At 39.5% G+C, this 144,179-nt stretch overlaps 2 protein-coding genes across 3 annotated transcripts in view; both read left to right on the top strand.

The window, feature by feature from the left end:
* The window catches only part of PTCH1 (patched 1), a 68,335-nt gene extending 41,662 nt beyond the window's left edge, over window positions 1-26,673 (top strand). The window contains exons 14-24 of the mRNA XM_063422416.1: window positions 1,506-1,905; window positions 2,394-2,703; window positions 7,995-8,137; window positions 10,066-10,249; window positions 11,750-12,030; window positions 13,608-13,745; window positions 15,696-15,838; window positions 18,797-18,896; window positions 20,212-20,466; window positions 21,529-22,039; window positions 23,492-26,673. Of these exons, the coding sequence (XP_063278486.1) occupies window positions 1,506-1,905; window positions 2,394-2,703; window positions 7,995-8,137; window positions 10,066-10,249; window positions 11,750-12,030; window positions 13,608-13,745; window positions 15,696-15,838; window positions 18,797-18,896; window positions 20,212-20,466; window positions 21,529-22,038 (2,464 nt within the window). The 3' untranslated portion in view covers window position 22,039; window positions 23,492-26,673. The remainder of the gene's footprint in view (window positions 1-1,505; window positions 1,906-2,393; window positions 2,704-7,994; window positions 8,138-10,065; window positions 10,250-11,749; window positions 12,031-13,607; window positions 13,746-15,695; window positions 15,839-18,796; window positions 18,897-20,211; window positions 20,467-21,528; window positions 22,040-23,491) is intronic.
* Window positions 26,674-33,458: 6,785 nt separating this feature from the next.
* FANCC (FA complementation group C) lies at window positions 33,459-141,592 on the top strand. 2 transcript variants are annotated; one of them, XM_063423374.1, is made up of 15 exons: window positions 33,459-33,643; window positions 76,772-76,945; window positions 78,478-78,565; window positions 84,238-84,332; window positions 106,591-106,710; window positions 107,481-107,545; window positions 110,157-110,321; window positions 113,275-113,431; window positions 123,606-123,658; window positions 126,259-126,358; window positions 130,967-131,042; window positions 131,829-131,910; window positions 135,274-135,445; window positions 138,231-138,431; window positions 140,289-141,592. In XM_063423374.1, the coding sequence occupies exons 1-15, from the start codon at window positions 33,608-33,610 to the stop codon at window positions 140,430-140,432; spliced, it is 1,728 nt and encodes a 575-aa protein (XP_063279444.1). In that variant the 5' UTR covers window positions 33,459-33,607; the 3' UTR covers window positions 140,433-141,592. The 2 variants fall into 2 exon arrangements, with proteins under 2 accessions (XP_063279444.1, XP_063279445.1); XM_063423375.1 differs by lacking the exon at window positions 33,459-33,643 and adding an exon at window positions 52,328-53,057.
* The last annotated feature ends 2,587 nt before the right edge of the window (window positions 141,593-144,179 follow it).

Below are 144,179 nucleotides of genomic sequence, written 5' to 3'. Positions count from 1 at the left end.
AAATTACTTCCCCTTAGGTGAGTTTTTCATAGAACTATAAGGAATGACCACTACCATTATAGGATAATGACTGATAAGGTGTCCTTTTTGCTGCAACAGTAATATAGAATGGTAATACTGCCATTCTAAAGTATGAGCAAACTGGCACATGGTAAATGGTAATAGTGCCACTCTAAAGTGTGTACTCTCACCTGATACACAGCCAGCTCTGAGCCTAGAATGAGGGTTCAGAGTCTGCTGTTGTCAGTGTAGCTACTGCTTGGAAAGCAAACATCTTTTCTACCTTAGTTTTTGCTTTTGACTGCGGTGAAGAGGATGAGCTACATTTCTACACATGTACTCCTACTGTCATAAACAGGATGTGGAGAATCTGCATTGGGTTGTCTTAGCCTTTTACATGCATCCAGGAGCTGATAGTTTGATATTTTAAAGTCAGAAGAAGAAAGCATTTTACTAAATATCTTTCTGAGGCAATGGTTAAAGCAGGGAGTAGATCCCAAGCTATTTCTTATTCAGTCAGAGAACACCCAAATATATTAGAGTCTTGGAGCCCTGATTCCCAGGAATTCAGGGCACTCAGACCTTCCATTTATTCCCTCATCTAAAGCTGCACCAAATGTGCATCAGAATTCAGCCCCTTTGCGTGTGAAGAAATGCAGTTAGTGAGAGCTTGCTTTGATTAGGTAGGCAACATTCTGAATTCCTCTTGTTTTTGTAGGATTTGTGCACTTGGTGAAAAATACCTGATACTGTTTACTATCATCCATTTGTCATTTCTCATGTACAGGAATAGGCTTATCTCTGACAATTATAATTTTTTAATATAAACTAGTTATCTGTTAGGGTCTTGCATAGACTAAGGTAAAGGGAATACTTAATTACTTCCATGATTTTGTCTCTTCACATGGCTCACCCTTGCTAGGAATGAATCCTTTCATTAATACTTTAATATTTTCCTGATTTATAAAACATTCAGTGGCAATATGGCAAATGGTTTCAACCTTCCTCCCAGAAGTCTGAGATCTTATCCAAAAGGCTCAAATACTATTTAACAGTTACTTCATTTGTTCTAAACAGAAGGATTAACTATGTCATGCCTTTGTCTCTTCATCTAGATATCTTAATTCTCAGCATGGATACAGAGAAGCAAATTCACAGTCTTATTGTGCGTTCAGACTGTGTACAACTACCTGATGAGCATGTGTAATTAATGGAGTGATGTGTGCACATGTCAGTGTCTTCAGACAGATGTTATTTCCTTCTTCCTGGAGAACAAGAAATCTGCATTTATTCTCAGGGGCCTACGCTATGAACCATGTCTGAGAAATGTCTCCTAAACGCACTTTAATTTAAAGAATTAAATTAACATCTAAGTGTTACACATAATTAGTGTAAACTGTCCAATAGAAGTGGAAGCAATCTCAGATGAAACCATGTTACCCTATCTAGCCTTACTAAAATAAAGATGTCTCAATGCTATCAGACGTTTTTCTCTTCTCTTACAGCCCGTGTGTCACTAGAGTGATTCAGGTTGAGCCCCAAGCGTATGCGGAAAATGACAACACTTGCTACAGTCCTCCACCCCCGTACAGCAGCCACAGTTTTGCACATGAAACTCAGATTACAATGCAGTCCACAGTGCAGCTGCGCACAGAATATGACCCTCACACGCAGGTGTACTACACCACAGCAGAGCCTCGCTCAGAGATATCTGTGCAGCCAGTGACAGTGACACAAGATAATCTGAGCTGCCAGAGCCCAGAAAGCACAAGCTCGACGAGGGATTTACTCTCCCAATTCTCAGACTCTAGTATACATTGCCTTGAGCAACCCTGTGCAAAGTGGACACTCTCATCTTTTGCAGAAAAGCATTATGCTCCATTCCTCCTAAAACCAAAAGCTAAGGTAATTGGGGAACTATTTACCTGTTGTTCAAACTTAGATTTCTGCCTTGCCAGTTATAAAATTATCCTGGTAGTGGTGTTAAATATAAGAATAAATACAACTCCTGTGAAATAACAGTTTTTAATAATTTTATAGCTGATTTCTTATTTTAAAATTTTTCTCTTGCAAATGCTGTAGAGACATACCTTAAATATACGTTATGAATGAGGGTTCTGGTGACTTTTTGTAATATAAACTTGTGAACAGTGAACAGTCCCTTTTAAACTTTACTACAATATAAATTTCTCATCCATGATGCAGAGCTCCTTCAAGGAAGAACAAATGACCTTAGTCTTGTAGTATGTATATGCATGAAAAAAACCCAGAAAAATAAAAGCTTGAAAGTACTGATGGATGTTAATTTTGAATTTGGCTTTGCAGTATGACATGGTGAATTCTTAGTTTCTTTAGAAACCTAAAACCAAATAAGTTTCTGTTTTCTCTTGCAGATTGTGGTTATTTTTCTTTTTCTGGGTTTGCTTGGGCTCAGCCTTTATGGAACTACCCGGGTGAGAGATGGATTAGATCTCACAGACATTGTACCACGAGAAACACGGGAATATGACTTCATTGCTGCACAGTTCAAGTACTTTTCATTCTACAACATGTATATTGTGACACAGAAAACAGACTATCCAAATGTCCAGCACTTACTTTATGAACTTCACAGAAGTTTCAGCAATGTGGCATATGTTTTGTTGGAAGAGGATAGGCAACTCCCCAAAATGTGGTTGCACTACTTTCGAGACTGGCTGCAAGGTAAGAGCATTACAGAAACTTTTCTTAGTTTGTCAGAAAGAATAATTGTTGACAGTGATATTGCTGCCTTCTTCAAATACAGTCACACAGTTAAAGGCTCTGAGCAGTAGGGAGAATGCCTAGGTGCTGCTGTGAACCCACATGTGGACTCATTCTTTATCACTTAAATTCTTTAGGTTTACTCCCCAGTAAGACAGTGTAAAGCTTTAAGTGATTATATCCATGCCATTCATGTCTAAGCAGCTGATGAGGCTTTATGCATTATAGCCAAATATGGCGCTACATCTTGGGTAAATAAATATTTGGTGAGTGTTTTCAGAGCCATAAATGAAAAATCCCTGTCCAGTGATGTATTCCGACACAGACTTAACTTTCAGCTATTGAGTGATCTTGTTGGCTTCAACTAGCACTGCTGGCATGAAGAAAATTCAGTGTGGCTTATGTGTTTTATCAGGTCAGGAACTTACTGCATAGTCTGGGTTTCCAATCACCCTTTCTGTGGTGCTGCTTTTCTGTCCTGAAGTGTAACAGGGTGGGGAAAGACAAGAGAAAGCACGGCATTTCATGTACTATGATGATAATTATATTGAAACCAAGTAATTGAAGATATTGAAGATACTACAATTACACTTGTTGAGACAAATAACTGGTTTGTATTTAAAATAAGGAGTACTGTTACTCTTAGCAAATTTACCAGCAAACATACCCTGCCCAGGATTACTTTGGTCCTACCTATACCTTTCTATTGAGAGAAATTCCAAGGAACCTTTTGGGCAAAAAAAAAATTTAAAACCCCTTGTGCTGACCTGGTGAGACTGTAAATTTTAAACTTAATTGTGTACAGATGACCGCTGCAGCCAGTGATTCTTAGAGAATATATAGGTCACTATCACTATCTGATGTATTTTATTCCTTCTGAAATATTAGGAAAGCAGATGGATGTAAGTGCCAAATCTACACAAAATGAGGTTTTCCATGTGTTTAATGCATTGCTAAATAATGCAAAGCAGTATTTCAGCTATTAGCTTTGGGGGTTTTAATGGTTTTTAAATACATTGGATCCATTCATTGCAGTCTACTTACTGGAAGTTTTATTTAAAATATTTTGCTCACATAAGCATATTGAGCTGTAAGGGAAGGCATTACTGGCAGGAAGAAAATTCAGCATAGCTTAGATATTTGCTGGATTGGAACATTACTATACTTTCTAGAATTCTAAGCAATCGTCCTTCTGCATCCTTTTCCAAATTCTCTTAAACCTCTGCTGTTTACTTTGTTTCTTTTGTGCTTATTTTTTGTTGCTGTTCCAAAACAGTAGGAAAGAATTGTACTTGATGTGCCCCCTCTTCCGCCTTTTCCCCCTCCCCCGTGAGGGAGATGGAAATCTGAGATTGTGTTCAGGAAGCTTTATTAGTGCTCAACCTCAGCACAGTCTGCCAATGATAAAGTCAGGAGGAGGTGCCCTTGGATCTGCTCCCTTGCAGGCTGCTCAAAGTGAAATGCTGGAGGCTAGCCCGCTTGGTGTTACTCCCAGGAGCACTCCCATTCCTAGTGCCCCTCTATCAGGCATACCACATACTTTCCCAAACCACTTTCACTTTGGGTGCCTCCCCATCCTCTTTGTGTCCCTCTTGGTGTGGCCAAGGGCTTACATGTTCCCTCATGCTGTATGGCCATGCTTGTGTGTGTTCTTTCCAGACGTGCTCTTCTCACGGGGGTGTTCCTACTCTGTACTTAGTTCAGCACTTAGTCACTTTTCCCTTCCAGTCCACATTGGCCAGCCAGACTATCCTTGTTTGTCCTCTGCTTTTCTCCCACTAGAGGAGCTGTGTGTATTCCTGTTACCTGGGGTGCACTGACAGGCTGCATGGCATAGTAGAGTGGTCAGGGAGACTCCAGGAAGCAGTAAGTCACTTGCTGTGGTCCATGTGACATGCCAGCCTGTGATAGGCCATTGATTGGCCTTTTGATCACATACAGCTTTAGAATGAATCATTATGATTATTAATTAGCATTTAGGTCTGTATCCTTACCTCTCCTCCCCACCCTTTCTGAGAGGGTCACAATTAATACAACCCTTCTGCTTTGTGAAGTTGCAGGGCTCTCTTCAAAGAGTGTGATACTGTGTTCATGGGGCTGTCAAGGAGGATATTGTGATGTATCAGTAGAAAGATGTTATGTTCTCAAGTGGTACAGGGCATTGATGTTACGGGGGGAGCTAGACTGTTGTACTAAAAGCTGCCATGCTTCTCATAGCTGGGGAATTATCTAAAGGTCCATTCTGGCAGGCAGAGTAACACCTGATTGTTACCAACTGTGGGTGATGCCGAAGGAGTCAAGGGAAGGGAAGACAAAGATAGAATTTACAAACAAGGTACAGTTTAGGGTGGATTCAGGGAGGATCTTCTGTGAAGTGGAGCAGTTCTATGGGCATAGTTCTATGTGCTGGAAGGACTGGATAATCAAAGCAGGAACAGCTTTGACCTGCATGGCTAATTCCTGCCGACTTGACTGTGAATCCAGTGCCAGAGGTTAATGGCTCAAGATGGCCTTCTGACATGCACACATTTGTCCAGCAGAATGAAGGATGTAACAACATGTGAACAAAACCATTTCTTACCAGGAAGGCATCCTTTTTTTAGCTGTACATTCTTCCTTATTAGTAACAGTGGAGTGTGTCTTCTGCCTCATACATATCTCTTTTCAGAGATTCCTCATGTTTTGCTTTCTAGTATTGTTTATGTCACCATATTTTCTGTAAGTGAAAATGAAAAAGACTAATCGTTCATTTAAACTGTAAATGTTAACATTATTTTTGTTAATGACCAAATGTAAATGAGGTAGCTTGGATTCCCTGATGGTTTCTAATTAGGCTTGTTTTTGCAAAGGGAAATCTTATCTGGTGTATTGTGGCGGCAGCTGTTCACCACCAGTAGGAATTCCTTCCTCACCTCCACTCCCACCTGATTTTCAATGTTGTCACTTTCTTCTGAAGCACTAAACAAAAGTGACTGCTGATGTGAAAAAATCCCATACATAAAGTTTTTAAAATTCCCTTTATTTCTGTAACTTTTCTGCAGAAAGATGTCAGCAACATACTTTCATCTTTCTGCCCAGAAACATATAATTAATCCCATTTAAGACAGATTAAATGTCTAGATAGATTAATAATAAATAGATTCATCTTTTAAAATAATTGTTATGAACATGTTTGCTTTGAAAGCAGCAAAGTCTACTACAAATTTCAAGGTGTAATGGCAAATTTTAATTATTGAAAGTTTGAAATTATTCAGATATTAAGTACAACTGCCAGTGGTTTCCTAATACTCTTTCTGTAGGCTTTCAGTTTCAGCAAGGTGAGTAACAAAATGACCTGAAACGCTGTGTTTAAGCTGGCTGAAGAATAAAGGTGTAAAAGGGACCAGGGTTTGAAGGATGACCCAACTTGTGAGAACAGGGGAGCAGGGGGAGATGTAAGAGAGCTGAGTTTTCACCTCCTGCAGTAATGTTTCAAAGTACATGCCCTTTTTTGCAGCCTCAGGCCAGTAATGTCCCATGCCAATGGATCAATTTCTTACTGTGTCTGTGGAGCCCCCTGACAGGGGTGGGACGTTTATGTGAATGCTCTGCCCTGACGTGCTGTCTATCATAGCAGTTTGTGTGCTCCTTCTGTGGAACAGAGACACTTTTGCTGGAAGTTAAGTGTTCTTAGGTCATATCCTTCTTTTCCATGTGCTTTTTTGACAGCATCCTCATAACTTTCCAAAGTCATTGTATTTCTTGTTGCTAATATGATAGCCCAAATGCTCTCACCTGGCCACTTTGTGAGAAATTGCTGTGGAGCTGGACTTGGCACAGAAGGGATGGATTGGTATTTTTGCATACTCTAACCAATGTTTCCCCTCTCTGTGGTGCCAGCAAACAGCATTTTCTTCAAAGGGAACCTCAAAGTCCATTGGTGATGTCAAAAAACCTGATGGCAAATTGTCCTCCTCCTGGACCAGTGCTAGAGGACTACACACAGAGATCTGGCAGGCTTCTTTCATCATTTGGTCTCAGCCTGTTGGCCTCACATGATTTGAGATGGTTTAGTGAGACAGCATGGGAGGCAGTTTTCTAAGGAAGAGAGGATGAATTTGTCAATGGGAATAGTTACTGTCTCCTGGAGGCAGTGTCAGCTGGGTGCATTTTCTCTTCCAGTGCTCTTATCTCCGTACAGCTCTAGCTAACCTATCCAGTCTGCAGCGATGGTTTTCATTACGGCTTCCCAGCCCAGCTGTGAGGTGGGTCGACCATTTCCTCCACCGCCACTCCCCCGGCCTTTTTCTTCCCTTCCCTGGACATGCGGTTTGTCATCCGCTTGCACAGAGCCTCCTTGTCCTGGCCTGTGGCTTCCTGTGCTAAATCTGATCCAAATTTCTGCTGTGAGGTATTCCCTCCCCCTTGAAGGGTGGCAAGGAGGAAAATAACAGTTGAGAGTGAATAGGTGTTGGCTGTGATCTTTACATGTGCTGGCAGCAGATCCCATGACTTGTATTAGCTGCACAAGTTGAACAGATGGAACAAATTGACAGAATCGTGTTCGCTCATGCTGCGCTTGAGGAGCAGTTGAGTTGCTGTTTGAAGTTGAAAGTTTGAGTGTGTTTTTCTCCCCCCTCGTAGTGGAATGGTTATAGCGTAGAAGCTATTGCCCCAATGCTCTGCAGTAGCCCAAAACAGTAATGAGAGTGGTGTGTGTCCTCCTCTGTGGCTCAGTGCACTTGGCCAGGATTTTGGTGAGGCAGAGGTGAATAAGGAGAATGTTTCCCTCCTAGGTAACAAACAGACTTATGCCTCCTCTGGTTGTAAGGAGTGAAGACGGATGAGGGCTGAGGTCAGCCTTTTACTGTTCTAAACAAGATTATAACTCTTTATCATACACTTCTCCAAGCAGAATGCTTGGAGAAGATCTTCAGTTTCCCTTGAGGGGAAGCCATTTATGCCAGTGCACAATGCATCTGCAGCTTACTAGCTTAGCTTTGCTAGTCTGCACAACCTGGGGACTCCTGGGGCTTCTCCCTTGCATTTTATTGCTTCTCCTGCCTTCCTCTGGGCAAAACACTGGAGATGCAGCTGATACTTCCCACTCATTGACAGTGTGAAGACCCAAATTTAGGAGGCACCAGGTCGATAATTTTCATCCTGATTCAGCTATGAAAAAGCATCATTATTCTTTCTCCTTCTGAAACATGTTTGTAACAGTGATTATTCACCTACTTATTCTGTCTTCCCCTTGCCTCTCAACTCCTCAGGACTTCAGGATGCATTTGACAGCGACTGGGAAACTGGGAAGATCACGCACAACAATTATAAAAATGGTTCTGACGATGCTGTTTTGGCTTACAAACTCTTGGTACAAACAGGCAACCATGCAAAGCCCATTGACATCAGCCAGGTAGTGTATCAGAGTCCATGCTGGTTTACACAACAATGCACAAGCCAGCAGGAGTGGGGGGAAGTGCAAAGTTTACAAAGGTTGTAGTAGCTTTTTTCCAGCTCAAGGAGCTGAATGTCTGAATTATGCCTTTCCTGTATGGCCTTGCTGACTTTGCTGAAGCCACTGCTCAGATGCAGTATGGTCTATGTTGCAAAGTGCTCAAATCGGCATGGCAAATGCCAGTCCTCGATTGTTACTGGATGACATGCACTTTGTGCTCCTGTGCCAGACATGCTCAGTTTCCATGGAGATTGTTGTGAAAAATATTTCCCTGCATCCATAGGTGCATGGAGTTTAGTCCTATGCCAGACATTTGCAATTATTTGGTTTATTCCTACTGATTTGTGCAAAGTAGAACATTTTAAAAAAGATATTGATGAATTATAGGGGAAGGAGACTGAAATAATTACGTGCGGTATCATATTCTTGTACCACCATCACTACATACATCTAAACTGCTGTAGAACTAAAAATGGCAACTGTTAGAGCTGACTAAATAAAATATGCCTGAGGTTACCACAGCATATGACTGCATTTGCTGTAGCCGTTTGTAAGTGGAAATACATTAGGGGTGACTCCTTACACTAAAATTTCAAATGCTGAAGAAGAAATTCTTCAGTAACATACCTTCTCCTCTCTGAGAGTCATCATCAACTCAGTGTGCTTTCAGGCAGAAAAATAGTGTTTTTAATGAGCTTCTTGGCAGTTCTGCTTATTGTCTTTCTTTTTTCTTCCTGGCATTAAAGGTGACAGATTTACAGAGTACATTGTTCAAAGTTACTGTAGTGTGTGAAACACACTGCTGTATAGCAACATGCAACGTGCTGTCAGGTCTGAATGAAGCTTCAGCAATGAATTAGGCAAAGAAAGGGAGTTGAAGAGAAGACCTTCAGTGAGATTTTGTTTAGGAGAGTGTACCAGGTACACTGTGGAACAAATGCAATTGGACTGCAGCTGCTGATATAATTTCCTGTGCCTGGGAGGGAGAAAAGTGTGGTGCACCCACAGGGGTTGAACGCTGTACTGTGCAGTTCCAGAGACAGCTTGAAGACATACAGTTGTTGCATATCCTGTGGACTAATTGAATCCAGATCCTTGGAATCCAACTTTTTTTTTTTTAAACTGCTGTCACTGTTGTTTTTCATTTCATTAAAAGACCTGGAACTGGAGCTGAGCCAGAATTTTAAATAAACAAAACAAAAAGCCCCAGTAATACTTTTCACCCATGGAGTCCTCTGTCAGAGCTCTAGCTGTGCAGGATTTGGCTAACAGACCCCTGGAAGTATACCACTGCTGTTTACCCCACAGATGCATTTGCCCACAGTGACCCAAATAGCACAGGGCAGTCGTCTGCTTTTTTGACGCTGGGCATTTTCTGAATACATAGGTCATAGGAGGCAAGTGTTAGCAAAATTTATACAGATGTTGTTTTATTTTTATAGCTCTCCTCCATTTACTGGGTGGCATTTCCTTCAGTGTTAACAACAGAGGTTAACTGCACACAGACACGTATAGGGACTCTTGCCAGGTTTTCTTTCCGTGTCTTTAAATATGTTTCTCCAACTTGGTTGTTTTTCATTCTTGGCTGCAGTCTTTCAGAATTTGGATTTAATTGGTTGAGTGTATTCTGTAACCATCTGTTTATAAACAATTGATATTTATTTATAATTTATAAATAACCACTGTCACTGCATTTTCTTAGATTTTGTTTTTGTTGTCAAACAGTAGTTTACTGATAAGTCCCTTCAAGTGAAGGTTCATGTTCTCCTGCTTTTACCCTCCTATGTGTGTGTTGCATCTCCCAGCCATTTGTTGAAAGCATGATGGCAAGAGCCCTGTAAGCAAAGCTTATCCTGAAAGGCTTCTAATTCTTTTCCATTTTGCAGTTGACTAAACAGCGTCTGGTGGATGCGGATGGAATCATTAACCCAAATGCTTTCTACATCTACCTGACAGCCTGGGTTAGCAACGACCCTGTGGCCTACGCTGCCTCGCAAGCCAACATCCGCCCGCACCGCCCAGAGTGGGTCCATGACAAAGCAGACTACATGCCAGAAACACGTCTGAGGAGTAAGTAGCATTCCATCTTAGCATCCTGCAGTTTACATGAGTGCCCCCACTCCTTCCTTCAAGCACCAGTAACCCCTGGTGCTGCACGGGGCTCAGAAGCATAAGCAGGAGAATACGTGGTGTTACGCCGTAGTTGTAGGAGTTCCTAGCACCACTGCAAACTGTGACACCATTGCAGGGTTTTGTCATGCTGAATAATGAGTTATACAACAGTTTAAGGCTCCAAAAATTTATAGCAAGCATTGCTTTTTTAAGTGTTACCTGATAGTTCTGTCTTTGTGAGAAACCTGGGCATTTCATGAAATTCCTGCCTAAGTTTTTCTGAAATTTCATTACTGAAATTCTATCATGGTTGTCCTCAACTCTTAATACCTAAGAAATTTTTACCAACGTAACTCAAACACTAAGCTACTGCACTGATATGGTACAAGAGCTAGAGGGACTAGGGGAGAAGTCCCACTTCACACCATTCACTGTTTTCCTGGCACCAGTACCAGCTGGCTTTGCTTCAGCTTTCAATTCATTGGGAGGATTGCTAGTTGGACACCAGTGGGGAAGGGGAGAGGGCATACAGGGGACAACTGGTGCACTTGAAAATGTGGTTGGATAACCATGCCTCAGTGTATCCAAACCCTAGAGCTTTGTGGCAGTCAGCCAAGTTTTGTCTTAATGAAAATTTAAAGTTGAGATTATAATAGGGCAAATCATATTAAGCAAGTCAACTGAATGAAGCTGCAGGGTTTGGAGCACACAATGGCAGTAACCAAAAGCTTGTTGTAGAAACCTTTTGTTTTCTAGTCATAGAGTAGACCTTGTATTACACTCAAAAAGAAGTATGGAGAGTGTTCGTTTGTCAGAATATTCAAGGATAACGTTATGTATTTCCTCAGTAAGCCATTATTTTTATATTATGGGGATTTTTTTCTTCACTAATTTCCATCAGAATGTGGATTTCTGCATCTGAATTTCCAAATATTCAATGGAAATCTTAAAAAAAACCCCAACCTGCTCAAGCCTAATTTTTCTCTAGTATTGTGTCAGTGGATCTCAGTTAATCTCGGGGAAATGACCTTTGATTTCAAAGTACCTGCATAAAAGAGGAGCATTTGGATAAAATTTTTAAATTATGTGATTTTCTACTCTTATGTTGCATTTAGGGATTTTTGACCAGCTATTCAGTAAAAAGCACTATACCAATGATCAGGATTAAATACACGAATTGAAAGATAACCATTAAATTATATATAATTGTTAGGGAACCTGGTGTTGGCTGTGTTCATCCATTTACACTGCATGGTAAAATAGAGTAATCTCAAGTACTGTTTCCAGTTCCTATTTATTGGAGAGTTTTAAAACTATAATGCATTCCAAACAAGTAAAATTTAAATTTGCCACCTTCTATGCATTTTCCTGTGAAGAATAAGATATTGTGCTAACCCTGGTCTCTGTATACCATCTCCTTCCCAAAAACGCATTTTAACACTGCTATCGTTTTCCTAGTTCCAGCAGCCGAGCCCATAGAATATGCTCAGTTTCCTTTCTACCTCAATGGATTGCGAGAAACTTCTGACTTTGTGGAGGCTATCGAGAAAGTGAGAGCTATCTGTAATAACTACACCAGCCTGGGGATCTCCAGCTACCCAAATGGTTACCCATTTCTGTTCTGGGAGCAGTACATTGGACTTCGTCACTGGCTCCTCTTATCCATTAGTGTGGTTTTAGCTTGCACGTTTCTGGTGTGTGCCCTCTTCCTCCTAAACCCCTGGACAGCTGGGATCATTGTAAGTTTATTATAAGGGTCTTTGTTGAAGTCAAATTCCTTTCAGCATAGCTCTTGCTGTAGTCGGGAAGGTTTTGTTTATGTCTGGGCCTCTGGTGGAGTATGTATATTGCATCATTCATTATATATTTATTCAACTTGAGGGGGTAGGGTTCATGCTGAAGGTACAAATCTTAATAACCTTAATCTTTGGCCACCTTTTTTTGCAGGTTTAAAGGTTTCTTAGAAAGGTATATAAACTTTTACCCTTGCTCAAAAGCACACTAACATAAAAAATAAAGACACAGGGGAAAATAAAGAGCTTTATTAAAACAATTTCTAATTCTGTATTCTTTCTCTTCTTTTCTCACACATAGTTATTTCTCAAGGCAGTTGCTAATGACTAGCTTGTCCGTAAATTTTCCCAACCATTTCTGAATGCAATCTTTCTGGAAAAAACTGAAATGCTTATGTTCTACAGTATGCACTGTGGAAACCCTGTAACTGAGCTATCAAGGAGAAAGAGTATAAAACTCTCCATGCTTTCCATACTCCTTCATGCTTTCTGAAAGGCACCATAAGCCTCTCAGTAAACATTCAAGTTAAATTGAATGATGATGTTCCTATGTTTAAATTCCATAAACTATCATATGGTTTATAAAATGCCAGAAGTAGAAAAGCATAGAACAGTTACTAGTTTTTGCAATATACATTTATATGACAGGTATGTTAAAAGGTAAATGTTTAGTCTAGAATATTTTTCATAGCACCTTATCAAGCAATTTATGTTATTATGCTTGATTCATTAGCTTATAAAATCATTTATTGTAGTGCATACTTTTTTTCCTTTGGAAAAGGCATTTATTTTCAGAGTCCACCATTGCTTTTTTAAGTGTGTCTAATTTTTTTTTCCTGCTTGGCTTTAGCTATTTTTAAAGCTGGTTCTCCACATTTCCTCCCCTCCCTTTTCCTCAGTTTTTTTTACAAGGTAGATGAAAGAAAAATAAAAGCTTCCTCTTATATTTAACTGTTCATTTTGTCCATGTCAATCCCCCAAATACCTTAAAAGCTCAGAGGCCCTCTGTAACCTGAGACTCATCAGCTGATTATGGCATTCACTTTCTTCTGTGCTTTAGACAAAACTTATCCTTTATCCTTAACTTTATCCTCACTTATATTTGCACTTCTATAAAAGAGAGCTCAAATACACGTAGTTGAAAGATACTTTTTCTGAAAGATACTTTTTCTGGAAGTCTTAAAGATGGGTAAAATCAAAAATGTACCTGTTGGGAGTATCCATGATAAGGAGGAACAAATGGTTTTTCAGCTCACTGATGGATTGTAACCAATACAAAGCTGGTGCTTCGTGTGTTAACTGGTTCTTAGAGTGTAATTTAGACTGGCTATTCACCATTCATTGCCATTGAGAAAAATGAAACAAGTAAAAGCAGCTTGTCTTTGGGAATATAGGATGGCTTTGAGAAATATGTCCTATGTTATTATGTGCTTCAGCACATAATAACCATGTTATTTTGAAATGTCTTTCTCCTTGTTGTATGGAGTATAAGAAGATGCTAACAGATGTTTGAAATCATCTAGGTGGTGGTGCTGGCTCTGATGACTGTGGAGCTGTTTGGCATGATGGGTCTAATTGGAATAAAGCTGAGTGCAGTGCCTGTAGTTATCCTGATTGCTTCTGTTGGCATTGGTGTGGAATTCACTGTTCATGTTGCTTTGGTACGTAAAATCAAGAAGCATTTAAAAAACATTTTAAAATAAAATTATGGCAATGTTCAGATCACAAATCCTTACAGTTTCTTGTCAGTGACATGATTCTCAGAAGGAAAATAGTCACAGTTTTGTGTACCTTTCTGTTTGTCTCAATGGAACAGAGTTGATCTTGATGAGGTAGTTCGTAACTATTGAGTCAGTCTCCCAGGAGACAGGAGAGCATACATTAACTGTGATACCTTTTTGTCTGATTGATGCAATTCCATAGAGAAAACAGAGATCTTACATCACCTTGCTTCAGTCCAGACTCTCATGATCCTTGTCTGAAGCCTCGCTGTTGTTGCATCAGTGTTACACAGCTTTTTGTTGCCTCTTGCATCTAGATTCTCTATCTTGCAAAAGATAATTCTTCAGAGGAGTTTTTCAAAATCAGATATTGTGTCGTTTGATATTTCTGGACTTCTCAGGTGTGAACATGTTTGAATTAGTGTTCCGTTTGTGAAATCTGCACCTTCTTTTCAGAAGCCATTGGCTAATAATAGTGGGCACAAACATGCAGTCTGTAGGAAAATATTTTTCTACTGTTTATCTAGTGGTTTAGATGGTGTACAAAATTAGGGCACATGAAGTCACCCTAAATTAAAAGAATCAAATAATCAGTTTGAGAAAAACCACAGTGGAAGTAGGAAAAGGTTAAAGAGGAGCATGACATCTTTTTTCCCCCACTGCTACAGATGGAGGCTTCTGGAGGTAAATGAGTTTGTTAGGACTTGGAATAGTTTGGGAAGTGTTAGAAACTAATGATGTAGAAGAGGAAGAAAGAAATGACAGCTTCATAATATTAAAGATTTAAAACAGGAAAAATGAAACAAAAAAGGACAAAACAGTTGTTTCTAGATAGGTAGAAATTTATTTAATTTACAAGACTTTATGGGTAACCTGTACCTGAAGGTAATATGCCAAGCAAACTGAAAATAGTGGTTTTCTCACATTGACACTGGAGATAAAAATTTTGGAACATATAATAGTCAAGTCAGTGTTGTATAAACAAAAAAGGCCATGCTGGAACTTTTAATGCAGAATTTAATTGACTTAAAGAGTGATTCACAATTCACTTGTGGATCAGTTTTCTGCTATTGCTTGGGAATTGTGACCTTTTTTTTTTTTTTTCTAATTCTAGAGAAGAGAGACTTAAATTCCAGGACTGTGAGGAAGATAGCTGCTTCAGCACATATCTTAATAGCCAGTAGGGAATTAACCAAAGAGAGCCCTTACAAATCACAGTAAGGAGATCAGTCAGGTTCTTGTTTTCTTAAACCATTAATAGAGATTTAAACCACACACAGAGTAGACAAATTCATAACAAACACCAGCATTTGCATGTTCTTGATAGAGCTTATTCATAAGGAGTTGTAGGCATGGAGACAGATCCCTGGTGATATTGCTGATCAGGCACTACCATGTTCAGCACATGGATTCCTAGGGTAATTTTGTATGTATAGAACTGCTAGCTTTGACATACTAAAAGATTCAAAAACTTTTTTTTGAGTGAAATGAAAATGTAAAAAAGTCATGGACGCCATGAACCCACAAGAATGGGAGGAGTAGTCCTGCAATTTTCACACCTGAAGTGCTTTCACCATTACATGAATTCTTTTCAGGTGGAAATAGGCAAATCCAGAGACAAAAGACAACTGTTGCAAGTAGGCATTGATTCCAGAATTATGATGGTCTGACTCTGTCACAGTGCTTACTCTGGTTGTGTGACTCCAGCAGCCGCTATGTGATATAACTGCAGGATCAGGCCTTCTCTCAAGGCTTAGCCAGCTACAGAGATAATTTTGATAAACTGTAGTTTGGAGTAATTAACTGATGGAAAACTGTGTATGCTAGGAGAGAGGCTGTTTGGAGATTTGCATACATCTGTCTAAGCAAATGGACTTTTTTGTTTTACAGGCGTTTTTAACTGCCATAGGAGACAGGAACCATAGGGCTGTCCTTGCGTTGGAACACATGTTTGCACCGGTGCTGGATGGGGCTGTGTCCACTCTGCTTGGGGTGTTAATGCTTGCAGGATCAGAGTTTGATTTTATTGTCAGGTAAAGCATTTCTGTGTTTTGACTTTCTTTCAAAAATAAAAATAAGTGTGCTTTTAATTTTTATTCACTTCAGTGAATCTGTCATTTTATTACTATGCATGGTGTGTCAAGTATGCTTACATCATGGTCCTGCTTTCCCTCTGTTTTATTAACTCCTTGTTACTTGCTAGACATGGTAGTGTTTCCATTGCTGACATTAAAATCTGTTCCAGGAAAATCTGACACTTAGCATGAAGGAACACAAAAATGTCGCTCTTTAGAGAGTTTGCTAATTCTTGGTTTGAATTAGTTCAAAGCATTTTGCATTGTCCAGTATTAGCTGCATCTGACCTTTAGCCTTGAGGTCCTCCAGACTCCTTGTATGCACAAGAATTTGTATGCAAAGGACACGTGAACCTACAAACATTCAACTATGCTGCGAGTGACTCTCTCAGGGCCTTCCCTTTTATCCTTATGTGGGTTTTACATAATGAGGAAAAGGGGTGGAGGGATGTGGAGGGGGGAGAAAGCCCCACTTGGGAGCTGGGGAACCATAAATATGAACACAGAACTTCATACTAAAATTTTGTACAGCAAAGCCTAAAGGGCCTTCTGTTTAGAACTAAAAGCAGGCTGTTTCTTGTGAATATAATTAAGAATGTGAGTTCCTCAAGTATAGAGGAAAGCAAGTCTTTTCTTGAGGGGAATTTGAGAAGTGCAATGAAACAGATCCTCTTCTATTCCAAACAACCTGCGGAGCTCTGCAAAGTGGCTAATCTTAGAAGTAACACAGGCTCTTTGTGGTAAACTACAGCACACACACAAAAAATAATCCAAGTCCTAAAATGGAACTGAGGTTGAACTGGGCCAAATAAAAAAATGCTCTGAAAGATGGCTTAACTTCTTAGGTAGACATAAGCTGGATAGATGATTAGACTTAACTGACATCCATTTGACAACAAGAACAACAGAATGTCAGGGGCCGGGACTGAGAAGGTGACTGCTAAATCTCATCAGGCTTTTTGTTTATGTATGAAAGATATTTGAAGAAAGCAGGCAGTTTGCAGTTAGATCTCAAGAAACCTTCATGAAGATTATTACTATACAGGAACTCCACATCCTGAAATACATTTTTTTTCCCCCCTAAATCACTACTTTTTTACTTTATTGTATTGATATTGAAGAAATAGAGTTATTATTTTAGGACCTGGTTTTTTAAGGGTTGTAACTTTTTGACATACAGGTTACTGGTCGATTTAACCTAAATTTACAGAGGTACATTTTTGGTGTGCTAGTTTCCTGCTTAACAGATGAGATTTTGGCTCACATTTTTGTGTCATAGCAAATGGAAGATTGCAGCAGCCCTTCACACCAAATTTGGATTGGATGTGCTCTCAGTTTATAAAATGAGCCTTTCAACTTTTCAACTTATGTTATTTTACTTTTTTTGGCCATCAGTTTCTGATTTTATAGCACAATCTCACTTCAGTTTGCTGTGTTTAAAAAATATAATAAAATAAACTTAGGGGAGCCTGAGCATTGTTAGAGTGGGTGAAGAAGTTCCTAAACTTCCGGAAAGCGACAGATTAGTCCAGCAGTGTGGAAGATTAAGTAAATTACCAGACACTGTATACACCAACTGGTCAAAGCTATAATCCTCCTGTTTATTCTAACATTAGATGGATGAGATGCAAATGTTTTTAATGCCTGTTGTTGATCTGTGTCCCAGTTTAAAGTTCTGGTGGTTTATGTTAGTAGAGTAGATTGGCTTGCTGATTTTTGTTAATGCAGATCAGAAATTCCCAAATGTTTACAATAGCAGGATATTTATAGTTTTACAGGAGTCTGATATATTTGATCAGATGTGGAAGCAGGGAGGCAGTAAAGTTTGTTGCCAGCTAGACAATGTAATCAGCAGACCCATTAGCAGCAAACTTGCCCTCTGTTCTTCTCCTTTGCCTTCTCCTCAAGGAATTTACCAAGACTGAGTCCTTGAAATCATTAGTTACAATGCAGCCTTAAGTTTAGTCTGAGCCCCAGCTGTGCGAATACCAACTAGCAAGACTTTCCTTTTTCTGACAGGTTTACCTTGGTATTCATGAAGGATCCCAGACCTTAGCCCTCAGTGGTGGGAAAGGACAACTACTTGTGCACTTTTCTCTTCTTCCATAGTATTTCAGCCTTTATGTTTGAATTGGCTGACGCAAAACAAGAGTATTCAGAGATGCTAAATTGTTCAACAAAAGATTAGCCTGCAATGCAGCTCTGCCATTGTGGAGCGCTCTTACTCAGTACAATGATGAAGCTTACTATAGAATGGGCATTTTCTTTGCAGAAAGCGGGTTCCTGTGTTGTAAAAGAGTTGCAATTCAAGCTATTTGGTAAAACTGGAACTCACAGAATTCTAGGCGTTAAGTTTGATTAATGAACGGCAAGGAAAACCCTTACCTGATATACTGTAGATTTAATTAGACATTGTGCTGTAAGTTGCAGAAGCATTTCACAGTGGATTAGCTGCTGGGAGAAGAGGGCTTCTTTTCCTTCTACACTAAATTGTTTAAATTCTACACCCTTCACTTCATTTGTTTGCTTCTGCTGGGTTTTCACTAATGGGGGCCCCTTTTCATTGTATTTGTGCTTTCAGTCCATTCAGCCATTCCCTGCACATTCCATATTTTTGTGTTTGTGTAACACATTCATAAATAACATTACATGCTTTCAGATTCTGGGAAATTAACAAATGTAATTTTTTTCTTTCCTTTCTCAACTAACACTTTGGGGGATGTAGCTTCTCTAATTCAAAAGGTAAAAATCCCTATATCTTATATGGAAAGTGATATAATTGTTTCCTTTGGTGTTAGTAATATGTTAGAGTTATTTTAGTATCTTTATTATTTTAACATATGTAGGAGTAATTTGTAATCCCATGTTTCTAACAGTGGTTATTCTCTCCCCCAAACCATTTAAACTGTACTTCAGGTATTTCTTTGCTGTTTTGGCAATCCTAACCATTCTGGGAGTTCTCAATGGATTGGTGCTGCTTCCTGTTCTTCTCTCATTCTTTGGACCATACCCTGAGGTCAGTAAAATTAATAGTAAACAGAAGAAATAATACTATGTTTGTACTGCTATCGCCCTCAATCACCCCCCATTTTTACAAAGTATTTTTTAAAAATTTCTTGGATTAAGTTTCTTGCTCTCAGGCTTTTCTATAAATTTTTATTAAAAGTGTTGTTCATTACGTAGTTGATATTACTCTATTTTTAAAGGTTGTTTAGTAAGTCTTCTTTTAGAGGTTGCAATAAGCAAACCTGGTAGTGTTACTTATATGCAAAGAAGTTTGTAAAACAAGGATTTCCCTCAATATTTTGCAAAGAATAGTTTGTTTTATACACATACCTTCTCCTTGCCTACCTCACTGGCTCTGTTGCATTCATCAAAGTGTTTAGCTGAGCAGACCACCAGGAAGGCCTGTGTGGACCAACACACACAGTGGTGGTCCACAGACCACACCTTGATAACCGTGGTTGGTCTGCCAGAAAGTCCCCACTGTCCAGTCACCTCTCCCTGCGGCACTCTCCTGCCTCAAGCAGCATTTTTGATGTGGGGAAGGCTTCACTTAGACCTTGATGACTTTACAGTACAAAGTCCAAGTCCAGCTGCCAGGATTCACAGACACCAACTTTGGATTTGGTGGTTTATCATTTATTACCTTCTCTGTAGTTAATACCATTACTGTGCTACATGGAGTTATCTTTATCCTCTGTCAGTAGAATCAGTGTGCTATGTTTCACATGCATATATATATATGTGTGTGTGCACAAGAATAAAACACAAGGTATGTACACAGCACTGGTATATTTCAGAACTGTTTGGGTTCTTTTAATATTAGTAAAACAGTTTTGACAACAGTGTGTCATCTCTTAATTCCTGACAGTATGCATGACCTGTCTCTTACTCAAACAATGACTATGTGTGTGTTATATATTGCTGTGATGTGTGTATCCATCTCTCTTTGCAAACAGACACCAGGTAATACTGTCCCAACCCACTTATGAAATCACCGCTGAAGTTTGCTGAAAGGAGTGGGTACCCACATACTATTTTTATTTTTATATTTACAAGTTCAAGTGCATGCACATACACACATATGTGCTCTTCCTGAGACAATGATAACCAGAAGAATCTGTGTAGTCCTGTTCACACATATTTCAGCAGATAGAGGTTATGTGTTGTACACTTCGATTAATTTTTTTCACTACCTATGTTCATCAGAAAGCTGCTGCTAAGGTTGTTATGGAATGGCAGGGTGTACTTGGCAGACCATTGTTTGTGTCACTGTGATTGAAAGGGTAAACCTAGCTGAATGTAACTGAAAGCACTGCTGCCATCAGGTTTCTCCAGCCAATGGACAGGACAGATTGCCCACACCTTCTCCCGAGCCACCCCCCGGTACCGTGAGGTTTGCACTGCCACCTGTACACACAAACAATGCCTCGGATTCCTCTGATTCTGAGTACAGCTCTCAAACCACCGTGTCTGGCATCAGTGAAGAGCTGCATCAGTACGAGGCCACGCGAGGCCCTGGGGCACCAGTCCATCAAGTAATAGTGGAAGCGACTGAGAATCCTCTCTTTGCAAGATCCACCGTAAGTAGCTTTCATGTGGACTAGTAGGAGGGCAAGAAGAAGTTTTTTGGTGTGTTTTGTTTTTTGGGTTTTTAAAAAAAATTATTTATTTTCATGGAAAACTCTTTCAGACTGATACGCTTTTGTGTCTTTGTGCCAAAACATGTTAGCAGGGAGTGAAGGTTTTCCTCATTCTCTCCTTTAGAATTGAGTTGGGGGTAAAGTGGTGGTACAAAAGAAGGGACTTTGGCATGGGTAACTGCTATAACATTCCACTGGCACCAGCCACAAGAGAGAGCTCTCAGTCTGTTTGATTACTGTTTTCAGAGGGAGAAGGAGGAGACGATACAAGTTCCCAACCTCTTTCACACAGCTCCTTGTGGATCGCTATCATAAACGTCTCTGTGACAGCACATTTTGGGGAGAAAGATTAGAGCCAGGAGAATGTAGTATAAGTGCTCTACCAATTCTTGGGCCTTGTTGCATCTTGCTATTGGGTTGGCATAATTGCGGTTTCAAAGGAAAGTGAAAAAGCTCTGTCTCCTACCCCTGCTGATGTTGCATGCTGAGCTGCAATGCGGATCTGGTTTTGTTCAGCAGAGGCCTAGAAATAGGTACAAGCACAGCCACATTTGAAGTTGGTCACGGTTTATTGACTGATGTAGCTGCTGTGCTTCACGCTCTTTATGGAAATCAGAAAACAGATTCCTACAGTCTATACAAACTACCCTACTAACATCCTGTGTATGTTCCCTGCATGGAATAGCCTTTTCCAAATGCCTGCAATTCTGCTTGTTGAGTTAAAATCAACTGCTTGTCACCCATCCCTTTGAAAAGATGGACCAGCATGTAGGAAGCTTACAATAATGTTTTCAGCTGTCATCCTGCGTTTTTGTGAAGATATGCTTTTCAGGTTTTAATAACTTCAGACAAAAACCATGGAAAAATCAATTATCAGATTCCACAACATTCCCTTTGTATAGTCAGAGCATTATTATAATTATTCTCAGCATAAAGTATAGGGAAATGCAGTATTTTTTTGCTCCGCTTTGTCAGAGACGTAACTGTGTGTGTCTCTCTCAGGTGGTTCAGCCGGAAGCAAGGCATCAGCCAAGTCCTAGGCTGCAGTCGAATCCCGAGCCCAGCACGCAGCAGCCGGGCAGACAGCCCAAAAGGGAAGCGAGGGAAGGGCCACGACCACCTCCCTACCGCCCTCGCAGGGACGCTTTTGAAATGTCTACTGAAGGGCACTCGGGACCCAGCAGCCGGGATCGCCTGGGACACAAGGCTCACTCCCACAGCGTGAGGAGCCCGGCGTTCGGGGCCGCAGGAGCAGCCTACTGCCAGCCCATCACTACCGTGACTGCCTCTGCCTCAGTCACTGTTGCTGTCCACCCTGCCCTGCACAGCCACAGCTCTCGGGGAGCGAGCTTCCCACCCTACGAGGGACACCACGAAGCTGGCCACGCGCCGTTCGAGGACCCCCACGTGCCTTTTAATGTGCGATGTGAAAGAAGAAATTCTAAAGTAGAGGTTATAGAACTGCAAGATGTTGAATGTGAGGAAAGGACACCTGGCAACAGCTCACAATAAGGTAGGTCTATCCCGTGCAACTGCAAGCTTTGGGTTGTGTCAGGCAATGGCGTGATTAAAAGGAAGAGGAATAATGAAGTTTCTCAGAGGTACCTTTTCATAGATAGCACTACTTACAGGTCACTGATCACCTTAAATCTGCTAACTATGAATATAGTACATGTTGCTCTGGACATGAGCACACTAAGGTAGTGCTCTCCAGTGCTGGGAAGTCACAGTACATTCAGATATGAACTACTTCAAAGAGCCTTGCAAAATGCATAAGTACATCATACGATCCCAGTTTACCAGGTGAGGATAATAAAGCAGAGATGCTGGATAGCATCTTCAGAGCTGTGTGACTGCATTTACCATTGCCTAAGTCCCGTCTTCTGATCCCTGAATCAGGCATGCTTCAAAACGTTATATAAAATGACATTGCCTAGGGGAGTGTAAAATTGCTAGCTACTTCAGGAGTTGTCATCACTTGAATAAAATAGTTCGTAAAAGCATTTGAAGTCCATAATGAGGACAGAATCCCTCTGGAAGATGAGCCAAGTGAGAAGTCCTACCAAGCCCAGTGCACTGCTGCTCAGCAGTGTCCCCTGCTCTTTGTGGGGGCCTTCAGTGACCTTGTACACCGGAGTGGTCTGAGCCCATCTCTGCCTTGCCAGAGGCAGCTGCACTGGTGATTGCAGGTTTGCACAGGATAGAGCTGCCCACTGAGTTTTTACACTGAAAACTCCAGGGGCTCTTACCTGAAAAACTATTTCTCACTATTTTTACAATGTTCTTCTCTTGCAGGGGAGGTGTTAGATTAGTTACTTGTCCGTGGATTCCTGGTTTTTTTTCTCTTTGCTTATCTGAGCTTTTCAGTGACATACACCAGTTTGAGCAGAGCAAGTAATTTTATTTGGTTCTAGAATATTTTGCACATATGCATGCATGCATGTGTATGCACACACACAGAGTTTTGATGGAAATTTTTATGACCATTCAAAATTAAACCAGTTCCTGAATTATGAAATGTCTCTCCAAACATCCCAAAGCATAAATAGACATGAATCCTTTCAGCTTTGCAGTCTAGCAATATGACTAATAACAGTATCCACAGATAAAAGAAATACTAGGGCTTAGCTTTTTCAAGCTGAAGTGCATGGTAATATGAGATGCTTAAATAAGCTCAGTATTCAATGCCACATACTTCTCCTTCAACTGTTCATTGGTTTTGACTGAATTTGTCACAGGTATCTAAAATTGGGAACTTAGAAATTAAAGCATCTACATTTTTTAATTCAGGATCAGTATTTCTTCACCAGGAAATTAATGACTGAGATGAAAGCAGAGCCAGAATTTCCTGACTGCTAACTCTAACCACAAGAATAATGAAATTAGTTGGCTTAGTTTGATTTGTTTGTTTGTTTGTTTTTAATTTAGTGAATGTTTGCTTTTTCTCCTCTCCTTATTTGTACAGGGTAATAGCTGAAGCAAAGAAGAGGCCAAAGATGGAAAACTGTATTCCAGAACTGCTTGAAGAGAAGAATGGCGTGAAGTTGTAGAAAAGGACATGCTGCATCAGAAAAACAGTTCACTGTTACTGTAACCTATTGTATTATTTTGTTAAATATTTCTTTTAAGTATTTAAAAGATGTACACATATGTAATATACAAAAGAATGATGTAAAGTAGTATAATCTGGAGTAATTTGCCTTTGGGCAATAGAATGGGGACAATATTGTGTGCTCTTTGTACTTCTTGTACATTGATATCTGTGCCACAACTAAGCTTAATCTAGTTCTAAATTTCAGCATAAGTTGCTGCTGCTTAAATATTTTATAATTTACTTGTATAATTCTATGCAAATATTGCTTATGTAATAGGATTTTTTAAAGGTACATGTCTGTTTAAAATATTTTAAATTTGCGTATCACAACCCTGTGGTAGTATGAAATGTTACTGTTAACTTTCAAACACGCTATGCGTGGTAATTTTTAAAATAAGCAAATATGAAGAAAAGCAAGTTAATCTGGGAGGCTTAAATAGACTTAGCTATGTGCAGGTTTTGTTTTGCTGTACGTGTCCAAGTGTGCATCTGGAAATATGCATGCTTCTGTGTGTATGTTCCTGATGTACTGTAGTTTATGTTTTACTGTATGTTAACACTTGGTGGGCTTACAAACCCACTGATGCTGATGTGAGTCTGGCTTTCCCTGTAGTAGGCACTAGTGAAAACTCTGTTGTTGTTTACCAATATATACAACTATAGACTGCCATCATCAAAGGCCCAACTAAAATACTAGAGAAGACAGGGAGTTGAGGTTTGGAATTACGTTTCTGTTCCCAAACCCTTAATGACTTGGTTCACATGACTTTGGTCAAGTCAGTTAACTGCCCCATGCCTCAGTTTCTAATTCTGTAAAATGGTTATAATTACACTTACCTACCTCCCAGGAATGTTGTGAGGCTTAATTACTGTTCATATAGTGCTTTGATTTTTTTTTCCCCCTCACAAAATGTGCCAGGTAAGTGCAAGCACTATAACCATTATTTTTTCATTTCCAAAGGTGCTGGATATTGAGAGGTGCTGGTGGTTATAGAAATACAATGAGCATCTGCCTTATTTTGATACTGTTAATTGTGAAAGTCATTAGAAGCTGGATAATGAATTGTTTGATGGTGAGCCACAGCCTAGTGGAGTCATTACCGCATTGAAAGTATCTTTGGTCACCTTATTTTCATGACAGGAAGGAGTTAATAGTAAGTGATAAAAATCAAATGGAAGGACTAAAAGAAAAGGTATATTCACTTTAAATATAAATGGCTTTCTGGTGGGCCAGGACGGTAATGACATGTAAGGCCTGAGTAGTTCTTTTCTCTATTGTTTGTGTTTTCCCATGCTGCATTGGCACTTTTAATTATAACAGCTAAACTGGGATCTCTTTGCGAAACTAATTTAGCTTTTTGTACTATTATTTTTAATCTAAAAGGGGATTGCTGCAGGTGAAGGGTCTGGAAAAACACTACAGTCTGTGTTCCAGTTGGAAACAAACCCTAGGAACAAATAACCTTAATTTAAAATCATGCAACACAAGTTTTCATTATCTCTGTCTTCTTTTTTCATATTTTTCTGCCCTTCACCAAGCTGTTTTTTAGAGCAGGTAGATGTTCAATTTTGTATTCAGAGTCAAACGCAACCAATATTCAGTTTCTAATCACAGCAGTGGTGGGGCTTTTCTTTATATATACCTGAACAGCAGTGGCCAATTCTTTGATGGGAAAGTGTTTTTCTCCAGTGGCTTCAGGGAGTCTATCTTTGCCCACAGACCTTGCCAGCAAAACGAATGGGGATAATTCGAATGCACAAATTTCCATGCCTTTTTTGCTCACTTGAAAACACTTTGATATGAGGCACTTGTTTACAGATCTCCAATGTGAACGCTTGAAGAGCAGGTGGCGAGAGCCTGGTGTCATTCCCATGATACATAAGCTACTGTTTCAGTGCACACCAAGGGCTAGTGTCGCAACTGCCTACTGGTCCAGTTCACTGTCTAACACGAAAACTCTTGATGACAAAAAGATATGGGGCCCCAATTTAGCACTAGCAGCATAGTGACCTCAGATCATACAAACTCTGCAACAAAACTGTATGATACGAATTGGAAGCTGCCTTCAACCACCAAGCTTGTGCGTGTCCGAGGTTGGCAGGGCTCCCGTTGGCACCACTTTGTGCCGCAGGCTGCCTTGCTTCCTGCTCTTCCTGGGGATGGAAGAGGCCCAGGGCAAGCTGCAGAGTCTCCCACCTGCCCCTGCCCAAGTTTTCCTGCGTGCTTGTGTGTGGGTGAGCTGTCTGCTGCTTCGTGCACAATGTAGACCTTCTTCTTCGATAGTCACATTGGCAAGGGGAGAACTCAGTGGCTGGCAACATTTATTTTGTTTTGATTTTGTTTCTTAACTTTTTTAATCATGGGTGATATTTATATTTTTGTACCATAAGAATGTTTTTCTTACAGTATTTGTCATGCCAGTTTATAACAAACAAAATGCAGGGATTTTATTTCTATTGGAAACACTATTACAGTTATGTTTTTACTGTTTAATGGATTTTTATTTGTATAGAGTGCTTACTAATGTTAAATAGGAAAGAGTATATAACATTTACATCATGGACTTGTTGTAGCTTTTAGTGTAAGGAGTTAAAAGGAAAAAAAATATTCAAACTGGGTCTCATTGCCTGCCTGTTTGGTAGGAGTGGGTTTGTGTCATTTCAGTTACAAAGATAAAATTATGCCATATAATTTATTTATATGAAAATTTATTTTTGTAGTGTACATAGTAGTCATCAAGTCTTTTGACAGAAGTATATTTTTAAAGAGTTTATATGTAATGATGATACCATTATGTTTTGGAACACTGCTGAGATACAATTACAGTGCACACTTTTCCTTGTAAACCCCCTGGAGAAAAGAAAGTGTTTAACAGTGTTAAGAGAGAAAGAGAGTGTGAATATTCATACAATTCTGAACTGTGTTTTAGCTACCATTTGTGATCTAGTGTGGTTCTCATTTTAAGCTTTGAATGGAAATTGTACAAACTCTCTAAATATTAATGTTCAAACACTGATAGAAATTCTAACATGAATAAAAAAATATTATAACTTACTGGTAATAGATTTGGTTGTTTATAGAATGCTTTTTTATTTACTGCTGGTTATCTCTTCAGGTGCAACCATGCAATCATTCTGATTGGGAGCATGAATCTGAGATCTTTCAGTATTTGGGATGTATGGGATATTCAGTTTTGCCCATTTTGGAGCAGGAGCCATTTGTTACCCTGTCTAAAGTGCAGCATGCTGGTCCTTGTCTGTTGATTTCTTGCAGGTTGGGGGATAGGTTTAGGACTGGGTTGTACGTGTCATTATCACTCTGAATGAAACAATTTGTGTAGACTTCAAACTGTTGGCTAAAGCACTTTATATAAAGGTTATTTCTTCTTAGGTGTGGGAGGAAAGTCTGTGTTTTTTCCCATCTCTGTGGTTGCTCCCTAAATTGGATAACAGAATCAGTCTGGTGTTTCCACTTTGTGGAAGAAAAAGTGAATGTGTTCCAAGTTCTGAAAACTACAGCCCTCCATGAGAAGGGAGGGCTTCTTGACAAAATTCCCTCCAGGAAGCATGCTACTGCTTGCCAGCCAGAGTGCACAAGCCCCACTTGGCAGAAAGGAGAAGCCACAGTGGGCAGCAGAGGTCAGTGTAAGTAGCAACATCTGTCTGAAGTTATTTGCACTGTAAATTACAGTGTAGTTTTTCCTGTGCAGATACTCTGCCAAGCATCCTTCAAAGTGCCACAGAGCCAGCAGTTCTCTCCTTTATCGTATAACCCTTAGATGACTTTTTTACATAAGTCTTCTAAACTTCTCATAGAGAAAAAGCCCAAACACACTTTGACATAATTTATAATTCAGCCTTTACTTTCCATGGACAGAGGAAATACAAATACAATTTTCTATTTTAAATTTTCTTGAAGTTTAACTACAAAAGAGAAAAACAGAGTTAAAAGATTTGAACATCAAAACTTCTACACATATGTTTTTGCTACTCAAATACTCTCCCTCACACCTTCAGGATTAGCCAGCCTGAGTCAGGTTGCAGATTTGGCTTTTGTGCATACAGCCCATGAGAATAGTGCTCACTTAGGGCTTGCTTTAGCTCAACTCACTGACTTCATCTTTTATGTCCCAGCCATCGATGGGTCCCAGCAGCTCCATTCACACAACTGGAAACCATGTAAATAAATCAATACATTCTGCCCATCAGAACATAGGAATTTTTTTTTAAACACTCTGTTTTGCATCAACAATAGCTATCTACATGATATTACTTGTCATGTGTAGGTTTCTTATCATTTTGCTGTCAGTCTGATTAACCCCAGGTAAGAATTTGATCTGATTTTTGCCAGAGATTGGCCATATTTATTCAGGCGTTAAGTAAACATGTAGCCAAGTTTTTGTTGGCATAATGCATGTGTTTAACAGCTTCAGGAATGCTGCATGCTGCTAAACTGCAGCAACACTGATGTATGAACAGGTGTTTCATTTTTGTTAACTTTTACTCCCAATGAGCATTTGAGACACTGACTGTTTATATCTGAATATACCACTGCCAAATTGTAATTATTTTTAATGTCTGCTTCAAGCAATGAGAACAATTACTACTTTCCAACTCCATTTAATCATTCTTGTCTTTTTTGTTGCAAACATGTTGAATCTTATTGCTAGAACAGGGTGCATGCCAGCAAACTACCTAGCTTGAGTGGCTTGAAAAAATACATGCCCAGTTTAACTTGCCCAGTTAATTTCAGCTAATTAAGAACCAAAAAAAAAGAAGCAGTACTCTACTCTGGGAAAAAAAAATAATGTATATGCTGGCATATTTGATACTGCAGAAATAATTGTGCAGTAATTGTCACTGTGTAAGTAAAAGAAATCTCTGGTTCAGATAGTTGATTGCAGTGTCATCTGAGCCACTTATCACCCTACCACAGCTTTCCTTATGGACATTTCCAGTCTCATTTTAACAGCTGTAACTGGATATATCACTAGTGTTTCAGCTGCCACAGCAGCTATTGTGCTTGCCATTAGTGCAAGGTAAGGCTGCAATGGAGAAGATTGTATTTAGGGTTAATGATGAACAGAACACAGGGCAGACTGTTTTACTCTATTTTGCTAATCCAAGCATGCCCACAGGCTGTTCTCCAGCTTAACTCAAGCTACCAGTTAAGAGCTGCTGGATCTGTTAGTCACCTAGACAAATTAGGATGTTAAGTGTGCACAGTGGACACAAACCTTTGCACAATGAAGCAAAAAAAAAAGTGGCTTTTCTGTCCAGTCTTTCCAGCCCTTGAGCTCAGATCTTTGTGGTGAATCCAACTTTGCAGGTTCCTAGCTGCCTAACACACCACAGCCTCCCTGACAGGGACCAAGACCATAAGCCATGGAGCCTGAGAAAGCAGAGAGATTGGAAGCTGGACGTTGGAAACTGCTTCCCAGGCAAGCAAGGGTTCTGCCTCAATGGAAAAGGGGCTAGACTTCACTTATGGGTGTGTGAATGAGGTGGATTTGTCCATCTGCTCGGGAGAAAAACAACTGAAATATTTGAAATATCTGAAAAGTGATTTGTGGCAGAAATGACAGACTCTGGGTGCTCTGGAAGAGGGAGAGCTCCACAATTTGATTTAGGAGATGCAAATGATATTATAAATTTATTTCAACACCTAGGTAAAACTGATTATACTGCTCCAAGTTGAGCCAAGGTTAGCATCTGCAGATTTTTTCATCTGGCATTTGTCTTGGGGAAAAGATTTGTGGGAAGGCATGTCTGCCTAGCCTTTTGAAAGAGAGGAGAAGGGAAAGGCATTTAACAGGAATTACTTGGTCACTAAGAAGAACTCAAAATAATAAGCCCTATCACGCTTCTTTTTTTCCAGATTTTGTAACTTTGATGAAGGGAAATCTCTGCTCTTTCTCTACTTGTGTCTTGTCTGGAAGACAAGAGGTTGCACCTCTATGGCCTGTCAGATCTTAGCAGGGTATGTAAGTGGGGAGCTCTCCTTTAGGAGAGGCTGCCATGATAGAGTGCTGCTCCTGCACTAAGCTGGCTTTGCTGATAGTATATATAAGTCTGTAAGTCACCAGATATAAGTGACAAATAGCCCTTGAGATGTCCAAATTTAAACTAATAATCTTGAGGTTAAAATGCCAATTGACCGTTTCCTGGTTACCAAACATATAAATCATCTATAATTAGAGTTTACCTGTGAGACAAACAGGTTATTATTTCTCATTAAACAAAGAACCAGGTATTTTTTCAGCTATTAAATCTAGTAACGTAAAATATTTGACCACCTTATTTCAGTATAATTTTGAGGGTAGATAGGAAACTGAGAACTTCCATCCCAAATGACTAGTACTTACAGTAAGAGAATTCAAACCCTCTTTCAGGATTACACAACCATTTTAAGAAGGCTTTCATTTTAACTTGAGAGTATTCACTTTGCTAGCCAATATAATATGCTTCTGTATCATCTTGCAACATTTTAGAAGACTAACCGGTGAAACTTTAAATGATTGTAAAGGCTAAGGGCAGATATTAAAGTGCAGTATCACACACCTTGTGTAGCACATCTGCTTGGTGGCCTGTCACTAGTGGGGTTCCCCACGGATCAGTGTCGCCAGTCCTGTTTAACATCTTTGTTAATGAACTGGACAGATCTGCCTGAATAAATATAGGGATCAAGTGTCACTTCCCAGATGACAACAAGTTGGGTGGGAGTGTCAGTTTCCTGGTGGGTCAGAAGGCTCTGCAAAGGGATCTGGACAGGCTGAAGTCAATTGCATGAGGTCCAACACAGCAAAGTGCTGGGTCCTGCACTTCAGCCACAGCTCCATGCTGTGCTGCAGGCTTGGTGAAGAGTGGCTGGGAAACTGCCCAGTGGAAAAGGACCTGGCAGTGTTGAACATGATCCAGCTGTGCCCAGGTGGCCAAGAAGGCCAATGGCACCCTGGCCTGTGTCAGCAGTAGCGTGGCCAGCAGGACCAGGGCAGGGATTGTCCCCCTGTGCTGGGCATTGGTAAGGCCGTACCTCGAATGCTGTGTTCAGTTCTGGGCCCATCACTGTAAGAAGGACATTGAGGAGCTGGAGCATGCCCAGAGAAGGACAACAGAGCTGGTGAAGGACCTGGAGCACAAGTCCTGTGAGAAGCAGCTGAGGGAAAAGGTGGATTTGCATAGCCTGAGGTAAAGGAGGCTCAAGAAGAGATCTTACTGTTCTCCACAGTGACCTGAAAAAATGGTGCAGCCTGGTGGGATTTGGCCTCTTCTCCCAGGCAGAAAGTGACAGGACAAGTGAAAACAGCCTCGAGCTGTGAGAGGGAAGGTTTAGGTTGTACGTCAGGAAGAATTTCTTCACAGTTGTTAAACTTTGGAATGAAGGTCTAAGTGCCCAGGGAGGTGGCGGTGTCAATCTCTGGAGGTGTACAAGAAATGACTGGACCTGGCACTCAGTGCTGTGATCTCGGTGACAGTGCTGATCAGTCAAAGGCTGGACTCAATGATCTCAGGGTCTCTTTCAATGATCTGGTGATTCTGTGACTCTTCACCTCCCCTGCACCCCTACCACCACCCCACTGCCCTCCCCATCGCATGGTCTCTGCAGGATGTCCACCAGCACAATTTGCTGGAGTGGAAGGACAGAGGGCAGCTGCTGGGTTTGGCATCAGGAGTTGCTGCCAAGCCACAAAAGAAGGTGTAGCTCCCTGTGCCAAGGCCAGGGATGGTTCCAGATGGCCCCAGGCATGCAGCTGGAACAGGTGGGAGAAGCAGAACATGGTGAGGTTCTGTGGGCAGGCAGAAAGCAGAAAGGGCAGGCCAGGCACCACCACTCTGGGGCTGCACAGAGGGACTGAGGTCTGTCCTGGGGGGAGCTTGGCTGCAGGGTATGGGATATTTCTGGAGATCTCACAATATAGAAAGTTCAGATGTGACATTCAGAAGAATTTCTTTGCTTGGATGGGTAGTCAAACAATGGCACAGGATCCCTAGAGAGGTTCTCAATGCCTTGTGTCTGTCAGTGATATAAAAAGAGGCCCTTCATGACAGGTTTTAACTTTTCTGGTCAGCCCTGGCCGGACAGTGGGACTAGATAGATGATCATTGTAGGTCCCTCAAACTCAAACAGTCTATTCTATTCTGTTCTATGCTATGCCATGCTATGCTATTCTGAACATTTGAACATTTCATTATTTAAATAAGTATCCACGGAACATGGAAATTCCTGAAAAATCTGATGGGAATAAGCCATGAGTCAGCAAAGGCATTTAAGATCTTTAAGAAAATGCTGCTTTTAAATTGTCGTTAATGGAATTACTCATAGGTAAATCTGCAAATCTAAGTTTGTATTAATCTTTATTGGTTTGGTCCAGTGTACAGTGAAAAGTGTGATCCTGGCTATGCTGTTCATACTCTTCCTTTAACCTACAGTATATAACTTGGACACTGTGAATCATCCCTATGGAGGAGGTGTCCTCTGCTGTGGTTGAGGTACAGAGATTTCTGACTACTGAGACTTCAGCTCATTCTTGAACTAGTTGCATGTAGCTGAGAATCAAGTAAAAAAATGCAGTGTTTTTTTCCTTCAGATGGTAATTTTAATTTAGTCAGTGGCACTCTGGGACTTCATGAAGGGATTCACATACTTCAGGAGCCATTTTGAGCTGCATCTGAAGCAGAAAGCTGCACAAGGAGAAACAGCAAGCAGCTGATTTTGTTTGTAGAAGGGACATGTCCCACACTCATGTGAGACACACGTAAGAGCTATGCTGAGATAGCCTTGTGAACCATAAACCTAGGCCTCCATGTCACTGCCATGATAACCGGTCTCTCCCTTATTATTGTCATATTTTATAGTTGTGTTCTGGTTTTGTTATTCTGTATTAATTTATCACCTTTTAATTTTCCTTCTGTTTAAATCTTAGAAAACCCTTTAAATTAAGGAAATTACTGCATCATTACCTCTGTGGAACCAGATCTATGTAGGGCAATAGTTGAGGTAGGGTTCCTTTTAATTAAACATTATGTTACTCACAACTGCAACACCTCTTCCTCTCTTTGGCCTTCCTCTTCCTTGCTTTCCCCTTTGTACATTCTTACAGATATGTCAGCTTTGATTCTCAAATGGCTCATGGTTAGCTAGTGAGTGGAGCTCTGCCCACAGATACCTGAGATGCAGTTTGAATTGTTTCAAAAAGCCAATGAAAACAGCTGGTGCAGAAACACAAGATCTCTTGTGCATCCGTAAAATATTACAGATTTGGGTTGGGGCTGGGCAAGCCTGAGGAATCTCAGAAAATAAACTTCTGTAAGCAGCCTTCAGAGTGTATTCCCTGGGAAATCATTACCTGCATTTCTTCTGTTTTGTTTACTTTCTATTTTGTGTATGTTTCACAAATTATTTTATGATTTAGATTTTGCATTAGTCTAATGGAGAGTTTACATTTTTGACAGCTGTTTTTATTGGCTATGCTTAGCAGAATAATTACTAATAAAGAAAGCCCAAGATTCTCCTAACAAACAGTGATATGGGCTCTGATCCTTTGAATAGTTAAGCCCTTTGTTTCACAATCATGGTAAATAACTAGGACTATTCAAACTGGAAAAAATTAAATCAGAAATCAGATGTGAGTGCTGTAACTGATAAAAACACACATAAGAAAGTGAATTTTACTACTAATGAGATTTGTTTCAGCTTGGCAACATGGAACTTGGATATGCTGCATGCATTAGTACACACAGATGCAGTGGTGCTGGTTTGTTTGCCTTGGTAGATGAAGGGTGAAGGAATGCTGAAACACAGAGAAGCAAATAGGCTTGTGAGCTGTACAGTAGAAAGTAAAGGAAATAGAAAGAGAAATAGAGAGAACTACACCTGAGCCCATGTAGGAGAACTCACAAAAATTTCTTTAAAAGGTGCATTTGAAGTTTGTGTAAAATGATGAGGGGTGTCATTCTGATGGACAAGAGAGGTTTGGCTGTGCCTGCATGCTGAGCATAAGAGCCCAGTGTTCCTACTCAGAGGTGAGGTGATAACTTGCTTTGGGGGATATTTTTTATAATGTTGATGCTGGCTTTTTGAATGTTTTTCTATGCAATGTGTGTGTGTCTATGTGTGAGTGTGTATGATGGGAAACACGCGAGTGTGTAGTAAGAACTGTGGTTTCAGTGTATGGAATTTGCTACTGGCAAGTTATTTTAGCATTGAGTCCAAGATAAATACCAGCTAGGCTTATGTTTTTGCACGTGCTTTTTTGTCCTGAAATGTATTAAAAGTCCTCCAAAATGTGGGAAGTTGCACCTTGGATTTCACAATTTCCTTGGGGCCGACATTCTCGGTGCACATTGGCTTCATTTTCTGATTCTGCTTTAATTTTTGTTTAGCAAAAGGGAACCTTAGAAGAAGAAGCTCCAGACAAGTGTTTGTCTTTGGTCTGAGGGCTGACTTCTCTGACTTTCCCTAAAGAATTTTTTTCTTCACTGTTCTACACACAGACCTCCTTTCCACACTCCTGTTGTTTTATTTCTTTGGATTACAAATAGGATTAAGCAGAACGGAAGAGTACTGACTTACTGGAAGTGGTCTTGTTAGCTTCCTTAATGTACATGTAATAGAAGAAACAGGCTTTGAGTTGAAGACACTCCACTGTGTCATCTAAAATCATTTTCTCTCAGAGGATCTTTCCCTTTCAGGTCTTCTTTGCATGGATATTTGGAATAACACTTAATTTTTTCTCACTGAAACTCTGTGTCAGACCCAGAAATGGGCTGTGACCCAGCTGAAGCTTTTTTCCAGTTCCAGAGAGCACACATACCCTTAATAAGCACCATATTATTTCTCACATGCCATCTGACAGACTAAGTATGTGAAAAAGCAAAGGCTCTGGAAGCCTTCAGGAAGAACCACTGTAGTAGGACTGCTTAGGAAGCCATCGCTTATGGGTCAGCTGGGAGTCTGGCCGTTGTGCTGGCTTTTTCTGGGGTTTTGTGGCTTTTCTGTGGGAATTTTTGATATGTGCATCTTGGTGGGTGTTTTTCAATCCCTGAACTCTGGTCATAGAATTATAGAATCATTAAATTTGGAAAAGACTTCTAAGATAACTAAGTCTAGCCACGACTAGACTACACGATAACCCAGCTCTACCATGTTCACCACTATCTCCCAAAGAGCCACATCCACACACCTTTTGAACACTTCCAGGAGCAGTGATGCCACTACCAATACAGAAGCCTATTTCAATGCCTGACTACCTTGTCAGTGAAGAAATTTTTCCTAGTATCCAATCTAAAGCTCCCCAGTGCAACTTGAGGCATTTTTCTCTTGTCCTGCCTCCTGTTACCTAGGAGAGCAGACCATCCCCTCCTTTGCTACAATCTTCAAGGTAACAGTAAGCGAGTAGTGAGGTCTCTCCTTGCCTTCCTTTACTCCAGGATAAATAGTCCCAGCTCCCTCAGCTGCAACTGATAGGTCTTGTACTCCAGAGCCTCCACCAGCTCCACTGCCCTTCTCTGGACACCCCCCCAGCACCTCAATGTTGAATCAAGGCGCCCAAAACTGAATACAGAATTGGAGCTGTGGCCTCACCAGTGCTGAGTACAGGCAGACAATCAGTGCCCTGGTCCTCCTGGCCACACTATTGCTGACACAGGCCAGGGTGCCATTTGCCTTCTTGGCCACCTGGGCACAGCTGGCTCATGCTCAGCAACCCCAGGCTCTTTTCCACTGGGCAGCTTTTGAGCCACTCTTCCCCCAGCCTGTAGTCCTGCGTGGAGTTGTTGTGGCCAAAGTGCAGGACCCAGCACTTCTCCATGAATCACATACCATTGGCCTCAGCCCATCGATCCAGCCTGTCTAGATCCTTCTGCAGAGCCTTCCTACCCTCCTGCAGATTGACACTCCCAGCTTCATGTCCTCTGGGAACTGACATGAGGCACTTGATCTCCTCATCCAAATAATTGATAAAGATGTTAAATAAATAGGACTTGGACCCAACACTGAGCCCTGGGGAGCCCCCCTAGCAACTGGACATCAACTGGATGTGATTCCAGTAAGCACAAATATTTGGGCCCAGCCATCCAGTCAGTTGTGAATCCAGCAAAGGATGCACCCACTCAGGCCATGATTAACCAGCTGTTCCAGGAGAATGCTGTGGGAAGCGGTGCCAAAGGCTTTATTAAAGTCCATGTAGACAACATCCACAGACTTTTCCTCTTCATTTTGTTGGTCACCTGGTCATAGAAGGTGATCAGCTTGGTCAACCAGGACCTGCCTTTCACAAACCCACGCTGGCTGGGTCTGATCCCCTTGCACATATTCTGCCACATAACAGCATTCAGGATGACCTGCTCCAGGACAGTCCCCAAGGTCAGGCTAACAGGTCTGTAGCTCCCTGCATTCTTCTTCTGACCCTTCCTGTAGATGGTAAATGGGTCACACTTGCTAACTTCCAGTCAACTGGGTCCATTTACCAGTCAGGACTGTAGCATCCTCAGAAACCCTGGGTAGATCCCATCCAGACCCATAGACTGTGTGTGTCTAAGAGGCATTTCAGGTTACTGATAATTTCCTCCTGGGTTATGAGGGCTTATTCTGCTCCTCATCTCTGTCTTTCAGCTCAGGAACTGAGTAACCTGAGGACGACTGTTCTTGCTATTAAAGTCTGAGTCAAAAAAGGCATTAAGTACATCAGCCTTTTATACTCATCTTTTGTCACTGTGTTTCTCTCTGCACCCATTTAAGAATGGAGATTCTCCTTAGATCTGATCTTGTTGCTGATGTGCTTGCAGAAGCATTTTGTATTGTCTTTTATGGGATAGATAGCTTAGAATCTCATTGGATTTGGCCCTTTAAATTTCCTTACTGGTTAACCTCACAACATTCCTCTAGTTCTCCTGAGCGGTCTGTTCCTTCTTCTAAAGATCATAAACTCTCCTTTTCCTCCTGAATTCCAGGCAAAGAGCTATGTTCAACCAAAGCTCTATGTTCAGCCAAGCTGGTCTTCCCTGGCTGCTTATCTTTCAGCATATGGGGACAGTCCTGTGCTCCTGTGCTTTCAGAATTTCCTTTTTAAAGTATGTCCAGCCTTCTTGGACTCCTTTGCCCTTCAGGACTGCTGCCCAACCAATCTCCTAAACAGACCAAACTCTGTCCTCCAGAAGTCCCAGGCACCAGTTCTCCTGTCCACACTCCTTCTATCTCTAAGAACCAAAAACTCCATCATTTTGTGATTGTTGTAACCAAGACGGCCTCTAGTGATCACATCACCCACCAGATGTTCTCTGTTTGCAAAGAAGCAGGTCCAGCAGCTGCTGTCTCTAGTTGACTCACACACAAGCTGTGTCAGAAAGTTCTCTGCCAAACACTCCAGGAACCTCTTAGACTAAGGCATTGTTTGAAGGCAAGACCTTCACAGTAGTAAGAAAAGCACTTGCAGTTCATAGAACTAAGAGAAGTAGTCTTGTGTTGGCAAACTGGAGGTTATATTCTCTTACAAACATGCTTCAGTGGTAATTTTGCCTGGTTTGCTATCATTTTTTTTCAAAAATTTCAATTTCACAAGAAAACTCCCAAATATAAGAGGGGCTAGTGTTGTTCTAGATCATTTTCTTCTGAAATTCTGCTACAACAAAACCAGCAACAGAGAAGAATGAATTGTAATTTTTTTTCTGCTTTGCCAATGAGCAGATTCTTCTTTTCAAGATCAAATCTGTAATTGTTAGTGTTTGGGGTTTTTTTTAAATAAAAAGGATTTTTTTTTTTATAAAAAGGCAAATAGGTTTTTGTGATTGGCTGTATATAGAGCATAACCTTACTAAGAATACACAGACAATAAAGATACTATCTAACTTCAGAAATTCTGCTTGTAAATTCATCAATACACATCTATGATCAAAGAACCTTTCTCATCAACATAGCATCTCAAATATTTCTTTCTACAAAGTTTTGATAACAAAGCACTCCTCGAAAACAAGCAGGAAAGAGCCACAATAAAAATGACTGATACTGTATGACTGAAGCAGTGAAAAAGGAATCCTGCCTTCCTAAAAGTCCCTCCTGGTTTTGGTTTATCTCATGGTCCTCTTCAGTACCATACAATTTTATTTAGGCACCAAAAGAGATTACTAAATTTTCAGGAGCACTGAGGGCTAAGCTATGGTTTCTCTCTTGGATGGATGCTGGCCCCTTTGTTCCATGGTACAAGAAAGAACTACCAAAGCTTTTTTATCTCATATTTCTTGCAATACTTTGTTCCAAAGGAAGTGGGTTCTGGAAACATTCACCATTGTAAATCATGGCTTAAATTTGATACTTGGTCATCTGCTTAACTGTTGCTCTGTTTTCAGACTTGCATCCAGTGCTGCATTGTCAGAAGAACAGAGGGTGCTGTATTGTCACTTGAAAATATATGAAAATCATAATGGATAGTAGAATTGCACAGTAAAATTACAGTAGTAAATTGTCAGGAAAATACTGAAATTAAAGAGTCCTTTATATTTCAAAATTAAGTGACTACACATCTATTTATTGTGTTCCATGAATCTTTTCCCATTCGTTTATGATTATATCTTACACTTACTGATAAAATCTAAGCCTTTCATAACCACAGACGCCCCATATTCCAGCAGGCCTTTGATCCAATATGATTGTCTTGAATGGCACTATAGAGTCAGAGCATTTTTGCCAGAGCTTTTTGAGCTGCAGCATATTTCATAACGGGGACCTTTTATTAAGATTTCTTCTGCCACTGTAATGGAAAATATGGATTTGTGATCTGTCCCTTCCAGGATATTAAACAAAAATTATGCTGTCATTACTGTATTAGCTACCTCAGTGCTTTCAGAGATTAACTTGTTATCATTACATTTTTCTAAATGGCTTATTGCTTCTTTAATAAAAATAAATTTTGAGTGGCCCTGAAGTAGAAAATTAGTAAAGGGACAAACTGTGTAATCTTTTAGACTAATGAAAAAATGTGTGACTCTAAGCTTCATACAATTAAACTTGATTTAAATTCTCACCTGTATCTTTATCAGGATTTAAATTCCTTTGTGCATTTCCATGGAAGGAAAGTTCCATGCTTAGTAACTCAGGAGGAGGCATTGAGAAAGGATTTTTCTGTAACTAGTTGAGATAAGATGATCTGAAGTGAATGTGGAAATATGATACACAGAATTTACTGTGCACACATAAATACAAAGTGTTTCGATCATGCAGTCTGGTCAGGTATTTACTTCATGATCTTCATATGTGTCTCAAAACCTGTTGCTGAAAACAGGTGTTCACAGGGTCAGCAGAAACACAGTCATGATACTGGTCTTCCTTCACACACCTTCTGATAAAAATGGCATGTCTAGGTACATGCCCATTTATGCAGTTTGTCATAGCCTGGGAACAATGATGTAGAGCACTCCACAGCATACAAAATTTGAAACTGCATGTTGCTTGCAAGTGGCTGAAAGAAGATATTTCCTCTATGAAATGTGCAGCTTTGTATGCTGCTGTGTAGAATAATTTATATACATTCAAGAAGTTTATTCAAAAGTATCTTTGCTAGGTTCTCTCTAATATCTTTACAGTGCATGAGATCAAATGAAGAGGAAAACTCTGGGAATAAATAAAAGGACACCTGCAATCCTATTAATGTAAATGCGTTGCTTTCCCCATAAAATGCTGAATCCAAGAAGTGTATACTGCCTGCAATAAATCATCTTTTTAAAGAATAAAATGCATCCAAATAGTTGTTCTGGAAATTGTCATCAGTGGTTCTGGCATAGCAGTAAAACACTAACTTTGGGCATAGATTAATTTAATCCTTTGTAAAATCTGACATTATCATGTGAATATCTACTATGTCAATTGACTTGACTTCAGATTCGTGAACAGAATTTGGTGGATGTTGCTTACTTGGATCTGCGACTTCTGAATATTGCTGCAGTGGCTGTGTCTCTTTTATTAAAATATGGAAATTGGTGGTTGTTTCTGGTTCCCAGCATTCTGTTTTCAACCTTCATATTGCTTATATAGGTTTATTTATGTTTTTCACTTGGATATTTACGTGCATTTGTCCCAGTTTTCCCCTTCTTTTCATATAAGAAAACAGAGACGCTTCAGCTCTTCTAAACAGGTATCACATAATGTAGAAGTAATAAATGATAAAGTGTGGGGCCAAAAGAAATTTTTCTTTTATTTTGCTGTAACCTATTCTGTTCAAGAAAAATACACTTTCTACCCAGGTGAGTGACATCTAGGTATCCTCACAAGGAAAAAAGTCTGTTAATATGAAGAAGAGCTAATTCATGGAACAACCCAGTGAAAACAAAAATATTTTCAAAGGTGTGTATGTGGGGCTCTTTGGTTTTTTCCAAATATTTGTCCACAGGAAGATAAGCTGCAGTTTAAAACTTGAGGCATTTAAACCTCTTGCCAGTATACCTCCTGAACATCTGATACGGATTTCAGGACTGAAGTTACGCATTTGGTGAGAAATTTTTGTTCAGGGTAATGTTGGACAATAAGATACTGCTAAATTGGGGTATACATCTGGGGTGCTGATAACTGTGTTTTGGAATAGTGGTTTTATTATTAATTACCTAGTTGAAAGACTTAAGCCATTTGGTGCTTGGACACATTGGAATCCTTTAAGTAAATAGTTTAGTCTTGGCATCCTTTCACTGTAACTGCTGCAACTTATCCGGCTAATGTTGAAGGAGTGGATGTTTCATCTTGAAGCGCATTTAGAAGGACAAAATTTGGTTTTATACACATTGTCTCTTACACTAAAAGCACAGATTTTCAAACACTTTATAAAAGTCCATAATTCATGCCCAGCCACAAGCAAGATTTGCAATTATTTGAGCCTAAGTTGGGAAAGCACCTTTTTCTTTATTGAAGAAACCTGCATTTCTTAGACTGCCTTGAATTTAGGTTGGGAGTCTGACATCGTGGACTGCATTCAAATATTGCTATCAGTTTGGTGACAGGGAAAGAAAATTTATATTTAAACAGGTAGTCATGGAATATAAGCATACTCCTATATGAATAACAATATATTACAATAGAAATAGATAAGCTTCAATCCTGCAAATCTTTTCTAAGTGCTTAACTCTCAAAGGACTCCTAAGTCTGTAAAACTACGTAGATGTGTAATTATTTGCAGGATTTGTGCCTTAGGACTCTTCTGTATCCTATGAAGCTCCATGAAGCTCAAGCTTGGGATATTTAAAAGCCTTAAGGTGAGATATATGCACCTTGCTGAAGTGTTGAAATATTTTTGGAAGTAGAAGATACGCATATACCAGTGGAAATAATCTTAAAATAGGATGGAATACCTATGGGGATCTGTATGTGTATCTATGTGTATGGAAAGCAGGCAAATACCTACAGATGCACTTCAGCAGAAAAGATACAAGATTTTTTAGTGCAACAGGACATCGACAGGATTCCTGGAATCATCTTTTAGAGCTCTACACCTCTGAGTAACTTAAGAAAAATAGTTTTACTGCTGCAATATATTTTGCCCAGTAAAACTTTAGAAACTTCCTCATCTACTAATAGGAACCCAACAGTGGCTGAGAGGGATGTGTTGATACTTAGTTTTGTCTTATTAGAAGTGGTGAAGTCAAATCCCGAAGCCCTGCTGCTTCCCTCTTAATCTAATCACCCAGGGAGTTACTGCTGGTGAAATAAAAGTCCGTCATTTGACAAGATCAGAACTGGTTTTGTGTACTGATAAAGCTCCGAAACTTCAGGTAGGTCATTTCATTTCTGAGAAAAATCAGTACTTTTCAAGAACTGGCAGCAAAAGAGGCTTTATCTGTACCGGGACTTATTTGCATTATCACGGTACAAATATATAATAGACAGTAAAAAGTATTTTTTTTTTCCTAAACATACAGAATTTTTTCTTTTTCTTAACCTCAAAAGCAATAACAATTTTTCAATAATAGTGTTTTTACTGTGTTTTCATTTTGTTTTTTAAATCTGAATATTACAAAAATATTAACCCATGTGCAGATGACTGTTCTGAAAGATATCTGGCCTATGAGATATGTAAGTTTCAAGATTTATTTGGTACAACCCATAGTTTAAGTCAACCCATAGTTTATTCCTAACTGTGCCCATCTCCACCTCTGAGAAGGAATAACTCCACTGAATGTTCCTATTTCATTCCAGCAAACCAATTCTAAATGTATTTTCTTGGCTTAGTCTTTTTGCTACTACACTGTCTCCCCAGAAGATGTTTTAAATTGAACTATTTATTATTTATAGGCTCTTATTAAAGACTGTAAAACTCTGCCTGTGTTAAATTTTCATTTTGGCCTGCTGGCCAGCTGTTATTCTGAATGATCCTGCCTTTGTGCAAAAACACTAGATACTTAGGAGAAGACGAAGTACTTCTTGGGGAGTAAATGCTCATATCAGAGGCTTTGGTTCCTTGGTAAGCAAAACAGATGCTGTATTTGCCAGCAGATGAAAAGGCTAATCAGATAAACTGATACGAAATTTGCCAGAGTGCTACACTTCCATTTTTCATACCAAGGATAATTAAAACTGTATGACTGGAATGCTGAAAGTTGACTCAAATAATTGACTGGTTAATGTTAAGAAGGTGTAAATTCTCCAGAAAAGCCCTGTGCATACCAGCTGAAAATGCAACCCATGAAATAAATCCATCTGCCTACATTTGTTTTAACAGTAATACTGACCTTAGAGCAAGGTATTTCCGAAGGATTTTTAATGACCAGCTGGAGTTAATAGCCTCTGGCTGTACCTCAGGCTTTAAACTCTGCCTAGCAAGCCATTAATTCCTAGGAAATGCTCTGTTCCTTGGTTGTTACTGCCTAACAGCATGACAACCTAGACTGTAAACAGCTCTTAGCAGAGAAAATAATATTCTTAAAGGCACATAATACCTTCCTTCAGAAAAGACTCCAAACTATTTACAAGGTGAGGGTTCCGAAAAAGAAAGTAAGCAGAAATGATTATGTTGCTGGGAAAATAATCTTTCATAATGGACAGGTCTAAGCAGATGCATATTCTTAGAATGTCTCTGAGAAATTAGACACCCTTAAGGCTGTGTCATTGCCCACTGCTGGTGTTTCTGGCTGTAGCCTAGGAAAGCATCAGCATTACCCTCTTCTACTGCTGGATATTGGCCAATGCATTTACGAGTCTTCTGGGGAAATATACTGAACTTCTGCAAACATTTGTCACCGGAGAAACAGAACAGCAAGGGGAAAAAAACCCTAAGTTGTTTGTGATTAGGTCTTTTTGTGTATGTAAAACGTCTAAGACACCTAAGGCAGTAGAGCCTTATCTGCAATGACTGCATGCTGCAGGTGAGGAAAATGTGATTACTGAAATGGATGAGCCAGACAAAATAATTTTTGATTGCTGCCATGTCTTCAAGAACATCTATGATGACATTAGTAGGTATGACATTAGAAGTATGAAGAGTCAGACACAGTGACTGATAAACCAGTGGAAGTACTTGTCCAGAAGCCAGACTTTCTAGCTTATTTTGTAAAACCAGCAAGGCCAGAGTGGCACATCCAGGCCACCATTTCCCCTTCAAGCACAAGCATTAGTGAGGTGCTGAGGAATTTAGTCCTGATGCTGAGAAACTGTAAGCTTGTGTTTAACAGCACACACAGCAGTTGCACTTGCCACATTACTCCACCTAGCCTTAAGCACAGGACCTAAGGCTTTGCCAGGCCATTAGAAAAGGCTGTGCAGAAGGCTTTGCTAGGTATGCAGCTACACTGCACAGAAACACAGGGCTTCTAGAGCCTGAAATTTATTCACAACAATCCACTGTTAAACCCATCTGTTTCAAATTTGTGCATGACAGGAGACTAATACTACAGATTTGTAACAGTGCTAAATATAATATGATAAATACCTTTTGTCACATGTTGGTTAAGGAATTTATCATGTTGATATGAACAAAAAACAATGATGAGCATAAAACTGTTAGTGAAATCAACCTCAAAGCTGCAGAAAAAAACCAGTGGTCTTCTGATAAAGAATATTTTGCAGCACTGATCTTTTAAATTTTATCATTATTTGTAACTGGCCTACTATGAATTTTGTAGGTCTAACATGGTTACAAGTTCTCTGAACAAGCACTAATACATTTTATTACAATTTTAAATAGAGTGCTGCTGTAGCTAGCAAAATGACCGTTTTAAACCTGTTTTCCATTTGTTACAGACTTTCTGAAAAGACCTCTTGTGCTTTCTCCCTGTTGTTTATTAATTAGGCTTTCTTTATTCCATGACAAACAGGTATCACACCATTATCCAGTCACAGATCACACATCTTTTTGGTTCACGTTCATGCATTGGCACAATTCAAAGCAGCACTTAATCATGTTCATTTTTGATTCTTCTTAGTGGTTCAGAGCAGCCATAACTGAACAGAGTGCCTGGCAAAGTATGAATCATTAGGATGTCAGCTACAGCACAAGAGCAGCTCTGACAAGAGATGCACAAGGTCTTGCTGATGGAGTTTTTGCTCCACTCTCCTTATACCTTGAGAAAAAATCTAGATAGAGTCAAGCTCCCTATCTTCTCATCATTTTGGCCATCTGTTCCCATGAACAGCTTGGCTCTCACCCTGTGGGACAGAGAAGGATTTTTGAGAGGTAGTAAGTAATGCCAGAGCCCCCACATAGCTTTTAAATATTGAGGGTGCTGGAACCACTGAAAATAGATAATGTCTCCCTAATTAATTTAGTTACTTGTTTTACATGTAGCATTTCACATGTTGTAATGTATAGTCACACGTGATCATGTTTAGAACATTTCACTGCTGTATCCCAAATCTCAGAATCATAGAATAAGCTGAATTGGAAGGTACTCATAAGGATTATTGATTCCAACTCCTGGCTCTGCACAGCACCATCCCGAAGTCACACCATGTGCCTGAGAACACTGTCCTAATGCTCTAGTACTCTGCCAGGCTGGTGCTGTGACCACTGCCCTGGAGAGGCTGTTCTAGTGCCCAGTTCCAGCTCTTCCTCTGGGTGAAGAACCTTTCCTGAGTGTCCAACCTAAATCTCCTCCCCTGACACATCTTCAGGGGTTACCTGAAGGGTAACCTGGGGTTTTGTCACAGAGGAGAGATCAGTGCCTGCCCCTCCTCTTCCCCTCACGAGGAACTTGTAACTGCAGTGAGGTCTGTCCTCAGTCTCCTCCAGGAAGAACAGACCAAGTAACCTCAGACACTCATACAGCTTCCCTCAAAGACCCTTCACCATCCTTATGGCCCTCCTCTGGATGCTCTCTAACAGTTTAATGTATTTTCTATATTGTGGTGTCCAAAACCAGTAAATATACTAAGAAACCACACAGAAGCTTTTTTGCATTCTAGGTACTTTCCCAGTGTCACTTTTCCTTCTCAGTTACTAATGCTTTAATTTTTTTTCTTTACATTATGGCCTTTAGAGTATTTAGTTAGTCCTTGGAAAAGGCAAGGATTAATGACTTCCTAGAAACCACAAAGTCAGCTAATGAAGATTCAGAGCAACCAGGCTTCTTAGTCCTATCATTTGAGTGTATTTTTTTTTCATTTATAATATTTATTATACTTGCTTCTTAAATCATATTCCTTAATCTCCATTTCTACAACATTTTACATTGCCAGTATCACTTTGCTCATTTACTAGATGGGGAAAAACTGTCACTTGAAGGAAAGGAATTCAGCTTCATATCATGTTTGATATTGTATTATTTAATGACAAAAGCTGTTTTGTGATATCATATATGAAAGAACCTCTAATGGTATTGTAGCTGCTGCCAGAGATTTTTTTATGTCCTCTAAAATGAATGAAATATGTAAAGGTAAGTAAATACATAGTTTAATCTCAGGTTTGAGCAAAAGCTCTTAAGCAAACTCCAGGAGACACCTCTTGAGAGATAACATGGAAAACAAGGAGAGTGACATTGTGAGGAAAAGAGAAACAGGGGATGCAACTGTTTCCAAAATTAATAAAATCTTTTATGGAGCAACAAACTCTAAACTTAAACTTAGGATTGCATGAATAGCCTTATGAGCTTATGGGTTCCTAATTTGTGATTTTTAAACTTTTAAGATTTATTTTATAGGTGACAATAACTTGGCATTGTAATGTTCAGATTTGGATTAATTCAACACAATTTTTAAAATGTATTTATTTGTAGTTTACTAATACATACTTTCATTCTTTTCTCCAACATAATATAATATTTGGTTTTGCTATTTCATTTTGCATGATGCATTTGCATATGTCCTTTCATATTTGCATATATACCTTTCATTTATAGACGTATTTGAAAAAATATTTTCCAACCAGGCTTTATGTGTCTGTACAAAGCTGTATAAAGCTCTTTTGAACAGTATGAACTATATTCATGCAAGTGATTATCAGTTGGGAATAAGACTCAGTGTATTAGATTATAGACCACTTAAATGTCACCCCATGTAAATATTCAGTTAATGATGTAAGAAATTAAGGGAACACAGGGATACTGTAGTAATGAGAGAATGATGGAAAACAAATTGCTGTTTTATCGGAGATGTCACAAGGAAGGGATTAAATCTGAAGATAGACAAGGTTAAAGAAAGGTTAATACCAATAAAGGAAGAATGATTGCTAAAATAACTGAAAAGAGATTTATGGAAGAGTGCATTCCACTGACTTGCAAATATGAGTATTGCAGGCAAAGGAGTGTGGATGACAAACTGTTCCAAGGAAGGAGTGAAGGCAATGGAATACTAGAGTTATACTTCCTTTGGAAGGTCAAAGAAGCATGATATTGCAGTGTCCAACAAGCTAAACGAAGGAATGAGAAATACAAGGTTCTCAGTTATGTATAGAGACTTTGAGGGGAAAGCTGGTAATCCACAAACTGCTGTGCTTATTTTCTGTCATAGAGCTGTTTCAGCCACTTTCTGACTAACACTGGAATGATTCTACAGACTTCTCTATACTATTTTGTTAGCTACTTTAAGCAAGCTGCTCAATAAGTGGCGATCTTTTCCATTTTGAAGGGATCCTAACTGAGGGGTTTTTTGTTTGTTTGTTTGGGTTTTTTTTGGTTGTTTTGTTTTGTTTTGTTTTTTGTTTTTTGGTTTTTTTGGTTGGGTTTTTTTGTTTGTTTGTTTGTTTGTTTTTGGTTTTGGTTTTTGGTTTTTGGTTTTTTGGTTTTGTGAGGCAGTGGTCTGCAACACTGAAAACATGTAATTTGTAAAGGCATAAAGACCACTGTTGTGGACTGCTTTATGATGCTGTGAACAAATGATTACATACAACATTCAGCAAACACAGAAAAATGCAGACCATAAAGATGATTTCTGAGACTGGTTAGCTAGCCATTCCTGCATGATTGGTTTAAAACTAAAAAGAAGCATCTTCTCACTGTTTCTCCATTCACTCCTCTTTTCCTACGTTCTGTGGCTGTTTGTTTTTTTTTTTTTTTTAGCAAAGTCATTGTTGGGAATACTATGTAAATTCATACATTGAGTAAATATTGGAAATTCTTCCTTTTCCTTGATGTATAGCATTTTTGTTAACACACTGCATTTGTTTGGTTTTGATGGAGACATAGGCTTTGCAAAGCTTATAGATGAAGAAGCAGCCTCTTGTTTCAAGCAAAACTATGTTAGTGTGGCAACTGTGCTTCCATTTTTAACAAAAGCATTTAATAGATATGATAAAAGGCAGTTATAGAGCAATTTACTCACTTAAAGGCTTTCCTTTACTCCTTTTATTATTAATCTTGTCTTACATTCCATGGACAACGACTATCTTTCTGCATTTTTAGTACATTTCTAGTACAATTATTAAACTTCTGTATTTATTGGAATTAAAACTTACAGGCTGTTCTACTTGCAATGTTTTGCAGTGTTGTGGGCTTGTTTGAAATTTCAGTTTCAAGAAATGACCAGCTTTCTCATACTTTTAAACTGTGAAGAAAAATGAATTTATTGAGATTTACTCGCTTAATTTGAAAATATCACCTTAATAATCAAGTTTGCAAAGGAAAAAGCTAAAGACTTTCAGTGTGCAATATCTTTGAGTTCACCGATTTACTTTGTAATAGTAACTTCATTTTGTAAGATTTAATGCTTCATAACTTATCATGAGTTTGATCAATTATGGAATTCATGAAAAAATATGAAGTTGTAGCTGCACACCAATTCTCAACAGGCAGTTTCCCATATCTTCAACCCTCTGAAAATTGATTCAAGCATGATCTTTATCACATTTTGCTGACTTTTTATTTTGGTTCCTGCTTGCTGCCAATAAAAACAGCATTTCCTTTTTTATGATCTTAAATTTTGGTAAAACCTCATAGGTTCTAGAATGTCTAAATACCTCTTTTAGTTGAGTATTTTATATAAAGCAGGAAGGAATATAGTCACACACATGAAACTGAAATGCTAACTGGTGTATTTATTACTGTTAATAGCTGTCAGTAGGAGAACAGGTCACGGCTAAGTCATTAACTTTCCATCCTGTAGCAAGTATTTCATGCTTCTTCTGTATATGTTACAGGAACATTTTAGAATATCAATAGGGAATACCAAGAAATTAATAAGCTCTCTGCTTTAGTGTATTGTGCTTGATTCTGTGGAACAAACTATGGAAATGCTCTCCAGTATTCAAGTGTTCAGCAGGACACAACAGCAGCAGGACATCATGAACACCTTTTTTTATTTTTATTGTCTCAGTGTCTTGGGAATGATTGATGTAACTCGTACTTTCTTTGCATAGCACATGCTGTGAGTGCAGACAGGTACAGGGACAGGATTTATTTTAAGGATTATTTTCCACAAAAAAAATTTATAAACTATAGACAGAAACATAATCACCAACCTAAACACATCAGCTTCTCTAATAACATTTTGGAAAGATACCTAATAAGACAAATTATTAAAATCTTGACTGTGCCAAGATTAGGTAAGTGATTGATATTGAGTACAATTTCCAAATTTTATCCTTGTGACCATGTTTTATACCGATTTGAGAAATAAGAGTCAGCCTTAGTAGAAGGTTGGAAAACTCCTCAGTTCTGGTTCCTGCTTTAAGGAACATTAAACAGCACTGGTGGGATCAGGGCCAATTTTTTTGAATCCTGCAGAGGCTCCCCAGATAAAGACTTCATGGTGTATGCATTAAGAAGAAACTAAACATATTTATCTATCACTTAGGACACAGAACACAGAAAATGTTCATGTCCTGCTCAGGAGGAAGTAAACATCCCCAGGATGTCAAATCAACAGGAACTACGTTCCAAATCAACAACAGCAACAACAAAAAAGAAGAGGTAGAATTATTCCAGTGTGAACCTAAAGACTCTGTAGCATGCACTGCTCACCAAGTTCATCAACAGACTTGCAGACTCTGATGCCTCCATGAAGCAACTCCCCTTCTCCTTACTGAAGACAGTTGCTTTAACGGAACAGCATAGAAAGCATAAGTAACCATGAAATTATATTGCAAATCAAATGGGAGATACGGGAGAAAATGAACACCTGGAACTCATGGAGGTCTACATGCCTAACTATTCCTCTAACAGCTGCCCAAAATAAGGTATTTTAGTGGGTAAATTTTCAAATATAGAATCAGCATCTGGAAAGGCCACACCTGCCTCTTCAGATATCCCCTGCTGTGGCTAGCAAACAGCGATACACTGAAATCGATTGGTGACTTGTTACACGCTGTAGTCTTGTCTGGGAATCTCTTGAACATGATTTATGCTTTGCTTGCCACTGCAGTGCTAAGGCAGTTCCCATCCCACCGGTAAAGGACAACAATATGGCTGCAGCACCTACCTTAGCTCTTTGTAATCTTGTATCAACCATCATGAGGCAACCACAGATCCATATGAAGGTATATACCACAATGCTTCAGCTAAAGGGTCTGAGGGAATTTTGTTTGGTACTCTTCTGTTGCTTAGAGCAGTATGTGCTCCTTAGTTAATCACTATGGTGTGCATAAAATATATTACATATGTGGTGGTCACATGCATTGAAAATTATATTTACTATTCACTTTTAGTGCCTCACCTGCAGTTCATCCCATCAGTCTACTTCCCCTAGCATTTATTCTACCATTCAAACTTCTGAAAAGCTTCAAACAGCTGGAACTTTTCCTTTCTTTTTTCCCCCCTCTCTTCCTTCTTCCCTTCAAATTTGTCAAATATATATTTCTTTCTCTTCCCCTAACAGAGGACTTTTTCTTACCAAATTAATACTGGCCAAAAGATCAGATGTCAATATTTTGCCCTGAACCGAAGTATAGAATCTGCTGTGTCTCTTCAAAGTGCAAAGCTTAATGTGGGGCTTTGGCCCAACATACCTTGGGGAAGAGGAGATTGCTAGAGTTCTCAGAGAGTAGCCAGAAATTCTCTGGTATTTGGAATATCCTTTCCAAAATATTCAGGAATTGAAGTAATGGAATTCTTATCTATAGCAGTATTATTTCTGGTGACTTTTAACAGTTTCAAATATTACTTGCAAGTGTCAGAGATTTACTATTAGTAATTCTCTAAGGCAGCTGTATTAGCTCTATATGTAGTAACATCTGTTATTAAAGATCAAGGCTAAAGAAATAGTCCCCATAACATGTTTTAACCTCAAATATTTTGCATTTATTAAATGTGGGAGGGGCAAACTCCATACAGACTGTCTGAAGTAACATATTTGTATTGGCATTCGCTTGATTTGTACTATGTATTTCACTATCTATATCTGTTGCCCTTTATTTTTGGACTAATGAAAATGAGGGTCTTTTGATGGTAATATTTCCAAGTGTTCTTTCCACCTACTGGAGTTTATTCATACTAGTAATTTACTTTCATCTTTGTTTTTGCTCCTATCTTTTATATATTGTCTGTTATACCCTTTCCCATGACTTCCTTAAATACCCCAGTCTGGCTTTTTTTTTTTTTTGTAATTCCTGGGTTTATTTTTCACACCTCCTAGTATATTAAAATGATCTTTAGTATATTACAATGATCTTTCAGGTGTGCATGAATATACGTGAATTTTTGTGCAGTTGGCTTGTTGAGCAGCAACAAAATTGCCTAAGTTGATGGTGCAAACATCAAGCTGACTAACAAAGGCAGCTTTTTGCTACTCTGACTATGGGAAATACAGAAAGACACTAGTAGAAAGACAATGTAGAAATACACTTTGGACAACTCTGGAATATGTTCAGTCAGAAACATGAAAAATGATGTTATCAAACTTTTTCCACTCAATCTTCTTCCAATGTACCAGAACTGTGAAAACAGTCATGAATGAAATAACTGATTTTGCTGACACTTAAGAAGAAAGTGTTAACACAACTGATAGTAGAAAACAAATACAAATTCTTCCATCTTTTCACTTGATAAAAAGAGGAGTAGAATGATTAAAAGAGTTGCATGAGTTATGAACGGGACTCACTGTGTGAATATGGGCATTACATACAAAGCTCCAAGCTGTGGTCTGCAAATGTGTTGGATGCATGGGAAACATCCGTGACAGTTTGTCTTGATGGGTTGCCTGATGACCAGTTGCTGTTTCCCAAGAAAGAACTTTGAAACTTTCACATAAAAGCCTTTAATTCATCAGGTGTTTCTGATTTGATAGGATGAAATATAAAAAAGTATATTAAATAATGCATGGGGATTTCACTATATGGGTAGGTTGAATTTGCTTTTGTAATGATAGGGATGTCTCATTTTATAGAAAATTGAAAACGGTAGTGATCAGAAAAGAGGCAGCCTCTAAAAAAATAATGCAAGAATGCAAGAATATGAAAGCTGAATGGGAGTAAGGAGTTTGAACATCAGCTGGTCTTGTAAAACTGTGAAAAGAAAAACAGCAACTTAAATTTCAACTTGAAGTCATATGCTCAAGCAGACTTTAAATGTGGAATACAACTCGAATACAAACTAGCCTATAATTCAGACGAATGATGTCATTGCAATTTAATTTAAAATCTATCTGAAAGGCAACAATTCTACCTAGGTTCAAGACAGAGAGTGTTTTTCCTTAGTGACTCTGTTCCTTCAGATAATCTGTTTTGTTTTTCCATAGGTAGGAATGCAATGAGTGCCTTACCATCCAGTTTCTTCAAGGAGGAAATCAGGACAATGTGGTGTAAGAATACATATTTGGAGGAAAGTTCTAGGAAATAGAGAATTCTGTGTGCTGATAGCATCTCAAAATTTTGGGAACACACTTGCAACTTCCCACCAGCTCTATTTTGCAAATAGTGAACACAGAGGTAAAACTAGGCATGAGTGAAAGAACTACCAGGGTAAACAGAAGGAGCTCAGCATATGAGAGCAAGAGGATTAAGTATGACTGTGTGAGTGGGCTAGGGAGTGATGAGTAAAAATGCACCAAGTAGTTAGCTTGTGTAGTGTTGGTATTTTCAGGACTGCTTTGAGGACCAGTGTCAGAGTACAGGTCTTGGTAGTTTTATTAATAATGTTTTATACCAAACTGAGGGACAGTAGGTCTCAGGGGTTCACCCTGTCTACATTTCTCATTTTGGCACAAACACAATTTTCAGTAAATTGAATATTTATTTCCAATCCTGAGTTTATGTAAAACAAAATTTCTTATTTACTCTACGTCTGTACTCATACTGACAGCATTTTGTTTACAGGGATACAAAGACCTGCTACGTTCAGAAAACTGAAAATAAGCAAAGGTTTGACATGTTTTGCACTTAGTCTTACCAAAAGTGGGAAAGGGTTTTATTAATCCATGGTCAGAGCGCAGGACAAAGCCTGTGGGCAGGCACCTTGGCCTGGCCACTGCCAGCACTCGATGCGCAGCGGCCAAGAAGGTCCAACCCATCCTTGGGGCACCGTGTCCCCGTCCCCTTGGTTTCCCTGTGGAGCCGCTCCTGAGCTGCAGGTGCAGGGTCAGGCAGGCTGTGCCCATCTCGCTGGTTCACCCCGCGGGTTTTCAGCGAGCAGGCAACGCAGGCGCCTCGGTTTCCCTGCGGAGCCCTGGGAGTGTGGCGGCCCTGAAGACCGGCAGCGCTCCAGTCCCACCTCTGGCTCTTGCTGTCCCGTGTTTGAGTGGGGAAGCCAAGCGTGTGCGCCTGGGGCAGCTGAACCACAGATTCAGAATCAACAAGGAACCAGAGAGATGGAAGCGATCCGCAAGGACCGCGGAAGTCCAACTCCTGGCCTGCGCAGGGCGCCCGCAAGAGTCACACCACGTGCCTCAGAGCCTTGTCCAAACTCTTCCTGAGCTCGGACAAGGCCGGTACCGGCAGGCCCGTCCCAGTGCCCACCACCGTCCCACAGCCCATCCCACACGGACCCGCGCTCCCGCGCGCACTCCCGTGTCCCCACAGGACGGGCGGCCCCGCCCCCCCGCGCAGGCGCGGCCCGGGGCGGCGGGGGCAGCGCGCGCGAAATTCCAACGGCGCGGCGGGCGCGGGTAAGCGGCGGGGCGGGGGGGAGGGGCGCGGGACGCTCCGGCGGGAGCTGCCCTGGCGCTGGAGGGGAGCGGCGGCTGCGCCCGTCCCGGCCCCGCTGGCCGCGCCTCGGTGGTCGCGGGCCGGGGGCTGTCGTGGAGGGAAGTGGGTGCGCTAGTGCGGGTCATCCGCCGCCCTCCGCGCCCTCCCCTCCCCGTTCCGGGAGCTGGGCCTGGAAGGGAGTGACATGGGCAGCGAGGCGTCGGGCCGGCCCTCCCTGGGGCTGTGAGGTCGGCAGAGGAAGGTGGCCGTGGCGGTGGGGCCGGGCCTGCGCTACATCCCGAGAGCTGGCCGAGCTGCTGCGAGCCTCATCCCTGTGCTCGGTGTGTTGTCCGTGCCAGCGTGCCCCATGCAGCCTGGCCCTGAGCACTTCCAGGGGTGAGGCAACCCTAGCTTCTCCGGGCAGCCTCTGCCAGTGCCTCACCACTCTGGGTGAAAAGTCTAGTCTCTAACATCTAGCCTGAATTTACTCTAAGGGGATTCTCCCTTGTCCTATCACTACATGCCCCCTGTAAAAAGTCTGTATCTAGCCTCCTTGTATTCCCCATATAGGTACTGTCTGATACTGGAAACATCTGCAAAGAGAGCCATAAACATCTGCTGTCTGCATCTTGCTGTTCCCCCTGCTTCTAGGGAGGAAAGAGTGACAAAAGGTCTTTTTGTGATATATGTGCGAGATCGGTGCAACAATAATACACGGATACCTTCCTAAATGGTTAATAGAGGCAGGGGGATTTGTTTCTGCTTCAGCAGACTTTGCCAACTTTTGTACTGTGCAATCTGATGGAGACATCTGCTGTGGTGAAGGAACTCCAGTAGAGTAGGCTTTTGAAGAATACTGTCATAAAATGTTGCTGGCCGTTTATTTAAACTAAAGATTAGGGAAGACAGATGTCCCATAAGTGCTGGGAGAATTTGACATTTTAAATTTTGAGTTTGGTTCACAAATGTAGGTAATTAAATTTCCACTTCTCTCAAAAATTTTCCAAATGGCCATTTTTCATGTAGGAGAATAACTAAAATAACTGAAATGGGGTAATGCTCTCTCTCGGGGAAGAATCCTTTAGGTAAAAGTACTCTGATATAACAGTTGAGTGATGAGGTTTTGAAAACTACAAGAATCTTCAAAATTCGGGATTTTTTTTTCTGATATGTAATTAAAGGATCTGAAGCTGTCCCCCATCACATTTGTGAAAAGAAAGCTTTATCGACTGTGCCCAGTAAATTAATTCCGCTTATGTTCTGAGTTACATGAATTACTTGCTCCATTATTTGGGTTTATGCTCTTCTCCTCTTTGCTGAAGACTGAAAAGTTGTGTCGTAAGGATTGATGACCATACTGTATTTGAAGCAGGGGAGGAGACGGGTCTGAAGGCAGAGGGTGGGGCGCTGCCAAATCCATGGGAAGGTTGGATTTTGGCGTTGCTGGGAGCGCCTCGGGCGCTGCCGGGGCTGTGCTCACTGCTGCCGCCTGCTGGGCAGCTCCGAGGCTGGGCCCTTCGGCAGGGACTTGGCTCCAGAGGACATGGCACTGGGAAAACCGGGGTGGGAAACAGAGCACGAAGGTTATCTCCTCGCGTACCAGCATGGGTCAAGTTTTGGTAATAACTTCTGTGCTTTTTATCTTAGTTTCCTCAGGAAGTAAGATGTGTGTGATTCTGCCTCTCCATGTCTTTGGCTACTAAGGATTGAACATGATAATTTTAAACAAGTTTGAAAGCAGGAAAAAGGTTTTATGGTGATTCTATTCCTATATATATTCTAAAATTTGAAGGGAGGGTCAAAGAGAAAGACCGATACTCTCCCTGTTGTTGGGCAGTAGTTGTCCAGGACTGGATCACCTCCCGTACAAAGACAGCCAGAGAAAGTTGGGACTGTGCAGCTTAAAGAAGAGAAAGTTGTGTGGAGAACTCATAGCCACCTTCCAGTATCCGAAGGAGGCCTACAGGGAAGCTGGAGAGGGACTCTTCATCAGGAACTGTAGTGATAAGACAAGAGACAATGGGTTCAAAGTGAAAGAGGGGAGCTTTGGGTTGTATATTAGGAAGAAATTCTTTCCTGTAAGGGTGGTGAGACACTGGAACAGGCTGCCCAGGGAGGTTCTGGATGCCCCATCTCTAGCAGTGTTCAAGGCCAGGTTGCATAGGTCCTTGTGCAGCCTGGTCTAGTGGTCGATGTCCCTGCTCGGGGCAGGGCGGGTTGGGACTAGGTAATCTGTAAGGTCCATTCCACCTCCTTAACCTTGTATGGTTCTGTGATTCCATCTGGTCAGCACAGGCATATGGACCAGCTGGATGGGTGCACATGAAGTTAACCACAGGATAGCATGGATGAAAGTGTCATAAGGGATGCTGGTGGGAGTTGGGGTGATGCTATGAGGAGTTACAGCAACAAAGGATACCCCTTTGAAGGCACTGGACACAGTTGTTCCATCAGTGGAACAGCCTTGGGCATTCAGGGTGCTTTTAAACTATAATTTCTTTTCTTTTTACCTAAGACATATGTTTCAGTACACTGCCCTGCAATTCTGAAGGTGCTGCTTTAGGCGAAGATATCTTTCAAAAGACATTTGGGTGGAGGATCTTGAGAAGGGTGAAAGAAGTTTTTCCTGAAACAAGAACTCAGAAAGTGCTGGAATCCTTTGATATACATGGAATAATTTTTGGCATTTACAGGAAGAGGTATATATTGCATGAGATAGTTCCCAAATAAAAATATCCAGTCTTTGATTTATCATATGATTTTTAAAAAATTATTTTTAATGAATACAGCACAGTTTGTGCCAACCTGATCTAAACAATGCACAAAAGTGTGGCATATTGTAAAGATCTTGCTACATGTATGGGTAGTAGAACAGCTCTCAAAAATCAAATCTTAAACAATTCAGCTTTCATCCAAAAGGGTCTTTGCAGATCACGTTTTTCAGTTAATGCTATAATAAATCTCTTTTATTGTTATTAAAATGAAGACAATGGTAATACTCATTAGAAAGCTGTAATTCCTTTCATGAAGCTTTGGAAATTAGAAAGTTCTTTGTGCTTGAGACTCAGTGACACATACCACCAGCTCCCAAGAACACTTTAGGACCATGCAGTTAGTCTACTTTGTAAGTTACAGGAATGTACAGTATGTTAAATAATCTGTCCTTGGAGAGGGATAGTAACTTTGCAAGTATTTCAGAATATTTAAAAATTAGTAAGACTTTGTTATATGTTGTACTATAGAAATAATATTTGTTTTAGATGGCTATGACAAAAGGCATGTGATGATTTGGAGGTGCAAAATACTCTTTATTAGTATTAATCATAAACTCATTTAACATAAATAATAAATTAATAAAGAGAAATCTAGGTTATTTATATTAAGAATCATAATTTACTCTTGAGTTTCGGAAGTTTTGATTACAGCTTCTTTAAAATTTATTCAATAATGCTTTTACTCTGTGTGAAAGGGTAGACTCGTGTCAGATGCTGTTTGTGAGAGATTTCTGTCAGTTTTGTAACTATCAGCCTTACATATAGTTGCAGTGTTGTGACATAGTACTTTTTCATGCATTTGTTGTGTATCAGATGTGTCAGAAGTGAGAATTGGATTCTTAGGCTTCTGATTCCTGAAGCCAAATTGTAGTGCTGTCCTTCCTCCCTGTCAGTAGATTCATTGGACATGTTTTTTTAATAAATCTTGATTAACTACGTGACAGTATTGAAGTATTCCAGGTAGGACTGTAATAAGGTATCAACTAAATTGACGTATCTTGAGTGTCCAAGGAGAAGAGGCCAAGAGACATACCACTCGGTAGTATTTTTTTTTCTATGCCGAACATTAGAAGTTCTTATTTATCATCAACTGACCACATTCATAAGAAGCTCCCTTCCCATAAGTTAAGAGAAAAATACATCTTTAATTTCATTCCAGGGGCAAAATTGTGAGGTTTTTGTGAATGGATGTGACAGAGGCATTATTGACAAGTCAGAGGATCCTCTGTAGCACATTAAAAAGTAAATGCTCATAAAATATACAGGAATAATTGACTGAAAATTCCACAAATCATTGTCTCATCAACTTGAATGCCAGTTCCCTGTCTTCAGTGTAAATGCCCGTATAGCTAATTGTTGCTGCAGTATGAGTTTGACTGAGTGAATGACCCAAAGTCTTTGCTCTAGATGTTTCTGAGGAAACTTATCTCTTCTTGTTTGCAAAGAATGAATAGCCTGATTTAATGCCTGTGAATAGCATGAAACCTTGTCAATGGACTCCAGGGACAAGTATCTGTGGGAGTGTGTTAAGATAATGTACAACAAAAAGGTGTAAATGTTGATGTGAATGTCATGAAGTTATTTTTATTCTTCTGAAGAATACATTTTTCTTTTTCTCTCAGGTGTACTTAGTGCCATAAATACATCTCTATTCTGAAGATTTTATTCTGTGGCTATTTCTAAGTGTGACTAGTCATAGAGAGAGAGGAGGGGAAAGTATAAGACTCTTTCCTTTTATGCCTGAGAAGTGCATTCTTTCATTTGCAAGCTTGCTTTCACCTTGGACTCTGTGAATACTTTTCACAGGTTTTTTTTACTTACACTTACTAAGCTGTCACTAGAATTCATATAAAGGTAAGTATATGTAATATAAACTGTGATTTGTTTTTGTGATTCTTCACTTTTCTGTGATTCTTGTGTGGTCATTTTCTTGGTGGAACATTGACCATCATTGCATAAATTATCATGTCATGCTTGAGGAGCTTAAGGTGAATAATAGATTGTCTTTGAGAAAATTGTTGAAAAATGTTATTTCCTAATAGGCTAGAGTATATGAGATTTGTGTGTTTTATCTCTTTTTGTCATTTGTTTCCTCAGTGACTTTGAACAAACTGTTTTCTGTTAGTTCCTCTGTTTCCTTATGCTTATGCAGAAATGCTTTAACTTTGTAGAATTGAGGGATTTTCAATGAAAGGTATGTGCTTCATTACTAAATAAATATTAGAGGTTCTTATTAAAAAAATCTTAGTATAAGAATTACAACCCGACTGTATGAGTAGCTCTGGATATCAGTAACACATTCAGTATTCTACCTTATGTTCAAATATTTGAGATAAAGAATTTGGAACATGTCTTCTTTTCACACCTGTGCAAGCCAGGGGGAAAGCTTGAATTTAGCAGTTGCATGGGTATTAAAGAAGCATTGCTGGAAATATGAAGCTCCTTAGTGTTCATTCATTATTTAGTTGGAGAAAGGCAAATAATCATTCTTCTCTACATGTAAATAGGTTGTATCCCTGTTGCTTGCTATTCCTCCCAACCCCCACAGCTTAGCTGGAGGAAGATTATGCTCTGGCAGGAACTTTTTCAGGCTTTCCCATTGCCTCCTTGTAGTTTTAGTACATGCAGATGGAAGTAAATGCTATTCCTTGATACACTAATACAAAGGAATACACGTCTTGTATTGTATTACAGGTCATAGGTAACTCCTCTAATGAGAGGATGAATGTTCTAACTTGCTGTGTATAGTTTAAGGTATGTGCTTCTGCTCATGCTTGGACATGAGGGAGTTACTGTACAGTATATTTGTTAATTACAGGACTTAAATTTCTAAGATAAAAAGTGACAAGGATTGGTGTGTATGCAACATTCCTGTCAGTGATAGCTCATAGTATGTAACTGACAAGAAGTGCTGTTTATTCTATGGTGAAACTTTGAATTAATCTTTACCTAGGGTTTTTTTCCCAGAGGAACTGAATTTTAAGGAAATAAATTTCTCTGTAGTCCACTCAAGCAGTATACAAATACTTGCTTGATATTTTCATGGTGATAGAAGAGGAGGTTTTGTGATGATGGAAATTTGGGTGATCGATTTGGTTTATGTTCAGACCAGAATGGACTATTTTGTTGGGACAAAAATCATCTAGTCCAACTGCCTGACCAATTCACAGCTGAACAAATGTTAACTTTGGCCAAATGCCTCTTTTTAAGGCACTTGACAGGCATGGTGCAAAACATACATCTGTAAGAAACCTATTCCAGTGTTTGACCACTCTCCTGGTAAAGAAAGGTTTCCCAGTGTCCAGTCTGAACATCCTCTGATGTGGCTTTGAACCATTCACACTTTTCCTGCTACTGGATTCCAGGAAATCCTGGGAACAGACCAGCACTCCCTTCCCAGGTCCCTCTAAGGAAGCTGTACAGAGCAGTGAGGTCACTCCTGAGCCTCCTTCTCTCCGAACCAGACAAACCCAGAGCCCTCAGCCGCTCCTCACAGGATGTGCCTTCCAGCCCTTCCACCAGCTCTGCTGTGCTCCTCTGGACCATTGAAGGCCCTTCCCACCCTTCTCAGCCCGTGGGGCAGCCCTGCACACAGGGCTCAGGGTGAGGCCCAGCTCGGCTGAGTGCAGCAGGATGATCCCAAGCACAGTAGTGCTGCTGTGTCTGCTGCAGCCCGGGTTGGGGTTTGCCCTCCTGGCTGCCCGGCACACACTGCTGACCCACCCTGAGCTGCTGCAGATCATGTCTTTTCTGAAGTGTTGTTCAGTGTTACGGTGCCCACCAGAGTCGACGTACTCTGTCCCCGGCAAGCCCAGGCACAGTGACAGGCGTCGTTCAGGGTCAGCCTGTGAGTGGCACAGGCAGGGCTGACTCCTTTGGGTTCTTTCGCTGAGGTTCTCTCGTGAGCGGTGTGAAGGCGACAGGCAGTGGAATGAAAGGAGGAGACAGCTCTGGGTGAACAGAGGGGTTTATTGAGACCTCCTCAGCCCAGAACTGGCCGAGGAGAGAAGGGTGCAGTGGGGTTTTGTCCAGGGCTAGCTGGGAGGAGCAAGGGGAGGGGTTGGCTATCACTAGCCAACCAGGGCCAGTTGCTGAGGGACCCAGGGGTGGGGAAACATAACGTGGACTAACCAGGAGAGGGTAGGAGGGGATTTACAAAGGCGGGAAGGGTGACTGACACATAACTGAAAGTTACATAACAAGTGCAGGTGCAAGCTAAAAATAACTCATGTGAGGGAGACAAAGGAATATTAATTAGGGGGGTAGGGTACATAGAACCAAACCAGTACAGAGAACATATGAAATATAACTGATTAAATTAATACACTGCCACATCTCCCCCTTTTCTTTTTACTAAAATGACCGGAACTGAGGGGGGTCCGGCAGGAGCTCAGAGTCCGGATAACACTCGGCGAACCAGGTCTGCCGCGCTGGCCATTGATCATATGGAAGATTCTCGCTCTCGTCTTGTTCTTCAAGCTCCTCTTCGAGCTCCTCCAACTCTGCTTCAGGAGCTGTGGCCATGGCGACCCCAGCAGCAGCCGGAGAGGGGGGAGATGTGGAACTTGAAACTAACTTAAATAACATTCTCCTGATTAGTCCAAAAGCAATACAAACAATTAGAATGATAAACAAAATCAACAAACAGGTTCTTAAAATGGACCCGACCCATCCAGAAAGTCCCCAACCTTTAAAGATGTTGACTATCCAATCATCAGTCTCCTTTTTGATTTCACCAATCATGCTCTGCATCTGCTCAATCAACTTTCGCATGCTCTCAGCCCGTGTCGATAGGTTGAAGCAGCAAAGACCCTCAAACTCCTCACACGTGTGCCCGTGGAGGAGTAAGAGGTAATCAATGGCCGCTCTGTTCTGGAGAGTGGCTTGCCTCGTTATGTCCTCGTCTTGCAGGAGATTAAATAGGGTTGTGGAAGTCAAGTTGGCTTGTTTCGCTACCCAACATTCTAAATGTCCTAATTCTCCCATGGCCTTTGCAATTGAGACCCATGGGGTGAAAATCGTGATTGCAACTCCTTTGGTTTTGCTCCAATGGATAATTTCTGAGTTGCAGTCTGGATCCAGTTTTTTGAGGTCTCTTTTAGAGATTGTCAAATTGTGTGCACCACGTTGCTTACTTTGTTTTTCTTTCCAACCCATAATTTGCGTCTTGTTGGGTGTGAACAGCCCCACCTTTCCTAGGGTGCACGGACCTCCGGAAAGACGAGAGGGGATGCCTGCCCAAGCCCGATCTCCACAAATTAGGAAAACTCCTTTTGGTAACCTTTTTGGGTGATTGTAAATTTGAGGAGGAAGAACTCCCTTGGCCATTCTCTCGCACCACCAGTGTGCTCGGTATAGCACATTAGGTTGGGCTATGTGTTTAGTGCGGTGATCGAGAGCCTTGGCTGAGTTGGTGATTTGAATGCTGGCTGGAGCTTTAGCCGATCCGAGGAGTTCCAGCTCTTTGGGTTCCTCTTTTATATTTTCCAGGTTAAACATAAAATTCCTCCAACTAATGAAAGGGTTAACTCGGGGAATCTTACTTATACGTCGGGCATAATGAATCAATTTCTCGGGCATTTCTTCCTTTTTAAAAGGAATCCCCACAAGGCACGTGGACATCGGGTCTGAGGCAGACAGTTCGTTGAGACAGATGTGGTCTTGTCCCATCGATTTGGCAAGCAGAGCCCACACATTGGCTCGCGGCTGTGGGACGATCCAAGCGTGATTAATTGCCAGCAGATTGGTCAGGAGAAGAACGGTCGGGAGGCTCAGCAATCCAGGCCTGAAAAACAAAACTGGGGAACAGAGATAACAAATCTTCGTTATAGAAATAAGCAAAGGGCAGGTCATGGTCCCATTCCCACAAGATGGGGAGAGGGGGTCAGGAGGAGACTCGCCTTCGATGGCGGAATGCCGCCGAGGCCACCTGCGGGACGCTGTTGTCACGCTCCCTCTTCCTTTTAATGAACGGTTTTACCCATTTGGCAGGTACCCATTTGATCCCGGTAGGCGTGAGGACACAGGCGTACCCACGCCCCCACGTCACCAGGTCAAATGGGTCCTCTACCTTCCCTGATTCAGGTGATCTCACCAGCACTGGGGGCTTGGGATAGAACTTCCACTCCATGTTGCACCCGAAGTGTGTTGTAATGGGTGGATTGGGACTTTCAAAAGAGCAGTTTAAGAAATTAATAACATAAAGTGCTCTGGCCAATCTAACTGCCGGCGGCTCTACCTTTAATGCTTGTTGCTGTTGCTTGAGGACCCGCTTGATCTCTTGGTGGGTCCGTTCTACGATTGCTTGGCCCGTGGGGGAGTGGGGGATGCCTGTCTTGTGTTCCACTCCCCATTGCTGCAGGAAGCTGGCAAATTCCCTGGATTTGTACGCAGGGCCGTTGTCTGTTTTGATCCCCTTGGGGATGCCCATGAATGAGAAGGCCCGAACAAGGTGTTGGATGGCATGTTGAGCCTTCTTGCCTGCGTGCGCAGAGGCATAGACAGCGCCAGAGAAGGTGTCGATGGAGACATGAACGTACTTCAGTCTCCCAAATGATGGAATGTGGGTGACATCCGTCTGCCAGAGTTCGCAGCTCTCCAACCCACGAGGGTTGACTCCGGCATGCAGGGTAGGCACAGCATGGGACTGGCAGGAAGGACACGAGCTGAAGATCGCCTTAGCTTGTTGACGCGTAAGGTTAAAACATCTAACCAAGCTAGGCGCGTTCTGGTGGAACAGCTGATGGCTGAGCTTGGCCTGCTCAAAAACGTCAGGCAATGGGACTATCACTACAGGGGCAGCAAGAGCGTCAGCCCTCCTGTAACTCTCAGCAATAAACCCAGGCAAATCGGTATGTGACCTGGTATGCATCACATAAAAGGGCTGCTCCCGGGAGACAAGTTTGACCAATTTCGAGAGCTGCTCATACAGAGCTGTGTTGGACACCTCTTGTAAAATGGCCTGATCTGCTCTAGACACCACCCCCGCCACGTATGCGGAGTTGGTTACAATATTGAGAGGTCCAGGGAATCTCTTAAGTGCCCTGACGACAGTGGCCAACTTGGCTACTTGAGGTGAACCCTCAACTACTTCAATGTCTGCCTCCCACTGCTGAGTTTCAGGGTCCTCTCAAGTCATTACCGACTTGTGAGAACTCCTGGACGCGTCGGTAAAAACTGTCAGAGCCTCGAGAGGTCTCTTGCTCTGGACACTCTTTAGAGCCAATTTAAATGCTACTTCCAAATTAAATAATTTGTGGGCCGGCTGATGAATTGAAATTTGACCTGTAAAGGAATCTAGAGCGAATTGAAGTGCTTCCTTCTCTTGAAGCAGGTGTTCCAACATGGGTTTGGTCATTTGGCCTGTTGACAATCCAATTGGCATGTGAATCCATTCAAAGTCACATCCGGCCAAATCCTTCATCCGTGTTCTTGCTTTGCGGATGAGCTCAGCCATGAGCTCTTGTGGCTGTGTCATTCTCTTGGGCCGGTGGTGGCTGAGAAAGACCCACTCTATAATAAGAAGAGGGTCCTTTCTGCCTTGGCCCTTGGTGTTGTGTGCTGATGTTTTTGCACCTGTGTCCCATTGAAAAATGATCCCATGTAGATGTGGCAGCTTACCCATAATGATGAAACGAAAGGGAAGCTTGGGATCGCATCTATGTGCCTGTCGCGATGTCATTGCCTGCTGGACCTTCTCCAATGCTGCTTTTGCCTCTGCGGTGAGCACCCTAGGAGAACTAAGCTCATCTCCCCCTTTCAATAAATTGAAAAGAGGGGCTAAGTCCTCGGTGGTCAGACCTAGCCAGGGCCTTACCCAATTCAAGGCACCGCAAAGCTGATGGGCGTCCGCAAGGGTTCGGATGTCTGTCTGAATTTCCAGTTTTTGAGGCACAACGGTCCTCTTTCCGATCTCCAGGCCCAGGTACTTCCAGGGTGGCATCCTTTGAATTTTATCTTGTTGCAGCTCAAACCCTGCAGCAACTAATGAATTGGTTACAAGGTCAAGCGCACGTGTAAGTTCATCCTCCGTTGGCGCGCAAACGAGGATGTCATCCATATAGTGGTGGATGACAACCCCCTCCGCGGCTGCGTGCACAGGGGACAGCAAGGAAGAGACGTACTGTTGACACATCACTGGAGAGTTCTTCATCCCTTGGGGAAGCACCCTCCAGTGGTACCTCTTCCTTGGGGCCGCTCGGTTGATGGAAGGTACCGAGAAGGCGAAACGTGGAGCATCATCCGGATGTAGAGGAATTTGGAAGAAACAGTCTTTAATATCATTGACGGCCAGATTCCAATTTCGTGGAAGCATGGTTGGGGATGGCATCCCAGGCTGGAGAGACCCCATATCTTCAATAACATCATTAATTTGTCGGACGTCGTGGAGGAGGCATTCTTTCGAATGACAAAACCGGGCGAGTTCCATGGAGAATTGGTCTCCACGATGTGTCCTTTAGCTAATTGCTCCTCCATGCGCTCTTCAAGTGCCTGTAATTTGTCTTTTGTTAACGGCCACTGTTCGACCCAGACTGGTTTATCTGTTTTCCAATTCAGTTTCAGGGTCGGGCGCTTTTCAGCAGCCGCTGCCCAAAAATTTTGCGAGGGGTTGGGAATGTCAGTTGTGACCCCCCACTGGGCCATGAGGTCTCTTCCAAGCAGGGGTTCCTTGTAATCTAAAACAAAAGGACGGATGGCAGCCAATTGTCCTTTTGGCCCCTTAATTTTTACCACGCTTTTTGATTGTTTTACCGATTGGAACCCTCCTACACCCTGGATTTGTCCGGCCACATCTTCCAAGGCCCAATGCGACAGCCAATCCCTGGTGGGGATGATCGTCACATGTGCCCCTGTGTCAAAAAGCAGATCTTTGTTGATTGACTCATCCCCCAAGGTGAGCATACATCGCACCAAGAGCTTTTGGGTGGAAATGTGATGTACTGCATTGGCTGTGAATGTGAGATGGTCTGGGTCACCATATGGGATGGCTTGTGCGATGACCTGTCCCTTGGGCAGAAATGTGGGCGGATGAGTGCAGCGCAGCCAGAGAATGAGGGCCCTGGGGTTGTTGTGAAGTGTCCCTGGGACTACCTCAATCTCCTGCGGAGTGTATTTGCAATCACTGACGACGATGAACTTACCTTCGCCGGTCATTGGCCACTGATGTAACTTCCGCGGGTCGATGGTTACGAAATGAAAGTCCCTATATGTCAGGTGCAACGGTCTGGTGAGATGCAACCTATAGAGTTTGTGAAAGGAAGAGGTGGTCAGAATTGGTTGTGCTAAGTCCATTTCAGGTGATGTCATGTCCGGTAAAGAGTCTCCATCTGAGTGACCCCCATTTGTGTTCCCTGCCCAGTCCACCCGATTGGGGTCATCACGCTGGGTGGACCCGCGCTCCCCCTTTAGTTTTTTTGTTTTGTGTGGGAAGGCACCAGCGTTCCCAGAGGTGTCTGTTGAGTCCGTTGTTGAGTTGGTCTCTTGGGGCAGTTAGCAGTCCAGTGTCCTTCCTCCTTGCAGAAAAAACATCGACCTGGGTGGTTTATGTTGTTGTTGCCGAAGGAGGGACGCCTCTGAGGCGGGCGAGAGCGACTGTCAGCCACACGGACATTCTTCGGCGGAAGGCATGTCTGAGAAGGTGGTGGTGGGTTCCGCCGGGCGAGGAAGGGCACTTTCATTTGGCAAACCTGGAGCATGGACTGGAGAGTGCGGGGCGGATCTAAAGGGAGACTTAAAATTGCCTGTCGACATAAGTCATTAGCGTTAACGAAAACAAGTTCTTCTAAGATACTTTCCCGCACACCCTCGGTCTTAACTTGAATCTCGATTGCTCTGGTGAGCCTCTCTACAAAGTCCACAAAGGATTCAGAATGGCCCTGTCTAATGCTGGTGTAAGGTGGTAAAGGAGCGTGTGGCTGTAGACAAACATGACTTGCATGCTATATCTTTTATGATAGAAAGGACTGCAGAAAGGATTAAGGCTGCCTGGGACTCAGGGGAAACGTAAGTGCCTTCACCGGAAAGCAGTTCAAGGGAGAGCGGATTGCCCTGTTCATCTATGGCGGGAAAGGGCAGCTGAGGCATGGCATCTCGCAAGGCTTGTTTGAATGCTCCCTCCCAGAGTTTTAAACTCCATGCCATTTATGAGGCAGGAGAAGAGCTTCCTGAGGTCTGCTGGTACGACATGCACGCCTGTGAGATCCGTGGTGAGGAGGCCTCGGAAGTATGGGCTCTCCCTGCTATAATCTTTATGCACCTTGCATAAGTCTAGAATTATGTTTTGCGAGAAGGGGTGCCAATTGGGTTTTGTGGTGTCACCTCCGTGGGTTTTGCGGTAGGTGACCGGTGCGGCAGAGAGAGCAACTTCTGGTTCCCCATCGCTCTTGTCTTCCGGTTCCCCATCGCTCTTGTCTTCTGGCTCCCAACCGTGGGAACTGGAAGAGAGGGCGTGGGAATCTGGATGGCAAGATGGCCTCCTTCTGGGGCGGGGAGATAAGCTTGGCTCTGCCTCAGGGGTGGGTCGATGGGCAGGGTGGGTGGGCGGGACCTTTGGGGAGGTAGGAGGGGTCCTGGGTTGAGGGAGGGGCTTAGGGAAGGAAGGGGTTGGACGAGTGGGAGGGGGTGGAGGAAAGGAAAGGGTTTGGGGGATGGGGGAAGGGTGACGACAACGGGGTGGAGTGGACGCCATTTTTTGAGCCACAGCCACCATTTTGTGGTTGGTGTGGCGCACTTAAATTAAACTGAACTTTAGGCTTAAAACTTGGGGAGGCAGGGGGAAGGTAAGGTCCTCGGTCCACCTGGCCAGAGCTTCTCGAGGAGTCCCCAGCAGTCCGGCCAAGACTGCTGAGGCTCGGGGGCCGGGAATTTTTTAGAGAGCCTGGGCTGGCAGCCCTCTGGGTTGCCGCTCTCTTCAAAATTCCCCTTCTCGGGGCAGAGGGACTGCAGCTGGGGTGAGGGGAAACTGGGGCAGGCTGATTTTTCAGTGAACTTTTCTGCACTCCCTTAGTTGCTGTGGCTGTCTTTAATTGTAAAGTCAAAAAGGCAAATTTTTGAGTGCCCTTTTCCCTGGCGTTTCCCAATTGTAATAATTTCTTTTCCACAGCTTCCCAAAACCGGGAGCTGCGGACCATCACCTGGGATGTGTTTGGGTAGTGCAGGAAAATCCATCTGACTAGCCTTTTCAACGAACCTTTAGAGAACTTAACTTTTTGAAATTCCAACAATTCAACGCAAACATAAAAAACCCCTTTCTGAGAAGCAGAAAGGGAAGCACCCATCCTGCCTGTACTGTCACTGGAATCGGTGAGAACTTAAAACCACAACCAAAAAACAGAAACCGCCGCGCACTTTTTAAACCAGTGCAAACACACTCAACCGTTGCCACAAACTGCCGGGGCGCGACGCTTAACAGAAATGGACTGACCAGCAAAACCACACACACCGCTGGCAGTCTCCTGAGCCAGACCCGCATGCAAACAGAAATCTTAAATCAACCGAGGAAACAAAAAGCGCCAGGGGGGTACCGAACCGGGGCAGGGGGCCAAAAAACCCGATCCCCAGGGCCGCGCGACCACAGCTTGGGGGGCTTTCTCACACAGGCTGCCACAAAGGGAACCTCGTCCCCACCAACCCACCCCGCGGTCAAGGGGGGTATACTTACCTAACAATCCCTGGTGTGGGTGCTGTAAAGACCATTCCAGGAGTCCACTGCCGGGAGGAGGACCTTCTCCGGAGTGTGGCGGAGCCGGCTACCCTCCTCCCCCTGGGGAGCGCTCCTCCGAAGAGGCTGCTCAGACCCGAGGCAGCGCGACGTCCAAGGATTTTTCGGATGGGCTCAGCTCCTCGCTGAGACCCACCAATCCTGTCCCTGGGGTCCTTCCGAGTGCCTGAAGACCCTTTTTCAGGGCCCCACTTTGGGTGCCAGAACGCTGTCGTGGTGCCCACCAGAGTCGACGGACTCTGTCCCCGGCAAGCCCAGGCACAGTGACAGGCGTCGTTCAGGGTCAGCCTGTGAGTGGCACAGGCAGGGCTGACTCCTTTGGGTTCTTTTCCTGAGGGTCTCTTGTGGACGGTGTGAAGGCGACAGGCAGTGGAATGAAAGGAGGAGACAGCTCTGGGTGAACAGAGGGGTTTATTGAGACCACCTCAGCCCAGAACTGGCCCTGGAGAGAAGGGTGCAGTGGGGTTTTGTCCAGGGCTAGCTGGGAGGAGCAAGGGGAGGGGTTGGCTATCACTAGCCAACCAGGGCCAGTTGCTGAGGGACCCAGGGGTGGGGAAACATAACGTGGACTAACCAGGAGAGGGTAGGAGGGGATTTACAAAGGCGGGAAGGGTGACTGACACATAACTGAAAGTTACATAACAAGTGCAGGTGCAAGCTAAAAATAACTCATGTGAGGGAGACAAAGGAATATTAATTAGGGGGGGTAGGGTACATAGAACCAAACCAGTACAGAGAACATATGAAATATAACTGATTAAATTAATACACTGCCACCGTTCAGTAGAGAAGAGCTTGAAGAAAGTCTTTCGGATGTCTGAAATGTCAGTATAAAATCTTTAATGTTGGTTTTAAGCCATGGGAGACAGTGGTCACCACAGTAAAATTTTAATTGAAAAAGTAGAATTTATATATGGTACAAAAATTGCACATTGTCTAGGTAACTATGGTTCAATCACTTTGCTTTGGCTTATGTGAAGCTTTGTGAGAGCATATTTGCTAGAATTGGGTAATGAAAACTATATGGTCAGATAACCCAGGTAAGTATATTGTCAGGTAATCCATAAGATACGGAGCCATGCATTAGCTGGCGTATTTGGTATAGGAGAATGGGTACAAACAATACATTTAATCTAACAAGAATTTACTGTTATTGCTAAAAGGTCTAATTTTTCTAGTGTAGTTACTTGGTAGGCTCTTACGTGGATGAGCTTCTCACTGTCATGAAAGCTTAATGTGAAATTTAGGCTTCATTGAGACTAACAAAAATTTTGCCATTGATGTAAACAGAACCAGCATTTCATTCCTTTTCTTGTAATCTGCAAAATAAACTCTAATTTATGGATTGTTTAGACTGCTGGTATCAGAGACCTATACAGAATTGGTGTGCGATATTCCTGTAACTGTTAGTGAAGCTAAAGAGATGTTAGCAATAATTGGACTTTTTGCAAAGTGCTGTAAAAATATTTTTATGGTGCCTGATACCAGAGACAGTTCTGCCTTCTGTAGTTTGAAGGCTCCATCAGACCTAATGTCTCTTTCCAGAGTTGTCTTTATGCCTCTTTGCATAGTTGTTTTAGCTGCAATTTCCCTTGTGTCACCTTTATTTCTGTGGTTGTCATAGAAGTCTGCTGGAAGTGACCTGGACAGAATGAAAGGGCCCTCTCCAGGAAACTAAATCCAAGGATATTTGAACATTAATTTTGGTTAGAGCAATCTTCCCCCCGAAACTTCAAGCAGTAGCAGAGATTGCTACATTCCAGTGACCTAAGTGTTATGAAAATATTCTGGTAAGGTTTACTATTTAGATTGCAAGACAAAATACATAAACCTTACTGAGGAAATATATTGAAAGGAGATGTGCTTCATCACCCTCTTCCTTCCCCTCCATTTCTAAAAAAACCGTGTATTTGTTTGAGCTTCTCTTCTCATGCCCAGGATGTAAATTTTAGCTTCTGCTGTATTTTGAGGTATATTGTTGTTACCTGTGTGGTAGATCACTGATAAGAGGAAAGCAATTCCTATATGGAAAAGCAAGCAAGAAGTTAAAGGGTGAGCTAGCAGCCCCGTTTTTCTTTCAAGTCTGGCTTTTGTGTTGGAAGGCTGTGTTGATCTGCTTAACATCAGTGTGCACTGGTCAAATCTGGGATTTTTCTAAATGTCTTGAAACAAATTTCGATTTTGCACATCCATATGATTCCCTGACTTCTGGTATGGACAGCTTTATGTGGATCTTGCTGGATTTTATTCTGGTGTTATTCATCTATTGCTGATGTTGGAATTCTTTTAAACTAGGACATTGTATGTTTTGGTACTTTGCCAAATTGCATGGAGTCTTCTGCCAGAAATGTAAAGGTACCTTACCTTATTGCCTGTTTTCTCCTCTTAAATTTAACTTAAAAAAAAAAAAAAAAAAAAAAAGAAGTACTAGTGGTGTTGGAGTATTAGTAACTTCTTTGTTGTGTTCCTTGCAGGAGTGGCTTCCAGTGGATTGTGATCAGATTTTTTATTCAGTTTGTTACTAAAAATCCTATGTGGGCTGATATTTACATATTTTGTATTTGAAAGTATAGTTGACTACCTTCTTGCCCTGATAAGATTCATTATAGAAAGGTAACAATTAACATATGTAAAATTCAGTGGTATCACTCCTGCTTTCACTGTTCCTGTGGGCAGAAGATAAGAGTTAGATGGATGTGCTGAGATATTATTTCTGCTTTTCCCATTAAAGAGGGTTTTATTCTTTATTTTTAAGCTTATTGAAATGGATAAGTTAGAGGGAAGATCTGCTGCTACACGATAAGCTATTGGAACCAGAAAATTTAAAATTTTTGTGAGGCAAATAAATGATATTTTTGGGGTCATGAAGCCTTATAAATGGAAATCACATAACATGCTGAGTTGCAATGGACCATCAAGGATCCTCGAGTCCAGCCCTGGCCCTGCACAGCACCATTCCCAAGAGTCACTCCATGTGCCTGAGAGCGTTGTCCAAATGCTCTTGAGCTCTGCCAGGCTGGTGCTGTGACCACTGCCTTGGGGAGCTGTTGCAGTGCCCAACCACCCTCTGGTAGAGGAAACCTTTATCATGATCATACAGTCCTTTTGCAGGGAGAGGAAGATGTAATGTTTTCAGAGTATCTGAGAAAAGGAGATCTTGTATAAATCCCAGCAAAACTTGTTTCCTCAGGGAATCAAGTCTTCTCTACACCTGCAGAGCAACAGAATGCAACTGGAAATACCATTTTGCAGTTTGCAATGATACTCTGAAACCTGTGCAAGAGGTTTAATGTATATGCTGTCCACAAAATTAGCCCTGCTAGAGGCCACAGTCTCTTAAAGATGAAAACTGAGATCTTTTGCTGTGAGACCTGATCATGTAATTCAGAAGGGAACTCTGTTAAATTACCAATTATCAGAGTAAATAGAAGAAACAAATATGGAGCAGCAAAATAGAAGAGTTAATGGCTTTCTCTAGGAGAATTTTTAATCTAAACATTGAATGATAATGTCAGCCATCTGGTTGACAGCTGTTTAGTCTGCCCGATTTCACAGGTTGCTTAGCTAATACTGATTCCCTTTTTTTTGGCAAAATTTTGTCCTTTGATTTTATTTCCAGGGGAAGATATAGAATTTGTTTTGATTTGGAAAGTGCATGTGGACAGGCAGTTTTCAACAACAGTTGTTTTTTCTTGTTGTAAAGAATCTTTGGATGTAGGCATAAAGAGAAATAGGCAAACTTGTTTTTAGGTGAAAAGTTACTAAATAAAAAATGAACTGCTTGTAAGCACACCAGTCTAAATTGAAGATGGAAGTTATTCTTGACTGCTGGACTGCCAGTGTGTGTAGATTAGGCTCAATACCAACCTATAAACCTGCCTGTGAAGCTAATTTCTCAATGAGGTATACTGAAAAATAAGATGACAAGAATAAATAATGTATGTTTTTAATTTTCACATCATCTTTACTACTCTTGGGCCTTTCTGAGTTTATTTAAAAATTGCTTTTTTCCTAATAAACTATTTAAAAAATTTATTTTTGGAGGGCTGGTAACAGATTTTGTTTAAAGCACAAAATAATTTATGTTTGCTCTTACCTCCTATGTAAGTGTATATTAAATTTTCTTCTGTTCTTGGCAAGCAGAAGGTGACTTGTCAAGGTGAAGAAGAAAAATATACTTGAGAACAAGGTAAAGAAATAGATACTTTATAAAGAGAAATAATAAATGAGAAAATAGTAACAATATTTAGGATAATTGCTACTTTTTTTCTCTCCTCTTGGCATAACCCCAGAATATCCATTAGGTAGTAAATTTGTGACATGATTATCATAATCTGTGAAACACTGAAACAGTTAATGCTCTTTTGTTATATTAGTGTAACAACTGTGCTGGATCACAATTGAGTTAAGGGTGATTAAGGAGTCAAAAGGATGGTATCTTTTGGTTATATAATATACTGAAGTGCTTACCTAATACCTAGTCTCCTAATTAGTAATACTAGTCTTGTAATATCCATTAGAGTGATAAATATGCACGAAGGGACTGTTCTATTGCTTTTGTAAGTATTAAAACCCCTTAAAAATAGTTTGGAATTTGCAATGTATGTTCATGTGTTTTTTCTTACCTTAGTGCTGACCTGTTCAGATTAGGGTCCTTATGCCATAAGAGTATTTTTAACTGTTTTCTTGTTTTGTGTTTTTCCTCATTAGCTAAGGTTGCTGGTGGGTAGGATTTAAGAGAGGAGGAGGAGTGGGAAGTAAAATGTTCATTTGGAGCATGGAGCTACTTATAATTGATTCAAGAAAAGTGAGAGCTTTGTACCTTGAATACAAAGTTTAGTCATGTTTATTTGGGATGCTGTGACATAAGGCAATATTGTCCCTTAACAGTATCTCAAAGATGCTTCTACTTGAAAAGTTTTATTTAAATTTAGGAGCTGAATTTACAAGATGAAAGAGAAATAAAGTCATTAAAGTTTAATTGTAATTTTTGTGATCCTGCTAAAGCTAGATTTGGGGACTTTGCCTCAAGATCTGGTAACAAAAGTTAGTGATTAAAGTCATTTGTCTCAGACACTATCTAGATAGCTCACTTGACAGAATAAAATTCCTTGTTAGAAATGCTGCCATTAACTTCTGAAAGGTATAATGAGTACCCTCATACCAGAGCTCCCCAGGTTCCATGAAATATGAGGCCAAGAGGGTTTGCCTGGGGGTTCTCAGAGAAGAGGACTCAAGACTTCCCTGTTCTTTCTAAAAGTAAAAGATACTGTAAGATGATTCACAATAGATCTGGCTTCTGAATTTGCCATGTTGTGGAGAATACAGTCATAAATGAGAAGCAGTTTTTGATTTTAAGCAGCTAAGTAAATAGTTAGTCCTTACTAACTGAAAAGAATGGTAACCTAAAAGAGACTTTATGAATATAATTGTCAGTATTTTAAGTCAAATTATTAATCAAGTATTTAATATCTATGATTCCTGTAGCTCTTCCAATATGTTCTATATAATACTGGGATCGGAACATTTAAATTATCTTTGGTTGCCTAACAGTTTTCTGTTGCTCTAATAAACCATATCCTATATCCTATGATGGTTTTTGATATTAAATCTGTGTTTCTGGTCTGTTGCATTTTAATCAGGTTATTTTTACATTCAGTAACTTTATTGTGTGTTTGCCAGTAATGTTGGGGTGAAGACAAGAGTAAGCTGTATTAATCAAATTGCTCTTTTCAGGACTAGATGCTATAGTTAAAGTAAACAATCAATAAAATAACTATTTAATTGGAAACTTCCAGTGAAAGCAAACAAGTACAGCCTAAAAGCTGTGCTATTGGAAACAGAGCATTATAGTGTGGAATAAGTATTGTTGTGATACTGAAAATCTTAATGTGTATTAAATTAATCACATTCTTGATCGAGGATAAATTGAAGCACATAGTAAATGTTAAACAAGGGCCAGTGGTCTATATGAACAGTGCAGAAATTCATAGAAATGCCACTTTATTGTGCTGATCTCAGCATAATTTTATAAAAATGTGAGTTGATGGTATTCCAAAACAGAAAGCAGCAATGCCTTTACCATTTTTGTGATTATAATTCTTGGAAATCTACATTCATTACTCCTGAAATGAGTTCAGTGGATTGGAGTATGGAACTAATAATGCCGAGGTCACGGGTTCCATTCCCACATGGACCATTCCCTTAAAAGTTGGACTCGATGATCCTTATGGATCCCTTGCAACTCAGATGATTCTATGACTGTAATAGCTGCTGTAAGGGATTCTGCTACCAATGGACCCACAAGAGTAGTTTTTGTCCAAAGCTTTACAGAAATGCAGAACCCTTTCTCCTCCTTCCCCCGCCTCCCCCCGTCAAAAACAAGTCCAAAGATCTTTACATGTCACTCTAAATGGCTTATTCCAAACATTCAGTGCAGATTACAGCTTCTCTTAATCATAGGGATAATTTGTTCCTTATTGCTGATATATTAGGATTTTTAGCAGTTTCAGAAAATTAATTGCACAGAAAAACACATCTATTTGTCCTCTAATCCACTTTGTAAATGCATATAAAACTGACTCCTCTGTTTCTTGCCCGTAAATGTATCCATGAATTGAGCATTAAACTGCAGCTAAAATTTCTGAACTCTGCTTCTGAAACAGAATGGTGTTTCATTTTCATCAGAAAATCATGAGAAAGGATCAAGTCCGGGACTGATCCTTCTGAGTATATGTTCTGAACCTTAGATTGTATAGTTGGAGTTTTTTTAGTTAATTTCCAGTGTCTGTGCATTCCTGCTACAAGGTGAGAGTTTTGAATAACACCAAACATAGAGCTCCTTTGTCTTGTGTGTGATTATTCCAAATCTGTTGATGGGAGAATACTTTACTCATCTCCCGGATATTTTTAGTAAATTAGCTATCAGAAACAGTAAAAAATGCAAACTTGCAGTTATCAGCATAGAGGAGAGATACACTTCTAAGATTTTCTTTCACGTATGATTTGTGCTGGTTTTTGTTGTGTTTTCGTTTTTTGGGGGTTTTTTATAGTAGCAGTACTTTTTTAAAAAACCCAGTGTACAACTCAGTTATTCTTTATATGGCAATAGCTCTGGACTAGTTAAGGAATTGACAAGGAGTCTCACTGGACCAGCAATCCAGTTTATTTAGCTGTACTAACCAAGGAGATAAAAGCCCTTTCTTATTGGACAACTGGGATCTCAGACTTCTGGAAAAAGTAGAGTGATGGCTCTGCCATTCTGTATATTGGAGTAGTAGAAACAGGTACTCAGTATATTAGATTAGCCTGCTTGTTTTGCTTTACTGGGATTCTCAATTAATAATCAACTTATGACAGCCCCCAAATGGCTGAAGTTTTTGTGGTTTCTCTTTTTTTTGATTGTTTTGTTTTTTCTTCTTATCTGCTTTCCTAGAAGTTTTTAGGAGTCATTTTATTAAGGTATTGATTTTTCAGTTATTTGGGAGGATTGATCTTGTCTGGGATCATCAAGTAAGCTCATTAATTTAATCAAATGTATTAGTTCACTTCCTGGCTTTAACTTGTTCTAAAAGCCTTTCTGATGTCCTGGTGGTGATAAAAGAGTTTGATGGCTAATTGCTAGAGGGACCCGTGTTGCTTCAGCCAGCTACTGTGATGGAGTGCCTCACAGCATGTGTTGATACTCAGACATCCACAGAGATCTTGGCACTGCACAGATCCCTTTAGAGCTGTACTGAGAGCAAGTTGCAAATAGAAATGGGAATGTAGTAAGGAACAGAAGAGCAGTGGCTTTGCTTACTTGTCATTGAACAAGTTTGGGGCAAATATGTACTGTACACTAGCAATCCAACAGCTTAATCTCATTTTTTTTCCTTTTTATTTTCCCGGACAGACTCCAAGCTCAAAGGATACTTGTGATTCAGTAAGGGTTATTTATGTATGTATGTATGTATGTATGTATGTATGTATGTATGTATGTATTTAAGAAATTACACAAGTTGATTAATTATTTTCAGGTTTTTATCTGGCTCAGATTAGCATGCTATACAAATCCTGTCTTTCTAAGGGTTAGCTGTATAAAGCAAGCTTGGTTTGCAGGGCTGCTGTGGAGGTTCTGGTTTATTTTTTGGGTTTATAGCTTGCAAAGATACATATTCTTTCATTTCTGTGGCATCTATGAGTGTCTAAATTTGTCTCCAAGTGGGCAACAATTCATTTCTGAAAATTGCCCCTGCATTCTCTTAATTGACAGTTGTCTTTACAGCTTTGACAGAAAGAACAATGATTGAAAGGCTGCAAGAGCTGATTTGGTCAGTCTAAGAGGTATTTCTTTCAGAGAGATTTAAAGGTTGGTAGTTCCTGATGTGCTATTATCTATCCTTCTGTCAAAGAAAAACATAATAGTAAAGTAGGAAAAAGTATATGCTGTTTTTTGCTATCTTTTACTAGGGCAGTTTGGTTAGATTTTAGTGTTCTGGCTTGGTGATAGTGCTTATCTCTCAAAGACCAGTTTTTTACAGTGAAGTGTGTCATAGGATGTAGATCCTATGGTACAGCTTTCCTTTAGAACTGAGTTATATGTAAAGCTGCATATGGTTATATTTTTCCCTCTTATTTGTATGGTATAAAAGGAGAAACAGAACTGAAATATTAAATTTGTTACTTTCTATTGAGAATACTCTTTTTTTTCCCCATAAAGCTAATGACCAGTTACAATTATAGAAAATACAATGAATGAAGTCCTCCTACTGCCTTTTGTTTTGATTGAGCATTATTTTAATAGTTTCATTTATCTTGGAACAAACATTTTTAGTTTTTCATCATGCATAGCATTTGAAACAAATGCATGCTCAAATTATTGTAAAATTCTGAGTGAAATATTGATGATGACAAATTTAGATAAGAAAAGCCTGAAACACTTCTGGGTGTTATATTTATTCTAAGATAATTTACTGATTACTATGCCCCCTGTGCTACTTTTTGTAGCAAATTTACATTTGTCATGATGGGGTTATTAGTTTAACTTCTTAATATTACAAATAAAATTGCCAGCCTTATGAGATGTAAAGACAGACACTGCCTACACCCTGTTCTCGTTTGCACACAAAAAAGATAGCAGAAATCCCTCTTTGTATATTCATTCTTGGTTTGAAACCAGTGTTCAGTGTTGTCTGATGTGGAGTTAAAACCTTTTTTTCAGGATTGTGAAATGGCTCAGGACACTACAGTGCCCAAACTGAACTTTGAATATTGGTTGGATAAAGCTATTGAATGGGGTCAAGCCACTACGTTGGAATCCCAGAAAGATGTGTGTCTTCACTTGCCCCAGCTCCAGGAATTTCTACATCAGCTTTATGAAACAATAAAACATTTGGTAAGTGACTTTAGAAGGAAGAGTGACCTGTTTTGAAGAGGTGCTCCGAAACAATCTGCACTATGTTTTGACAAAACCAGAAGCTAACAGTAGCAAAAAGGTTTGTCTTGTTGACCTCAGGTACTGCTGGATCAGAGGGGCAAACTGGGGAAACAGTCACAGGTAATGCAAGTAGGAGTGTGCTTCCTGTTTCCCTGATTTATTGTGAAAGGAGCTTTTTCTTCTTGATTTGTTGATGTCACGTGAAATTTCCCAGCCAATGCTCAAGCCTCTTAACAAAACTCTTTAAATAAACAAGAATTTGATTCTGGTTGTCAGGTCATAAATTAGATGATTTAAGGGCCTTTACATGTGAAACTGTAACTGATCCTTTAAATCTTAGAGGGTCTGCTGACATGTTAACCCTGGTACTATGGTACACACAGTGTGCCATAACGCTGAATTCTAGCAGCATGGTCAGGTCACTGGCATAAGCTACTGCCTGTTTGATTTATTAATTTAATGATTGTCTTCACTCACTTGAGTAAAAGTAGTTGTTCGTGTTTAGTTCGTAATAAGTTTTTCTGGGCATTACTTTTTTGGTGTATATATTCAGTATAGAATATATATTCAGCTTTAGAAGTGCTGCATTATGGCATAGGGCTTGCTTCTTATGGAATCTCTTATTTTTAAATATTCTTATCTGTATACTGCAGAGTGAGGATTGTTTATGAATTGACTTTAAATTTTAAGTAAAAGATTTTGGGGAGTGGAGTTTCTTTCCATATTTGTATTTCTTTTTCCTTTAGGGAGAAAAATGTTGCAACTTCACTTAATCCGAGGCATGGCCTGAAATGGACCTTGTGAATATGGCCCCAGAAAGTCTTGGTCTAGCCCCAAACATGAGAGGAATTTACTGTACTAGCAGGAGATGTTTATCGTCCCTGCTACTTGCATGTTATCTCAGCACAGCACTATTTTTCAAAGCCTTCATTTATTGGATAGTAAAGCTACAAAAATGGAAAAATAAGACTGGTTACACAGGACTGTATGTAAACCATGTTATTACTTTTATAGTGAAACTGCTTTCTATTTGGTTAGAAGTTAAATGTCAGTTTGTTACTGGCTGGTCATTAAGTAAGTTAATTTAAAGAAAGCAAACAAAAATAACAAAGATAATTTTATGCCACGGTAGGTATTAATTTCTTCAGAAACTGTGAGACTGTATTATAACAATGACAATCAACAAAAATGTCTGTTAATTAGGCTTTTAATACAAGGAAATCTTATATTTTCTAGTTACTAATACTGATCTGCTTGCTGGGTGTGAGGCAAATAAACAAATTTTCTAACATAGTTGAGTGTTAGGTAAGGAAATTACACAAGTTTTAACTTAATTAAGTGATGACATTATAGAAAATTTACATAACTGCAGGTGTTTTGCTTTCAGAGTAAAATCATTGTAATTTAAAACAATATGTATCAACGGTTCTCTTAACCTATTTTGGTATGCAGTATATTTACTATCTTTTTGTTGGTTTTTTATGTTTTAGCAGGGTTCCACTGTAGCAATCCAACAGTTTCCCTTCATTGGACAGCTTCTAGGAAGGCTCTGTTGGAATCCTTTTGTTGTAGGATATGGTAAGAATGTGTAAAGATGTTTCTGTAGCAGTTCTATAAACTTTATTTTATAGAAATTAGGAAAATATGAGTTGTTGCATGCTATGATTTTTTTTTCCGTAAAAGCACAGCATTCTTTTTTACTGAAGTAAAATTCTGAGATGAAAAGGATATCCGTGTTATTTAAAATATATGGCCCTCAGAAATGTTAAATTCACTTTGGGATCTAATTTATTTCATGGTTTAGTTACAGAATCTTGACTTGGGACCAGTAGGTTTTAATCCCAGTGAGTGTTTATGTGTATCACAATTTCCATTCTCATTTTTTGTTGTATTGATTACATTTTCCTGGAGTCTTAAAATGTAGAAAATCTAGTGCTTCAAATTACTTTCAACAGAAGTTTCTTTCCAGCAAAAATGGAAATGGTCTATTATATATGCTAAAGTAGAAGAAATAACTTTTCTGATATTTGTGTTTTGTAATTAGTCTATGTTATGATTGTGTTTGTTTTTATTGAATCCTTGCAAAGTATTTTCCCCATCTCTCCATCCTTAACTAGTGAAAAAGCACATAGAATCTAAATTAAAACAGTGAAGTGTGACATAGGAAAAAGGCATATGAAAAAACAAAATGCTCTTACTGGTGGTGAATATGTGTGTGGCTGAGAATACAGAAGAGAAAACATATTTGGCACAGGAAAACTGTTTGGAGGGAGGAGACACTCCTTGTGCTATGTCATCAACAGTTCTGGTTTTTTTCAGGAACTGAGATGTTAAAATTTTGATAAACTACTTGGGATCTCATTTCGCAGAAAACTGATTCTGAGCTTCTCAGTGAGCCCCTTAAAATAACTTTCTATCAGTCTTTTGCTCTTATTACAACTACAAATAAAAAAAAAACCAGGAAAAATAAGGAAAAATAAATAACATTATGTCTTTTCTGCTTTATGCTGCCTTTTGGGGAAATACAGAAAAGGGCAAATGTTTTTCAGTTAGAAGGGCTTATTAAGTCAAGCACCGCATACATCTTCTGGTTTGGCTTTATCTTCTAGACAACTCCAAGCATAGGCAAAATGAACTTGTCTGTAAAACACATAGTAAATGTGTGTAATGTCAGCACTTCACCTCTGAAAGGAAAGTTTGGGTAGGAACCATAGGTTTAAATGTAGACCACTTTTGCAGAGCAGCAAATGTGTGTATTTTGAAAGGCTTTTTCGTACTTTACAGATGTATTTTTACAATGGAGAGGTTTCCCTGCTAATCACAGTTTTTGAGTACGTTGGTAACCACTGATGTTTACAATTACATACATGCTTTGCCTCTTAGTTTTTGTTTGGAATGTGCAAGTCTTCAGATGATCAGTTTTTTCTGAGCTAACAGTATATTGTGTTATAAAAAGTACCTTCACCTATATTTCTCATCAGAGTTGAAAGCCATTTGTGTCTGCTTTGAGCTTCTTTTCACAAAAATCTCAGCAAAACATTCTTGGTTTCCTCTACTTCTTTGCTCTTTTTTGTGTTCCTTCAGCATTTTCTGAAGCTGCAAAAGCACTTTTTCTGCAAGTTGGTTGTTACTTCTGAAGTTGCCTTGATAATGAAATATTACTTCAGGTTTGGTTTTTTGTCTCCAGGTGGCAAACAAGCCGGTTCAGAGAACTTTACTTGCTCAAAATGGAATCCTTCATTTTAGTGCTTAAAGATTTTCTGACATCAATAGACGTGAAGATGCCTGCTTATACATTCCCACCACTTCCTCTTCTTAGAGCCACCTGAGCACTCTTTGGACTGGTGGCATTGTAGATTCAGCAGTTTTTAATTTTGTTTGGCACCAGTTCTGAAGATATTCTTTAAAGATAGTGCTGGCTGTAGCAGATGCTGACTCTCAAGTGGGTTTCATGTAATTTCTCATTTGGATAAATAGATCGTTCAGGCATGTGTCTGAGACCAGGCCACCCTCACAGAAACAGGAACTAATTTTGTTCAATTCAGTCTTTCATACTAATAAATGGAGAAGGAAAAACATTATTCCTTTGCATCATGTCCAAACCACAATACCTTAGATGAATGTCTGTTGGTGCTGGAAGCTGACATGGCTGACCACTCAGTGCAGGAAGCGTAGTCTCCGAGGGAAAATAATCTCCTCATAAACACTCCTGAAGAGGGGCTGGCCAAGTTAGCCTTATTTAGAATGCTAATGTGAAGGAAGCACGACTGAAGAAAATCTCATGGCTATACTTGTGGTCCAGAACCACAAGGGATACATGAGGAATTCAGTCACGGTTAGGAATTCCAGTGGTGGTGGTTTTTTCGTTTGGTTGGTTTGTTGTATTGGGTTTTTTTGTTTCTTTGTTTGGGTGGTTTGGTTTGTTTTTTTGGTGGGCTTTTTGATTATCATCTCAGTAAAACCCTTCTGGTTTGAGTTTTGAGCCCAAACGTCTTGAATCCCAAACTAATACTATAAATGAAGGGAGATTTTGTGGTGGGTCTATGTATCAGTATATGTGTGTGAGCATGCAGGCTTGGGAATGGATTCATTCCACAGAAAGTTCAGTTTTAGCTAATCCACATTTTCTGATATGTTTCAATAAAATTTTACAACAAGCTCTAAAAAAGAATATTTCTGGCTTTAAGCTTAGGGTTTTCTTTCCTCTGTCTGGCCACAGGGTATTTGTAAACGGAATGTGCTTGGGATGATTGAGACTACATTGTGTTATGAGAAATACATACCTTTTTGTTCTTTACCTCTGTTTTTTTATAATTTTTTGTTATGAGGTTGGCAGGAAAGAAGTACAATATGATCATAACAGTTTGGACTGCTGATTGTTGTTTGGTTTAAGGTGTTTCAGTTCTTTTGTTTGTTTGTTAGTTTCCTTGAGGTTCTTTTGCCTTTTTTGGTTGGAGTTTTATTTTTCTTTTTTCTTTCTTTTTTTTTTTTCAAAGCAGCTTCTAAGCTGTCTAAAGTTTCCTGCAGAGGTTTTTTATTCCCTTTGTTGGAATACAACATTAACCTCCCTAAAGAAGTCCCATAGATAGATGATAATACTTTTTGTGCTGTAATTTCCACCTTTGAGTTTTTAATGTTATTTCTGTGGATGTATTTATTGGTTATTTGGGTATTAGGCAGCCTTTCATGCCATAGTAGGACCAAATGCCTTTTTTTGTATCCTGATAATGCTTTTCAGTTTGCATCATGATGATAGGTTTTCGATGGAGATCACACTTGCTAGAAAATTAGGAGGAAAAAAAAACCCACCAATAGGTTTTCTATAGCTCTGAGTTTGGTCTTTTGATATGATTATCTTTTGCAGCTGCTGTAATTATTTTAAGATCTGTCTTAATCTTCCCATCTTTCATCCCCTGTTCCAGGGCAGCTGTGAAAACAGTGAACCAAGAGTTTCTCTCAGAGTGTGTCATGGGGTGTATCAGCAAGAGGATTGTATGGACCCTTTTCCTGTTTTTCACAGATTTATGGGAGGCTACCTCAGTTTCAGTCAAAAAGTAATTTTTTGAACTAGGAAAAGCTGAACTTGTACCAGTTCCTTATTTTTTGGAAACTTTTGGCTTATCTGTGAGACCAGTATAGGTTGGTTTCACTGGGAATGAAGTTTGAATCTATGTTAATCTGTGATACTCATTATGCTGGCAAAGTGTGCCAATTCAGTTTATCTAGGCGTTGTTTTTCATCATTTTAGCTTTCATCTTACTGATTTGCATTTCTGACAGGCAACAGTACATGCAAAGTATTTTGTAGTATGCAGCGAGTCATCATGTGTAACAAAAAATCTTCTCATCCAGAAATCCTTTCAAGCAGTTACATGTATTTTCTTCAACCCTTTCCTTAATTTTTAAGTCAAAAGAAAACCAAAATTCAAATATAATTACTTATTGGTGTATTGTGGATGTACTCTATAAACTGTATGAGTCAAAAGAAGAAATACTTGAACTATGTATATGTTGTTTGAGATAAGAGGTTTGATGTCTTTTTCCCTGTCTTTATCTGTGTAATTTATATAACTGAAACTCAGACCTTATAATCAAGCAATATTTTAGTATTAGTAATTAATAATGTTTAAAATCTTTTTTTTTTTCAAAAAAGGCATTGGCTATGATTTAGTCATTTAAACAAGTAAATTACTCATTGTTTATTTTTTCCTCCCAGATAATGTCAAAGTAGAGTTTAGATGGAAGGTGTTTTTGAAGGAGATAGTTGTCTATTAGTGTCTATGAGTGCCAGTTGGATATAATCAGAGTTTAAGAACTTCTGCTGAGCAGTATGCAAGATGTGTCCTTTAACTTCAGAATTACAAAACCTAGGTAATTATTAGCCTTGTAAAAATTCATATTAAAACAAGTCCCCAAACACACAATGGCAGAATATCCCAAACTGTGGTCAGTTAAAAGTGCATGCTTGGGAAACCATTTCTGTTGCAGAGATGTTAGTCAGTGGGAGGTCAGTAATGGCCTCCAGGCTTGTTGGACATTTATTGAAGAATACTGGTTTAAATCAGTGTTAACATCTCTGGTCACCTGGTGAAAATACAGGCATTACTTAATGGACCTTTTATTTTTTTCCTCAGGCTTTCCCAACAAAACACTTTTAAATAATACTGTTTATTACATCCTGGATAACAAACACCCAGAAAACAAAAGAAATTACTTGTTCAGCTTGATAATCAAATTGTCTCATAATTTCTAAAATGGGTAGTATCCCTTATTTATATTATTTTTAACAAGAAGCTTATTGCTTACTAAGTGATTATTATATCCAAACTGCATGAGGTTTTCAGATTTTTAATTTCAATCACACAGTTTTGTTCTGGCATTAAATTCACTGCAGAACATCTTGGTATGTGCCAAGGAACATTAGGAAAAAAACCACCAAAGCCTGTTGAAAACAAATTTGTGGGAAAAAATAATGAGTTAAATGGCTCTTCAGCTGCTTGCTTCAGATAATCAGCTCCTCTATAATAATATCTGTGCATCTGAGCAGTGAGAGTTATGCTCATTTTATAGTAGGTTCTTAAAGAAGAGAACTCATTTCAAACAGTGGGTTAGAATTCAGTAAAATCTAATCTGATCCTGAACAGAAAAATCAGAATAGGATTTTTTTGCATTATCTTTTAGCTATTCTGCTGTCTGAAGAAATGTCATTTTCCTGAGGCATGGAGACTCTTCCTATATTTTTACAGAGAACTTGGTATTTAACATTCTAGTTATGAATGATTTCATACTTCACAAGCTTTAGTTTTTCATAAGTGAGTGTACTTGAGTTGTGCAAGCTTTAGACACAATGTAATAAACTGTTTTACTACTGTTGACTATTGTCTATTATTAATGATATTTAGATACTGAGTTGAAAGTTCCTTGTAGGTAGCTTCAGGTGTTATTTATGTGAATGAATTACTAGGTCCCGCTAGTTTCTTAAGACCATCTAACTAATTATTGTAGAGATTTTGAACGCTTTGGTACGTTTTAAACTGCTGTTGAAGGAAATGATTACACAAGATGTATATAGTGATTTATGTTAAATGTGTGGTATGAATCTGGTAGAATAGAAGCAGCATGAGTTGAGACTGATATTTAGGGCCTCAATTTTGTGGATGAATAGAGATTGTTGTGTGTAATTTTGTCTGCGTTTTGTTTGGGTTTTTCTTTTCCCTCTAAGTGTATCTTTATTTGCTTTTTTCCCTACAGATGAAAGCCAGAAGGCTCTGATGTGGTGCTTATGTTGTCTGTACAGCAGTGAACCACAGAATGCTGTGGAACTGAAGGCCAACAGCTGGATACGAGTAAGTGAATGAATCCTTCCCAGGACTGCTTTGAATTAAATAGATGATTTAAAGGTGCTACATCTATAGCATATACACACTGTCAATTCTGTCATTTAAAAAACTGCTCCAAACACAACTTGCATACGTATTGTGCATAAATATATGATTCTAATTATAACACAGTCAGTGTTAGTCTTGTTTTAAATCTTAAAAGGATGAGGATGATTTCACATTTGATAGTCTTCATGCTCTTAATCACCTAGATTCACTAGGTTTAGTATCTTTGAATAATGAACAGCAACCTCAAATCAGAAGGGAAGCAAGGGTTGCTATTAAAAATAAATAACCTTTCAATTAGGATAGAATAAATAACCTGGAAAAATGTCATGGTTTGTTTTGAACAACTTGCATTTGTTCTGTAATTTTATTCCTTTTTGGTTTTGTTTAATCTCCTGCCTATGAAGAAACTAATTGTATCCAAACCTTATTCAAAGACAGTCAGAGAGGGAAGGGGCAGTGCTTTTGTGTGTGGATTTATCTTTAGTTACTTAAAGAATAATAAATCTCCAACTTTAATCCCAAAATTATGGCTTTACATGGCACATCTGTTCCTATTTTACATATTTCCACATTGAATTAACAAAGAACATCAGCATGTAAATAGCTTGCAGCACATCAATGCTTGATATTTTACACTGCTGGTTAACAAACTGAGGGTACAGTTCTGTTCTGTCCTTCCTTTTTCCATGGGTCCACATGACTATGGTAAAAAATATAAATGGAATTGTTAGTATTTCTTCTAAATCTATTAGTCTTCACAAGTCATGAGACTGTAGCAGCCTCATCATTATTTATGTACAGCTCTACTAAAGCTGAAGATACTTCTAGATTTCTGTAGGTAGATAATTTCTTACTTACTAGTTTATCTTGTATGTCAGATTATCCACATATGCGTGTAATACTGGGATGTACAAATTACTATAAAATAACTGAGGATGATGAGGATATACATTTTTATGTTAATACACAAGTATTGTTTATTAAAAAGCAGTAGTCTTAGAAATATGTTCTCACAGTCTTTTAGGTGGCCTTGGGTGTCTACATACCTGTTTAGTGGGCTGTACCACCTACCATGAAAATTTGAACAATTTAATACTGAGGAAAATCACCCTTATTTTTTTCCTGTCTTTCATGTTTTTCAGGAGGTTTTTAGTGAGGTTAGTATACTTTTAATTTAAAGTATGGCAGTCTCTGAATGCCAAAGTAAAATGACACAAAAAACCCCCTCTGCCTTTTCTAATTTAGTCTTGCTGATTCCTTGTATTCTTCATAATGAAATAGGAGAGGCACAGTAGTATGCAGTCAGTGATCAAACAGAGCAAAATTTGTCCATTTTGCTTTTTAGTAGCATAACATATATGTGTGCATTAATGATGCACATTAATACCATATGCATTAATGATCTTGAGTGGTGAGGGAGAGATGTACTCAGTCTACTACAGACAGTGAAAAAACCCAGTTGTCTTAATCTACAACTTCGACTCATCTGATTCATGTAACTGAATTGATGGTGTTGCTGATATAAGAAAAAGTATCAGGTAAGCAGGGACAAACAGGTGGAGATGGATGAAGGTGGGATTGGTGCTTTTGCCTTACACTGAAACTAACATGTCAAGTATTTGATTCAAACCACCCTGTAATCTGCAGAAATTTTTCCCCCTACTCTGTGTGTTTCAATCACCCATAATAGCCACTGTGACTTGATGGGTCAAGAGTTAGCCCAAAGGTTAGGAAAGAGGGCATGGAGGAGTTCAAAACTTAAACATATCTTACTAGCTATTTTTATCATTCACTACTTACCTGGTTGCCTAAAGGTGTAGCACAACATGAGAATACAGCAGTTGGGATTAAAAGAAAGGGTATTATTAAATTGTTTTCTATAATTAGTAGAATCAGTAGAATTTCTTCTCAGGTTTTTACTGCCCAGTGGGCATCATCACAAAACTTTTTTGAAGAAAGTGGTTTTATTTCCCTTTCCTGATCATCACTGTAGTTCTAGTCATCAGCAATTATGATACGACAAGGACTATCATGCTTGTTTTTACAGGACAACCTAAATGAAATGTTTTGCTACTCCTTTGCTAGTTTTCTTTTGCCATCTGTTATAATGATTTCTATTTAAAAAAACAAAATGCAAAGTTGCATCTGATTAGAAAATTACATTATTTGGTCAAGTTGAATCTCTGCTTCCCTTTGCTTTTATAGCTATGTACATTGACTGTAAAATTACACCTTGCTTTTTCTGTGATGGCAAGTGTGAGTTCCTGAGGAGTCCTGGGGCCTTTCAGTCCATCTTTGGCTAAGGTCATTGGTAGAAAGGCTGGTCTCAAGTATTTTGGTTTTAGCTACTAAATTGCATTTTCAAAGTTGCAAAAAATGTATTTAATGTTTAATGTATTTAATGCTAGCTTACTTTTTAAATTTCCTGCATTGTCATAGAAAAGCTATGTTGTTTTTAATGGCAGGAAGGGCGGCTACCCACTTGAAATGCATTATTACCACACTTCTGAAATGAAGATTGTGCAGGTCTGCAAGTCCTTTAAAAGAATAAAATGTGAAGTTTATTGACATTAAATTAAAGTGTGCAGTGTAGACTGCAGTGTTTTTAGGATTAGATGCTACTTAAAATGGTAGATATTTTTGGTTTTGTTTATGATTCTGAGCCTTCGTGTTGGAGCCAAGATACATGCTGCCACAGATTTCTCACTAATAAAAACAGTCATGACCTGGAGAAACCAGGTCTCTAAGAAAGTTATTTAGTTTCTGCAGCTGGCCTGTTCTGAGCAGAGATTTTTGGAGCTGTGAAGTATGTATGGTTTTAAGATATAATTCTCTGTGATGTGACTAGAACAGCCTTGTTTCACTGCACATTACTCTTGCAATCGCATTGCTCCAAATGAGAGTTTTTCTGAAGCAGGTTTCCTTTTTGTTAACTTGGCCACACCTTCTTCTCTGCTCTCAGTTTATAAGGTGTGTTTATGGATTGTTTATGACTCTGGAATTTATTTCCAATACTACTTTTACTGTATTGTGTTGGAAGGCCGTACATACTTACAGCCCGTCTCTTTTCACATTGGGTAAAAAAGGAAGTTAATATCCTTTTCTAAATTCTTGTCTTCTTTGGTTTTTTCTTTTTTTTTTTTTTTTCAGATTTATATTTTCAGTGCTTTAGTATCTCTAAAACTAATACAAAGGAATAAGACAGTATATACATAATAGCATAAACAGAATGGAAGACCTCTAGGGTTTGCCCCATGTTTTTAGAGGTTTGCTTTTTTTTTTTTTTTTTTTTTCTTTTGGCTTGGCTGAGCTTTTCTCTCTGAAAATGTGTAGTTCTTTTGTAAATCTGTATCCGGTGCATGGCCAAATCTATCTACATCTTTCTTAAAAGCCCCCTTTAAATACTGATAGGCTGCAGTAATGTCTTAAGGCCTTAAAATAAGAAAATTGTATTTTCTTCTTTCTCTATTTCATGGGTAGAAACTTAGGTTGTAGGATATATGGCTTATATGTATTTGCTAAAATATGCTGAGTATGTGAGAAAGTTTGAAAGTGGAAGCTGTTGTTTGCAGAACATAGTATTAACAACATTGTTGCTTATTATGATAGCTGTTACGTAGAAACAGTGGTGTATATTTTTCTATACCAGTAGATGGCATTCTTCATATTACATCTAGGTACACATATAATCATTTTATATTAATACGTACACAGTTTTCTGTTTCACAGCAGTCTAATAAATATGCTTCCAAGGAAAGTTGAACATTTTTTTAATAGCAGTCTCAAGTTTAGAAGCCAGCTTGCCTGCTGCCCTTATTGTGTCATTGTTTCAACTCTTAGTTTTTAATGGTTGCAGTAGTGAGAATTCTGTGTTAAGATTCCTGACTTTTTTGGCTACAGTGCAGGATCCTCAATAATAAGAAAATTAATTTTATTATCTTTTCTGCTGTATTCACAGTGGATGTATTTGAACCGAATTTTTTATTTTTCTGCCCATAATTTTTCCATAAATGTGGAAGAATTCTATCCGTGTTTGTTTTCGTAGTGACTGATTCTTTATATTTATGGGGGTTTTTAGCACTTAGAACCTTCTATCCAAGGATCTGTTATATTAAAGAGTGAATGTGAACAGTTTATGTGTGAACACTTCAAACCTCGGTTCTGAAGTACTTACAGTGAAAAACTCACCATGCAAATAGCTTGAGTAAAACTAAGCATAAAGGAAAGATCTGTTCCTTTTCTCTAACCTCCTCCTTCTCTCACTGTTAAAAAATTACAAGTAGTACTCTGAACAGCACAGGGTTTTTTGTATTTCCCCTGCTTTGTTTTTTCCCCTATTACACGTCTTCCTAGTAACTCATTTATCTATGGTCATGGTTTGTATTTTTTACGGACAAACTATCTATTCTGAATGTTTGTTGTATGTCTCTATCACGTTACTTGGTTTGCGACTCCCATGTTTCAATTCATTCTGTTACCTTTCATTTACTGCTGGTGCTTCCATGAGTTTGTTTTCTGCAGGCGGGAGCCTTGCCCCACGATGTGGGGTACCACAAATCGCAGGTTCTTTTGTGTGTGGGCTCTCGTTAGGAGCCAGCCTTCCTCCGTGCCTGAGCACCGGCGGGGTCAGCTGCGGGAGCCGGCGCCGCCGGGAGCCGGGAGATGGCGATCTCCGCCCTCCGTGCACACGGGGATGGCACTCACATGTCGCTAGGGGTCAAACTAATGGCAGTGTTGTCGTGGCCCTTCCCAGGTGTTCCCTGCCTGGGTTTTGATAAAAAGGCAGTGTTGTACGGTGGGTTGCCGATAACTGGTTAAGCTTGCTGTGGATGGGGTTAATTGGTTAAACTGCTGTAAATGGCCTGACTTGGAAAGGTCCCACTAGACCAGGTTGCTCAGAGCTCCATCCAGCTTGAAAACTTCCAGAGTTGAGGCATCCACAGCTTGTCTGGTAAACCTGTGCCAGTGCTTTACTACTCTTCACAGTAAAGAATTTCTTCTTAATATCAAATCTAAGCCTACTCTGTTTTAGTTTAAATCCGTTTCCCCTTGTCCTGGCACCATATGCTCTCATAAAAGGTATCTCCATCTTTCTTGTAGGCTCCCTTCAGGTGCTGGAAGGCTACAATTATGTCACCCCAAAGCCTTCTCTTCTCCAGGTTCATCCAAATTTTCTCAGCTTTTCCTCACAGGAGGGGTGCTCCATCCCTCTGATCACCCTTATGACCCTCCTCTGGACTCACTCTCACAGTTCCATGTCCTTCCTGTGCTGGGACCCCAGGCCTGGATGCAGGGTTCCAGGTGGGGTCACACCAAGGCACAGTAGAGGGTGGAAATAAAAACTGGGAATTAGTTGTTGTACATTGTACTTTATCTTCAGCTATTCTGTGTTACAAAAGTTCACCTTTCTTAGTTAAGAGCAACCATTAAATAAATATGTCTCATAAAAGAGGAAACAAGAACAGTTCCCGTATTTCCTGCTGCTAATGGTTGCCTGTTCTGGAGGTTTTGTGAACTCACAAGAGATTCTGAATAATTACAGGCTTGTGATGCCTTTTGTCATATTGCATTGTTTATGTTTGGAAGTTTTTTAGGTTATTCCTGTAATTTATGATCAGTTAAAGCCTTGAAGCACTGGAACAATGTATTTTTAGAAATTTTATTGTTAAGCTATGCAATTATTAATGTTTTTAACATTCACGAAAATTTAAATTCAGTTATTAATCCTACATAGGCTTATCTCCTATGGAGAGAGTGGGAAATGCAGTTTTTAATGTCATTTCTGAGTTGATAAGCCATCAGAATTGGATCCAACAGACTCCAGTCTTACAAACTTAAAGGCTGACTCACAGCTGAGAGATTGTAGTGTATATCAGAATTTGGAACAAGTGGTGAGCTACATGTTAGCAGATATAGACCAAAGTTGTGATTGGTTGTATTAATCAAGCACCAATTGGACAACTAGAGCCAAAAGAAAACAAAAATGGTTATGTCAGCCAAAGCTAAAGCACGGGAAAATGGAATACTCATTTTGTCAGCACCACTTAGATAAGCAAATCTGACAGAGAGAGGAAAAAGGGTGAGCTGTAAGGGCATGCAGATCTAAAAATACTTGATGGAATACAATAACTTTTGCCAGAAGCTGGGACACCGAACAAAAAAAAACCCAAAAATAAAAAACAAAACATAACAATAACAAAAAACAACGCGAACGTTCCAGTTCAGTAGGGTAGTACTCAAAGTGCAGAACAAAGCTGAAGAGGCCCAGACATTCTGTGACTTTCCTGAAGGCCATCTGTTCTGAAGAATAACTGGTATATTTTCTGGCAATATACAAGGCCAACCCAACACCAGTGAAGGATTACTCATTTAAATTTATAAAAAAAGGATGTGTGATAACACAAAAAGAGGGACATTTCTGGCTGGTGTCAGATATTAAGCTTTCCATAACATCAGGCTCTCTCCACAAGGAAAGCTGTGTTTGTTTACTTGAGTACAGCAGTTGCTTTTTGTCACCAAATGGCAGGAACATATTTTCTAAAAGCCAAGAAGTTCTATGATTCTGGAAGAAAATAATGATACCCAAATCCGACAAGTGAATATGGTCAGAAGCTCCAAGTAATTTTTGAAAGAAGCAGAATTCCTGAGCTAAGTGAAACAAGCACAAAGGGTTTTGCACGGGACTAACCCACCTGTGGAGAAGAGTAGAGCAAGACAGATTGTTCTAAGAATACCATGCTTTGTGGAGGGACTGTGTAAAAAGTCTTCTGAATATCCTTCATCAAGTGACCTGAACCATCTTTATGTTAAGTGTACTCTTGTGCAGAGCTCTTCAAGAAGTAATCTGTGCAGATCTTGAAAGGTTTTCAAAACAGAATGGAATAAATAATTTATGAAAAAGTATCCTCAGTTTTTGTGACCATCTGTGCAAAAAAATATCCGGAGATGGTATCACTACAGTTACATCAGTTAAAACAGGAAAATACTGCTGTTTGTGCAATGGGCCTAACAAAAGCAAGAGTAAGAAATCCTAGTCATTCACCGACCTGAGTTCGTGCAGTAAAATGCTTGTGGGTTTTTTTTTTGGCAAAAAAAGAGCTTCATCCTAAATAATAATAAACCAGTTGTGGACAAAAGGTCCGAGAATAAATTCAGAAAGGAAACACTTTTCATCCCTTAAGTATCACATTTGCAAAGGTAAATTCAGACCCTGAACAGAATTGCTGTTGGCCGGAAAATTCAGTAAGCATTTGAAAAAAAATTCAGTGAGGCAAAATGTAAATGTAGATCAATTCCTAATTCATGTAGTATCTGAGAGTAATCAATAGAGAGGCTGATTGAAAATACTTGTTAGTGACACCTAAGTGAAACTGAGTATTGAGACCATTATATTTCAGGGGGAGTTGAGAGTAGCTCAGTGATACTGCCGCAGTTGGTGTGAAGATAGGCTGCTCCACAGGGGAAGGTGAGCCAGGATCTCTAGTAGGTGAGAAGAAGGCAGATGCAGCTGTGCCTTGACACAGAAATGGCACAGTGGCACAAGAAGAGCAGACGAAGTCCAGTGACAATCAGCAGGGTCAACCGTGAGTCCAGTGACTGCCACACCAGGCCCACAGTGATGAGGCAGGCCCAAGGTGTAGCTGTGAAGTCATGGCCAGGGATCATGCCCCGGGGCAGCAGGGTGTATGGCCAGCCACAGGCATGGCTGCAGTGTAGCTCACACAAGAACCAAATGCCTTGAAAGTGTCCCTGCCTATGGTGGGTGGGTTGGAGTTAGATCTTCTTCAAGGTCACTTTCCAACCCAACCCGTTCTGTGATTCTCTGTAAGTTGTACACAGAATTGGAATGACAATATTTTCTTCTTAGGTAAAGAATGTTGATTTGATTTTGTGGCCAATATATTTTCCATCTTTCAAACTCATTACCTACTATTTTCATTTGTGTGCACACTTTGTCAGATGATTAGGAAAACATTAGAAATTGTTAGCAAAGGGCATATATGAAAAGTAATCCAAACATAATGTGAAGAGCTTTTCTCTTCTTTTTCTAAAAGGCATTTTTTCATAATTAATTCTTTATAGAAGAAAATCTTCAGGTTCACTTTTTTCTAGGAGACAGGAATTTAAGGTAACATGAGGAAAATACAAAGTGCACAAATTAGTGAACCTCAATATCTGTTCTTTAGTTTGCTCTTCTATTTTAGGAAGAGCCTAAATCACTTGTGAATTGTCATTCCACCGGGGAAATGGACCCCAAGAGCATCTGATGGAAGAAGTATTAAAATAATGCTGGATTTATAATAAAGGATGTCTCTATGAGATAAGAATACTACTTTAATGACATATATGGGTAATGTGTCTATTAAGAGGCTTATGAGTTGCTAGAGGACATACTGAGAAACATATTTTTTCCTTCTTATCTAGACAACTTTGAAAGAAGGAGATTAAGAGCTGAACAGAGATATCTGAGTTAAAATTATGAACATACTTCACCTGCTATTTATTACTGAGAAAGTTAAAGGAGAAAGGATCTGTGTCATAGAGCATAGGTTTTAGCAGGGTTCTGTTACAAATGCAGCATTTTCAAACTTTTTTTGTTGTCATTTCCTCTCTCTAAAAGGAAAAGAAATTAGTAGTATTTGGACTAAGATAAATAACTAGTTTGGACTATTTCTTACCTTTGTGATAATATCACTGCAATATTTTACCATGATAAAACGCAAAATAAGAAGAGAATGTCAGTGTAAGAGGGATGGGAAGGCGTGGAGCAGGGGATCTGGTTTTCCCTAGCAGTTGTAGGGAGAGGAACGTCTGTGTTCCAGGAGGCATGCATCCAAGAGACAAATGGAAAATGTTAAAGTCTCCTGGAGGCCAAAGTAGTTCAAAGTTACTTAATCACTTTCTGAGGCTCACTCTTGTGGTTTTACGGATCTTACGGCTCTTTGGGTATGTTTGGAAAAGCGTTGTCATTCCTCCTCTAACCTGTGCAAATAATCATCAGGAACTTTGATCACTGCAGAGATCATAGGGTGCTCCTTCAGATGAAGGGCATCTGACAGTGATTAAAGTATGTATCTTGTTTATACTTTTCCTATTATTTTTTTTCTGTGTTTTTCACTGGTCCTTCAAGAGCCTTTGTAGCAATTTTCCTCAATCACTATATATGGACTTTACCCTTGCCTTCCATCAACAGCTTACATGTAAGAGGGTCTAAAGATTTTTCCTCAAAGTGGTCTGGAGTGCTTGGAGATAAATGGGCTTTTATTCAGTCCTTGATTGTTTTCATTCAGCCTTGCCTGTGATGTATTCTTTTTCCCTCTTCTGCTAGCTGGTGGCACACTGGTTAGTGCAATACCTCATGGTTACAGCCGGTAGATAGTCTGTGCTTTTCACAGGAGCATCTGCAGCCAACTCCTGGAAAAATCGTTGAAGTGGTACAGGCTGCCTGTACCATTTGTCAGAGAAGAGTGCAATAACAGATTCGTGTTGTGCACAATGGTGTTGTACTGCTTATTTTTGTGTGAGAAAACACCAAAGAAAATCAAGAGAACGTGTATATTTTAAGTTTTGTACTCCTTTACCACTTAATGCAGAGATCAGAATTAAAAATAAAATTTCTGCCTAGAGAATTGCTACTTATTTTGGTGTTTCGGGCTTATTTAGTTGTTTTCAAAGTTGCTGTTGCTATTAAATATTAATTATTCTTGAATGTAGAGGAAGGGAGCAGTTATGAGGTCATCAGAAATGTTCAATGTATGTAATAACAAAGTGACAGATAGAATTCTGATATATTAGTGCTCTCTAGATACATGTCTTATCTAGAATTCACATAGTTTTTGTGCTTCAAGGATCTGAAGCAGCAGCTTAGCTCAGCTCATTGTAAAGATGTGGGTGAATGAGTAGTATGTCAGACTATGTGTTTAGATAGATTAAAGTGAGTGTTTCAGTGGTAGATCTGCTTTCTCCATGTCACTGGCTATCCTATAAGGCAAAATGTTTTTGTAAACTTAAAAAAGAAGTATTTAAAGTATCCAGTTTTCAGACCATTTGTGCACATTAAAAATAACTTGCTATTCAGGTTCAGTGGTATTCTTGTTGGACAGTGCTTACACTGGGGTCTTGCCACAACAGATGCAACAGATTAAAAGAAGACGGCAAGTATAATAATTACAGCATGGAACAGTCTGCTGGTAGATACAACAACGTAGCATTCTCTTTAATCATAGTGCTTCCCATAGTGTGGGTGGCCGCAGGCTGCAAACGTTTCAGTCAATCCCTTCTCCATGCAGCAGTGGTTGTAAAACAGACCTGAAGTAAACAGCATTCCACAGACCATTAAGGGGTTTTAATTTTGAAAAAATATTGACCCCTCCTTTTGGCTGCTTGCTTCTGTCAGCTGTTACCTACCAAATCAGTTCTGCTTGAACTAAATAGGATATAATGTGCTATCTATGGGCTCTTAAAAAAGTTTGTGGTGCTCAGTTGTGGCTTTTGTTATTAAAATACATATTACTTTAAAACCTGAATGTTTTGTTGGTTTTTGCAGCAAGAAATAACCTCTGCCCTTACATTAAATGCTGTCTTATGTTTAATTTAAAAACTTTTCATCTTGTTTTCATTATCCCATTTTTTTTTTCAGTGCTGTGGTTTTGCTGTTTCTGTAAAATACTTTATTGTCTCTCTAGCCATTAGCACAATACCTTTTCTGCAACCAAAATGAAAGGGAATTTTCTGGTGTTTTTTAACCTTGTGGCCAGTTTACTCCTTTGGAAGCTGATCTCACCTCCTTGATGTTTGATAGTCATCTGGAATCTGAGTTCTGTGGAACAGATTTAAGCAACTAAACTTGGTGTCATGAAAATAGTTACACAGCACTTACAGGCCTTTTTTGGAGTAAGTAAATCAGCTGCAGTTGAGGACAGATAATTTAATTTTGTTTTATAAGTGCATGTGCGTAAAAGGATATGTTTTGATGGATGAGTTTTTACACTGTAATTAACCATATGTGGAATCAAATATGTAAATGGGCTTGAAAGTAATGTCTTAAGTGTCAGTGGGTAACAGTTCAAAGTGAACGTCCTTTCGAATCAAAACATAGGACAAAAGGCTGACATGAAACATAGGGCACATGTTTAAGATCTGACAATTAATTAAAGCCTAATGACTTAGTGAACTCTTAATGTGATAAGAGACTTTTCAAATTTTAAATTACTAGTTAAAATTTAGTTTTAAGAATCAAGTCGGTTTGCTTTGCAATGTGTCCTAAGGGAGTAAAGAGAAATTCAGGCACTTTTCTCTGTCCTTATGCGATTAGTTTGTGTCCCAGATACCAAGGACTTTATCCTGTTGAAGTGAGTGCACTTCCTACGGTGTACACACCTTAGGAAACCCACATCTCAGGGCAGTGTTTGCTAGAAATTTGACATGTCTGACTCTTAAACTTGCTAATGCACGGGTCTGTTGAAGGTTAAAGACCCCAGGTTCTTAGGTATGGTTAGGTATGGGCGAGGGGAAATACTTCAGTGAAAATGGGAATTGACTGATGAATCAAGGATGAGTAATTGATACAGTGATAGTATATATTCAAGATTTCTAGTAGACTATGTTCTAAAGAAATTTAATTCTTAAAGGACAGGAGAGTGATAAAAAATGCTAAACATACCCTTACATGGAGAGATGGGCTGCATCTTTTTAATATGGAAAACATTTTAGAATGAAGATGGCTTTTCAAGTGTAGCACATAAACTGTTTCTAATGCTTATTGTCTTGAAGTTTTACTGAGTTCACTGACAGTATTTCTTTTTCCTGTTGGTGTTTCATTATTGTAAAGTCAGCCCAAGGGAGTGCGTAGTAATTTTGAACATTTTGATGATTATACATCGAAATAGTTAGTCTTCTCCCTAGCTTTTTTGAGAATCAGCATTTTGAGCTGATTTGGACTTGCTCTGATCACCTGTAGATACTTACATTGGTAGAATGTAAGAGAATTTGCAATGTTTTCAAATTTGCAAGCATTACCATAGTCTTCTGGTTGAAAATAGAATGGTATTATGAACAGGCTGGCAAAAACCAGACCTCTCTTCTTCAAATATAATTCTTTTAACAATGCCAAGCTAACATGATTATAAAGGATTTCTCAGCTTCTGGGCCAAAATAAACAAAGGCTAAGTATGTCAAGGAACAAAATGAGAAACGAAGAATTCCGCTTTCCTGCAAGGCTGCTTGAGCTTTAACAGCAAGTGTCACAAATTGCTAGCCAGCTGACATTTCTCAGAACACTTTAGCTGTGCCAGGTGGCTCTAGTAAAGAATAATGATTTGTTACTGAGACACAAAAAGGGATCTCTATTTGAAGAAATTCTACTAGCATTCGATATTCTTGCTCAATCTAATATAATGGTGACCAGCAGTTGTATCACCATTTTAGGTGTATTTTGTGCTTTTTTTGCTAAGAAGTTCAGTAGACAGTTTTCTCTGCATAAACTTTTAACGACATGATACTTAGGAAGTCCAACCTCAGTGTGATTAAAGTAGTTTTTCCTGAGTATCGTTGTAAATTAGGTGCAATATTTGCAGTGTGTACCTATTGGAAGTATATCATGCCTACATACATTCATTGAAAAAAGCATAAATTTGAGAAATTATGTAGATTTAAAGTCGAAGTGAAACGAGCTTACAGTCCATCCACTCTTTCTAAATTTATTCATCCTTCTTATCCACATCATTTTTGTGTGGATTTTAGGAATTCTTCAGTGAGAAGTTTGCTTTCTGGCTTTGGAAAATTGTGGAGGGAAGAAGGAAATTAATTCTAAATCATTGGCTAGTTAAACCAGAGAGCTTTAAAAAAAAAGAAAAAGATTTACGGTTGACTCTGGTAGAGCTATTGAATTTCCTTTTGTAAGTTAGTGTAAATGTGTGTTTTATTTCAGCATCAAAAGTCTCCACTTTTTTAATACAAAGAGTAATAGCACTTTCTAGGTGGGTGTTTCTTAAAGAGAAAGGAGAGCGAAAAGGGAAGGAGATTTGAAACTGCTTTTCCTGTCTGAGGCCAAGAGTAGACTCAAAGCTTGCCAGCCCAACAGTTCTTCAGCTTCTTTCTTATGATTTCTGAGGGTTTTGTTAGTGACTTGCAGATGGGGCTTAGGCTTTGGAATTCATCCACTAAAAAGTTTCATGGTCTTATCCACAGTAGTAGTGCAACATGTTTTTACTGTACCAGTGTCACAGAAGGTAACTGAGGTTGAATTGGTGAGGGGAAAACAATGCAGCGTTCCCTTCCCCTCCCCATAATTTTCTTTTCCACATTTCACTTGGAAATTAGGATCATGTAACATTTTTCATCCCTTTTAGCAAACAGAGGTAGAATATGAGCCTAGTCTTTTTACTAAGCAAGAGTAGTATCAGCAAGAGTATCAGCAAGAGTAGTACAGTTCATAGCATACTTTAAATTCTAAAGGAAACGCATATTTGTCTAAGAGGTTTTTGAAATTTTTTTCAGTTAAGATTTTCAAGTAGGTTTTCCTGATCCTTTAGTGTATTTTTGCTGTACTTTTTAAATATTTTTAAAGAAAAAATTGTAGTTATGGTTGTTGAAACAAAGTTAAGGAAATTGGCCTAATATAAGAGCACCTAAAGCAGTTTTTCTGAAAACACTGACTGAAAGTGAGTGTTCCTTGCTTAATTCTGCAGGGAACGGACAGGGTTAAGGGTCATAATCAGATAGAGTGTAGAGAACTTCACAGAATTTATGTATTCATGTCTGGAAATATGTGAAAAGCAATGAAGTCTGTGTATTAATTTTCCAAAAGAATAATTTTATTCCTCTTGGGGGATTTTTTTGTTTTATTTTTAGCTCAGAAATAATAGCAATTCAGTCTAGTCATTTATCTGTAGATTTTCTGTAACTTGGTCATGCTTGAATGACAAGATCTTTGTATCTGTAGGAGTGTTTAGCAGAATAATTTGTTTATGATCAACTAGTCTGTCATGGTTATCAATGGAGACTTAGATGTAGGCAGATATCAGACTTCCTTTCCAAGTGAAGCAGGGCTAAAATGAGAAGCTCCAATAAATCCTAAATGTGGACTTGTGGTCAGCAGTTTTATTTTGTGTGGTGGCACAGAATTTAGCTAATGAAAACCATCCTGTAGATGCATGTGTCCATAAACTGTGCTGAAACAAGAAAACTCCCTGACAGTAAATGTCAGAAAGAAATGTAGGAAGAAAACCTCTCCTAGCCCTGTACTTAGGCACTTTGACCCTAATTAACTAAATTACTGAAGAATATTCCAAGCGTTCTTAATGTTTATTGAAACTGAAGTGGTTTGTTTTTTGCAAAACCTCTGAGTAGTTACTGGAATAGACTCAGTTTGGTAAAGTGAGAGGTTGTGTTGACTAGTTAATAATTGAAATGTATGTGTATTTGTAATTTAACATTTTGTCTGTCTGCAATGTGTTTTAACCAGTTTTAATTTTAAAGGAGAAACAACTTTTTGGTTAGGTTATCAATGGTATATTTAAAGATTTTTAATAAGTTTTTACTATTTTTTGAGCGTAATATGCTCTCACATACTGATAATAATTGTTGTTCACAAATATATGCCATGTAATTTCCCCATATCAATACACGGAGAATTCTGTAAATGGTGAGAAAACAGAATAATTTTGAGTAAAGCTAGATGATATTTAAATTGTATGATGTTTTGCTACCTTATATTCTTTCACAGTTTGATTTTGATTTGCAGAAAACTATTCTGCTGTCTTCTCCTGGAGCCATATAACAAGTGAGCAAGAGGTCTTAGAAGCACAATTAAAAGTCATAGACTTTGTTATGAATAGATAAATGTGTGGAAATAATATGAATTGTGTTATGTCAGCATCCCGGGAAATCAGTCCCGGAACTGATTTCATAAACAGTTGGTTAAATGATCTCTAAATGAACGTACTGCTTTGTCATGTACAAACTTAGCCACTATGTTTCTTCAGAACTGGCTGCTTATTTCATAGTAAGAAGGTTTTAAAAGTATCAGCTCTGTGTTTTATTGTCAGTATTTTAATCTAGAGGGTATGAGATGCAATAAAACTCATAGGCCTTTAGGATTTTTTTTAAAAAAATTACTAAAAAATACTTCCAAGAATTTGTTTTGGTCTGAGGTGCTGAAAGCTAGCAAACAAAAATCGTATTTACAAAACAAATCAGAGCAATGTGTGTATGTGCTTACTGTGGACTCTTTAAACAGTTTAGAAAGTAATGTGGGCTGTTAGGATCCTACATTTAAAGGAGAACCCTATTATGTACTATTTTTATTTTTTTAAATTATGACTGGCAGTCATATTATCTGATTTATCTGTAATGTTATAGTGGATGATACAGTTTTGAAGTACTTTTTAAGTCAGACTGGAAATAGAATTTGACTTCTTTTCTTCTAGACTTGTGTTGAAAGCCATGGGCCATCTGGCTGTAGAGGAAACACCTAAGAGCAGCACTGATTTACAGACTCTTGAAGTCATTGACATACAAAAAATTCTCATTCCAAAGTCTGATTAAATACAAATAAGAAATAGTGGTTACTTCTAAAGCTTCCTCTGATTAAGATGTAGTTTTTCATATTATACCTGCTTTCTTTTAGCAGAGCTGAGGAAATCTGGTTCCAGTTGAAGCAGATAGAAAGGTCAGAAATAAACCTGTTACTTGAACAGATTTCAGAAATTTCCCCTTGGGTATCCATGCTATACTTACTGCAACAGATCCACACAGATCATAATTTGCAGCAAAATGTCACTAATAATCTCTTCTCAAAAAACTGCATGTAGTGTTTTCAAGCAGAATGTACTTAAGAGAAGTATTTCTGTATAATAAATGATAGATTATTCAGTTTCATCCTGCTCTACTGTTGTTTTTTTAGACTCATCCAAGATGTAAAAAAAGAGCTCAGTATCTTCGCTGGGAAGTCTTAATTAGTGTCAGGTTTGAATGGCTTATCCCAGTGAAACCATCCATCTCCACTGCTCAAAATACATGGGAGCTATTGATTTTCACATCTGCTTCTGAGGACATTCAGAACCATAAATATTTCGGAAAGAGTGTGTTGAGAAGTTTCCAGAAATAAACTGGTTTATCTAGCTCCCCTGGAATGTCTTTGAAACTATCATAAATTCCAGGACAGTTGCTACTCAAATACAGTTAATAGCATAAAACTTGCCATCTTACAATAAAAATCAAGTTCTGTTTATGTGCTGATGTCTAATTTCAGAAGTAATTGTGCCTTTAATTCAAGCTTCTATATTTTTCCCCATTGATATATGCAGGAAAATTTTGACTGTTTCAGAAAGAAAAGGGATAAAAGGAAGGTTTTAGAGCTTTTGGATCCCAGTTTGGTAAATACAGTATCAGAGCCTAAAGCACACCTCCTGCCTTGCTGGATTTGTGAACACGAGTTGAGCTGGTGTGTGCCTGGGGCTATGTTACATAAATCAGTGGAGGGACAAGTTCTGCTCCAGAAAAGTAATTTCTAGACTTTTATAGGGTCGTGTGCCTCCTGAGATGGTTGTTACAAAGAATGTTATGGAGTAACTTAACAAATCCCTTATAGCACGTGGAAATCAGCATTCATTACTTAAAGAGGAGTATCAGAAGAGTTAGCTTAAAAGTGTTTTAGTTGCTTAGTTCTCTTTAGAGTTAGAGCGGTTGGAAAAGCCCTATAAGATCATCAGTGTTAACACTGCACTGCTGTATTGTCTCCTAACCATGTCCCCATGTCACATGCACATGCCTTCTTGAACACCTCCAGGAGTGGTGATGCCACCACCAATAGCACAGCCTATTTCAATGCCTGACAGCCCTGTCAAGGAAGAAATTTTTCCCAGTATCCAATCTTAGCCTCCCTGGTTCAACTTGAGACCATGTCTTCTTGTTCTGTCAGTTGTTACTGAGATTGTAACAGAAGAGACTGATCCCCACCTGGCTACACCCTCCTTTCAGGCAGTTGTAGAGAACAATACAGTCTCCCCTCCTTTTCTCCAGGCTAAACATCCCCAGCTCCCACAGCTGCCCCACACAGGACCTGTGCTTCAGATCTTTCACCAGCTTCACTGCCCTTCTCTGGACTCGCTCCAGAGAAGTCAAAGGACCTCAAAGTCCTTCTTGCAGTGAGTGGCCCACAGCTGGGCTCAGGATTCAAGGTGTGTCCTCGCCAGTGCTGAGTACAGGGGGACAATCACGGCCCTGGTCCTGCTGGCCACACTGTTGATGATAGAGGCCAGGGTGCCACTGGCCTTCCTGGCCGCCTGGGCACAGCTGGCTCATGCTCTACCATTGCTGACCAGCACCCGCAGGTCCTTTTTGGCTGGGCAGCTATCCAGCCTCTCTTGCCCAAGCCTGTAGTGCTGCCTGGGGTTGTTGTGAATGGACCAGGTGTTGGGGCTGGACCCAGTACCTCACCATATCAAACTTCATACCACTGGCCTCAGCCCACTGGTCCAGCCTGCCTGCATCTTTCCGCAGAGCTGTCCTATGCTTCAGCAGATCAAATCTCCCACCCATCTTGGTTTCATCTGCAAACTGACTGAGGGGGCATTGTAGAGGATAAGCGTGTTTTGTCTCAAACATTCTGAGTATTGCTACAGGAAAGGTGTGATTGGAGGAGAGTCCTGTGGAGCTGGGTCAGTGCTGTCCTGAGCCAAGTTCCTGCTCTGCCTTGAGACTCATACTTAGTCCCCCAGCCCCATCTCACTTCCTGGAGAAGGGCTGGCTGTGCATGAGTGAACAAAACTGTGTGACAGGTCTAGTTTACATAAGAGGCATGCACCAGGTGAACTATAAAAGGGAATGAATCAAGTCTCCTCTTTCTTTTTTTCTCTCTTTCTCTTTTTTCTCTGGTTTTTTTTCTCTTTCTCTTTTTCTCTTTTTCTTTTGTTTTCTTGATATCCCAGCTCTGAATCATCAACAGGACAAGGACCACTGTGAAGTCTAAGGACTGGAGATGTTTTGTTTTCTTCCCTTGCTTTGCCTCAGTAGATCATATCCTGTGCCATACTCCATACTGAATTTTGCTGTGGGAGTGGGGAGGTGGTGGAGGTATGCTGTAGGATCTTGCAGATATCAGTGTCTTGTAGACACTGCTTCCAGTGTGCTTACACTGATAAGGAAAGTTTATGAGTTTATATCTTTGTGGTAATGGTCATAGGATTATCTGTCTGCTAAAGAGATTAGAAATCTCTCTGCGGCAGTGGATTTTGAATTATCTGCAGTATTACTCAGTATAAATTGCATCAGTAGAATAGTCACTTGCAAGGTTGTTCAAAGAAGTTGGTTAATTTTTATAAACAGGGCTTTATAGAAATTCATTAATCCAGTTTGAATGAGATTGTGAACAGGATGCCTTTAATCCTAGGCCATGGGAACAGATTTCTTCTCTTGCAATGACAGCCAAGGTGGTTTCCTTCTGACTCAGTAGTGAGATAAATCAAAAAAAATCAGTCACCTCTGATATTACAGTATGCCTGACTGCTGTTTGTTTTCCAAAATCCGGCATCTTGATTCTGGAAAGGCAAAAATAAAAGACACCTTGGTATTTTTACTTTGAATGCAGCATTTCTGCTTCAGATCCACTTTCCTGGCTTGTAGAATGTAGTATTAGTGGGTTAGACAGTGAATGGTAATTGATTCACTGCCAGGAATAACTGGTGGTTACATAGATCTCCAGTTGTTAGTTTTGCTGGAATAGTGTTGGAATAGTGTTGGATCCATGACTGATATCATCCATCAATACAGGAGTGCATTTAGTACTGAAAATCTTCTCATCATGTACTTGAATACCTTGTAGATATTGATTTTGAAATGATTCCTTAGAAGTCATCAGTATCAAGTAACTGATTGATACTGTGGCTTTGTAATATGTCATGTTTTTTTATTTTCCAAAATGCTTTGGGGGAGGATTCATAATGTAATATTGGAACCTAGGTTAAAATATTTGTATGTGTATGTGAGAATATTCCTATATATGTGAGAAAATAATTTTTATATATATATATATATAATATCAAAATGTTTTCCATTTTTCTATGGTACTTTGTGTAATTTCAAATATTCCCAAGCCCTTCTCTGCAGGGCTGCTCTCAATCCACTGATCCCCGATAACTGATACTGGAGATCACCCCAGTCGAGGTGCTGAACATTTCACTTGGCCCTGTTGAACTTTGTGAGGTTCACACAAGCCTGTCCCTCCTACCTCTGGATGGCATCCCTTCCCACAGAGAATCAACTGCACCATGTATCTTGGTGTCATCTGCAAACTAGCTGGGGGTGCACTCGATCCTGCTGTCCCACTCAATCCCATCTCGTTGATGAAGACATTAAATAGTCCTTATCCTAACAACTCATTCGTCAAGTATGAGTGAAGCAACAGTATTAATTTTTCTTCCAGACAGCTTTCTGCTAATATAGAATAGCTTAAACCCAGAATTATGTAAGTAAATACTTTTTTCTAGAGAGGAGAACTTTCTGTATGTGTTCTAGAAGAATAAGCTTTTAAACAGAAAAAGAAAGATGCTTTAACTTATTGATATCTTTGTTGCATGTAGGGATGTCTCAGGCTTTCCACTACAACACTGTCAGTAAAATGAAGTACATAAGACATAGAGCTGAATTTTAAATGTTTTCTGTCTTTAATACTTATTTATCTTATATAAACACCTAATAGCTCCTTTCATCTTGACTACAGTATCTCCTTGCCTGTGTTTCCCTTGCCCCCTTCTGGCTGTTCGGAGATTTTGTGCATTTCAAGAAAAAAAAAATCTGCAAATTCCTTGCATGGATCTAGTAAAATGAAAATGAAACAACAAAAAATCCCAAGCAAGTTAATAAGCAAGCAAAATCCCAAAACAATACCAAGCCAAAAACTAGTGCAGGAAACTGTTGCAGGACATATGCAGAGTCTGATGATGTATAGTCATTTTGTTTTCTCTTTTCTTCTATTGCTTGGTTAACACTGGCTGTTCCACAAGGGTAGGGGGTAAAGTAATTTCGAAAGTACTCTTGACAAAGAGAGTGTTCAATCAACTTTACCCTTAGGATAATTCCGGTTACAGAAGAGGTCTCTAGATAATAGATTTTGTAGTGACACATGGATATATGGGGTTTTAAGCCACTCCCTCATTTAGCTGTCATTTGTTCCTATGTTGTCAGCTTGTGTTTGTTTGTATTTGTTGTATTTGTTGTCATCTTGTCAAATCCTTTTCGAAGATTTTTGTGTTTATTGTCACTGGTCAAGCTTTTTGTAAGTCTTTCACAAAGCAATATAACAGACTTTGTACTTTTCAAGGCCCCTCCTTACCTCTAGTGAAAGTGGCATCCCAGGTTTTAGTGTTGCAACGTCTCCTTTATTTTGCTTTAGACTTGCAGTTTGGTCTCTTATCTTATTCTACTAGGCAAACTCTCCTATTTCATAGGTATCCTTGAAAAAAAAATTAACTTCATTAATAGTTGCAAAAGACAATAAAAATATATAAGGGTTATTATTTTTTATTAATAAATTGATAAAGGCCTGTTAAGAGTTCAGTAGATTTTAGCTTTCACTTTTGATACATTTAGATGCTTATACATTTTTAAAATCTGCTCTTTTTTGTCTTTTTCTTAAGAATGAAAAAATTGAATGTAACTTACTACTTTGAAACTGTTTTGCCCAGAGTATTTTTCCTCCTCTTTGGTTTTTGGGATTTCTCTGGATGGCAATAGAACAGCCGTTGCTCCTGTTGAGACCTATCTAGGCAAAAAGTTGTACAATGAAGGAAAAGAATATTTAGGCATTTAACATAACTCTTCAAGGTAGTAAAAGAATCCTGAAGTACCATAAATAAGGTATTCCAAATGCTTGATACTTATTTTGATAACAGTGAATTTTCTTAGACCTCTGGTGTTCTGCTGTTTCTTCTCTCTCACATCAATTGAACATGGAACACATGGATTGAATATTTCTAATTCCAGGACTTCTGAAGCAGTTGCTTAGGGCCGTTCAACAAAAGCATGTATAAATACTTGAGATTCTGAAAGGAGAAAATGAATTAATGAGATATCTATTTTTTATTTTGTCTCAAAAATCTTTCATCAGGTTCCTCTTTTTATTAATAAGAATGCACAGAATGAAGCATCCTAAACCCATGGAAGTCACAGAGGTTTCATCCGAACTTTCCTTTAATCATATGATTTTTAAACAAAGACCTTTTTCAGTTTATACTAATCCTGACCTTCTGTTACAAAGAATTTTATATACTTAGTGCTATATAAAGTTTAAATTTTAGTCAGTGATACATAAAGCCCTGAAATGAACCCTGGAAGGGGAACTTAACTTGTTATGTCAGCACGTAGCAGTCAAGAGCAGGAGGAAATGAAAGCTGTAAAAGATGCAGAGTGGTTAGTTTGATAATCAACATAGAACTATCTCAGCTCAGTTGTGACACCAGGATGCAAAAACCTGCTCAAGATTTTGCAGCTTTGGTTTTCATAATGCATTTGCTAGTGAAGGTGCTGGGGTGTAAGATCTGTCCAAATAACAGCAGAGCTGTAGCGTAGTGCTGAAGAACTAGGAAAGCATGAGCACTATGCTCGGAGTCCCCTGTACATGCCTGCAGAAGCAGAATCAATCTGACTTAAAATCTATCATCAAAGGATTGCTTAGATTATCATAGGATGTATTTAAAAAGTTTTAATGAGATGTAAAGTGTTTCATGGTGAAATCGATAGAGAAGTAAATGTCAAGGTAAGATTTTTATCATCACCTTCTGAAAATAATGAGGAAATGAAGCAAATTACAGGATGAGACCAGACCCTGAATCTCAGAGCATCTTGAAAAAGTGATATGGAAAAGTAGATGCTATTTTCACACTTTCCCCTCTTAGTCATGGTACTGATTGAGACTGTAGATGATTGAAACGTCTCCCAGAGAACTGAAACCTAGCAAAGGTCTGTGGTTTGATGTGAATGGCCTCCATTGCTATTGGACAGCTGCTGAAATCATGTGTCGTGTATGAACCACATTTGATTGTAGCAGCTGCAACATCTTCCTTATGGTTGCTGGGAGCTGTCTACTCTTCATATCAATGATGTAAAATGTCCTTGGCTGGTCAAAGCACCTTACCCAGATAGAGTTCAATAGCTGTCCTATCCCTTTACACAGTTTGTGGTAGCTTGGTACTTTATTGCCATTCTGTTGATTTCTCAGAGTTTGCTGTGCCATCTCCTTTGTTCTTCTAAGTGGGAAAGTAATGAAGCAGAAACCAGTACATTCATATCAGCTCTGGGCTACACGTCAGCAGATTATTATTGTCACTTGGTGAAAAATGTAAGTATTTTGTGTAACTGAGATTTTGTTAGTAATACATCACCAGTTTATAAGCACATACATGGAGCTGTCATTGTGATAAGGAACATGAACTGAACTTTGTTTATCTTTTCTTACCTCAGTTACTTTTACAACCTTTTAAGGGAAAAAATGAAGTGGGAGATATCTGGATAAATGAGATTTTTTTATTAGATTACACTGTAATAGATAGTCATAAAAAGAAAATTCCCATTGCTGTCATGCTATAACAAAAGAAACACCCTATTCTATCATTATTTTCCCCCACAAAGTTAAAATTATATTTATTATTTTATGTACTAGAATGTAACTTCTCCATTTTTTTACTATATCTGCGGCATTTAAAATGGAAGATGAGCCCTAAGTCTTACCTAAAATCATTTTTATACTTAAGATGTATAAAAACAGTGGAAATAATATTTCATAGTAAATTGACTTGAATTATACAAAGCATGTGAAAATTATTAGTAATGCTCTTCTGAAAGTTATGCCTTAACTCTTGGGAAAGCAGAGCTAAAATTAATATATTTTTTGTTTTAAAATGTACAACGTGTTAAAATAACATTTTGCAGTACAGTTTGTTCAGTAATTTGGAGAGCTTTTATTTGACATCAATGGTTAAAAAATCAAAATAGATTGACAGAGGAAGTTATTAACCTTTACAGTGCATCAGGCACACAGAACCATGCAACTAATATCTGCTTATTGGCGGTAAATGTAACGTAGTTTGTTTTATTTATTTTATTTAACAGATGGTCGTTTCATTAATAACAGAACTCAGAGAAAACCAGTTCAATGGACTTAATATTCAGGAGAGGTAGGTGTTATCTGAACATAATTTTGGTATGTTTTGGTTTGGGTCATTACAGTTCAGTGAGGATTATTTTACAGTCTTGGGCAACTTGGGCTTCAGCTGAAAAGTTTTGGATACATATGTTAGATAATTTAAGGTGTGGACAAGCTTGGTAAGTTTGGTTTCAAATAAGAATTTGTATTTAACCCAGGAGTCACACAATGGTTGGAAGGGACCTTCAGAGATCATTTGCCTGATGGTGCTGTTGTCACTATTTTTCACATGATCATGCCTTTTTGCTGTCTGATGTGTGCTCTTCTACTGACCTTGGAACGCAGATCATAGTCTTTTGTCGGTAGTAAATTATTTCATTTGAATGTCAGTAGAGCCTATTGATTGCATGTAAATTAAGTGAATTGCAGCTAAAAAAACAAAAGAAAAACCAGGATTTTTTAATGTAGACTATGAATTCAAATTGTGTCTTCTGTTTTAAGTTTATTCAGTTTATTCGTTTAAATTATTAATAATAGAATAATAGATATAAATAAGCAATACTTATCCATAATTAAATTATTAGTGACAAAATAATTACACGAATAGTGTTATGTAATAAACTAAATGAAATTATTGTTATTATTAAATAGTAAAATGTCTAATAAGTAAATAAAAGTATTTAAATATTAAAATCAAAATAATTCATAGTTACTGAACTGAATGAAAGGAAATGCCTGTGCACATTCTGTTGCCCTTCTGAGCCAAAAGGGATGTTATGAATAAAAGAATTTTATGACCTATTCTACATAGCTTGTAAAGTTACAGGAAAGAAGAGGCTGATTGAAATATTTTTTCTGTATCATGAGCCAAAAACTTGGCTGTTCTTCTCCCCTTCCTCTTTGTACCTACATATTTGGTAAGGAAGATTAAATGAGCTGAATTTGTTTTAGTACTAAAACTATGGACTCAGTTAATGACAAGTATCACAAAGTTTTTTTTCAGGTAGGAAATAAACACCCACATTTTAGAAGTTGTGTGAAACAGACTTAGCTGAAAAGCTGGTTGAGACTGTTGGGAAGAGAAATACCTCATTTCTGCTGGGAGAAAGGGAGAACTTTGAGTTTAGGTTGATTTTTGAGTGTAGAGATTATTATATGGATGTTTATTCAAATTCCAGAGACAAAAGTCGTTAGCTTTTAGAAGTGTACATTTTCTCGTTTCTCAATTAAGTGATATTTAAAAAATTCAGATGGTAATATCTCTGCACATTCATTGTACAAAGTGGAGTGTGTTGTGCGCTATTTTCCAAGAACATATTTTGAAGATGATGTAGAAAAAATTGCCTTTACAGGGTTTTTCTTCTGAAGTTAAGTAAGAGTAAATCTGCTAAATTTTGCTAATCGTGAATAAGGAATTAGAAACACAATTTTGCAAAGGGAACTGATTTAGAGTTTCAGGTCTGTGTATCCTGGAAAATACTGCTGCATGAGATCATCCCAATAACTACCATTCCTACAAAAGCACTTGTGACAAAAGTGCATTTTAATTATTTCAGTATAAGAAACCTTAAACATATATTTAATCAGCTTATTACTCAGAAATGTGCATCTTTGAAAATGCACCATGTTTTATTTCTCTCTCTGTTTAAATGATAATGATTGATACCTCATGTCCATACTGCTGAGCAGCCTGTTAATTCCCATCTCAGGTCCTCAGGAGTAGTATTGGTGACTCCTCAAAGAAAATGCTTTCAGATTCTTTCAGAGAATGCACTTTTAGTGAATCAGGAGAAATTTACATGAACTCAGGGAAGCCTTTTACAAACAATACAGGACAATATTTTAATCTTTTAGAATTCACTATTTCATAGTTCTTGGTCTTTATAAGTGTCTTTCTGTCAATGGTACAGTTTCATCTGCTAGAAATAACATATATTCTCTGGAAAAGTTGTGATTTGTTTTTGTAAATCTAGTCTCTGCCGTTTTAATTCTCCTAAAGTTCCAAAGTTTCTGTATTTTCTTTATGTTCCAGATTCCACTGTCTTTAATCATTTGCAACAGGTAGTTTTAGTGAGAAGATCCATCAAGTGGTTTGTATATTAAGATCCAAAGGTGCCACATATTCCTTCAGTTGTAGATCTGTAAGACAAAAAATTTCCAGCTGAGCACTTGAAGACAGCAAGATACATAAATTCTTTGTGTTAAGACAAAAGAGAGGTTAAAAGAGCAACAGCAGGCTTGAGAAGCAGCTAGATTTTCTCTTCTGAGGCTCCGGGAAACTTACATGGGAGCTATGAATCTCTAGTCTTCCTTAACTGACCCTGGGAAAGGCAGAGAAGTGTCTGCTTGGAAGGATGTGGTGATGGAGCCAACACAACTGGGTTTAATTCTGAATCATTTTGGTACCCCTCACATGGTTTTCTTTGAGCACTTAAATACCAAAATTTTATCTGGCTTCTTAACATTTTGGACACCATATGGAATGATATGTCAACAGTCATTCTAGTAAATAATTTTCCATCAGTTAGGTATGCAGGTCTTACATTTAATCTTCTGTAATTAATTAATGTCCTTTTTTTAGCTTAACAGTTTAGAATTTATGATTTTTCTGGAATAAGAACTGTGTTTATTTTTTCCCTCAGCACTTCAGCCAGTCGTGTGAATGCTGTGTCCATTTTCTGTGTGCCTCTCATTACTTTGCCTGATCTAACTCCATTGCTGGAAACTCTCCTTCTTTACCATGGAGGTTCATCAAAAGAAATTCTCAGTTCAGAGTTTCTAGAGGCTGTGAATGAGGCCTTTTTAAAGTAAGTAGCAGGGTTTGTATTACTGTTTTATTTTTTCATAAAGACTATCAATTCAATTCAATGTCTGTTTTCTAGGTTTGTATGCTGAATGCACTGTATACTTCTCTAGTGAAGTATTTCCCTTGCAGCTGAGTAGCAGAGCTGAGGCTGTGTGCCAAAGTAGAATTTTACATTGCTGATAGACAAACTGTGGCATAACAGCTTTAAATATTGATTAGGACTTTGTCTCACCTATTCCATAAAAAGGAGGTTTAAGCCTTTAAGAGATTTTAGAAATTTTGTGGAAATTGTGATAATTTTTCATAGAAGTGTCATTTATGTGTCATGTAAGCGTATTATCATTCTTAACATGACATTTTGGGAGCCATTTTAATTCTTTTGTGTGTAGGATAGATCTTTATGTTAGGTGTTTTCATAATCCATTTGGGGTTTGTTGGGTATTTATTTTTTGTGAAATTTGTTCTCCAGATTTTAAATTCTCCTGGTTTTCAGCAGATTAGTTTTAATGAGTCTGAGACAGGAGCTATTTGTGAAATACAGCTTTGCTTGTTTTGCTATCACTAAGCCCACTGTTCTGATAAAATCAGTCTGTGGATGAAAACCGAGTGAAACTGAACATCAGCAAAGTTGGCTATGCTAGGAAAGGGAAGATGTCAGGGGAAGCGCAGCCTGCTTTTGCTTGAGAACTGCTTTATTCAAGTTGTAACTGAAGGGCTGTATTATAAAGAATTTTTTTTTTTACTAGAAAATGTCCCTTGTGAATACTTTACGTCAATTACCATTTCTCTCATTTTTTAATCAAGTTTTAATTGCTTCCTCTGTACTCATGACAATTTCCGAGATGTTCCAGTGAAGATTTTTGTGGTGATCCATTGATGCTTCCAGACAAAAATAGATAATTAATGGAAAAGTAAAATAACTAATCCATGCATATTACTAGAAGCTGAGGAAAAGGAATGAAAACCGAATGTGAATGTGGAGGTCTGTAGTGAAAGATGTGCCCAGGAAGACAGAGCTGTCTTTCATTCTTTCACTTGTCCATCTTTAGTGGCTTCTGACTGTTTGTGTTCCACAAGTTTGCAAGAGTCTGAGAGCAGGTTCACAGGTTCTGTACAGGTGGTTTGTTCTCATATAAGTAAGTTGGTGGGCAGTCCATCATGACAGATTTCTGACGCTCCATGTTGTGAGTAATGCCATTCTTTGGATGGTCATAAGAGGTTCTTCTCACTGAAATAAATGTCTTTTTTTCTTGTTGAGCTACTTACTTATCACAGTGAACAAAAATACCAGATTTCACATGAAATTGAAATTTTCACATGATATTTTTGACTAAGTGACTCCTGCAGGGTCCTCAACGAAAGTGCATGGTTACCCTGAGAGCAGATACAGGCTCACGCCTGCTTTGCATGATCTATTCCAGGACTGTCACTGAACTCAGGTGGTCTTAATGTATTTTACCTTTTTCCCTGCTCTGACAACTGACTTCTGTTTTTCTAACTCTGTTGTGTTCTGAACATGTATTCTTTCTGAGCATGGGTGAAACCTGCCCCAGAAAATAGGGCACTTGCAAGGCTGCAAAGAAATTAAAATTGTCCTGGTGGGACCATCTGCAAGCTCAGCGGTGGGAGTATAATCACTACAATTAACTTCCTGTATGTTTTTTGTATCTTAGAGTTGCAGCACCTCTGTGTAAGCTTATTAGCTTTCTTTTCTTGCCATGATATCTGTAATATTGACCATGCTACCACAAAAACAACAAGAAAGTTGGTAGTGGCAAAATCAGCTAATCTTTTGTCATTCTTGATTTACTCTGATGTGCGTATGTGCTTTAATAGTAACGTTTTTTAAAAAATTAAGCATTGCTTTACAGTTTGGAAATTCTGAATACTTCAAAGTATTCCTTGTCTCCACATGTACACTTTAAGATCACTACATAATATTGAGTGAAAAGAAAACAGGCTTTTAAATGAAATTCAGAATTCTGAGAGCTGATAATTAAATGAACGTATGGCAAAATAAATACATCGAAAATAGATCCTAAAATGGGTTTAGTATTCTTTTTGCTGGTATTTTTCTCTTTTATCAGTAGCTTGAGTTTGCATGTACTCTCCAGCTTAATTTTAGGGTTTTAAATCTTAACTTGATTTAAGACCAAGGCAAGTATTTATTGTTATTTATGTATTGTTATGGTTTGAACCTTTAAATTTGCAACTATCACAACAGCTACAAAAATATTCTAGGATGTTTGTGCTGTGATATGTCTGCTTGGGTGGCTAGTTTAGTATATTTTGATTCATGCTGGTCTACACTATTCCTTTTCTTTTGTAGTGATATAACACCAATAGCTGAAGTGTTTAGGTGAAGAGATAGCTTGTCTTCTTAACTATTTGTCTGTTAAATAGCTCTGGTCAGTGGTGGCCTGAAGACTTAGCTACCTCTAACTAATTTTTTTTTTCTTTTTTTTTTTCTTTTTCCCTTTTTGTTGTTGTTGGTTTTGGAGTTTTTCCTTATTTCTCTGCAAATAATAGGTTATGCTTTGGTTATATAGCAGAAATATTATGCAGGACCTTCCTGCTCATCTGTCAGTAGCTGCCTGCAGGAACTAGTCCGGGTCTGAGAGAGTGCAAGGTCCAGGGACAGGACCATTCTCAAGAAAGGAAGGGAACTCTGGACATAAACCTTCTGTTTCCATTTGATGAGATCCATCATGACCAAATTTCTTGATTTTAAACACAAGTGGTGAAGTTGCATATGTAGATGATGGTGATTTCCTGTCATTCTTTGCTATTATGATATGCTGTTGAACAGGCTACTCTCTAAACAAGATTTTCTCTCTCTTGCTTCAGGCTGGTTTTTGTGCCTCCTTTTTCCTCAATATGTTAAAAATAAAAGTACTTTTTTTTGTCTTCCATCTAGTTACTCAGGTAAAACAGCATTTTCCTTTCTAAACCAGGAAGAAGATCTCCCTTCCTGAATCAGCTGTCTTCAGCCTTTGGCTTCGTCACTTACCAAGCCTTGAAAAAGCTACCTTGCATCTTTTAGACCAGTTGTTTTCCATTCAGTTGAATTCACTGGAAGAAGTGGCTCGTGTCATAAAAGACTCATTGCTGGTATGTGCAACATGTAGTACATTTGATACTGCTCGTTCATGCTTCAGGAGGGACAGTTTTAAAGTAATGTCAGCATGGAAACATACGTCAGCATAAATGGCCACTGTGGAATGTACGACTTGTTAATGCAGGCCAAATCTTGAGCTTTACGAACATCACTAATTTTCTAGTTTTTCCCACTGAATTGGTAGAAAAGAAAAAAAGATTTTATCCAGTGATGAAGAATGGGTAAAGAAATGAGGATCCCAGTAGTGATGGTGCTGAGTACCTTCCTCTGTCTTAAAAAATTATAAACTCTGGCCATGAAGGATATGAATCTGTTTTTTACTTCAGTCTCTGTGCCCTTGGAGTTCACCAGTCTGAACAATTGGAATCTCTTGTAGATTATTTTATTATGGACTGCTTAGTTACTTGGTTTTGTTTGCAAATCTGAAAAAAATTCTTAAGGCAAAACATTTGCTAAACTGTAATTAAATTTGTTTTCAAACGCTGTATTATGCAGAGCACAAAAAAATCTTCCCTAAGAGAAAACCTGGCAGAGTACTTTTTCCAAAATAATGAGCTAGTTTGCAGCGCTAAATGTAAATTTAATTGTTAATTGCAGTGTGAAATAGCATGTGTGCTATGCACTCAAATTATATGTTCCATAAAATTACAGTACTAACAAATGGCATATGGTATTTTATTTTCAGCCTATGAAACTGCTTACAGAGTATGTATTCTAGTCAGGAAAAAGGAATGCTACCTTAAAATACTCTTCCTTTCTAATTGAACCTCTTCTTTTAGGGATCTATTACAATACTTGTAAATCTCATAAATGGCTTGGTGTCAGCTGGTCTTCATATGCCTTCTGGGGATTTAGATATTGCAGCAAACAAGGCTATATAGAGGGTCTATGCCTAATTCTTCTATATCACATATATTGTGAATTGTATATAGTATCTGGTACTACACCAAGTACCAGCTGAGGAAAAAACCAATATCTAAATCTAAGTTATCAATATATAAAAATAAGCCAAATACTTGTTTCAAGTGTTGTTTTTTGTTATGTATTTAAAATGTTCATACTTCAGTTTTCTTCACATCCTGATCTCTGAAAAGAATGGAACATTACTGTGCTAGCACACTTAGGTTGTCTTTACTTGCTCCGAAGACTTTGTGCTTTCAAAATAAGATATTCACAGACTGACAATACCAGTGTAGCAGCTTTGAAAGCTGGTTTAGAGAGGACATCCTGTGGACAAAGAATGGAATGAATGGAGCCATAAAGAAGAGAGTAGTAGGCAGCTGGATACTGATGATTGATAGGCATTTATAAGAGGGAGGGTGCATAAATGGGAGATGGCATAACAGGTAAAAACAACAGGATGAGAAACTTCAGAGAGGCATTATAGAAGGAAAATAACGCGATCTGGAAATTGTGTTCTAGATGCATAATGATATTTTGTACAACATTTATCTAGTACTTTAAAGATACTTGTGTGACATTAAATTAGTCAGCACTTTGAATGCAACAGTATATTAATTTAGCCTACCTTAAGGATGTTTAAATAATTATTAGGAATGTGGATGTGCATTTTTTGGCAGTTGGATCATGGTGTTTTAGGATGTAAGCTCTGCTTACCTTATGGATCTAGTAATAGCAGAATCATGAGGCAAAACTAGATTTCTACTTTCCTACTTCAAAGAAAACCTTTAGAGGACTAATAGTTAGAACTATGTTAGTGATTTCATTATAGTTATACATTATAAGAGGAAAATTTCAATAAGCTCTTTCATAATTGCATTATCAGGGTAATTCATCTAAATCAAGATAAACTGTTTATCAATTTATCTTGATACAGTAATCATACTGTACATAAACCTCATAGAGCTCTAAGATAGTCAGATAGTTATAAGCCACTCTGCTTCTCTTCAAAAGAAACTTGGTATTTACAGCTCATACATTTTAATTCCAAGAGTAATTGTTGTGTGATGGTCCACTAACTTATGTTTATATGGCATGCTATTATGTTTGTGAGTTTGTGGCTAAACTGAAATTGATATTGGAAATTCTGTAGTTACTCAGAAGTAATAAAAACAAGTAAAGTGACCATCAGTGATGGTCTCTTAGCTTCTTTGGAATTGAGTGGGTGAGGGGATGTCTTCCTTTCTGAAGTAACTTTAGGGTTTGCATGTGTGCATTAACAACTAAACATACAGTAAATGCACATACTAGTATTTTATGCTTTACCTGGAATGATAGATATGTATATACAGAGATTTTTAAATCCTGTATAGGTAAAAAGAGATGTGATTGAATTTGTGTCATTTATAGTTTCTGTTTGGTTTTGAGATGGCTTTCCAAAAAGTTTTATTTGTTTCAAAGGTACATTGCAAGAAAAGTGCAGTAGGTTGAGAGGACATAAAATTTGTTGGCTTCTTCTTTATAAATCATCTGTTCTTGCTGCATTTTGTTTTCCACCTTGTCAGCATAGAATTGTAAAATCATTAGGGTTGGAAAAGATCTCCAGGATCATTGAGTCCAACCTTTGACCAAAAGCCACCATGTCAACTAGTAATCATGACTCTAAGTACTACATCCAACTGTTTTTTTGAACACTTTCAGGGATAGTGACTCCAACACTTCTCTGGGCAGCCTGTTCCAATGTTTAACCACCGCTTCATTGACAAAATTCTTCCTGATGTACACACAGGTTGACACTCTCTCCTCTTGTCCTATCACTCACTGGTTGCCTGGGAAGAGAGGTTGAGCCCCACCTGGCTACATGCTCCTTTCAGGCAGTTGTAGAGAGTGATAAGGTCACCCCTGAGCCTCCTTTTCTGCAGGCTAAACACCCCCAGCACCCACAGCCATTCTTCACAGGACTCTCCAGACCTTCACCAGCTCCATTGCCCTTCTCTGGACTCACTTCAGCCCCTCAGTGTCCTTGCAATGAAGTGCTTTGCTAAAGTTCAGGTAGACAATATCCACAATCTTTCTCTCACCCAATAGGTTGGTCACCTGGTCATAAAAAGCAATTAGGTTGGTCAGGCAGCCTTTCCTAAACCCCTGCTGCCTGGGCCTGATCCCCTGGTTGTCCTGTATGGGCAGTGTGATGGCATTTAAGATAATCTGTTCCATAACATTCCCTGGCACTGGGGTGAGGCTGACAGACCTGTAGTTCCCTGGATCCTCCCTTCCATCATTCTTGTAGGTGGGTGTCACACTGGCCAACCTTAGACACCTGAGACCTCAGTTAGGCAGGACTGATGATAAATGATGGAGAGCAGCTTAATGAGCACTTCTGCCAGCTCCTTCAGTGCCCTTGGTGGATCCCATCTGACACCACAGACTTGGAATCCTAAGTGGCACAGCAGGTCACTAACAACTTCCTCCTGGGTTGCAGGGGGTCTATCCTGCTCCCCATCCCTCTCTACCTGACTGGGGGGCTGGCTTTTCCTGAGGATAACAGGAAACCTTTCTGTTAAAGGTTATGGTAAGGAAGTCATTAAGTATCCCAGCCTTTTCCTCATCCTTGGTGACTCTGTTCCCATCCGTGTCCAGTAAAGGATGGAGATTTTTCTTGGCACTCCTTTTGTAGTTAATGTATTTATAGAAACACTTACTATAATCTTTCACAGCAATGACCAGATTGAGTTCTATTTGAGGTTTTGCCTTTCCAGTTTTCCCTCTGTATGACCTAATGACTTCCTGAGTTGCCTTCTCCTTCTTCCAAAGGTCATAAGCTCTCCTTTTTTCCCTAAGTTCCTGTGAAAGCTCCCTGCTCAGCCAGGGCATTTGTCTTCTCTGCCAGCTCATCTATTGGCACATGCAGATGGCCTGCTCTTGTGCCTTTAAAGTTTTCTTCTTAAAGCATGTCCAGCCTTCCTGAACCCCTTTGTTTTTAAGGACAGTTTCCTGAGACACTCTCTGAACCTGTGTCCTGACAGGCCAAAGTCTGCGCTCTGGAAGTCCAAGGCAGAGGTTCTGTCAATCCCTTTCCTTACTTCACCAATAATAGGTGTTGTTGTTTAAATTTATGGAGGGTCCCCGGGGAGTGCCCCCCGGAGACCCCCGGGGTCTTTATGGGGTCGTGGTGTTCCCGTGCTGGCAGGCAAGGAGACTTCAGACGCCGGTGGGGTGCTGATGAGGTGAGGGTTTATTCATTGAGGGAGAGGGAAAGGGGAGGGGGGAGGGGGAAGGGGGGGAGAGGAGAGAGGAGCGTCCGGACGCCTCCAGGGGAAGAGGGGCAAGAAGGGGCAGAGCCTTCTGCCTTAGCATTCTTATCACAGAGGTTCAAAGGGGCGCGGTAACATTCTCCAGCCAATGAGGTTACAGATACAGGATACTGCAGGGAGGGTACAGACTTGGGATAAACCATACATTTTCCAGGGGTGAGCCAGAGCAAACCATTTCCATAAAATGCAATCCCACAAGTCACCCTTTTTTTCTTTAAAATGTGAGAAGAGAAATATGACATATGACAATTAACAATTTAAAAAATGAAACAGTAATTACAGTTTTGCAGCATGAAACCAAATACAATTGCAGTAAGGATTATGTTATATGGTGAACAGTTGATCTGACCTTGTAATTGCAGTAGACAGGTTATGTGAGTTTATATTGCAAGATTTGAAACAAGTTAACAAATTTGTTTGAGCCTTTCCAGCGTGACTGGCCTAATAGTGTCTAGTCTTTTCCAACTGGCTTTTCAGACCACCACAGCCCCCAGCTTAGGCTGTGGCGCTGACTATGCTCCCATTCCAGGGACAGGAAAACACGTGGAGTTCCCCGGGCTCCACACACGGCCTCAGATTCTCACCCACGGATCTGAGCCAAATCACTCCTTTCACTTTCCAACTGGTTCAACCGAAAGGACCTACACTCTGCATGCAATTGTTTACATTCGTCCATATGTACCCACTGGGGATTTTTTTCGTCCATACTTGCACCAGAACTGTCAGAGACCTAACAAAAGACCCCCAGTTTTAGGTCATCAAAAGAAAAACAAAAGAAAAAAACTACAAAAACCGTCAAATACTTTCTCAGACACCAATTTAGGTTATCAATCACCCTCAGAACTAACTGAGGACAGCATAAACCCAAAAGCGTTACAGATTCAATAGTCTACACTACTGAATCGCGCCTTACAAGAAGACAATTCAAAAACTGCTTCCCTTGGATCTACACTTGTGACCTGAAAAGGCCTCTGCTTTCTAAAACAGAAAACAGGGGAATCTGCAATATTTACACACACAAAACTAGAAAGGCATAATTGTAAAACTACTTCATGGGGATGGGAAGGAAATGGAGGGGTTTGGGACACCCTGCTGTTTGGCCAGAACAGCAAGGGACAGGGGCAGAAAAACAGGGAAAGGGAATCAAAGTAGCATTAACAATTATACAAGGCTGCAAAACTGGTATTACAAATTCACTTTAGCTTTGGGGTTTGGTTTCTTAGTGTTTACCTTGTGGGACTTGGAAAGCAGAAGATGGGACTGAAAGCACGTGGCCATGGTGGCCATGCGGTCACAGCGCAGCACGTGGTGTTAGCTGTGCCGTGCTGGGTTTAGCAGGAAGGGGTTAACTCTCGGGGGTTTGTTAAGGGAAAGGGGGTTAGGGAGAAGGAGCAGCGAGGGGAGGAGGGGGTAAGGGTAAGGAAGGAGGTTACACAATTTACAAAACCGAGTTTTGGAAGGTGCGGGGCTTGGGCACAACTGAAGACTGCTTTTTCCTTCTCTGATGGCCGTCTGGCTGAGTTCTTTTCGCTGCTGTCTAGGGCTGCTTGTCCGCGCGGCTTCTCCCGGTGCTGGGGCCCGCGCGCGCTGCGGCGGGGCCGGGACCACGTGTTGGCTCGCTCCGGGACTGCCCCGCGCCGCGGCCGCACCGGGCCGGGGCCGCTCCGCCGCCGGGGCCGTGCCGGGCCGGGGGGTGCCACGCCGCTGCCGTGCAGCCCGCGCCGCCGAGCCGAGGCGGGCTGGGGCCGCGCCGCAGCCACGCGCCGCTGCAGCGGTCCCGCCGCGCCGGGGCTCACGCCAGAGCCCCGCCGTGGCGGAGCCGTGCCACCCACACTGCGCCGCCCGGCGGGGCTGCGCAGCCCGCGCAGCGCCGAGGCGGGCCGGGGCCCCAAGGGGCCGGGACCCGGGCCCGCGCCGGGCTGGTCGGCGGTGGTGGGATGGCCGCGTGGTGGCTCACGAGGTCTCTGCGCGGTGGGGGAGGGGCCGCCCCGGGCTGCGATGGCCCAGAACGGCCGCTCCACCGGAGACGGCACCGAGACGGAGTTACCATGGTCCATCTGGTCTCAGGGTCGCTGATGCTGTTGCCCGACGTTGGTGCGTCATCTGTTGTTGTTTAAATTTATGGGGGGTCCCCGGGGAGTGCCCCCCGGAGACCCCCGGGGTCTTTATGGGGTCGTGGTGTTCCCGTGCTGGCAGGCAAGGAGACTTCAGACGCCGGTGGAGTGCTGATGAGGTGAGGGTTTATTCACTGAGGGAGAGGGGAAGGGGGGAGGGGGAAGGGGGGGAGAGGAGAGAGGAGCGTCCGGACGCCTCCAGGGGAAGAGGGGCAAGAAGGGGCAGAGCCTTCTGCCTTAGCATTCTTATCACAGAGGTTCAAAGGGGCGCGGTAACATTCTCCAGCCAATGAGGTTACAGATACACGATACTGCAGGGAGGGTACAGACTTGGGATAAACCATACATTTTCCAAGGGTGAGCCAGAGCAAACCATTTCCATAAAATGCAATCCCACAATAGGGAAACTCTATCATTCTATGGTCACTGTGCCCAGGATGGCCCCTGACCACCACATCTCCCACAGCCCTTCTCTGTTTGTGAGCAGCAGGTCTGGCAGGGCATGCCCTGGTAGGCTCCCCCCAGCTGTGTCTGGGAGTTGCCTTCCACACACTGCAGGAACCTCCCAGACTGTCTCCTCTCCACTGTGCTGGGTTGCCAGCAGTTATCTGGCAAGTTTAAGTCTCCCACAAGAACTAGCTCTTGTATAGTTCCACTGTGATCACCAGGGCTAATGACCATGAAACATCCACTGACAGAATATTTCATTTCATCCTGGCTGGGTGGTCTGTAACAAACTCCCAGCAGGATCTCTGCCCTGTTGGCCGTCCCTGTGACTGTCACCCACAGGCTCTCAGCCTTATCCCCACTGCCCCCTGAGCTCTACAGTCAAAATACTCCCAGCACACAGAGCCGGTGAAAGAGGCTTTAATGAGGAAGAGGAAGGATAGAGAAAATTTCCCTTCATGTTGATAGATTCAGGCACTTCTAAAACTTCTGTAAAAATATACTTGTGCTTTAAAAAGAAATGTATTTTTCAAAATAAAACCATGTTTGGCATTTCATTTTAAAAATGGCATTTCCTGTTTTAAACTGGTAAATATAAAATTCAGAAATACAAATACACAGTTGGAAGATACAGACAACATTTGAAATACAGCACTGTAGTAGTTTCCTAATGTTAGATGTGCCTAACTTCTAGAAGTGTTGTGTCCAATTAATTGCATGTGAGTCTGGAAATCAAGAGTTACCACCTCAAATACGTATGACCTTGGTCATATTTACTTCCCCATTTTTATTCTTACTTGTGGCTATTACAGAGCATTCTGTGATGTGAATAAAATGGAGATTATTCACATCACAGGATGCTCTGTAAAGGGCAGAATAAAAGATTATTCCCTTTTTTCCCCCTATTTACTTGCTTATTGTAGATACAGATTTTTTTATTATTATTTTTTAATTCAGTTCTGGCTTTGTGTCATAAATGAGTTGTTTCAGATTCTGCTTTCTAATAATACAGATACATAAGTAGTATCGCTTTTTAAGACTTGTGTCTGGAAAACATAATGTTAAAAGCATATTTTTTCTATCATAATACCACACATGCAGCTCCAATTCTCTGTGTTTGAATCTTTTTGTTTATTGTGTATTGTGCTGTCTGTATTTTGCATGTTTTAGAAGTGATTAAACAATACATAGGGTATGAGTTCTGTGAAAAGCATTGAATAGTTGTGGACAGGATTATTGAAATGTAAAATGTCTTTTTATTTTGAAAATAAAAGGAGATATGGTCAACAAGAAGAAAATTTTATGAAAATCTCTCCTAAAAATTATAATCCCTCCCGAATTCCAGAACTGCTGCTGGCAGTAGCAGAATTGTGCTACCTGCTCATGTACTGCTACACAACAGGTGTCTTCAAATTGCAGGACAGACTTTTGCACTATCACAAAGCTCAAAATGCTTGCAAATTAGTTCCACACTGTCCATTGATCAAAATCTTGTGAGAATAGGTAACAGTAGGGTTTGGGCTTGGGTTTGTTTATTGTTTTTTTTGCCTTTTGACTACCAGTGATGAGATTCGTATTGATTTAAGTAGTTTAGATAAAATCCTAGGGCCTCTTAACTATGATTTTTTGAGGTGAGTGATGTTAGCTTGCTGCCATCTGCCAGCATGAAGTGGGGAGTTTTTCATTGTTGTGAATGTGCAGCACATTTGTTTTGGACTTGTTCAGAAGAATTAGGATTTGATCTTGGTCTGTGAGATGATGTGCTGGGTGGACTCTGTGTGGTTTGTATCCAGCCTGTCTTAAGCACCAGCGTGTGGGTTCACCATCATGGAAGTGTGCCCGCAAAGGTGGGTAGAGTGTCTGAAAGACAGGGCAGGAATTTCCGAATCAGCCCTTTAGCCCCTAGGGCTGAAAACAGACTCTCACTTCCCACTGCTCTCCAGAACCGCACAATGGTTGGGTCCGGAAGGCAGCTCTGGAGATGCACTCCAATCTGTCCACGCACAAACAACAAACCAAAACAAACAGCCCCCCCCAAAACAAACCAAAAACCAAACCCCAAACCAAAACAAAGCCCCCCAAAGCAAGGAGAGGCCCGTGCCTGGTGTCAGTGTCATGCCGGGGTCGTTCCGGCTGCAGGTTCGCGGCCCGGGGCAGGAGGGGGCGCGCGTTCCGCGGCGCAGGGAAAACGGGGAAGAACGGCGGGAGCAGGGGCCGCCCCCTTCCTACAGCATGGCAGCGGCAGCGGAGGGAGAGGAGGAGCTCTCCCTGACAGCTTTTAGCTAGGGTTGTGTGTTTTGTAGTGTTATCACGTGCGGATCGTATTAAGCAACGTTCTCCCTGTGTATAATTAAAAAAATATTATTTTAATTGCTTTTACTATTATTATAATCAGTATTATAACTTTCTTTTATAAACATAATACATATTATTACAGTATTAATTTTCTACTTGGTGTTTTTTAGCTTGAAACAAATGAATACAAGTTTTCAGTAGTGCGTTATGCACTTTAAGCTGTACTAATAAATGCCATTTTATAAATGCTGTGCTTCCTAAAGTTTATAGAATGCATTTTATTAAACATGCTTTACTCTAGGCTTTTCAAGAACTACATTCTTACTAAATCTTCAGGCACTGAGTGTTTGGTTTTCAGCTTGAACTTAGTACTTTGGGGAATGCATAAGAAGTGCATTTTTTCTTGTTGTTCTATAAAAGCCTAAGAATATGGAATTAAAAAGCGGTGTGTTTATTGATGTGTGTTTAATACAACAACTTCCTCAAAACAGTCTTTTGTGTGGTAGCATGGTAAAAGGCTTCACTAGTTTAAAAAAACACTTGGATGCACTGAGATATTTAGCATGAACCAGCAACTCTGAAGTTCACAAAAGGAGATAATACTGTGAAAAAACATCTTGGACAAAAAGGCATGCAAAACTATTAAAGACAATGGTGATAAAATCAACTTAATTTCTGGAATTTAATTTTGAAGATGTAGCAAGAGTCTCAGAGCACATCCAGAAAGGCTTGTCTGCAAGACGAAAAAAAAGCTTTTTGAAAATCTACTCATTGTGTCTAGCCTCTAGCAATTGCATGCAACAACCTGTTCTTTCTGTCTGCCACCTTTAGTATTTGTAGTGATTGTTGCCATAAACAGTTTGGGATTCCAGGTGTTTGCATTTATCAGCTGTTAAGCCTGCTTGGTCTCGCTGTGGAGACTCCTAAGAATTCTAATCCTGAGAAAATCTGAGGGTTTAGTGAGAATTAATCTTAGAGTTACAGTTTAATAATGGCTATGTAATAACATCCATGAGTTAAGCTGTAAATTATGCAATGACAGTTGTGTGAGTTGTTTCTTATTAATACCTAATTTTCTTTCATTTGTTTATCAACAGCCACAAGCAGCAAGCCATCCTGCTATTTTCAGAATTGTAAATGAAATTTTCAAGTAAGTTTTGAAATTACTTTGGGAAGAGCTTTAAACGACCTATTTAAACAATGAGGTGTTCTTCAAGAGCAGAAACAATATTATAACCTACAACATATTATAATTTCAGGATACCTTTTTCTTTGCCTATATGCTTTAAAGTCTCTTTCTGTGTAGTACACTGCAAATAATGAAAAATGTTAAAAATCTTATGAACTTTTAAATAAAAGTTACATTATAGTAATCATTGGTACAATTGACTACATTGTATTTTAGCCTTTAAAATTTGTAATTTATTTTGTACTTCAGTAGAGATTTGTGGTTGAAGTACAATTTTGAGGTGAAAATTAAAAAGGCTGAAACGGCTTGGCCCATGTCAGCATGATAGTAGCATTTAGCAAAAGCTTTTGCACTTACCAGTGTAGCCTCTTTCACATTTTGTTTGTTCTTTTCAGGATTTATGTTAGATGTTCTCCTAATGGCCTTAAATTATTGATCCACCTGTTAATAATGAGTTTGAGTTTGAATGCATTAAAATTATTTTGAAGTGACCAATATATTGGTTACCATGTGGAGACTTCAAATCCTTGATACTCAGTTTTCAGTGGCTTTTCTCTTGTTTGCACTTGACTTAGAAATTTTAAGTTGATCTACTGCCAGGGTTATCAGTATTAACAATTCCAGTACAGTAACAATGTATTTAGTGTCTGACATCCTTTGCTCATCAAGTATTTCCCTTCTTAGGAATGTAATAAAACATGCCCAAGGTAGATGTGTTTGGGGGCATTTGTGTGTCTGTGCGCCTGTTTAGGTTTGTGCAGGCACTGACAGAAGAGGGGGCGTAGAAACTGTAGAAACTGCAGACCACTGCATTGTGAGAGTGGAGACACTTCGGAGCCCCTCCTCCGGCAGTCCTTTGTTGCTGTGGCCCCCTGTCTGCACACAGGTAGCATTTTCTGAAGAGCTGAGATTAGTCACTTTCCCAAAGCTAGATACATGCAAAAATTGTTGTGGCTTCAGCAGATGTGTACTGATGGCTTAGGCTGGAGGCTGTATATTGTGATGGTACAGGGAGACAAAATTTGTCCAAGCCTCTTGCCTTATTTAAGGTCATGTTATATAAAATATTTTCTAAAAAAACCACATGACTTTGCTACTCTTTTGCATCCTTTCCTTTTGGTAGACAGAAGAAAGGGATAAAATTATGTTTCTCAGCTAATGCAGGACTTTGTCCAACACCCTATTTCCTGCTAAAACTTTGCACTTCCATTAATGTTTCAGTTTGTCTTTAAAATTTTGTTTTTAAAATTTTTGTTTTCCTGTTTATAAGCCTACATTTCTGCTCCGTGTCTTTATTTGAATTGTTTCTGCCTAGCGTGCTTTGTTCCTCCACATTGTTGGTATTAAAACCTTGATGTATTTTAAGAATACTGTGTCTCACCTCCTCTTGATACTTACATGAAGTTGTATGTGTTAGCTGGTTTTTGCAGACCAATTGGTTTACGTATCCTTCTGTTCGTTTTTGTTGTATTTCTCTAACATCCTTCCAACTATTATCAAGTGGTGTGCAGATATTAAGATACTATTCCCATTGTAATCACACGTGAGTTTATAGAGAACTGCTGATGAAGAAAGTGCACTTCCTTTGCTTGGTAACTGTGTTAGCTACAGCTGGCATAAAACTTCTTTTATATTTGGGGTTAGTGTTCTGTTAGAAATTTAGATCTAAGCATCGTGATTCTTTCTGTAATGACTTTTCCTGCTATTTGCATGCATATTGAGATTAATCGTGCTGAATTATCTTATCACAGTGATAATACTTACTGCTTTCCTTTCCCAATGTTTTCTTGCTATGTGTGGCTATACAGAAGTCCATACACCTAGAGGCTGTCTTGAGTTTCCATATACTATTTCTTGGTTTTATATCAGCAATTATATTTGCCTGTAGCTTTGTGACATTTCTGTGTTACAGTAATGTGTTAGCTTTTCATATGTCTTGGAAGGAATGAAACAATTCTTTAATACTTGTATCTCAGTGGCAACTTACTTTGAACATTCTTTTTCCTTTGTACTATATGTCTTTTCAAATAAGAATGAAAATTGCTGCTATGTGTTTTTCTCCACTTGCTCCATTTCCTCAAGGTTATTTTGCGCAATGGAAGGCGAGTTGAAGCATTCACCTTTGTAAACCTTTAGAGTGGCCTATGGGATGTAGTCCCACAAAACACTATAAAGTATGCTTAACTTAATCATGAGAGTAGTTGCTCTGAAAAATAAACTGATCGAATGCCAAATCTGGCTAACAAAGTTGTGCTAGTCTTTTTAATTGTATACTTATATAGGAAGGATAAATTATGTGTCTGTATGTATATTGTATATATTTACTAAGTCTAGTTTATTTGTAGGAATTGTGTGTGAGGTTTGTTTTGGTTTCTTTTAAACTAAAAATAAAATCTAAAAAGCGTGCAAAGTTCGTACTCCTGTTAGCAGTGTAGTGAGCGCAGATACAGTTCGAATCTACAGTGTACAAAGAATATACCTTTTTCTTTCACTTCAGTTAACAGTGGTGTGATGAGCAGACTGATTATCTGATCTGTCATATCTAACTTTTCAATTCATAGGAGTGCACTGATGGAAACTGATGGAACTTCAGAAGTTATGACAATAATTCAAGTGTTTACACAGCTCTTCCTTCAGGCTCATCAGAATGAATACAAACAGGTTAGTCAAGATCTCTTTCTCAGTGGTTTTTTTCCAGTGAGAAAATGCAAAATTCTGCAAGAAAACCCCAACTCTACTCTTAAGAGAAGTGACTGAACATAATGAGGTAAATAACAGCTGCATAAATATGCCAAAGTACAGTCCCTCTGTAGCGGCATAGATATGCCAAAGTTCAGCTCAAACATCTTTACCTGTGCATAAAATTATAGCATGAAACCAATATGTAAGAGCAATTTACCTAACTTAACCCTGGAATATGTCTGCCTAAATTGCTTTTCTCAGGCTCAGTTCCGCTGATGCTGGAGTTTTTGCCTGAATAGTGAACATGAAGATTCATCTTAGATAAACAGGAGGAAAAATGCTAGGTGCATTTTTCTTTTGCAGTAGCAGACTCTGATAATAACTGAAGCAGAGATAACAACCCCATTCCCAGTTCCCTAAATAATTGTAAGTGGGATATTGAATAGCTATATTTTTCTGTTCAGAAGGTAAAAGACACAGAATATGTACTGAGACACAGAATATATACTGGTTTCAGTTCCTGATCCTCAACAGTGGTCTCCCTGAAATTTTCCTTGGTCTAAATCTTCAAATTTCACAGCTTAGTCTCTCTTCTTCTGCACAGATTTTTATACAGGTCTTACTGAACTAAGTGGAATTACATTTGTGTTAATTTAAACAACAGCAAAATCCTTACCTTTATTACCTTAAAATTTCAAAATACGTATATGAAAAATATTATCTTACTTTTAGGTTGCAAACTTGAGTTCAGATTCCCAAATCACATGGTCACATCCTGATTGTCTTGTTTGTTTTTTGAAATCAAATTCATATGATGCAAGTTTGGAAAGACCCTGTCATTTAAAATCTTCCACTTCAAATTTAAGAAAATTTCCAGTTCCTTTGATTTTTTGCATCTTTCTGAGGGAGATGGTGATTAAGAGAGTGCTGAGGTTTCTTGAAACTTGTGGCATACTAGCTTTTAATTAGCAGTGTGATTGAATCTGTCTTCTAGCTTCAGGCATCTGTCTTGCTTAATACATTATTGCTGTGCATGATAATCTTGTGCCACCCTGACTGCCTGGCAACAGCACACTGTGTAGCCCCAGGTGGGGATCAGTGGGTGAGAATGGAAGTAAAGATTCCACACCCATCAGACACCCAAGAGCTAATCCTGCTGTGCCGGCGATATGTTTTCTTCAAAGTGAAAGTCCTCACTCCTGCTGGCATTGCAACATGGACTACTGCCCATTTTTGTGAAGTGGTTTTAAATGTTGAGTTACCTTTACTTAACTTGTATAGTGTTTAAGTAATGGAGTTCTGATTGAGGTATTATCTTCAGTGATAGAATTAGAAGTCCCTTGTCTCATAGTTGATGAATCCACTGTAATTTTAGCTATCAGTTTGCATGCAAAAAGGCAGGTACAGATTGCTTCCTAAACTTTAAGTCAGATCCACTTTTTTCCTTGGTCATACCATCATTACATATATTAATAAGATATCTGTTTTTGTGGTTTCTGATTGCCCTTCACAGGCCATAATGTGCTCCATTAGCACTAAGTAGAAGAATGGTAAAAACATTAATGACAGAAGATGAAGTGGGTTTTGCCTGGTCACTGAGACCTTTGGAATTTATAGACAGTTTATTGAAGAAACTCTAGGCAAACATACATCCATAGAATTTGTAAAAGACCTGTGTCTGGCAGTTCACAAGTTTGTGTGATAGGAGGAGAGTGATTCTTTTGCAGTGTGGCAGCGGTCAGAAATAGCTGTCTTTTATAATAACTTTGTGGACTATTTACAGAGAACAAGCTTTGGCAGAAAAAAGGCTGAAGAGTGGGAAAAGACAATGCTACTGGGATTGGGATAGTCTTTTTTTCTTCCATGTACTGGGAGACTGAAAGCAGTATAAATGGAACATGGGGTTTAAGCATGCTTAGGAAAAAGTCCCATTTCTGTAGTCATTGAAGAAGAAATTTAAGAATGGGTATACTGAGATCACTGTTGGGATATGTTTTGTACTAGCAGTTTTTCTTTAAATTTGTGGTGCTAGTGAAAGCTGACCTGAGGATAGATGGGTCGTGTTGCTTGTAAATTTATGAAGTTAAAGTTCATATTTCTATTTGATGGAAATTATAATTTCCTCATTAATTATTTTCCCTCGGTCATTTTAGAATTATCATTGGTTTTCAGCTTGGAATTTTGTTTTAAATAACTGGATAAATATTTTAAACCAGTACTCAATGTTTATTTCCTGTTATACGTCATGGCAGTTGTTATAACCAGCCGCATCCAAACTTGCTGTGTCTGATAGTACCTTGTTTTGCATTTTGTGATGGCATGTGTGAGGAAAGAACTGACTAAAATACTGTGTATGTGACACATACTGTGTATGTTTTTGGCTTTGCCTAGACAGTATACTGAAAATTGGTTTTCACTTGCTTCCCAATACTATTTTTGTATGTAGTGTATGTTGTGGGTTGTCTTGCTTACTATTAACTGTAGGGGCTGCTTTTTCATGGGAATTTTTGGTGCAAGTTAATTGGATAGATGCATACTTTACTATAGGTATTATTTTTTTTTTCTTATTTGCCTAATTCCTCTCGACAAGTAGACTTCTAGAGTCTTACTATACCAGTGATACATGGGCTGTCTAAGAAGAGTGTATATATTCATGGGCTGTAGTTTCACTTAACTGTTGTTGACAAAACAGTAAGAAAGTAGTAGAAGGTGTCTTTATGTGTGTTTATAAGATGCATGCTTGTATATGCCAATAGAAAATAGTTATTAAATACAGTCTTCAATGGATTCACAGCTCTATCACATTTTATAGAGTTTATATTCCCAGTCTGTGTTTCAAGAGATGATCTGTTAAATACCTTCTTACTCCTAAAAAAGAAGACAGCAGTGTTCTAAGATTAATGGTATGGAGGTTCAAAGACGTAAATGAGAGAATCATGGACTGCTTGAGAATTGGAATGGACTCTGGACCTCATTTTGTCTAACTCCCCAGCTCCAAACCATAGCTACTTAGAACCAGTTATCCAGGACTACGTCCAGATGGGATGCTACAACTCTTCTGGGCAAACTGTGGTAGGGTCAGTTTGGCACCTCAACAGTAAAAAGAAAATGAAAAAATAAATTACAGAAGTGTTTTCTGATAAACAGACTGAATCTCCTGTGCTTGAGTTTGTGCCATCACCTCTGATCTTGTCACAGTGCACCACTGCAAAATCCTAGCTCTGTTGTTTTGCACCCTCCTTTTAGGTGTTCATATACATTGGCAAGATCCCCCTTGAGCCTTCTCTTCTCCAGGCTCTCTCAGCTTTTCCTCACAGAAGGTCTCTGGTCCTTTAATGATCTTTGTGGTCCTTTTAACTGGGCATTAACTGGGCATAGTATTTCAGGTTAGGCTGCTGAAATGGCTCCTTACAGTGCTGAGGGGAGGGGAGGGAGCACCTCTCTGGATCTGCTGGCAATCCTAATACAGGTCAAGATAGCACTCGCTGCTCTGTTGCAGGGCACACTGCTGGCTCACACTCACCTTGGTGTCCACTGGGTCCCCAGGTCCTTCTCTGCAAACTGCTCTCCAGCTGGGTGGCTGCCAGCTTGTACTGATGCCTGGAGTTATTTCTTCCCAAATGCAGGACTTTATACTTTCTCCTTGTTCACATTTATTTGGCTTCTGTCAGCCCATTTCTCCAGCCTATCAAGGTCCCTCTGGATGGCAGCCCTTTCATGTATCAGCCACTCCTCCCGGTTTTGTATCATCACCAAATTTGCCAAGGGAACTCGCTGCCCCTTCATCCAGTCCATTAATAAGGATGTTAAATAGGGCTGGACCCAGTGCTGACCCTGCTGTGCCCTGGTAGTTACTGGACTGCAGCTGGGTTTTGTGCCAGTGGTCACCGTGTGAGCGTGGCAGGCTTTCTGTCTCTCTCAAAGGGAGTTGGTGTTGCATTTGCACATACATGCTCCCTGTTAGATGTGCCTGCAGCACACGTCTGCAGAACAAACAGATTAAAGGTATGCTACTGCTAGCCTCAGTTACACAAGCAGTGTTCACAGCATACAAGAGGCACGTTCTCAGATAAACAGGGCAAGTCTGGTATCTGGGACTGCCCTACCTGCTGCTGGATCAGGTCCTAAGAATTTTAGGTTTCCATTTTTGAACAGATGGCAATAATCTACACAACGCCCTCAGATTCTGTATATGTTAATAGTTCTTAGTTTAATATCATCTGTGAATCTGTTTACTCTGGAAAATGGAATTAAACTGCTGTCTCTTTTAAGCTGTGCATATTAAGAGTGGAAACTTACACGATTACAGGGAAAAAGACTAAGACTAGTAACATGGCATTTTCTTCATGCTCTGAATCTTCTTTGATGCATATACTTCTAAAATCTATAAATAATTACTTTTCATAAGCAAGCATTTCCTAAATACCCCCCTTTTACTGCAAAATCCTAAAATTAACTAAAGAGTTAATTTTCTGTTCGCTTGCTTCAGTCTGTGTTGTTAATTCCTGCCTTAGGTGAGATTATTCACTGTAGGTTTGTTTTAAAGACTGACCAGAAACCTCCTAAAATAACGATTTTCTGTCTTAGCATAAATTTCCACTGAAGGCCTACTTCCCATACCATCACCAGCCTCTTGTTAGAGGTTTAATCAGACGTCCTTTTGGTAAGTTTTTCATAAAGTATTTGCAGCATTATGAATCTGCATGGTCTGTATATGTCTTAAAATAACTATAAAAGGTATAGAGATAACTTTTTGCCATTTCCTTATTAGTCTGTGTTTGATTTAGCAATTTCAATAATATTCTTTTAATGTGTTTTTCTGCAGGAACGTCTGATTCTTATGTAACTATAAACAAACTAAATCAGAAGTGAATAACAAAGAAAGAATGCATAATTATGTAGGAATGAAGCCACATTACAGAGATTATAAAAACACTGCAATCTTCTTGTGTTATAATATCAGTTATTGTCATTATGGAAAAATTCTTATGTATTTCACAAGAAACAGGCTTTCTGTTTCTCTGTGATGCTTGAATTCTTATATTTTAGACTGCAAACCCAGTTTTTTTTTCAGGTTGCCTATTCATAAAAATCAAGAAACCACTGTTCAATTTGGTATGATTTTTTATGAACAATAATTAAAGCTCAGTACAAGAGCCTCTGAGAATGCTACTGCACTGATTATATGTTAATACTGAGGTAGCAAAGGAACATCAATCTCATTTCAGTATTCCTAGCTGTACTTCCTTTCATTGGCTTAATCAATGAAATGTATGAAACACAGTAATAGGTATTGTTGAAAATTGGGAAGTTTTAAAATGAAATTTTAAATACTTTGTGATAACTGAATCAATTTGGAGAAATCTTACAGTTACCTTAATACTTCAGTGTTACGTTCTGGTGGACAGGCTATGATTTTAAGAGTTTTGTTTTCATCCTTCATCCTCAGAGCTCCCAACAACATACTGGTCTCAACACTTGAAACACATTTCGGATATGGTCAAGGCATTAGTGGAAGATACAAACGTTAGGTAAGCAGTATATGATCTTCTAACTTTTTGTCTTTTGCATGTTAGTTTGTGAAAGGTCATGTCATTTGAAGTCTTTAGTGGCTGCATTTCATCATAGTCTTATTATTCTCTAAGTTGGGCTTTATTTTTAAGAATAGGACTTGGATTACTTATTGAACATGAGCTTTATACAATCTACCTACCTGACCAACAAGCCTCTGAGTAAACAAAATCTTGTCATTCCTTCCAACAAATATCTGGCTGCATAATGGAAATGCTTACTTGTCTAGTCTCCCATTTCTCCCCCAAAACTTTTAACCTGTTTTATGAAGGAGCTTGGCTTTCTGCAGGCTTGTACAAACATCCAAACTGAAGACTCCCTTATTTTCAGGAATATATGACTGCCAGACTGCAGTATCATTTTTGCTGCATTGATCTTTGGGCTGTCACTGCATGTTTCTGACCTGCTGCCCTTGGGGTTTGTTTGTCTACATGAATTATGCTTTGGTAAGGGGATCTTGTTGGACTATATGAAAAGAATGAAAAAGCATACATCTCTATCTGCTGCTGCCTTGTAATTCTTTCTTATAAGGAGTGTGATGAGACTTGACTTGTATAGAGCTTGGATACAAGTTTGCTTAGGTCTGCTCTGAGAGTTAGCTGTCCAAAGAATGTTGAACAGCTTCTAAATTCAAAGAGACCAAATTAATTTTGATTTTAAACTTGAAATATATCAAAAAGAAACATAGAACACCAAGGCCAGCCAGACTTGCAAAACAAGATCATAGAATCACAGAATCACCTCGGCTGGAAAAAACCTTTGAGATCATCAAGTCCAGCCTATGACCTAACACCACCTTGTCAAAACCAGGTGCCACATCCAGTCTTTTAAACATCTCCAGGGACAGTGACTCCACCACCTCCCTGGACAGCCTATTCCACAGAAAGAGTCTGATTACTCTTTCTGTGAAGAACTCCTTCCTGATGTCCAACCTGAACCTCCCCTGGTGCAGCTTAAGACTGTGTCCTCTTGAACTGTCACTGTTGCCTGTGAGAAGAGACTGACCCCCACCTGGCTGCACCCTCCTTTCTGGTCATTGTGGAGAGCAGGAAGGTCTCCCCTGAGCCTCCTCCAGGCTAAACACCCCCAGCTCCTTCAGCTGCTCCTCACAGGACTTGTGCTTCAGACCTTTCACCACCAGCTCAGTTGACCTTCTCTGGACTCACTCCAGCATTTTAATATGCTTCCTAAACTGTGGGAAGAACTGGATACAGCAGTCAAAGTGTGGCCTCACCAGTGCCCAGTACAGGGGGACAGTCACTGCCTTGCTCCTGTTGCTGATCCAGGCCAGGATGTCATTGGCCTTCTTGGCCACCTGGGCACACAGTGGCTTGTTTTCAGTCTCCTTTAATCAGTACCCCCAGGTCCCTTTCTGCCTGGCTGCTGTCCAGCCGCTCTGTCCCAGTTTTCCCCCTGGGTACTGGAACAAAGATACATGCAGCCGTGCTTGGTTTCAGTTCACTCACCAGGGCCTTTTTGTGTTGCTTAGTGGCAGAAAAAAGGTTTTGTGTTGTTCCCTCTGAGGCCAGGCTGTCTGGTGGTAGCTTCTCACTTTCTGTATGAGCTGCAGTTCAGAACAGAACAGCTCGCCAGTTCATCCCTGAAGTGTGTCAAACCTTTCTGTCCTTGGAGTGTGACCCGTAGCTGACCCTGCCTTCTTAAAGAAACACATAACTCAAGCTTAGAGCAAATAAGTAAAACAAATATGATCCATCATAATGTATTACAATAATATAACCATGTCTGTTCTTCTTTTGTTGCCCAGCCCTTTCTTAGTTTATAGATAGTCTTTTTCCCCCTTTATTTTAAATAGTACACTAGTTTGAACAGTATTGTACTTGCCAGAATACACTCTTACTGCCTTTAGAATTCCTACAACAATTATGTTTTCTGCCAGACCCCTCCCAGTTAGAAAGAAAATGGATCTAAAATGTTTTAAATACCAATATCCATGAAGAAACCATATTCAGTTTTCTTTTATTGCTTTATTCCTGATTCTGTATTCTTTCGACTTAATAATTACAGGGGAGAAAAAAATACTGTTACACAGCATATTGCTTCTCAGAGCTCTCTTTTTATAAAGGTTGATTTTCAGGGCTTTTATTTTATATCAAATGTGAATCTTACAGCAATGTGCTTTCTGTGTCCGTCTAATTAACAGCTTGCTCCTGTGCTGAGATTTATTATTATATGTAGTACTCTCAGTGAACAGTGAATGCTATATGACATTTTAAACTGCACATCAGTTGATGAAGTTATGAACATTTTGTGTGGGGGGAGAATCCCCCAAAAACTGCAGGGCCACTTTTGGCAATGGCAGTAGAGCATAGGTGCCACTACAGAGCAGGCAGAAGCAGCAGAGGGGACAGAAGTGGAGGGTACATGACTCCAAAACAGGCACTGTAATGGTAGAAAGTCTTCAAGATACTGGTAACAGCAGCTCCTGAAATTTCTAAGACCTCTTGTAGTTTCCTTGCAAAGGTGGCACAGCAGCTTCTTGAGTCCCCAGGAGTAAAACATAGGAAAACCATCTAATTCTTTCAAGTTTTGCCAAATTTATTAGGAATAATTGTTCCTAGTTCTTAATCCTAATCTAGCTGTCCTTCTGTTTGTCCTTCTGTTGTCCTCGCTTAGTTTAACTTTTTCCTTCTGAGACATCATCAGTTTGCATCTCTTTCCTTCAGTCTTCTCTAACTCTAGAGGAATGCACATGAGAAAGTATGGAGGTGAGTGGTGGTCCTTTCTTACAGCAATAATCCTTTTGTAAACACCTCCAAAATTTTCATTTAAGAAGATATGAATTTTAACAGTCAGAAGATATACTTTAAAATAGACTTTAAAACATTATATTTAATAAATTTAAATGTAATTCCTCATGAATTACCAAAAAGCAGAAAATAACCCTGGAAAGCAATAGAGAGAAAGTGAAAGGCAACAGTATGTTAGAGTGTGATACTTGAGATGTGATTTAAAGTTTTGGAAATCCTGCTGGTGAAGAGTATAAACAGTAGGGGTGAATTTTATTATGTATCTTTTCATACATAGTATTTTGTAAAAGTTTATTAGAAGGTGCTGTTGAGGACAGTACACCAGCCTGTTGTACTGTCAGAGTTAATCTGTAGTAGCACTGGGTGTATCTCGTTTGATTGTGATTTCAGATAATAGACTACGTAGTACATGGCTGTATGATTAGTAGGTAAAGTGTTCTCTGTTGAAGAACAGTTTAAAAAAACTTTTTAACTGTCAGCACCCTTTGTAGTTAATTTAAGGCAATTAAAAATGTTAAATAATGAGAAATACTTGATTTTATCTGTGTTTTCCAGTTCTCCCACTGGCCTCTTTGAAATCTGGTTTTTGGTTGCTTGTTTTGGAGAGTGGGTGGATATTGCAGCAGAACAGTTACTGAAGGCTGCTGTAGAACCAGATGCTGTGCTGTGGCTGCTGGCATTTTACTACTGTCCTAAGAATGAAAATCATCAAAGGACTCAAACAATGGTGGGTAATGTAGCTATAGTAAGTGGCAATAAGCAGTCAATGGTTGGAATATATCTTATTGCTGTAAAACAAATAGTGCACACCAGAAAAATGAAAGGTACTGACTTTACAAAGTCTCTGGCAATTGTGTTTCAGTGGAGAATTTGAAAGTTGGGGGTTTTTTTCTGATTTTTGACATTTAGAAAAGCTGTTTCCTCCTTTTTAAGTATGTGATATAGATTAGCACCCTCTTGACTTTCTTTCGGATAACCAGGGTGTTTTTAATCATAAGTAAAAATACCCTACTGATGGTAGTTTTTAAGTCAGTGTGGCATAATTCAGCATGCCTGTGTTACGGCATCTTATGAGAAGGAATCAAGAGAAATCACAGCAGTTGAAACTGTGAAGATACTTATCAAACACAGCCTTGAATGCTAACCTTGCCCAACTATCCTGATTTCTCTCCAGTTCTTGGCATGTGATGCTGTAATAAATATGTGGTAATACCGTATGCTGGGTTGGTAAGAGAAGGAGCAGTGTTCTAACCTGACACACTGTACTGCACGAAGAGTGCTGTGCATCTGTGTATGCAAGGAGATACTTGAAAGCCTTTAATTTTAGCCTGTTGTGCAAATCTGAACTGGCCCAAGCAGCTGGATCTTCAAAGCTTCAATTCAAAAGGCTGCAAGTTGTCTAACTTCTCTTAATTTGAAAATGGATTCTGGTTTAAAAATGCAGCTCAGTACACCACAGTAGTAAAAATCATGCATTTCTCCAAGTACATGATTTTTACAGTGCTTTCTGCAATATTTTATTTCATTTCCTTCCCCTCCCGTTTCCCAGATGGCACTACGAATGCAAGTTCAAGTCCCAATCACTTAAAAACTTCTTTTTTCTCTTAAATTTCTCATTGTCTTGGAACAGGGGGTGGGATGTTGGCTGAGCAGAGTTAGGTTAGAACTATGGTGAAGTAAAGAAATCAGGTTTGTTTTTAGAATGTAGTTTCGGGAAAGTAGGCAATATGGGAGCAATAAACAAGAGTGAATGAAACTATTGCACTATAGGTGCAGATCAGTGTATGGAATGTTGTTCTAACTCCACAGAATGAAATCACTTTGTCCCATATATGAAATCATCTCCCTGTGTGTCCTCTACTCCATCAGTTTGTTATTCAGTCATAAGACAAACTTCAGAGACAAAAAAGCTTTTCTACTGACAACCCACACAGTGACTCATCTTTCCCCAGAGGTCTGATATTTCAGTTCATTATCATTCTTTTCATAAGTATTTGAGCTGAGACTTTTTTTTTTTTTTTGCATAGGTCAGGCTACTTCAGAAGCAGTCCCACACTTCATGCAAAGCTTCTGCCTTTAGTTAGGTGTTTGGGTGTTTTTTTAAATTTGTTGTTTGGCAGATTAGCTCTCAGCTCTTTCAAATGAAGGGGTTTCCACCTTAACCTCAGCACCTTTCACTAGTTAAGGATTAACATGGCATGGGAACTTCTGGCAGATGTCAATCTGGAGTACTTTTCATTCAGCATTATTTTTATGTGGAAATGGGTGCACTCATGACACAGGATTTTGTCTGCCTGCTCTGTACTTCAGGTAACACCTTCATATTAGCCAGAGCGTAATGCAAAGGGTTTAAATTGTTTAAAGAAGAAAAATACTATTATTGTTGTTCACTGGAGTTCACTTATATGTGTAGGACTAAATATTCTGCTCCTCAATACTTAGTCCTTTGTTGCACTCCTTTCATAACTTCAGGGTCTGCAACACCGAAGGAGCAAAACTTGCTGATTGGCACTAAGAATGAGATTTCTAGGGTACATGAGCTCTTGGAGCAGGACCAGCTACTCTCCATCTGCAGTCTCTGGCTCATATGTTGCACAGAGGAATAAAGAATCGTGAGGAATTCCAGTTACCTTTCTGTAAATCTTGGTATTATTTGTACATCACATATAGTTGTGGACTTAATGCAAAAATAGCAGCTTTTTCTGACTATATTATGTGAAATTGTTAAAGGGATAGGTTAATGTCAGATAAATGTCTGAAAAAAATAGTCCCAGTGAATATCCTTGAGGAACAGGTGTTCTTTTCCTTTGGGTCTACAGTGATGTATTTTTCTATTGTTCCAGCTGATATTCATTTGCATTCTGTCTACAAGTTTTTTCAGTTAATTTCTAACACAGTGAACAGAATTATTAATAGGATTTTTTGCAGTAGTTGCTTACAGTTCTTTTTCTAGAGGTGCCAAAATCTTGTTTGCTACCCCTGTAAAAGTTAGGTTTTATTGTCTGACTCGCAACATAAAAACATAAGTTATGAACAACACAGGAAGAAGTTAAAATGCACATTCTTTCCAGAACATTTTATCAGCCAAGGTCAGGCTGCATGGGGATGTAATTGATTTACAGCAGCAATACTGAAATGAGCCCTTGAGGAGCCTTTGTTCTTTTTCCCACAATGCAAAAATTGGACCATGTTCTTCTGAGGGACTTTCTCCATTTCCTTATATTATTTAAAAAGGTAAAATCGTGGCCTCATGCCTTGTCTGCTTCATTTGTAAGACCAAAGGAAAAAAAAACCATTCTGTCCACCTTTGTGTGTGTGAATCAGTGTAAAAGAAATGTGTTACAGCCCTTCCTTCCCTGGTTTTCCTGCTGTTTAAATTCAAAGTTTTTTCATGTTTGAGTTGTTTCTCCAAGGATTCCGTTTTCTTTTAGTGAATAAATCCGAAGTAAAATACCATAGATTTGACCTTTACTCTTCTCTGATCCTGCACCCTTTGAAATTATTTCCTACAGGTAGAAGCTGAGGCAGTCTACAATCACCTAATGATGCTGTTCAGCTGTGCAGACCTTTCTCTCAAAGACCTGGAGGCTGCTGTACACAGGGTAACAGGTATTGAGCAGTGTTGTAACCAGCGCCTTACAACACATCTTCTGACCAACTTTTTGCTCTTTTCACCTGGTGGACATAAGCTTGCCCAGGAATGTATTTACCATGTAAGTGTTTCTTCCTTTTTTGCCAGGTTAACTTAAATACATACTTATTTTACTGTTTTTGATTTAAGTTTCTGCCTCTTAATAAAGAAAACACATAACAGAGAATTAAAAGAGACTGTGACTGTGACTACAACAGCCAGTCACACTAACATGCTATGTGTCTGTTTCAGCTACAGTCAAAATATTTTCCATTTGCTTCTTGATCTCACAGACAGAGTTGCTGTTGTCACTATACAGATGCAGAAACAGCTGAAGTAATAGCTTGCAGTTAAGGGATACCTACAGTTCATTTACACATGGTATAGATAGCACATGCAAAAGTTTTGATTTTCCCATAAAAATCACTCCCTAAACAATCCAGGTACTGCAGACATGATGGAACTCTCCTCTTGCTGTTTCCAGTTGGGAGGAACAGCTAGTCTGATGTCTGAGCATTGATGCGGCAGGAGCTCGGTGCATTGGCAAAGCCTGTGAGGAAAACAGTGTGGAAATTGAAGGAGAAGGAGAGAGTGAAGCACTGAGACAGTGTCTCTTAGGGTGTAAAAAAAGATGAAGATCAGTAAAAGGCTGGAAGCTTGCCACACTATCTTCCTGCTGGTGATGACAGCCTTCAGTCATATTGGTGCAAACTATAAAATGTTATTGTGTCTCTTAAGATAAACAGTGCTACCTCAGTGTAGGATTAGAAATCCATTCCTGAGTATCAAAGCATATTCTTGTAAGAAGTGCATGCCCCCTATGCAAGCTGGTCTAGGGGCAGTGTGTAGTTTTAGTGCTTCCGCAAGTTTTTCCATTCAGCAGCAGTGTGGTCTTACGTACACACCTGTGTAGGGTATATGGCATGTGTAAGGCATCTGACTTTGTGATGCAGCTGGCTGACTAAAAAGACATAACGTTTTTCTCTTTAAGAAGGGTTAAGGTATTTCTCATGTCCTAGAGTATAAGTTCACAAATGATCAATTTTCTTCTCAGCATAAGAATGTATGATAAAGATACAATGTATGATATAAGAATGTAATGATAAAGCCTGGGGCAGGTTGTATATATATTTACAGACTGCTGGTTTTGGTTTCTCTCCATGAAGAGAGTGCAGCTGTTGAGCTGTGATGCTGTAATGTACTAGCCCGGTACTTTAAATCCCTCCAGGAGGACCAAGGCAATCTTCTGCTTCTTCATACATAGCAATATAACTAACTTTCAAAACTCTGAATATTTCCCAGTGCAGAGTGGTCTTGAGCTGTTGTAGGCCAGTTTGTTGGTTTATCAGCTGGAGCAATTTTGACTGTATTTGTATAATCACTGAAGTGTAGCTAGGCTCTCCATATGATTTAAAAAGGACTAAAGACAAGATATGAAAGGCAGAATGGTGCGGAACTGTTTTGGGATGCATGGCTGTGGTTCTTTTTAGCACCATAAACTTTGGGTTTAACACAGATAATGAGGAGTCAAGTCCCTCCTGATATGCAAAAATTGCAATTTAGGGTCTTTTCCTGTTTTTTGTCATCTTTTGGGGGTGGTATTTATTTTCACTTTTGAAAGCTTTCCAGAATTGCATTGTCTCCCCAGATACACACAGAACCCTCATGTGCTTTTAGTTCTTTTCTATGGCAATGACGTACAAATGGTTATACTGTCTTTCCGTTTGTGTTTCCTTCAAAAACTTTCTGACCTCTTGATTTGTTTTACTTAAAGTTGCTGGGCTCCACTGAGATATATGAAAAGAGATCCCTCAGGCAGAAGTTGGTTCTCATATACTCAGTGGTGAGGGAAAAATTTGGTTTCCATGCAAATATTTTGAAGAATTCTTAGTATTTAGCAACATAATTTCCTAATTTAACCTTTTGTGTTCCCTTTCAGATTACTGAGACAACTGACACAAGCAAAGAAGTTTATAACCTTCTTACCCGTACCGCATACAGATTTAGCTATAGTGGAGAAGAAAACCAAAGGACTGTGAAGCTGCTGAATGAACTTCTTCAAAAACTTACATTGAAAGTTTAGAATTTGAATGCCATCTATTTATCAAACCAACAAATCAGATTTTTATCCATTAGCACTGATGGTTACCAAGGGCAGAAAGACACCTATATAAGCTATAGCTGCTAATTTACATTCCCTCATCTGTATTGAAAAATAATCTATGGTTTGGAAATGTTAATCTTTTGAAACCTAATTGTAAATATTAAAGATGCTTTACAATTTTGTTCTGAGTACCTTTTGTAACAAGAGACCTACATAATTTAAAGCAGTTCACTCATCTCCTTGTTGTTTATCTGGCTGAGGATCTGTTTTTCTCCCAAATTACGCATGTGGGTTTTTTTAAGCAAGTAATATCGAGTTGCTTGATTGGGAAGTTGTTACTAAAATGTTTTGTTCTGTGCTTTTGCTTTTATGAAACTAACGATGATCTCAAGTGATTCATGGTGTTCTCAGGAAATCAGTGAGTGATGTTTCCTGAGCTCTTTCCTTCTTTTTGAAAATGTTTCCAGAATGAAACTCTTCCCAGATCTGCTAGATGTGAGAGGTTTTTCAATACTGCAGCTTTCACAGGACAGTGTTCTCCTCTAAGTACCATACCAATAGCTGGTCTTTATCAACAGGTACTGCAGGTATAAAGTTGCTTGCGGTACAGCCCACTTAACAGTGTGCCATGACTGATGCTATTATTTATTCATTTAAGAAATATGGGGTTATTATTCAGACAGAAGAGGGCAAGCAAAACAGAGACATATGGACATTTTCCAGTTGGAAGGGACAGATTTCGTATAAAGGTTGCAACTTCATTTTTGTGTCCAGCAGTAATTTGCTTACTTCTTTGTTTAGGTTTTTGTCTCCTGCAAGGAGCACAGACAGGTAGCAATGGCTTATGTTTTTTACCCTTAGGAAAGTATTTTTCCTAAGAAGTTTTGTGAAACTGTCTCTAGCTTAACTAAAAAATTAACCATGGAGAACAGTAGTGACACAGCATCCTAACTTTCCTCATCAGTTTGTTTTCCTATATTACTTATCTTTAATGCCAACAATGTGCTATGCTACTCAAAGATGCTATTTGGAATACTGTTCTTGCATATAAAATCCAAGACATGTAGCTTGAATTAATAAAGCTTTTTGAATGCAGCATTTGTTTTTGAGCAAGGGGAAAGAAAAACGGTGTACTTAGTGTCCCTTGGCTGTAAGAAGTGGAAAAATATTTTCTGTTATGCTGTTAACTGATTTCTTACAATTTTGTTCCTAGTGAGTCATATTATTGAAGTTACCTGCCCTCTTAGTCAGTTTGCTAGTCAAAAAATAGCAAACACATAATGTATGTCTACAAAGAATTTTTTCTCTTTTTTGATTAAAAAAATATTTTTAATTGGAAATTTAGAAAGAAATACATTGCAGTGTTTCTGTTGCTAATAGCCACACATATCTAAAAAAGTAAAATCAAGCAACCCAGTTTTCTGTTCCCTCAATACAATAACTGAAAAGCATGGGATTAAACAAAATTATTTTTTGGTTACAAACTCAGAGATATTCATCTAGTGGAAACAGATGTGGAGTGCTCTATTTAGAATGATAAATAATCTAAAATTTTAACCCAAAGGAAGAATGATTTTGTCTGTTTGTTTTTGGTTATTGTATAATCTGGTTGTTGGATGTGAGGCTCTTTGGTTGTGCTTTCTCCATATTGTGTGTATATATAATTTTAACTATATAGAAGAAAGATTAGCAAAGAATTGCAATATCTAACTCTTGCAGATTAATTGTGCAAATGATATGGGTATTATATTTAGATGTGTATGGCAATTTTTGGATAGGTATTTTTAAGTATCTTTTATCAGTGTTTTTATTTTTCCACTGACAAAATGCATGAAAATTCTTCTGACTTCCTTTAAAAATATGCTCATAAATAACAATATATCAGTTCAGGCAGGAAGGAAATGTACAATGAAGGCAGTTAAAACCCCAGAATTAGTAGTGAATTGGTACATTCTTTTCCTGTTTGGCTTCTTAAGAAAAACTGAATGATTTAAATAGTAAGGAGGGTTTGCTTGATTCAGGAGGCACTAAGGAAGAAACTTAATTGATGCTGTCTGCAGCTTAAAAAGATACATCTGTACTGGCATTCTTCTTGCTCTCTTTAGCACAGTTGTAAATTGCTGGTATTTATTTTTCCTTACTCTTTCACTATGCTTGAATTATGATCTAACTTTTATATAAGCTGTGATTTTGTGGGATGTTGAAGCTACTTTTTTTAGTTTGCCAGTGAAAGGCTACAGAGCAATTTGGTAGATCTGAGTAATGGAAGATTTCTCATAAGGTGGCTTCTGCATTATCCACCCAGTGTGCATCTTTTCCTCTAATTGCCGATTTCTGGAAATGTTCTTCAGAGCCTTCAATGCTGCACTTTTTTGCAGAACCAGCCAACAAGTCCTGAAAGCAGACTTCAAGTAGGTTGTTCCCTTGTGTTCTATCTGCAGCACACCCCCTGGTTCTGCACAGAACACTGAACACAGAGAACTTTTCAAAATTGTTCTGCTTCAAGGCGATTTTTGAATCATAATACAGAAGGCAAATTTTACTTCTTTGTTGATTATGCTTCTTTCCAGTCTAAGACTGCTAAGTTAGAGCTTTTTGAATTCTGCAAGCTTTGCAGCATGGTGCTGGGTGGATTTTCTTCAGGCAGAAAAAAAGGTAATTTCTGTGGCTTTTATTTAATCAAGATCCCAGTACAGTGCCTATACAAAGCAGTATGTATTTTATTTTGTTCATTTTCAGATACTTGCAATTTAGCTGACCAACAGTAACATTTAATCTGTTGCTTCTAGCATTTGTGATTAAGTTTCTCTACTCTCAGTATTGTAAGTGCCAAGAGGTGCTAACAGACAGAGTGAGTTAATATTTGTTTCTGTGAGCTGAAATCTGTGATGTATGTTTGGCTTGGCAGAGATACAACTCAAAAAATTCCTGAAGCATTAGCATTATAGAAGTGTAGAATAAAAGATCTAGCACAATTTACTTGCAGTTACTGAAAAAAACACTGTTAAATCAGATTTACACCGTTTCATTACTGTATTATCTAATGTCAGAATAAAGCACCTAATGTTCTTTGTGAATGAGTAATGTCATACTCCATTAAAACAATTTTCCCTGTCGTATAAGAAGGGTATAGAAAGGTGATAATTTCTGACATGGAAAGGCAGTTTTCTACTAGACCCAAGTCTGAAAAGTCAAAACCTGGAATGTTATGGGAGGGGTCCTCCATGAGCACACAGAGCAAGTGTTTGAATTTTTTATGCTTTCCTGATAGTCTGCAATGGCTTTCTTAAGCAACCAGCATGTTTTGTTGGGCAACACCAGTAGTTAAACCACTGCAGCTGAATGCAGTGGTGCTAGAGGCATCCCACTAGCAATTCATTGCAGTATTCAGATGTGGCCTGCTGAAATCCACTTCTCTGGCAAGTTTTCCTTGTGTTCTTTACTTGTGATACAATTTTTTCTTAAATGCTTGCCTGGATTTAAAAGATATGCTCATGGTAGACATTCCATTTGCTGCCCTAGCAGAGAGTAGCTTATTCTGGGAATTTGCTGTTAGGTGGTCTAGTGAATGCCATGGAGGCGTTTCCCTTGCTTGCACTGGCCATCTTCCTTTAACCAGCTGTCTGGCTGCTGGAAAGGAATAAACCTCACAAGATCCTTCTGATGGCCTGAGTGTGCCTCACTGTTGTCTGAGCCAGCCAGGGCTAAGCACTGGACTGCTGATTT

The sequence above is a fragment of the Prinia subflava genome, chromosome Z (genome assembly GCF_021018805.1).
Source record: "Prinia subflava isolate CZ2003 ecotype Zambia chromosome Z, Cam_Psub_1.2, whole genome shotgun sequence".
NCBI classification, from domain to species: Eukaryota; Metazoa; Chordata; class Aves; order Passeriformes; family Cisticolidae; genus Prinia; species Prinia subflava.
The sequence above is the reverse complement of the archived record's forward strand: the minus strand, read 5'-3'. Positions and strand labels throughout refer to the sequence as shown.

Coding starts and splice junctions, on each gene's coding strand:
- FANCC (XM_063423374.1), top strand. CDS start 33,608: ATGCTGAGCATAAGAGCCCAGTGTTCCTACTCAGAG. Junction 107,546..110,156: donor GGACTTAATATTCAGGAGAG/GTAGGTGTTATC, acceptor TTTTTCCCTCAG/CACTTCAGCCAGTCGTGTGA. Junction 110,322..113,274: donor GTGAATGAGGCCTTTTTAAA/GTAAGTAGCAGG, acceptor TTTCTAAACCAG/GAAGAAGATCTCCCTTCCTG.